The sequence below is a fragment of the Drosophila tropicalis genome, unplaced genomic scaffold, assembly GCF_018151085.1.
Source record: "Drosophila tropicalis isolate 14030-0801.00 unplaced genomic scaffold, ASM1815108v1 contig_158, whole genome shotgun sequence".
Classification (NCBI taxonomy): domain Eukaryota; kingdom Metazoa; phylum Arthropoda; class Insecta; order Diptera; family Drosophilidae; genus Drosophila; species Drosophila tropicalis.
In genome coordinates, this window is record NW_027172602.1 from 4,636,207 (window position 1) to 4,754,170 (window position 117,964).

Below are 117,964 nucleotides of genomic sequence, written 5' to 3' on the forward strand. Positions count from 1 at the left end.
GATTTGCCCTGGCTATTAGCCACGGCCCAAAGCCCAAGGTCCATTCGGACAATCGTGGACAGTAGCACCCACACTACACTACACTATCCTAGATGGCTACTGTGCAACGAATGCAGTAGGCACCAGCTGGCATCGAGGCGCACAGATGTTTGCCTCAAACAACAAAACTTGACCTTGCAACCAGAACTAAAATGAACCAAATGAACGAATGACCGTAACGTAATGTTTTGGTACAAATATTTACACCCAATGCCAATATGTCGCATAAAAGTAAATGTGAAATTAATTTAACTACAGTTCATATCCATACAAAAGTCAATGAATGTCCTTTGAATTTAGTTGCACAGCAGGCGAGTTGCAATGCAAAACTCATACGAAACTCATAAGAGACAGCGACAGAAGACAGTGGAAAATCCAGTAGAAGGTAGTGCAGGCAGTGCATTACCAGAGTCAGGGCCAGATTGAATCTCCTCAAAATTGATGATGCTGATGATACCAAAACTTTCATGTATTTTATTTTTCATTTTTTCATGAATGAAAAGTTCGCACGCTTAAAAGCAACTTGCAAGAGATACACACGCTCAAAGCAGTTGTTGGTCGAGAGCTTCTTTAACTGCCACGGCGACTCTTGACAAAACCTGCCAGTTGCCCTGATGTCCATGTTGTTGTTGTCTTTGTGTTTTATGCTCCCAACTACAGACTCTCGCTTGGGCAACAAGAAGAGGGCAAGGCAAGCTGATCACATAAAATTCAATAACAAACCAGAGGGCCGGGGCTAACTTCGACCGCGTCAAAGTTTGTATACCCTTGCAACTATTTTGGTAACTCTTTCCTTACCTATTAGCCATCAATGTGGAAGAACGTTTTATCTAAAAAGGCTTATGTTTGCGAAAGAATTGAATACAATCATAGGAAATAACGAAGATATTGATCAAAGTCACTGTTTTCCACCGATCGTTCCTATGGGAGCTATATGATATAGTCACCCGATCTTTATCAAATTCGACACAGTCATTAACAGATATATTAAATTAAGAAATGTTTAATTTGAAAGCAATCACGTTAAAAGTAACGAAGTTATTTACAAAAGTCACTGTTTTCGACTGATCGTTCCTATGGGAGCTATATGATATAGTCATCCGATCTTGATAAAATTTGGCACAGTCATTAACAGATATATTAAACTAACAAATGTTTAATTTGAAAACAATCACGTTAAAAGTAACGAAGTTATTCATAAAAGTCACTGTTTTCGACCGATCGTTCTTATGGGAGCTATATGATATAGTCATCCGATCTTGATCAAATTTGGCATAGTCGCTTATAGGCGTAGTAACCTCTCTAATATTAAGTTTCACGATAATAGCATAGAAAATAACGAAGTTATTGAGAAAAGTCACTGTTCGTGACTTTGGGGTTTGTATGGGAGCTATATGATATAGTGGTCCGATCCGGCTGAATCCGAGATATACAACGCCTGCAGTATATACAAGCCTGCGTGCAAAATTTCAGCTCTGTAGCTCTTACGGTCTAGGAGGAGTTTGCGTTGATCCAGACGGACGGACATGGCTAGTTGAACTCGTCTCGTCGTGCTGATCAAGAATATATATACTTTGTATGGTCGGAGATGCTTCGTTCTATGCGTTGCACACTTCTGACCAAAATTAATATACCCTTTTTGCAAGGGTATAAAAACACTGCATTTTCAATACTCTGATATAGTAGTCACAATTTGTGAGTTTCATGGTTAATTTAAATGCCAAAAGAGATTTTCATATCAAAATTCATTGGAAAAAATAGAAGAAGAATTGTTTACCTAATTTTGAAAAAAGAAAACATTTTGGCGCCTGGGTTTCATGATCAATCTGTCCATCACTCAAAATCATAACCAAACTGAAGATCAAGGCGAACTATTGCCGCATTGGTGTATGCATTCGTGGAACTGGCGCATATCAAACGCCACAAGTAACTCTTTGCCTTTAAACCTTTCAAAATATTTGCTCCACTCGAGAGTGTGAAAAAAGGATCAAAAGGATATTGCCATTACCGTAGCCAACTTGAAAAAAAAGAGAGATCAAACAATGCATGGATATCAAAACAAATATAGGAAATTGAGAGACAAGATGATCAAGAACTGGCGGAATCCACTTTACATGAAGAAACAGAGAAGAACCTCTAATGGAGACAAAGAATTGTGTTTGGTCATGGCATGGCATGGCATGGCGCATGCAATCCAATCCGAACCCATTCAATCGTATGCAATCCTTTTCCTATGCTCTAAGGATTTTAACTGACCACAGATAAACTCTTGAACTCGAAACATTTTATTTATTTATTTTTTTGTGGTTTCGTCTTTTTTTTTTTTGGGATTTTGTTGTTTTGTGATTTTTTTCTTTTTATTTTTTTTGTTTTTTGGTTGTTTTGTATTGTGCGCGTGGCTTATGCTGATGCCGATGCATCCTGCGCCAACGGGTAATTACAGATCATGATTTATGGCCAGCTGAGCCGATGTGAGGCTCCAGCTCCAGCTCCAGTTCCAGCTCCAACTCCTTCCCAGGCACCATCACCAGTAACAACAACAACAGCAACAACAACTACAACAACCGATCGATCAGTTCAGCTCTCTGTCCGCCCATTTTGGCCCCTTTGGGCAACAATGCAGATGCGTCTGGCATTTGTTGTTGTTATTTTGCTGTTATACTCTTGCTAAAAGCACATAGCCTAGCACAAAATCGAAATGGTTTATATACACATATACTTTATCAATATAAAGCTGTTAGTAAGATCAAAATCGATTCAGAATCACAATCCTTAGATCATTTTTAAGCTGATTTTGATCCTACTTCATCATTCAGATATTATATGTTATAGACCTTAAATAGAATAGGAATAAAGGAGAAATTTGCTGAAAGTGGTAAGACGACTGCAATTCCCTGGTAGTGCATTTCTCCAGGAAGATCATGGATGAAAAGTTCTTAATATTAATAATGATTTACACGTAAAAGGGTATATGTGGAACGGTGAACCATCTTTGAGATTTTGTTGGTTGCTTCCTTGGTTTTATGCAAATAATATGAGCCAGAGAGTGTTTGACAAAACGCCACCGCAGATTGATGACGCACCAAAGGATGCCAAAACTTCAAAACTAGTTGCCGCTTAATATTAATACTTTAGTTTTATTTTCTTTATTTTTATGTCTTTCTTTTTTTTTTTTTTTTGCTTTTTGATTTTTGGATTTTATTTTAGTTGTTTTTCTTTGCTTGTTTTGTGTTCAACTTTATGAGCAAAATCCATATAATCCATCAAACAACATCTCAGACGGTTCGTGGTACGTGTTTTGGAATTTCAATGCGAGATCTGCAAATATGAGAAATCTAGAGATAGAATGAGAGACACCGAGAGAGATAGAGAGACACAGACAGAGAGAAGGAGAGAAGATCTGAAAAGTAGAAGACGATATAGGATGCACGATGTCTACAACCAACTTAAAGGCACGTGTGTGAATGTGTGGATAATTGTGTGTGTGTGTGTGTGTGTGTGTATGTGGTTTGTCATCATCGTCGTGGTGGAGTGAAAATAGCATTTCACTTTTTTCACACTCTCAAGTGCTAGTTTTCCGCATGTCCAGGAAAAACAGAAACAGAAAACAGGAGTGAAAAATTTTTTGTTTGCAATTATTATTTTTCGAACTGGTCTACGCCCAGTAGCAAAGTTTTCATGAAACCATTTACAGGGGATTATGACCTGCCCCTGCCCCTACCCCTGCCTCTACCACAGTCACTGGCCTCTTGGTAGGCATAGACCTTAAAGTGTTTGCTAGCATCATAATTAGATTTAAGACTTTAATTGGTAGAGCGAAAAGAGATTATAAGTAGGAATAATAACCACGTTGGTGGTCAGTCTGCAAAAATAAATAAAAATACTTAAAAAAAATAACAAACGTTAGTGCAACATATTTGGACTAACAATTAAATCTAAACAAGTCTTTCTTTAACTTGGACTTTAATAGTTTATAGTCCCTAGAAATCTAGATCCGCTTCAAATAACTTTTAGACCTAACTTGAAGGTTTTATTTTCTTACTTGTCCAAAGGAATGCCAAGTTAAAGGAATGCCAAAACATTGTCAATCTACGTTAATACTTGATAAAAGGTTAAGAAGTAAAATAAAGGTCGCAGCTAAATTTAAGAATTAGTTAAATATCAAAATTTATCGCCTAATCAAGGCGCACTTGCTACTTTTTAACCATCTTTACCTTTACTTTAACAAGCTGCTAAAAATACAAGAAAATATTCAAAGGTAAAACAAAGAAGGCAAATCAGATTTATGGTATAGTAATTAGCAGATGTAAATCTTACAGATTTGCCAAAAGAAAATTCCAATTGTCTTGGCCTAGGATACTTATAGGCCAACGGGTAGAGATAAGCAGGTAAACTTTTTGCTCAACCCTTTTTCGAGAGCAGGTGTAATCTCTTTTTGCACCCTCCCCTCTCCCAGGTCAGCTTTATAATCAGCCTGTTGCTGTTTCTTTTTTTGTGACAAAATTTTTGGGATTTTATATTAATTGCTAAAGTCAGGGTCAGGGTCAGGGTGGCGATAGTAACTGACCTGCTTGAAATCCCTAGAAATAACCAATGTGCTTAGAGGTGCCGCTCTAGGAATTTCCCGTGGATCATAAAACTGTTTTGAATGATTCGCGGCCTGTGTATATTCTGGATGCGGATCATCATCATCTTAGAGAAAGATAGATGGCAAGGAGGTATAGCGAGAGGAAAGGAAGGCAGGCGAGGGATAACAAGCGGGGTTAGTAAAAGGTAGGTGGAAGGACGATGCCGGCGCTACCTAAGCGCCGGGCTGCAAGAGACCTGAATCCCTTTCTCGCGCTCTCTCTCCACTCCCGACTCGAGAAACTGAAAAGTTATCACATTTCGTATGTAACTACATTTATCACAACTTAATATGACAAGTCAAATAACTTTTGCCTGAGTTGTCTCCGCGTGGAAGGAAGAACAAGAAGAAAGGACAGAGATTGTCCAGAGACTTTGTTTCTGGAGTTGGAGTTTGAGTTGTTTTGCTCTGTCGTGAAGCTGTCGCATTTGGGTTCGCTAATTGGAACATATTTCTGAATCTTTGACTGCAATCTGTGTATGTATGGGATGATGATGATGCTGTTGCTGCTGCTGCTGATACTGATGATGATGTACGTGCTCTCCCGATGCGATTTATGCATCCTCTCTACTTGGATTCAGTCTCTGACTCTGTCTTTGTCTCTGTCTCTGTGGGCAATCGCCAATAAAGATATCAGAGTTTTGTGCAAGTGCAAATAGTTTTTAGCTTTGGCAGGAGAGAAGATCATACTGCTGGTCGGATGATGATGTAGATGATGAGGATGAAGGAGTATTATCCCAATCGCCTCCACCTCCACCTAAGATATCCTCTGCCGGCCTCGAGGGTCGCTGGCATCAATAATTCATAACGCTAATTAATAACGCCCCGTTTCAAATGTTGCGTGCCGTTCGAGATGAAAGTAAAATATGCCGCCTTATGCACATAACAGGATAATGAACCTGGCAATCCCCACCAAACCCCCTCATATCCCCCATTGACCGCCCCCACATCCCTCTTGGCCGCTTGAGTGCCTTATTGAAATTCAAATAAAATCGAACGCATAAACACCGAACATTTTATTTTATTTTTCTTGCTTGTTTGGTTTTATTCGCTTGTCTGTTTTTTTTTTTTCGGCTATCGCGCCGCCTGCATCACGCCTAAGGTGTAAAAATAAATGTTTCAAGTAACAACTTCTTAAAGAGTTGAATTATGAGCCTGGTTTTGGTGTTTTGGCCCTTTTTAAACAAGAAGAACTTTAACGAAACAAAACACCCGCGCCATTTAGCAGCCAAGCCGCAGTTGAGCCCCAGCCGCAGCCGCAGCCTGAATGGCCGCAAAGAGAACGATGTGGCCTATAATTTAGACAAATTTCCTTGGCCTGATTGATGGCAAAACCATTGACGGTGGCGGCGCGGCTTCTTTCCTTTCCTTGTTACCTTAACAAAGTTGCCCAAGTGGCGCGCCAAAAAATCTATTAAACATCATGTTTAATTCATTATACACACAAACTACATACCAACCATATACAGAGATATCGCTCATATAGATATATACAAAATACAAGTAAAAGTATATACATATATGCATACGATGCAGCTGTCTGATAACAATGGAAATTTGGTTAAGGCCTGTTTATCAAATGCTCATTTCCAGAGTTGTCTACAATAATACAATAATATGTCTTTCACTTCTATGAATACCAAAAAAAAAAGGTGAAAGTTCTTCCGGCGCTCTTCATTTTCTTGTTTTTAATCCTTGCCTAGTATTATTGGGACAAGGATCCCGAAGTGAGAGAGAGAGTCCCCCTCTTTATGCCATTGCCATTGAGTTGTCAAGTGTCAGCGTTGACATTGAAAGAATAGCACCCGATCCCAAAGATCCCTTTCTTCTTCGCCCCGCTTTACTTCAGTTCTCTGTCTCTCGATTTGGTTTTTTTTTTTTTGTCCAGTTTGTGTTCTAGTTATTCTTTTCGAGATCTGGTTCATGTCTTTCTGATTCTGTTGGCTTTTGTTCTGCTCCTCTTTAATGTGTCAAAATATAGTTTTGTTTGTTTTTTTTTTTTTATAATACAAAGTGATTTATTGTCTGGTTGCATTCAGTGCGTGGGAGCGAAAAGTAAAGGATTTTCCAAAATCAAGAAAAGTTGGAGATTAAAAGTTGTTGTTATAATTATCTAGAAATGGAAAGTACTTGAGTGAAATGTTCTTGACTTGCTCTCAAAAATACAAAAAGAAATAGTGACTCTTCTTTGTGTGCTCCTTAAAAAAGCAAAAGTATATTATTATTGAAGGATTGAAGGACAAGGATTCAGGATCTCATTTCTTACGCAATGAATTGTAAAACACTAGCATTTGGTTAGACAGATTATTTTATTTTGGTAAAATTTGTATGAAATTCAAGTAATCATCTATTCAACTAAAATTTAAGAAATGTGTGAATCCTTCAATTAGACGCCTCCTTAAGAATACAATCGATATTTCAATAGAATAAATGCTTCATCTTGTTCCACTTGTGTAGCTGCAATTTAGCTCAGCTGAAATATCGACTATACTAAGGTTCCATTCTTTTGTGTTATATATGTAAATATATATCGATTCGATCGATTTGTAACTTGTCCTTAAAATAACCTAACTAACGGACTTCAAATGAATTTTGAAAGTCAACTGAACATCGCATAGAACTGCTTCTTAATTGTTCTTCATCAATTGATGAAGAATTTGCTTACAATTTGTTAGATCATCCTTCGAATAGGATTTCATTAGATTTGCCATTAATAATTTGGTCATAATGGCAGTTAGTGGATACTTTGTTGTTTTGGCTAGTCGTCGTTTTTCTGCCATATGCTCCTTGGCCATATGGAAGGAATTCATAACCGTCATATTGGCACGTCCTTTATTCTGTATTGACAAAGTTGGACCATCAATTAAAAGCTGACTAACGACAGTGTTGTTGCGTTCCTTGGCAATTTCTTGATTCGATATATTCACCAATTCCATAAGACGGCAATTCATTACTCCTTGAAGGCGAATAAACATTGTTGTAGATTTTTTTTTGTTTTTTGTTTTTTGTTTTTGTCTCTTCAATAAACGAGAGTTTTGAATTGAATGTAAAGGATTTTGAAGTGATAATCATACAAGTATTTATAATATAACTCCATGTTGACTTTGTTTTAGACTACTTTACGTTTAAAGCGAAGAATTATCAATATCAGAATACTAAACAAATAATTTCTGCGCCAATGCCAAAATAAAAATTTATCAGTTTCACTCCTACTTCATGCGAAGTTGCGTGCAACAAATTTCAAATTTAACCAAATAAAATAATTGATCCATTTTGAATAGTGTCATCTATGACAAATTCATTTCCGTTCCTTAAGAATTTCAATTGAATTGAATGTTGATAATTTCTGACAGAATATATTTACATTGGCTTCTCGATAAGAAGTTACTCCCTTGAACCAAAGGGGAATCAATCTATCTCTTTCTCTTTCTAAATTTCGATCCCTTTCTTGCATTCACTAGGTAGATATAGCACGTGTCATAGACAAACCTATCGCCCTATAAATTTGATGGTCCCCAATTGAAGCTACCTGCACGTTTGCTTTCTGGACAATTTGAATGTTTTTTGTTTTCCCCTTTTTTCTTACAGGTAGAGCCCATATAAAAGTGTGTTGGCCATGTTTATGATAGCCAAGTGAAAGCGTTCTCCTTGACTAATCCCCCCAATAATCAAAGAAACAGTTTGCTTTCGCTTTTACATGTGTTTTTTCCACCTTTTTTATTTGACGTTCTAACAACTAATTAACATTAAAAAAAATTGTTGGAATTAAGTTTAACTTATGTATATCGGTTTCCAAAAAAAAAAGAAACTTAAATTATGAGCACAAAAAAAAAAAAAAAGAATGATTTATATATAGATTTATTAAACTAAAAACTGAGTCTATTTACAATTTGTTTTTATTTTCTTTCGTTTATTTTTTTTTTTGAGGCACTTGGTTCAACTCAACAGTTTGCTTACTTTTCATCTGATTGACTAGAGAGATTATAACGAGAACAATTCGACAGGAACATAGACATAGTCGAGTGGGTTTCTGAGGAAGGTTTGCGAGTCGGGTGGAGGATTACTGCTCCTGCCAGAGCGAGATGTAGTCGAGGATCTCCTCATCGTCGGGCGTGCAATCCTCTTCGTCCAGTTGGAAATGTTCATAGGGTTCGAATTTCATTTGCAATTGACCATCGAGGGCAATGGTGGACACCGTCGTTGGGGGTGATAATTGTTGAGGGGCAGCCTCAAAGGTACCCGAATCGAAGGACATGCTGGAATTGAATGATGAGGTGGGTGAATGGCAAGTGGTGCCAGTGATGGTTCCTGTAGGAGGTGTCGCCACCACATTGCCATTAAGGGAGATCGGTGTGAGTGGCTGATGATTGAATTGTTGACGCTGCAATTGCTGTTGTTTCTGGAGTGGAGTTGGTGGTGTTGGAACTGTTGCTGGTGCCAATTGACTGCTACTGTTGCTGCTGCTGTTGTTGTTCGTTGTAAAGTAGAGATTAGAGGAACTGTGACTGCTGCTGCTCGAGCTGTGACTGCTGCTCTCATCGAGACAGAAATTCAATTGCTGCGACAAATTGCTGCTGTTGGCGCTAGGTCCACCGTTCAAATCGTCAACCAAATCCTGTAGACGTCTGATGTACTCCACGGCAATGCGTAGGGTGTCCACTTTGGAGATTTTCTTATGTGGTCCACGGCCGCCGCCTTTGGTCAGATCGGCAATAATCGATTGCGGTATGTGCTGGCGGAGGCGGGCAAAACTATTGTTCACCTGTTTTACACGATTCCTTTCACGGGCATTTCGCCGCTGCACCGATTGTGATTGATCCACATTATATGGAGCCGATATAGACGACGATGTGGATGAAGTGGATGACGCCGATGATGATGATGATGATAACGATGATGTTGATGATGATGATAAGGATACTGATGTGGCCAATCCTCTTGGTGTATATTTACGTGTCTTGATTGGCATGTGGTTATTATTGTTATTATTCTCGGGTGCTGGAGCCGGCATTATATGTTGATAGCGATACACTTTTTGTGGCACCACCAATTGTGGTGGGAAATAGTTCACCCATATTTGTGGGCGTGACTTGAGCTTGAATTTTGCCCAGAGTTTGTTGTTGCTGCTGCTGTTGCTGGTGGTGCGGTTGTTGATGATGATGGTACAACACAGTCGATGACATCTTTTGTTGTCAAAAAAATTAATTTAATATATAATTTCTATAGCACGCACACGCAAAATAAACAGGCGCACAACAAAACAGAACGAGAGCGGGAGAAATATATAGATATAGGATGAGTTTGTGTCTGTGTGTGTGCTCTGAGCTGAACTTGATCGTTTGACACCTTGCACAAGAATGAGTCCCTTCGTCCTAAACCTTCATGTTATGTACCTTTCCAGCTAGCCAAAGCAGCTCAAAACCCAACAGAGAGCAAAAGCAAGTGACTCTCTCTCGGTGCTCGGACGCTCGCTCGCTAGCTTGCTCTCTCGCTACCTGTAGCTGGGACGAAACTTACCTGCATTTAGGTAACGGCTCACAGAGACAGAGAGATAGTGAGAGAGAGAAAGAGAGAGTAAAAACAAAGTGCACAGGCAGGCAATGAGAGAGAGATCAGAGCAAGAGAGCTTACTCTCACGATCTCCTCTGATAAAGTACATGTCGATGGCGATTTTTATATTTCACTCAACTCGACACTCAAGTCAGCATAAAAACTGTTCCCAGTCGAGTCAGTCAAGGGCTGCAACCGATTCGGATTTTCGACTTGATCTTTCGCTTCTTTAGGCTCTTACCGTTTGGTATTGGTAGAGGATGGGGGTGGGGAGGCAGCTGTCCTGGCATGCCAGCTATTTGATTTCCGTGTTAATTAACTTAAGCAAAACTTGGCGACCATTTCAATGTGCAACTCACGCACACGCCCCTATTCATTAGCGCCAAGAGGCAGGCGAACGCCGACGACGACGATGACGATGACGACAACGACGACAAACTTATTAGCTATGCAGAGTCAGGCCTCGAAAGGTGTTCAAACAATTTCACATATTCCTCTAATTAAATGATCAAAGGCATCACAAGTTTTTGCTAACCGAAAACGTTTCAACATGTAGAAATGTTTACTCGCTACACTCTGAGAAAACTGCAAAGAACAATTCGAAATACACTTAATAGCAGTTCTGGGATTCTCAATTCAAAGTGTAAATATGTAAAAGAAAGGAAATTTAAGTGACTACTGCTTGAAATTTAAAATCAAAGTTTTCTGACTTGAAATTTACAATTCTCTGAGTGTAGTAGTTGTAGTAGTAGTAAGATTGGCAGGAAAGGCAGGGGAAAGGACAAGAAGTTGCAACTTCCGCTTGGCCATTTCTTTCTCTTTTTCTCTTTAATGCTGAAACTGCTTTCTCTCTCACTCCCTCTCTCTTTCTCTCTCTCTGTACATATATCCCTTGCGCTCTGCTCTTGTGGCTTCTGTCGAGACAAACCATCAATCGATCGCGACATTCAAAGCCGCCATCGACCAGGTGTAAAACATTGACGGTTGGATTTTTATTGTTTCCACTTTTGCAACTCGTTCTCTTTGTGTTGTTGCTGCTTCTCCTCCTTATTCTCGTGTTGTTGTTGCTGCCTGTTAGCCAGCAGTTTTTCCCATTTGCGAAAAACTACCGAAAAGAAGAAAGCCGTATCCAAAAACCAATCCATAAAACCAAAATCAATACATTTTAGAAACCTTTTCATGGCCCATGACCACGATGTAGACGGCGCTTCTCACTCTTTTGCATCCTTTGACAAAATCAGTTTTCCTTTTTTTTTTTTTTTGCATTTTGAGTCCCTCTGGAGAAAGCAAAATACTTTTTTTTTTTTTTGCATTGTAATGCACAGAGGGAGAGAGATAGAGTCCTGGCGGCGGCTTAGATTTCATTATTTTGGCATCATTAACACTTTTATTGTTCGACCATGGTTTCGGCTTCTGGCATATGCATTCCACATTCTGCATTTTTCTATTCAAATTTCGTCCCCTTTTTCCCCTTTGACATTTGATAAATGCAGTTGAAAATGCTGGTGAAATGTTCACAAAAACACAAAAACCCAAAACCAAAAATGAGGGAAAACTCTGAGTTCGGGGTTAAGAAATGCAGCTGAAGTGGCATTTGCCTAATTTACGTAATGAAAACAATGCGAACAAATTCTAAACACACTGACTATTGATATTGATACACTGAGAAAAATTGCATTTCGTATGAATGCATGTATTAAGAGGTACTAACTTTGTTTGGAGCTAAGTTAGTTGATCTCGGAGGTCGTAAAAGCTAATCGTTAACTGATTTTTAAAAGATCAAAATTTGCTGATCTAAGATCAGCTCGTTTGCATGTTTGTAATCAATCGAAAAGTCAGAAATCTAAAACTCCAAATGCAAATCTCTCTCTCCTTCTTGATCTTTCTCGGCAATCTTAAGCTGCCTGTGACGTGACTTAGAGGTTAACATTATCCATGATCATTATCATGATCTGGATTCTACCTGTAGCATATGTACATACATATGTAATCCCTTGTGCTGAATCCCTTGTGATACCCCTCACCACAATGCGTTGCTGATGCCAACGAGTAAACAACAACTCACAACCCCCTACCCCACCCACCCTGTCGTATATATGTATACATATATGAAGTACAATAAAGTCCTTTTTCGATGGGAGTAACGCTTGGAAGATTTAAATGCATAATTATTTTGATATGAAGCATAGTTCCGGCAAGGAGTTGGAGTCGGGGCAGGGACAGGACGCGTGCGTTAATTGCGTGCGAGTGAGATGGCAATTGAGGGGAAAGAGGAGGCATATCCTGGCCACGGGGCAGTCTGCTTGCGTTTTCCAACGAAACTTGAAATGCAAAAAGAAAAAAAAGACAAAAAAAAAAAAAACGAAAAACGAAAAACAAAAATGAATGTTGAATGTTAATTGAAACAAGTTTCCGTAAGGACTTGGCTGACTCGCGCCGTTGCACTACAAATGCGCACGTGGTTTGCCCCGTTGTTGTCCCAGGCAACGCGTTGCTGTTTTCTCTCTCCCCGTCTCTCTCTTGGTGCATAAGTGTGTGTTGTTTTTACTTTTGGTCTCTCCGTTTTCCAGTCATTTTCGTAGTTAATATTTTAATTAAATGCAGGCACAGGACTTTTGCCACGACTCCTTCGACCTGGCGACGCGTGGCAGGTGTATTTACGCGACCGGGGACCAGGATCGCCACCGTCAGCGGTACATCGGGGCACGGGCTTAGACATTGGGTCCTACCTTTCTCTCTCCCTCTCTCCTTCTCACTGACTTTTCTACTGCCAGCTGAAAAATTGAAGCACATACACAACACACAACACACACACACACACACACAAGCACACTCACGTAGACTAGGGGTTGTTGCTGCTGCCGAGATGCATTTTCTGGTATCCAGCTAAAATAGGGGAGCCTCAACAACCAAACCAAAGTGAACGGCGCATTGAACTTTGCACAGACCTAAAGTTCAAAATAAACTGCGTCTTTGACTGTAGAAATCAAACTGCGACTTTCTGATTCACTTTTGTGGTCTCCCTTTTTTCGAAATGCTCTTTCAAGTTTTGGTTTTTTGTTTTTAAATACAATAACTTGTGAAGACAGTATACAAACTTCCGAAACGAACCAAAGTCATTGATATCCATTAGGATTTCCAGAAGCAATACAAATTGTATAGAACTTTTAAGGCTTTCTAATAGAAATTTATGCAGCGATTCGATAACGAATTCGAATAAAAGTCTTTGCGTTACCACATCCTTTTTTTGAATCGATCGTTATCGAATCTGCCAGTTTTATAACTTAGTTAGATTTCACTCAAGAGCATTGCTCATTCGGCAAAATGTTAAGATTAAGTTTCACTTTTTACTAGAGCGGGGGTGTGGGGACAGTGATATGGGGGTAGAGAATAGGGGGGGCAGGAGGAGCAGGTTTGTTTTATGAGTAGTCGCGCGGGCCAAGTCAGTTAGACAGACAAGACACACAGACAGAGAGCTGATAACTATCATTACCCGCAGCGGAGTGTGCGAGTGAATGTGTGTGTGTGTGTGTTTTATTCTTTTCATTCTTTGCGGTCGAACCTGATCTCTTGACGCAGACGGAAGACAAGAAGCGGGGCAAAACCAAAAAAAAAAACATACGAAGAACAACAAACGGCAGTAGCACGCACCATTAGATGCGGTCAACATGAAAACATCTGCTCTTCTGTGTATTCCTGATCTTGGTATATTTTGGGGTCAATATGAGGCCAACTTGAACACAGAAGTAACATGGTGGACTCAAGATAGGCCAAAGCGAGGTAGAGAGAAAGAGATGGCGCGACGGAATTGGCGCACGCCATTTTTGAAATGAAAAGTGTTTTGAAGCGTGGAATTGAGAAGAAGAAAAAAAGAAAAAACAATTCTACAATTTAAGCTAGAGTCAGACGCGGGCCAAAGACACAGACTTGAAAGTCGAAGTCAAACTCAGATCCATAGCCAGATATGGAGAATCAGTAGATGATGGTGTAGATCGGCTGATCGAAGTATCGGGCAATGCAAATGAAGCCATTTGCTTGGGCATATTTATGGCTTACACAGTTGTGGCTCATTAAATTTTAATCAATTTTTGTGTTGCTCCGTTTCCCTGGTGCGGGACCGTAAATCGCTGTTTAGTTCGGGATTAGTGCATATAACGTTTAATTTTAAAAACGCATAAAATTTTGTAACAATGTCGCTTGCCATCTAGAAAAAGAACATTCTACTCTGACTCGGTATCCACTTCAATCCAATCCAATGCAAACCAATTCTATCCATCCCATGTCCATGATATGCCAGACTGATCCAAGAAACCACAGACGATCAACATTTTGCGCCTTTTATTGATCCTCAGCTATCCAGCGGTTCAAAAACAAAAAAAACTAAACTTGTTTTTGCTTTCCGTTTTTTTTCTGTTTTGTTTTTTTGATGGTCGCTCTATCCATGTCGTCCCTGTTGGTAGTCGGCAGCCGTTTATTGATTTTTAATGAAGCGAACGGCATGCGATTTTTGATGCGTTCCTGAGACTTGAAAGTTGCATTCACAGTTTGCCAGAGAAAGAGAAAAACCCAAGACATTAAGAAAGGGAAGAGGGAGGGAAAGAGACAGAGATAGAGACTACATCATCTAGATCACTTCCTGTCTAGCCGAAATATTTACACAAACAAATCATCAATCAGTGTCCTGAACCTTGTCTAATTTGTGCTAATCCTTCCAAAAGTGAGAAAGACGAAGGTGTGAACAGCCAAACACGAGACAAACGATGATGATGATCGCGATCGTTGCTGGCGTCGTGTCCTGAGTCCCCGTTGCCTATTAGTGGCAATTTTAAGCTGATTTACGCAGCAGCAGCAGAGCATGTACCCAATTAAAGTTCTCTAAAAATGCCAAGTGAGCCTCTTAAAAACTCATTAATCACCCGCCTAACTAACTAAGGTCCCACCTAAAAGATCGATTTCAAATATTGCCAACCAAAAACGAAACAAAACTGAACCAAAAACACACACATACACACACAGGCAGCGCACACCAGAAAGGTAGATGGCAAAAAAAGGTGCGAACCAATTTGCACCTCAGACGTGGCAAAAAAAGTCGTCCCTCGTTTACCCTTGTTTCAGTTTTGTGAACTGCGGCCAAGCCCAAGTCCAAGTTAATTTCTATGAATTTCACGCCTACCCAAAAATGAAAATGGAAATTGCCCTAAATGTGCCCAAAAACGAGAACATAAACTGACCAGGGCGCCTGCAATTGACTCAAGGATCAACCGAGCAAGCTGCAAGTTATTCTCGACAATGGCGCCAACTAAATATGGGTTCATCAGTCATCCATGGAACAAACTAATAAAAACAGACAGTAAAGGTGCATTCAACAATGAGGGGCTTGGCCCAATTGACCACAATCGTCTAGAAACTATTCAAACTACTAAGTATACTTTTATTATTTTATAAATGAAAAAAGCACTCAAACTATTGCATATGTTAGGGCGAAGCATTCATTCTTTTTCACTTTTTTTTTTTTAGATCTAGAAAAATTATCTTTAAACCCATCAACAGTTCCGAAGTAACAATAAAATATCAAAGGAAATATATGAAAAAAGTTAAAGCAAACGAAATAGTTGCAATACAATTATTAGTTCCCGAATCGTAAAGTCATGATAGCTCAGCGATCTCAATTCCCCCAAGACTACCAGGGGAAAGAACAAAATTAAATCATGGCCAATTAAACCATTAAAATCTAGACATGCACCAATTTAGGTGCCTTCAAATTATTCAACGACCACACATTATAAATTTTAAAGCAGCAGCGAAACATAAAAACTAAAAACCAAAAAAAAAAAAAAAAAAAACACACACACACACAAAAATGGGAAGTAAGGAACCGAAACACAACCAACTTTCGTCACAAAATGTCAAAGCTTTGGTGATTTACTTCTCTGTCTGCGGCGGCGGTGACAAAAAGCCACTGTACATTGGATCTCTCTTTGGCTTCTCGATCAATGATTGTGCCCCCGATGATGATGTGGATGATGATGATGATGATGTCGATGATGGGTTGGATGCGATCTCTGGGTGTCTGTTGCGTTTGATTGCCGAGAAATTAAAACGTTACGCTCGTTGACGCAATGCCCAAAACGAAGTTGACATGGCGGTGTTTTTATTTTTTTTTAATGTGATCCGATCCTGAGGCCATCAATCAACTGGTCAACACGATCAACTCAACCTTCCTCGGTGACTTCTCAGTTCTCCTGTGCCATGGCTGATATGAAGCTATCAGACAGTTGAAGGCCAGAAGGTTTAAAAACAAATGCATTTTTTGCAATTTTTACCAATAAAATTGCATAAAATATATATGTATATGCATAACATTACTCAGCAGCCCCCACAACAACAACAGCAACAACAATAATAATAATAATAATAATAATAATGATGATGTCGATGATGTAGTTGACCAAGAGATCTGGATTGAAATTGAGAGCTAGGAGTCGTCTGCAAGTCTCTTCTTGCCACATTGGCAATAAGACAAAACGCATGCCCGCGGCTTGTTGTCGTTTTGTAATATAAAACCTTCAACACCTTCGCAAAAGAACTCTGTCTAAAAACTTTATGGCACCACAAAAAAAAAAAATACTAAGCGGAATTGTCTGCTCATCCTTTCGACCTGGGCATTTGGATTTGGGTTTCGCCTTTCCTGATTAGACCTGGATCACTTGCTCGAATGGAGTCTCTTGGAGTCCAAGTCCAGCCAACAGTTGCATGTGATATATCTGACATTGCGGCTCTTGCATATATAATTAAAGCGTTTTGCGTTTGAGTCGGGTGGAAAATTTAAAGAAATGCTAACAAAAAACTAATTAATTGAAATCAGTACTGAAAACTAATCAAATCTTTCGACTCTTTCTAGTAGAATCGCATCCTGTAATATAGCAATGTTTAATACAAAAATATAAATAGTTTTTGGAGATATTACTTTTTGAAAATTATTGGATTGGATAGTTTTTAAAAAATCAGAGCAAATAGAAAAAGTTTTAGAAATATTAAGACAAATGTGTAAAATGTGACAACTAAGTAAGAAGTTTTCCCAAATATCGGAGTTCATCGATATAAATCGGCTTAAAATCGTTATTCCCATTTTAGCTGGTTGGTTCTAATTTACCACTGGGTATACGAAAAGACAGCATTTCATTCTTTGAGTTTTTGTGTATTTTTGTTTTGTGTTCTGTTGGGTTGCATATAGTTTCGGGCAGATTGTCATCACTGTGGATGGAGGGAGTCCCTCAACGGGCTAACGTGGCTAACGAACGCATGTGAATGTGAAACGTTGTGGGCCTAACGCAATAACAAATATTTATACTTTTTGCGATAAATGTTTGCGTTGGTTAATAAAGCGATTTGTTATTCGTGCTCATAATTTATATGCTTAAATTGGATTAAGTCGTCGCCAACGGACTGGCCGACTGGCTGGCTGAATGGTTGGTCCGAATGTGTTCAGGATGTTCAGATGGGTCACGCATATTCAATATGTACATATGTATGTATATACATATATTCTGCATATGTGGAGGCGTTGGTGTTGAAGCTGCATCTGGAATTTCATATCTACCCCCCAATCCTTTTCCTTTTCTCTCTTTTGCACTCTCTGAATATGGCTCTGTTTTAATGATCGGTAGCGCCGCAGGGGAAAAAAACTCGAGTCTGTGTGAAGGTGTGAAAAAATTGATGCAAAGTATTTCCTCTTTCGTATTTTTTTTCATTATTATTTTTTTCTGTAGTAAGCTTTGTTTGTTGTGACTTGTTACTGAACTAAACCCTTAATGGTTTTTACTCTCAACAAGGCAAATTACTTAGCCGACACAGCTAATGACAACAAAAAACCGAGCAAATCTATCTCTGTGGCCTGTTTCTCTAACTAAGTAGGTAGAGTTGTTCAGATCCAGGAACTGAGCGATCATTTACAGGCAACGATCATTTATTTAAAAATTATTGCCACATCGATCACCCAAAGCCAGAGACAGAGAGAGATAGAATGAGAGGGTCCCTGAGACACTCTCGATACTGAGGTGGACCATCCAGACAGCCAGCCATTTTATTATTATAGGGCACGCTCGATTGCTGATCTCTCAGATCGTTGCGTTGCTCTTTGCTGTTTTTGCACATTTGATGAACCTAGAGAACAAGAAAAGGAGGAGGAGGAGCAGCAGAGACCAAGACCGGATATGCTGCACACGCAGAATGCTCTACATTTATTTATGGATCCTGATCAGAGACAAAGTGCATTGAGAAACAGAAAGAGAGAGGGAGAGCGAGACTAAAAGAAGGAAAATGCAAAATCAATTGTAACTTTTGATTTTGATGAATTGATTTCAGATTGTGTAGATTTTGGATAACAGCTTAAACGAAAAAGGTCTCTGACTCCTTGATATCTCATGGTGAGCTGTCATTAGAATTCCTCCTCCCGGTAACCGGTAACCTGGTAAACACTGATGATCGCTGAATGATTGCAATTAGGCAACATTTTTCAGTGTATACACACACACACACTCGCTGGGCCCACACTTTGGGGCGATAAGCATAGACATTATAGGCAATTTGTTGTAATTGAAAATTAAAGTGTCAGCCTGTGGCATTCATTAAAAACAACGAAATGAATAAAAGAAACTACAAAAACACAAAAAAAAAAAAGCAAACTCTTGGACCCTGTGGATGAAGAGACGTGTATATATCGACTATAGCTACAACTCATGACATGATCGCCATAGCCGATAAGACCTTCCTTACACACAGACACAGAAAAACTGCTCGAGATGCAGATCCTGGGCTTACATTAAGCTGATATGCAAATTATTCATCGGTCTTCTTATTCCAACGAAAAGTCGCTGATCGTCGTTTAAATTAGCGTTAGCACAAAGAAAAAAGTATGCCAGGGTCTTTTCTCTCTTTTTTAGAGATTATCGATCCTCGATCAAAGTCGTCCTCATCGTTGTTGTCGTCGTCGTCAGCGTCTGGATCGCCTTGTATATTTGTATTTAAAATTTACAACTTGTTTTTTTTGTTGCCTTTTGCAACGTTTTAATAACATTTTGATGAATTTTATATGCGCCGCTTGTCGTCGCTGATCATGATGACTTTGATCATGGCTTTTGGCGCTATCCCCGAGATTCACATTTACCCCATTTTGAGGCACCATCAGTGAGATGCAGCAGCAGCAGCAGCAGCTAGAGGTGGTGGTGGATCAGTCTGAGTGTCAGTTTATGAGTTTTCATTATATATTAGTCCTTATGATCATAATGATGATGATGATAATGATGATGATGATACTCTTTGGTAATGGGTATAATTACTTTTGATGTACGCACACAGACTGCGATTGCAGGCCGCCAACGAAGAATACATTGAAATGTGATCAGTTAAAACAAATCACCTAACAAAAATATAATTGAAAACGTAAACAATTAATTTGTAAACAAAAATTACCATATCTCAACACAAGAGATATTGCATGTTGTAGTTAAAGTTTTGAAAATATGTCCCTAACTAGTTTATTATATGTATGTATGTATGTATCAAAGTAATAAAATATGAAATGTTCTTCAACAATATGCAAAGAATTCACTGATAGTTACAGAAATACTAAGACTTGTTATTGACTCCTTGGTTGAAAATTAATTGGCATTGCTGGCAGTGTATTTCCGCTTCGTTGATTCTCACAAACGCGTACACATTTTGCGTTTTCCACTTTGCTTATTTTAATAGGCAGCGTCGGCAACTGTCGCGATAGGCGATCGATCGATGCTTTGCGATCGATGATTATGTTGTTGCAATTTTTTACGATCAGCCTAGAAGCCATGTGGCAGGCAGTGCAAGTTGCCCCTTGTCCAGCTATCCAATGCATCAGTATTTTCCAGCGTACTGCAAGAAGGACGACACGGCGATCGATGTGAGTCAGTAGTAGGGGATAAATTTGACAATTATCTCTGATTTGTGGACTAATTTACGAAACACCGCTGCGCAAAAGCAGATCAGTTTTAATCGATTAAGCTTTAGCTTTTGTCTTTCTTTTTCTTAATAAAGAACTTGACATAAACACAGAGAGAGAGAGAGAGAGAGAGAGAGAGGTAGGGAGAGAAGCATTGGTAGCATACAAATAAAGGGGGGACAGGAGGGTGGTCTGAGACCAACTTTGGTGGTCAATTGATGGAGCAACTTAATTTCAATCGATGTGCTTATTGTTATTGATCCGAACAGATGAAAAAAAAAAAACACAAAATAAAAACAAGCATCCAACGCAAAACAACAATGGAAACAGCTCACCAACGAAGGCAGCACTAATAAAATTTAAGGATCGAATCGGGATCGGGATTGGGATCGAATCGAACGATCTGAAATGATCTGCAACGATCTGGGAGAGTTGATCGTCTTCCTCTTCTTGATCCAATTATTGTGTGCGTTGTTGCAATAAATTCGTTTATCGCCACTGCGGCAGCCAAAATCATTTAAAAGCGATCAGTTTCGGCTGAAGATTAAGTGATTGCCAGGCCGAGCAAAAACAGGCAACAGCAGTAATAACCAAAAAGGACACAGACAAACACACACTTATGCCAGGAGAAAGTGTGTGGACTTCAAGATATCCTGTAACAGAAAAGATATAAACGATAAGCTAAGCTATATTCAAGTCTTCTAGTCCTACAAAAATTCAGTACAGTTTCCTATTCGTTAGATGAGGCGCTTTAGAGGAGAGGAATTGATAATTTTATTTAAAGGGACTTTTCTTCACCTACTCTCCGTAGATCTTCCTGACTTGAGAGAACCATTTTCCTAGCAAAAATTTAACCTTTTTGGTCTATATTTTCTTTGTTAGTAACAAAAGGAAATTGATTGAGTAAATGTATAACTTTTAAATTAACCCTTTAATACTCTTAAGCCAACCCCACGATTACAGGATATACACATGTTTATACATGTGAAGAGAAAAAAATTAAATACCAAAATATTGGAGTCTTACAAATTGATTGAGTTATGTAATTGCATTGGCTTTACATGAGCAAGCTTTACGTTTTAATTAAAAAAATCAAGGGGAAAAAAAAACGTCACCGACTACCAAGTAAGTGAAAGAGTGGAAAAAAGTGGCAAAGTGGCAAGGGGTGGTGCGGCTTTTGGGGCAGAGTGATTCCGATGGAGTGGTGAGGAGTGGGAATGCTTGTCACAACAGCATTTTGGAGCCGATCAATGCCATTTCACTTGATGTCGATCGGCGCATGTGAAGCACATCATAAATCACCCAGCGACACAACGTCTTCTTAGCATTTTGCTGCCTCTTTTCCGTACGATAGTAGTTGGTTTTTTTTTTTTTTTTTTTTTTTTAAGTTGGTTGCACTTGTTGTAAATTTCATCTGAAAACGCCAAGTGCCACTGGGGGTAGCGGCTCCTGGTCCTCCGTTCTTGTCGTCGTCGTCGTCGCGTCGTTGTCCTGTCATGACGTGCGCACAATGCGTGCGCATAATTCAGACTGCGACGTCAACGTTAACAGCGACTGCAAGTTGCGTTGCACATGCAACCATCTCTGGGGGCAATGCAAGCTCACTGGCATCGAATTCATTCATTCATGCAACCAGCGATGAACGAACGATCGAACGAACCAAGCAAACCAACCGAAAGGTAACCCACCTCCCTTTCTCTCTCTCTCTCTCTCCCTCGCACTGTCTTTTTCGCCTATTCACATCTCACTCAGCACATCTCAGTCACTTGGCTCATTGATTCACTGCACACACATTCCATTTTCGCTTGCCACTTGTCAACACTTCATTTCGTTGTCCAGTCGGACGGCAACTACTGCTCCGACTTTGGCTTTTGCTGTGGTTTTGGCTCCGGCTTCTGCTCCTACTTCTGTTTCTTTGCTCCTTTTGGCCTCCCTTTCTTTTGATAAGTCAATCATGCCAAGTGGCAAGTTCGAGTGTTGTTCTCCATCTACACTCTTGCTGCTGTTGTTGCTGTTGTGGCATTGTGTTGCAACATCAAAATTTGTGTGTGCCTCTCTTGTTGAAGTGTCTGGCGTAAAAATGTTGAGACTTTAGTTTGATGGGCTTTCCCTTTGTTTGCCACTTGTCTTCTTTGTGCTGAGCTTATTGTTTGATATCCTTTGATGGAAGATCCTTTGATGATTACATGACATGCAACAGGAGAAGCAACAACCGTAAACAAAAGCCAATGCCAAAATAACAAGTGCAACACAAAATCATGGGAAAAAACACAGACACGCATACACACACATATATATTTAGTATGAAAAACATATTAAGAAATTTTAAATCCATTTCTATGAAGTCTTTTTTGTTCCATGAAGAGTTTTTTACTTTAAGATATTTATTATGAATCAATCTGTTGAGTAACTGTCAATACTTGATCTATTGTATTTACCTCTGATTAAAATTGATTATAGATTATGAAAGATGTCTTAGATTACAACATATCTTTAAGTCTAAAGGGGATTACTTCTCATTTTGAGTTCGTACGTAGAGGGTGGACATCTACCAATGTCTTTATGTGTTCTTCAAATTGTCTAAATTGTTGCTATAAGTTAACATTATATTTGTTATTGAAGTTATCACAATTCATTTCATTCTACTGCTTCTTAAAGTACACCAAAAATAACTAACATCTACATATACATATATAAAATTATATTAATAATCTTAATTGTGTTCTCCTCAAATCTAAATGCATTCCTGTCACCGTTTGCTTTTTCTTATTGCCATTTTCTTGTGGATCCTTTTTAAGAAAATTTGCAAAATTGAAAATTCTGCGATAAAATTCTCATATTTCGTCCAGAGATACATACATACATACTTACGTACATATAGTTATCATCATGATCGGTTCGGGTTTATTTAATTGCAATTATATACGCTTGATAATTATTCCGATCGAAATGTTGATATATATTTTCTGTTGGCTGTGTTCAGCTCTGCACTTGTATGCGTATCAAATCCTTTGGGTTGATCTTAGTATATCCTAACCATTCGCAAGTTAAGCTTAAAGTAATTGTCCCTCACTTAGCTTAAAGAAAAATCTCTTAAAAACCTGCCCATCTTTCCTTACATTCCACTGACACACCGATTGCTGATTCGATGCGGGGCATGTCCCAAGATCAGAGCAAGACAAGGAGGCGACTGCTCCAAATATTTTTTCACAGCTCATTAAAATGTAATTTGAAAAGCAAAATGTTTTAAGGGTTTTCGCTTTGCTCTGTATATGTAATATAAACCGTTGCATTGATATTATCACACCAAATAAATGGAGGGGAGATCCAGTTCGCCCCCATACCTATCTCCTTCATTCCCCTCCCTGGACACCTTATTGGAACATGGCATGAAGTTGAGCTTGAGCATCCAACAATTTAATTAAAATGAAATTTTTGAATCACATTCATGGGAGTGTGGAGGGGGAGAGAGAAGCAGTACGTGTACGGGCGAAGTAGTCAACTGATCTTGGCAGCAGGTTGATCGTGATTACAATGTGGAAATGGCCAACACAGAGAGTAACAGAAAGAGAGAGAGGGAGATAGAGAGAGCAAGAGAGGCAGGGAGTGCCGCCAAAGCAGACGCCGCCGATGCCATCGAATGGAAGTCGCACTTGCTTTTTGGATTTTACCTCATTGCTGACGATGATCAATGATCAAGTCGAATGTTGCCGACTCCACTCTTCCAGGTCCAACTCCATCTCCAACCATTGGCTATAAGGGAGATTCTGGCTCGGAAAGTGATCTTATGCAGTTGATCGCAATGTAATGCAGCATGCATTACGTGTATCTGGCGTTGTCATCGTGTCAGTAACTCGCATATTATTAATTGGATAGAACCAAACCATCTACTATATATGTATGTATATATATTATATGTATTTGTGTATATATATCTTAGCACTGGTCTAGCTAGAATTTATGTGTTAATTTGTCTCGCCGCCAACTGTTGATTTATTCCTCGATTCTGGTATAATTATTGCACTCTTATCAAAGCCGGCAACAAGTAACATCTGCAATTTGTTGGCGACATAATCATCATCAAACCCATTTTAACTCTCCTATAGCCACAGCCCCATATCCATTCAGTTGTAATTTTTTATTCTTGCGTTGTAGTTGTGCCGAGCAATTTGTATTGTTCGCATAATTAAATTGACGCTTGACATTCCTTTAGTGGACCAGAAGGCCCCAGAAGTTGCAACTTACAGTCAAAGTCACTGACATTGACACGCGCAGTCTCTCTCTGCGCTACTCTGAGTATAATTAGCAACGATTAAACACTTGTCGGTCCCACCCAAACCCTAGAGCTCCCAGTTTCCAGTTCCCAGTTCCCAGCTCCTAGTTTGGTCTAGAGTCTTTCTCTCTCTCACAGAACAAAAGCATTTTGCCGATCGGTCGGCTCCTTTCTGTTTCTAGGCATCAGTTGGCTATTGGAATTTGTCAAGCGCAAGGACACATAACTGGCTGCAATTAGGCGCCCCAAAGGTCTCTCCATTCAATGGCAATTGTTGTCAGGCTTGTTTGATTAGCCTGTAATTGGCCAGCCATCGGTTTTGCCATTGAATTGTTACGAAATCACCCGCCCCCCACCATCCCTCCTCCACAGCCAGCCAACGCCTTGTCTCTGTCTCTGTTCACCTCAGTCTATAAATACTCAATTATGAATTTATTGATTTTAATGAACGTTATCAATTTTCACTGGGACAACAACAACAATAACAAGAAATATTTTTCTTTTCTTTTTTTTTAAACAAAATATTAATCAAGCAATATCAAGGTCGTCGGGGATACAACGAGAAACTATCTTGCCACTGGGCATCATGCCTCTCATCATCATTTATGGTGGTCTTTTTGTCTCATCTGGTAATGACAGGAGAAAAAATGACCACAAAAAACATTAAATTATAGTAGTCAAACGATGTGTGGGCTAGGTGAGATTGAAAGCCATCAGCAACACCTGTAAGCAAACTATGAAAATATATATTTAAAGATTGAGAATCTACCGGAATGCTGATCATGAACACTGGGACGAGTCTTTTTTTTTTTTTTTGAATGATTCAGTGTGAAAAACGCAATCCAAACTCGGACATGATATCGATAGATCGATAAAGATTGGAAGAGGTTTTCAAAAAGATAAAAAGATATACAATATGAAAGAAGAGTAGAGAGAGAGAGAGAGAGATATTATAAATATACATATTTTTACCAAAAGTTGACATCAATTTGTCATAAATGTGTGTGGCACCCTTTAAAGAACTGCCTCTAATGTAAAATAGACACCATTATTTAGATTATTAAAATTCCTCAATTGTGATCCCACTTTCAATCAATATGTAAATCATTTTGACATAAGGCTTCAAAACCAAACCAAATGTCAATTGAAAGCTGTGCAAACAAATCGCCAGTAGAGTGAAGTGTAGACGAAAAGACATGTCAAGGCCCAACCAAAAGGATATGCAAACAAATAAACAAATATTTAGAAGGAAGCGCAGGACACACACGCGCCAGCCATGAATTGATGGGACAAGAGACAAGACAAGCTGCAAATGCAAAGAAAACGACAGAGGAGTCGAAATGTTAGATGGAACAGGAAGACGAAAACAACAAAATGTGCAAACGCGTGCCCCTGTCCCAAGTGATAAGAATGCGCCTAGCACACACACACATACACACTCACACAGAAACAGAATGCTCGAGACAGTCATAAAGGACACGAAGAAAATATTAATTTACACAAGACACTCGAGACTCAAGCCTAGACCTAGAGCAATATCAGCTGTCCCCCGAAGGCATAAAAGGGCTAAACGTGAACGTGGTGATTGTGGCAGGGGCAGGCATAATCAGAGTGCATCTGCAGTCCAATTCTGTGCCGGCACGCATGCACGTCCTGTCTGAAAAAACACATACACATAACACATAACCCTAACCCCATCGCTTATGCACACCTTGCCGTGCCCGAGCCAACGGGAATCGAAATCGGAATCAAAATCAACGAAATCAAAGACAAAATTCACGCCCTCGACATGTGCAACATTTTGCAGCTTGTGATGAAATTTATGTAAGGGTTTCCTAACCCCCACCTAGGCATTATCGAAAAAAATCATCTAAGGACATAAAAACTATGCAATGCCTTGGCAACATTTATGCATGAAATATTTTTTTTTTTTGGCAATATTCAGAAAGGACACTTTTGCGAAAGCATATTTCAATTAGCTTTTCTTCGATCCTAACTTTTAAGATCTATATCTATATATTGTATATAAAATTTAAAAGGATTCCTTTTTTTTTTTTGAGTTGCAATATACACAGATACAATCCGATTAAACTTTAATCATTGATGATTGATTCTATCTAATATAAAGAATCGATTTTGTTGAAGTTTTGATTTCGTTTTTTATAACAATAATCATTGGAAGATCTCTCTCTTTGTACTTTCAACTTCAAGATGTTGAACCACATTTCAACAAATGCATTTGTTATAATTGGTCTCATGGGCTTAAGGGATATGACGTGGGCAAGTGTTTTGGTGGTCATAGTCCTGTTGGCTATCTTCTTGATGATCGCCAGACGCAAATTATGCAAATTTTTCTTGCAGATTGCCGCTGACGATTACGTGAAAGAGATTTGCTATCTGTGGATAGGATACTGGCAGCTTAGCCGCAACTAAATGCGGCTTAAAAACCATCCTTAGGCGTGAGATTTACATTTCTAGCGTTTTTTTTTTGTTGTTTTTTCTTTCATTTGTCGGCGAAAATTCAAAACCATTTTCCAGTGAAACAAAAATAAGGGAAAACGGGGAAAAATACACAAAGGTTTTATCTCCCTCTCTTTTTCTTTTGCTTTGCTTTGACCAGTATGAGATTTGGACGGTCTGACCTTTCGCCACAAAATCTACTAGTATTTGCGATTTGTTGTGTGCACACATGAGTGTGAGTGTGTGTATGTGTGTGTTGCTGTTGGTATTGTTGAGTATGTGTAACCTGACACTGAAATCTGACCAGCAGCAACATATCTATATGTATATTCCTTCTTATTTTATTATATTTTTTTTTGAAGAAAGGCGATAAAAATCATTCACATCAGAGCAAAAAGTCAGTTTTGCCTCAAGTTACTTTTGGCGTGCCATTCTGCTATATATAATAATTCCTTTGCGCCTGCAGTTAGCCAATGCCCTAAAGATAAGCGACAGAACATCAGGCAGGTGAGTGGCAAGTGGCAAGTGGAGATAAATGTCGTTCTGGGGCTGGCTGCCAAAATAATTAAGTCGTTTTGTGCGCAAACAATTAAATAATTCTCCAAAAACGTTCTTCATCCACAGAAGCAAATCCAACAAAACTCATTGCCATTCTCGAAAATGTAAGAAATAAAATCGCCACACATACGCACGCACGCACACACATACACACAGACTAAAACAAAATTCGCAAATTTTGTTTAATTGCACTTTGGCTGCGAGCGACAGTTTAACATACGAGACGATGCAACGCAACAACGCAGCGTGAGAAAAATGCTATGTCCAGTCGTTCTTCTTCTCAGATCCAAAGATCGGGGCACACATTCATCATGGCTAGCCACTGTGGTGCGAGATCTAAGGGAAATGTGTCAAATTGATGAAATTGAGTTGAGAATTTTTGAGACATTTTTAAATTGAAATGTTGTGAAATAGCCAAACAATACAATTAAAGATTTCTTAGGAAATAAAGGATAGACAAGTATTAGAATTTGTAATGGGAAAAACTGTAGATATAACACCCGCTTTTATGAAAATACTAACTAAAAAAATGTCGCAATATATTTGCACCACTGTACTGGTGGATCGTGCCTGATGTGATGTCCTCCGTTCGCTTTCACTGGGCCTTTGGCGTGGCGTTGGCAGTCGGCGACTACTGTGCAACGCCCACTTGGTTTGTTTTTTTTTTGGCTTTTGTTGCATGGGGCGCGAGCATTGAAAACGGCAACGACAGCAGCAGCAGAAACAACAACAACAAAAGGCATAATTACAAAACAAAATATATATAAATATATATTTTTTTTGTTTTTGTTTGCAAATTCCAGGAGCTGTCCAAGTCCAAATCGAAGTCCCAGCTGTGAGCCTAAGGGCGTGAGTTGTATGTGTGTGTATGTGTGTGTGTGTGTGCATGTGTGTATGAGTGTATGATGCGTGCCGCATCGGATCAAGCGGCAATTGTCACATGTCCAATGTATAATTTCTTGTTATTGTAGTCCACCCATCAATTGTTTGCATTGTTTCGCTCTCTATGGTCCACTCGAAGGGACACTCAGAAAGGGACATCCCTGACCCTAATGTGGGCGTACACCGCACAAATCGTCTTTGCTAGGTTATGTGTACCCAGGTTTGTCAAAGGTAATTAAGATTCTCATTCTTGTTGTCTCATCGTCACATTTTGTTGAAGGCGTGCAAAGCGGTTTATGTGGTACTGATCGTGATCGTGATCTTGGTCCTGTTCCTCATCCTGGTCTTTGGTATTAGTCTACTGATCTAGTTTTGGTCACATGCAATTGAGCCAATTTGGGTTTACACAACATCATTTGTTCCTTGCTTCTTGTCTCTTCTATTCTTCATAGGATTTATGATTATTGGTGACTTTGTCACTCGCCCATACAGAAGAGTTCTTAGTGAGATCTGCTGCTGCCGATGATCAAAATCGGATTTGGCATGTGTGAAAATAGAATCCAAGCTGATTAAGTCATCTGTTTTTGCGGTGTTGTGTCAAAGTAAATGCAAATGGAAATGGAGATAATAATTTAAGCTTCCTTTAGCCGATTCCTCTAGGTATATAATACCTAACTTCTTTATACAAAAGACTTAGGCAACAAACTTTGCCAGTTCAAATTTCTTCATACAAAACAAAAGACTTAGGCAACAAACTTAATTTACTTTAGAATGACTTAGGCAACGAACTTTATTCAGTTTTTTTTCAATTCGTTTTGTATTTTTTTTCAGCCCAGACGTAAACTGCCTGCTTTGCTTCATTTTTTGTTGTTGTATTTTCTGCTCCACAAACTAGTTTTTTTTCTGCTCTCAATTCTCTTTTTCAGTTTTTTATCTTTGTCGTCTGCATCAAATCAATCAAAATGATGCGCTTTGATGGACATATCATAACGAATGCCAAAAAAAAAAAGAGAAGAAAAAACATCAACCGAAACTTATTTAACTAACAAAGTTGTTTGCTGGTTGCTTTTTAACATAAAAGCAATCATAATCCGCACACAACTCTGACAAAAAGTTGTCAATTAAGTTCATCAAAAGGAGATGCAGCTCACGAATCCCCTACAGGCATGCAAGTATACATATGTAAATGGGGAATGGCCAACGAACGTCTCTTCAAGCACCACCCAGGCAGAGGCATCCACAACGATGCCGAGAAGTAGAGGCCAAGTGACCAAGGCAAGGTGGAGGCATTTATTATGATTGCATTTTGGGCAAAATATTGTTTTGTTGATGCTGCTGCTGCTCAGACTGCTGTCCCGCTGCTTAGTTAAATGAGACATCAATAACAAAAACAACAACGAAGTCATGGATTCCCGATTCTCAACGAATCAAACCTATCCTCATACGACTCCATTTCATCCCATCACCATCATCAGCATCAGCATCATCATGATCTGATTCGACGTCTCTCTAAATCCCAGATACAGAGAGGGGCTACCGGTTTATCTTAGCTTTTTTCCTTCTTTTATTTTTTTTTTGCTCCTGCCCATTTGGGTGGGCGCACTTGTTGTTGTTATTGTTAATAATGATGTTAAAGTTGCTATTGTTGTTGTTGTTGTTGCCGCTGTTCCTATGTTGTTGTTTTTGCATGTAATCCAGAGTAAGAGGAAACTCTTATTTTCTGAACTGTGAGAAAAGAGCCACCAAGCCACATCATCCAACAGATTTTAATGTCTTCATTATATGCTACCCCAAAAAGAGTTGTTGCCCCATCCTCATAAAGAGGACAGAACAGAATGTTCAACTTTGTTGTTGCTTTGACTGTCGATGCTGCTGCTGCTGCTGTTGATGCTGGTGATGCTGGTGATGCTGATGCTGCTCTCTTTATATTGTTTATTTATGAATGTCATTCAATTTATTATATCATTGTATATTTGAGTTGAGAGGGAAATGAACGCATTTTGTCTGCTTTCTGCAAGGAAAGAATCATAAAAGCCCTCTGACCAGACGACGACAACAACGTCTCTCTTGTAGGAGTATGAGTCCAACTTCGAGACGAGACTCTCAGAAACTTGTCATCGTTTGGGCTGGTTCTTATATTGCAGCATTTGCATTGTTAACCGGAATTTGTTGCTACCCTACAGAATCGAAGAAAATTTTCCATATTCAATTAATGAAATTCAAATATAAACACTGGAAACCTTATGTATTTAACTACATAAATTCGTATTGATTAATTATTTAAGATAAATTCCATAAGAAAACTCCTTTTCAAAGTTTGATAGCGGAAAAACAATTTCATTGCCTTTAACAATCTTAGTTGGTTAGAGTATACAATTGTCTTGGCAAAATTCTTCAACTAAATGGTTACTGGAAAGTGAGAAGTAAACTTGTTTTCTCTTTTGCAATACAGTATGAACTTGGCTCGTTTAGCGCAATGTTCTTGATCTTGCGGGCGATGTTCGATTATTGTATATCATCATGCTTCTTTTCGTACCGTTCATGCCGTTCCCATTTCGTTTGAGTCTTGTCTTAACAAGTTCTTGTTGCTTATGAGTTGTGTATGAATGTCCCCAACTGACTGATACTTCTTTTGCCTCCTGGCTGGCTGGCCAAGCATTGCATAAGATAATTGGTGATTTTCATATCGATTTATGCATCCGCCTGTGCATCATCTCCAGAAACTAAGAGTCAACAGCCAAGATTCTTATAGATGACGGCGGCGCCTGATAAATGTCGCTGGTTATTAGAGAAGCGTTTAACGCTCAGCGGGTTCTATTATATGGTTGTTTTTTTTATTTATTTTTTTTTGTATCCAAAACAATAATTAAATCATAAATTCTCGTCTCCTGCATGGGTTAACTAAATCAATGTCATCACTTGAGAATTTATTGCTCTATTTGGGCTAAAAGAGAAAGTAAGAAACGCCCATTTGAACTGCCTCACTAAACTGAAAGTGTTCCATCCAATCAAATCACAATAAAAATAGTCACACGCCCACAATAAACATATCTCTCGATCGTTCGTCCGATCAATCGATCAGATTGTTGATAGCGGCCGGCAAATGTTTACAAAGTTACCCGCTGTGAACACTTTCTTTTTAATGCTAGAAAAGAAAAAAAGGGTGAATTATAGAAACGGCGACTGGCCACGACCTGCTTCCTGGAAGGAAGGGTAGCTTAACTTGTCTTGTTAATGGCATTTATGAGCTGGTCCCCACCCCCCCACCAAAATACATGGCACGGTCATAATTAGCACAATTATACGGCATTTTCTACCAATTCGAATTCCAATTCTCAGAGCTGAAGCTGAGCTAACAAGTGCCGCTAACGTCCTTTGTAGCAAGCCGACGACGACGCCAGCCACGCCAATCGTCCGACCAATTGCCATATCCTTGTTATCCTCATCCTGCTGGTTTGCAACCGCACAAAATGTGCTAACGAAGGCTATTCCAGCCGCCGTCATCGCTGCCGCCGCCGCCGCGCACAAACATTGCTCAATTAACGCGAAAAATTCAACTAAAGTCGTTTGGATAACAGGGCGTTAAATGTTCTCGCACCTCGCTGACTCGGCAAAAAGAAAACGAACAACAAAAATGGAAAAAAAGGAAAAGTAGAAGGAACATAAAATCAACTCGGGCATATATCGAGAGATGAAACAACAAATTCAGGATGCTAACCAAAAGTAAACTAGTTGCAACTATGCTAAATGTGTACCGAAGCAAACCACTTGTGACTTCCATGAGTTTTGCCTTTTGGACCAAGTTAAGATGATTTTGTTGGATTCATTTGATTAGGATCAGTCATGGAAACTAGATGCTTGAAGAAATGTATTCCCAAAGAGCTATGAGCAAATATTCAATTCAGTTTTGAAAAAGTCTCTTAAAAAAGAGAAATAATCCAAAATTTGAAGTTCAGAGATCAACCAAAGGGAAAAAGTCAAACTAAGAAAAGAATCTTTGCGTGTTTCCCTTTTTTTGCATATGTATGTGTATGCATTTCCCTTGATCTTTTAAGCATTATATATCGGTGAACTATGTTATGGTTTAATTTCATTCATTCGTTTCAAAGACCTAGATCAAACGGCATTTTCCATTTTTATGATCGACAGTTAAGCGTGCGTGTGAATCTATTAAATAAACAGCCGTGCGATTTTGCTACCTACTGCATCCATCTGTACATACACCCACACAGACATACACACAAACTCACGCACACTGCGAGATACAAAATTCAATTAAGCAAATCGAACGGCATCCGAATCGATTTTAGTTTTACTGATGCGTTTTCTACGAAAAACACATCCTTTTAATGGGGCACCTGTGGGTCCTTTTGCTTATCCTTCGAGTTGGTGTGAAACGCGAATATACATATAAAAAGAAACCAATAATAAAAATTCAATTCGTTTTGTGGTGGAGGGGGAAACGTAGGAGAGGAAGTGCCAAAAGGGTTGATTGTTATGCTGATGAGTCGATGATCCGATGAAGCGGGGCGTAGAAATCAATTTTGAGTAGTCCGTCAGTCAGTCATTCGGTGAGTATCGAATCGATCTAAAATCTGTTGCTATTATTGATTTTGATGTGGGTTCTTCCTCCTGTTTGCTTAGCTGTGAAAAACCGCTAAAAAAATAAAACATAGCAAAAAAAAAAAACCATTTAACTGTCTACGTGTGGGACGATTTTCGATTTCCTGTTTCCGCAAAGGCTTATGCAAATATTTCCATTCTGGTTAAAGTAAATAAGCAACAAAATGAGGAAAGACAAAAAATCCGAAATGCAAAATTTTTGTATACAGTTCTCTCTGGCCAGTTAGATAAACATCCTGGCTAACGAAAGTCAGAGAAGTGGTTAGAAATATTAATGGCATTTTGATCTAAGCGTGAGAAGAAGAGAAATTTTCAAAAGGATCATACGATCATTAGTGGAAATCGAAGTGTACAAAAGGACATGCACTTGTTTTCGTTCACGCTTTAAGAACATCAAAAGGACACCGACCGTTTGCACCTGAAACGCGCGAGAGCCTTTGAAATGAAAGGAAACCGAAGAAGAAAGGTGTTAAATGGGGCGTATTAATGAGATCAAAGCCGAGGACAATACCCACGAACCGATTAGAAAGCAATTTATGACAATAACCAAAGAGAAAGGGAGAAAATTATATCATAATGGTTAACAAGCCGCAGGATAACCATAACTGAGATCCTTTTCAAACCTCAAATGTAAAGAATAACAAAAAAAAAACACATAATACAAAATCGAAAGTCTTACCTAATCATGAATAATGATTTTATTATGCCATTAGGAGACTTATGAGCAGTGCTATGCCGATCACGATCATTATGATCATGATGATGATTTGAGTTGAATTCCATGTCAACAGTCTCTCATATATATGTATAATACCCATATAATATTAAATTTTTAATTGCAAAAGCCTTGATGACACTTGTCCGCAACTTGACCACTTGAAACCACTCAACAACAACAGACTGAGCCTTCTCGCATCCTGCATTGACAGCAGCAAACACCAAAGTTGTCGTCGTCGTCGTCATGTCAGTAATAATCGGCTCTGTCCAGGATTAGTGTCGCTCAATACTCAATGTTGTAAGCTGGGCGCATTTGGAGACATGCGAACATGGAAATCGACATGAACACCACCCAAGCAGCAGTGGCCAACAACAACAAATTTCTTAGCAGGTTAACTGATGCTGCAATGCATAATGAAGAATAAAGTTTTCATTTTGTTGAAAACACTTATTAAAAATCAAGATTTTTGACCTACATATATCTTTTGCTAGAAATTACAAAGGCAAAAATGGAGCGGTCAGTTAAACCATTTCAACTCTGATTGTTTGCTATATTTAATTGTAATTTTCAACTGGTTTAGTTGGCATGATTTTGATGATACTAATATTAGTTTACCATTGTGAGAGCTCCTAGAAAACGTCATGCTAAGGATATTCTTTCGTCTTATGTCGGCTCTTTTATACGATTGTTCCAAAAAAAATATCGTAACATTGCCCACTGATTAACTAGAATTAAATGTGATCTAACTGCTGCATGTCGTTTTGTTTCATTCTTCGATGTCAAGTCGAAGTCAATCAAGGGCTACCCACTGGCTTCAGTGTAAATTTGGCGCTAAACTTGAAAGATTCCTGCCTACTCGGCTGTCGACTGTGGCTTCTGCTGCTTCTGGAACTGCTTTCTATAGACACCGTTTGGACATAGAGACAGATTCGGTCAATTAGAAAAACTATTTTGTTTTGTTTGAATTTTCCGGGGCGCAACCTCTGAAGAGGATTACAAACGCCTCACAAGGATTTGTGCATGAAAGGAGAAGAATGTAAAGGAGATGGCGAGTGCCTTATGTAATTTACTTTTGACTACATACAAAAACATACATACATACATGTATGAATTTCATTATCAATGCTGACAATGGATTGGCCAAACTCTCAGTTGGTCGAATGAGTATTGAATTGCATTTTGGCAAGAGCCACGTGCAAAAGTAGGTCCAGTCCTGGCCGAGAGTCCTGGCCGAAAAGGATGCATTTGTTTTCGTTTTGTTGGTTTCTCGGACATTCACCACACGCTGCGTTTGCTTTCTGTGTCAAACCTTTTCCGGCCTCTATTCAAACAAAAAAAAAAAAAGAAGAAAAATAATATGCATAAATGTATCACAGCTGGTTTTGGAGCGAAAGAGAGAGAGAGAAAGAGTGAGAGAGGGACAGCGTGCGAGGGAGTGAGAGACTCGAATTGAAAGGAAGATAATGGCACACATTATGCAATGTATGTCCCGTCTTCAACGGAAGCATCTTCAAAGTAACCGCTTGCGCACGCGCTCTGACCTTGCCACGATTTTCTCGTCTTGCCCGTTTTACTCTTCACTGCTCTCCCCAATCCCTACCATCTTCCTCTTTTTGGGTAGTTGATCGTCGGTGCTGTCACCCGGTGCGATCATAACATTTCATTGCCATAATTTCTTATGCAAATATCCTGTGGCAGCGTTTCGAATTTATTAATTACTCGCCAAATGCCCTCGCTACCGAACTTCATCTTCATCAGAAAAAAAACCTACATACACTCTACTTGTATATAGAGATATACATATATGTATGTATATGTAGACTTTTGTATATAATCGGCGGAATCTCTTTATGTGTCCGTGTGTGTATGTGTATAATTAAAATGTTGAAAAAAGCGACAGTGTTCATTTTTTCATCATAAATTTCAAAAAGATTGCAATTTTGGCGCTGAACGCAAGCGAGCGCGTTCCTTCATCTCCCTATATACATATATATGTATATACACCGCTCAGCCATTCCATCCATCGTTTCCACCGATCCACACATTTGAAGTGAGCCGGCAATGACAACGAAAAGCGACGACTCGCGCGACCTGCCACTGGACCACATTAAATTGGCAACCCGGTTTCTTTTTCCCTCACTTGTTTCTTAATGCAGTTCATTTTAATACCCTAAACTAAAACTGTTAATAGTTTAGTTCGTTTTGATCTGCTATCAAATAAAATAACAAATTTTTGGAATAAACGATATATTTTTTTATGTCGGCCAATAATTTTTCAAATATAAAATATGGTTTTCCTCCTTTCAAAAAGTTTACTAAATTTAGTCAAAATAGTGAAAAACTTCACTACAGTATCTCAAAATTAATTCTATACAGTTGCAAGGTGTATGTATTTTAAATTCTAAGACCAAAGTTATGAAACACTTGATAGATGGAAAACTTTGAATTGTTAAAATTTAAAATTTTATAGAGTGAAAATATGTCGGAGTTTGTTCAAGTAGATTTCTGTTTTATTTTTTTTTTTGATTTTTGCGCATTTTTTTTCTTCTGTTTGTGTTTTTTGAGTAATTTTCAAATCAAACCAAGGTCTTGTCTCTGTTGGCTGTCCGACTTAAGATTTCTGCTGGGCATTTTTGTTTTGTTTTTTTTTTTTCTTTTTCATTTTTGCTTTTGGCAATTTGATGAAATGCATATAAAATCAAAAGTGAATTACCACGACCAAAAAAAGAGATCAAGATCAAGAATGAGAGAGAGAGAGGGAGAGGGGGACCCACTAATAAGTCCAGTCACGCAATTAATGGCCAAGATCTGCCTAAGCAATATATGTACTTTGCCTTATTCATGGAGTCTAGAAGTTGGCTCCTGGAATGCTGCACCCTAGGGTTTATCTAAACCAATTTCATATCATAAATTTTAGATTATGAAAATTCTGCAACGACTTTTTACTACCTCTTTGCGTTACTCAAGCCAAGGCTCAGAGGCACAAGTCACTTTAGAGTGCTTTTTTCTTTGGAGTCTATATTAAAGGAACAAAAACTCTGTGAAAGTGTCTCAATTTATTTGTTTGCTTTTTTCGGCAATTAAAAGTCCACTTCTTTGGCCCAGTCTATAATTAAACAAAAGTCTTTAACAAATACAAAGAAGAGAGAGAAAAGTGAAAAAGAAAAAAAGGGGCCAAGCTTTTGATGAATGCCGTGGCTCACTTTTGTTTCGTTTGGTTTGTTTTTTTTTTTCTTGTATAATTAATTTAAATAATTTCGTTGGATCCCAAAGTGAAAGGGCCTTAAGCCAATTGAGACATTTGTCGGTAATTAAGTCATTGGCTTAAAACAAAAAACTCTTCGTATAGTCAAAAACCAAACAGTTTAGTCCTTAAATGCAAGAAAGATCATTTCAATGTGCCACACATTAAGGTCGAAAGAATCATTTTTGAGAGCCTTCTCAATGAATTTGTTAAGCTCTCCTAAAGATGAGAGTTCCATGTCATTCAATAAAAAACTCGCAGTTGATCCTTAACTAATAGAGAACATTCCAATAAGTAGGTACTTAAGTAAATTATATCTACTTCAGTAACAATTCTTTAAAATTGAATCCATAAAAAGTTACATATAATTTCCCGCCAATTAAATTTTGTTCTAAACTCCTCTCATACAGAATGATGGGGACTATTTTAGGTATATTCTTGGCCATTAAATAAAAAGCGGGAAAATGGGAAACTCTATAAAATGAAAAACTAAATCGCATTATTATGTATTATCATTCAGCTGCTTTGTCTCTGTCTCTCACTTTGAGATGTCCCTTTCCCTTCCATGACACCTAATCAGCTTAGCTCGAGAAGATGAAGCTGAAAATTTCCCCTCTAAACACGCAATTGTCCTTTTTTTTCTTCTTCTCCTTAGATCCTTATACCAAGAGATGTGGGCGTTTTTAATTGCCTTTCAATTGAATTGAATTTCGTAATATGGGGGAACGGGAAGAAATAATAACAATGAGGCTAAGCGCATAATTTACGACAAGTGGCCCAACATTTGACATCTTTGTCTATCTCTCTCTCTCTCTCTCTGTTTTTCTGTGTTACATTGATGCACTTGTTACACTTGTTTCTTGAGCTCTTTGTTTGTCCTGAAACTGCATTGCATTCAATTAATTCGCAAGAAAGTGCACGCGAGGACAATTAACTAGCTCAACGACAGGGATCTCCTCTTCACTTTGTCGGCACTTGTCGGATTCTATGAGCGTGTGCGTGTGTCTGTGCCTTTGTGTGTGTGAACACGCCCATTTTCTATCTTTAATATCGGTGCGAATATCTCTAATTGCAATGCGGTAGAAATCAGGTAATCATCAGGTGAAATCTCTATATCTATCTCTATCTCGATCTATCCTGGTGAAATCTGTAAAAAAAAAAAAAACACAACAGAAAGCCTGCAAAAGCAAAACGAAAAGAGAAAGAAACGCAACGAAAAAATGAAAAAAAAAAAAAATGTCAGGGACAAACATAAATTACATTATTCTTTGTCAACATTTGTGAGTCAAAAACGCGTTCATGTTAAACAAATAACTCACTTGTTGTGGCTCTTTTGGTTGGGTTGTTGTTATTTACGGGACATCAGTCAGCCAAGGAGGCCTTTGCCTCAGTTAAAGTCTCAGTCTCAGCCTCACAGTCGTCTGACTATATAATCACTCTCGTTCCATTGGCGTGTTGTAATCAGAGCATCCTTAATAAATCATAAATTTATTCGCCCCAAAGGCCCTTCGATTGCATGTAAAATAAGTTTGGCGAGAGACCCCTTTAGGGGGCCATAGCCCATGTGTTTGAGTGTGTGTGTGTGTGTGTGTGTGTGAGTATGGATCCCCGGAACTTGGGCCCTCCAAAAATAAGAGAAAAGATTCAAAAGCACAATCCGTACGTTTCCATCGATGGATCGTTCTGTTTGCTACATATTTCTGCATATATTGAAGGGTCGATGGTGACCATGTCAAACGTATTATTAACTTCACACAAAAAGCGTTCGATTTTGCACCGTTTGCTGTCGCTGGTCATTGTCGTATGTCGTCCAATGGGACCACCGTCACCAGAGATGATGACGTTGAACATGGGCCATGTGGATATGATCTTGTACTCGATATCGATCTTGGGACCATTGCATACCTGATGCACACACAGACAGAGACAGAGAGTCTCTCTGTAACTACATATAAGTATTGTATATGCAATATTAACGTAAGAGAAGAAAAATAAAAAGCCGGAAATAATAATTCGATAAATGTGCCGTGAAGAAGAGCAGAGCAGCTTCAAAATAACAAAAGCAAAAACAAAACATAACTGAGCAAAAGACCAACATCTGAAGCTGAAAAACCGTTCGATTTTTCACATTGCGTTGCAAATCGATTGCCAAACTCAAGCCAAAAGTTAACACTAACTGTGCAACAAGTCAACGAATTTAGAATACCCTTTACCCAACAAGTATACCTACATATATTTCAGTGACATAATCAGACCGAAAGCAAAGTTAGAAATGTTTGCCAATTGACATTTTGATAGATCAATTGAAACTATTTATGTTTGAGTTATTCGACAAAATGATTGCAATAATTTGTGATTAAGATGTGAAAACTGTTGGATCATTAGAGACATAAGGAAAACTTTGCCTATAGATTTAGGAGTATATAACATAGGTAAAGAAGAAGTTATAATTTTAAAAGAGAAGCGGAAGCGAAAATAAATACATTCATACTCATTGAACTAGGAATGGAATAGCGGGAAGGCCTTGGAATCTCTAGTAGTAGTTGAAGATGGCAGGAAATCCGCGTGGGAGTCGCGCAGCGGATGTATAGGAATCTGCGGCTAGATCCCAAGTCTGCAGACATCAAGCCAGGCAGAGGCCGCTTCCATCCCACTAAGATAAAAACAAAAACGGAATAAAATACGCAAAAAAAAAAGGCAGAAAACAACGAATGAAATGAGGCAAACAATGGTCAATCTTTACTTGGGACGACTGTCGACGTTTATGCTGTTGCTTCTTATCCGGCCAAACCATCGCGAATTGCAACAGCGGCGGCAGCTTCCGTTGCAAGAGTCCCACAAAAATTTTCCCCTCTCCAAGTAATTTTTTTTGTTTTTTCCAAGTTTCATTTTGTTGGGGGCGATCCGGCAATGTTTCTCTCCCCACCACTTGCAATGTGGAGCATGGGGAGAGAATCAAAGGGTGGAGTGAAATAAATGTTGATTGTGTGTGTGTGTGTGTGCAGTGTGTGTGTAGGCAGGGAGGATGTGGAGCATTTTGCGAATATCTCAAAATTAGTTCAACAATGGGGACGAGGAGGACAAATCAACGATCAATTGATCGAATCGATCGTTTGGAATTGGCGGCATTCAATGGGAACTCTGAAGGCAATCAGGGGCAATTGATTAGCTTGGTTTTGCATATGCAGAAATGCAGCAAGTAAATTACTTTTGCCTTTTCATTCGTTCGTTGCACATGACAAATTGTTTAAATAATTTCATTGAGATGACACGAGAAGCTGAAGAAGCTGAAAAATAAAAAAAATAACGGTATATATAAACGGTATTTGCAAAAAAAAACAACTAAGTAAACAGTCATTTGATGATGATCTACAATACTTGCATAACTTGAATGTTGTTTTTTTCTGCTCGAGTCAGTTGGAAGCCATTCGAAATACTATCAATTATGGGCAATATTTAAAAACCTTTAAGAAAGCTAACACTAACACTAACTCTGATGCAGTTGGCTGTTTCCAACACTACAAAAAGAAAGCGAATCATTGAACTATTCAGGTTTGGTGTTAACATGTCGATAACATAATCTGAATGACCAAAGAAGTCCATTCTTTACCCAAGATTCAATTAACGCAAAGACTGAAATGAGGCTAGGATTAAATATAAGGCCCTCTAATTAAGTTCAAGGAAAAGATAAAGATAGCAAGTATTAATACTTGTTAGCTATTTTCATTTGAAGCCTATTAGGAAAAGTTTCCTACGTCTTTCAACCAATAAATGAAATTCCATCGTTTAATTTTTGTTTTAAATTTGATCTATAATTAGTTTAATGTCTTCCATGTTTGTTACTATTCTACAAACTTAATACTAAATCATTGTCTTCCATTATTAACTAGTTGTCTTAAATTCTAAACAGTCTTAGCCAGGCACAATTTAGCGCACTTATTAACTAAATTCATAAAAAAAAAACGAAAAAAAAAAAAGAGTAAAATAATTTGTACAATCCTAAAAAATACTATAATGTTGAGGTAATACTTTGCCAATCAATGGTATTCGTGTGGTTGTGTGTGTGGGTAGGCAGGGTTGACTTGACTAGTTTATGATACTATCTTTGGGCAATTGTCTTGCTCTACAGATCATCCTGCCATAGCGAGATATAGTCGAGTATATCATCATCTTCCGCTCCCGAGCTGCAGGAATTGTTGCGATAATCTTCATAGCTTGATTCAACTTTCATTGGCCCAGACATAGAAGAAGACGAAGAAGATGATGTGTCTGCCATTGGTAGAGACAGTCCTGATTGTTGTACTTGTGCTGTATAGTAGGAACTGCTCGATGTTGAGGAACAGCAGGAGCTAGTGCTTCCTGTGGGCGAACTCAGTTGCAAGTGTTGTTGTTGCTGCTGTTGTTGGTGAAGTTGTTGCTGATGGTAGAAGAGTTGCTGCTGTTGTTGGAAGAGCAAATGTTGTTGCTGCTGTTGATGGTGTTGCTGATGCTGCTGTTGTTGTCGCTGGTTCTCTTGCTGATGTCGCTTTTGATCAGTTTCATCGATGACTTTTTGCAAACGTCTGATGTACTCAACGGCCATGCGCAATGTGCTGACTTTACTGAGTTTTTTATTGGCCCCCGGGCCGATGCCTCGACGACCGTTGCTCAAATCGGCTATTACGGCAACTGGTATATGCTGGCGGAGTTGGCTGAAACCATTGTTGACCTGTTTCACACGATTGCGTTCACGAGCATTGCGTCGCACAACCGAAGGACCATTCGAGCTATCGCCATCGCCAATGAATTGAGCTGGCTGCTCATATGAGAAGAAATCGTCGTTGTCGAATGCCATGATGATGAATTTGGTTTTTAGTGTTTAGAAAGAATTTTAGTTTTTATTTTTTTTATTTGGTTTTTTGGTTCTTCCTTGCCCTGTGAGCTCTGGCCAAGTTCTGATGCCCTTCCCTGCCCGGCGAGCTCTATTTATAGTAGGATAGCACCTGCATTTTTATTGTCTACCTGCGTTTAACAAACAAAAAGGTGCAACTCGTCGTCAGAGGCAGCATCACTCAAGGATCAACTTCACTCGATCCCTTATGGCTTGAGACAAAGTATCAAAAAGAGAGACGGAGTGAAAGAGCGAGTGAACGAAAGAGAGAGAGAGAGAGAGAGAGAGAGAGAGAGAGAGATCGAGAGGGAGACTGTGAGAGTGAGTGAATCTCTTCATTTGATGCAGCTGCGTTTTTTGCCAAGATGGGAACACTCTACCTTTATTTTTGAGAACAGTTTGCGCAAGATTTTTGATATTTTCCAGCTGCCCCATGTTATTATGTCTTCTGTCTTTGCCCTCCAGCTTCAGTTTTTAGCTACAACTACACAGCAGCACTCAAGCAACTCAGACTGTCGCGTGCCGGCTGCCAACCGGTTGTCCGTAGGACTCGAAGCGACTTCTCTCTATCTCGCTTTCTTGCCCCCTCTTCCTCCTTTGCTATCAGGCTCCCCAAGTTTCCCCCACCAAATTCTCTAGCTGGCTAATGAAAGTACTTCGGAACTTCTAGACCAAAAAAGGAAAAATTTATATATATATATACATATGTATATATGTATATGACAATTGACTCGAAATTATCCTGGGGTTCTTGTCAAGGCTGCTGCCAGTCAACACCTCTAGATCTTCGGATCCATTCGGCGGCAGTTTTCTATTAACACTCCTAATGCCCCGTGGGCCTTTATGCTCAACGTTCTCGATATCCATACACCCGTTGCTAGGGGCCAAGGCCAAAAACGAAACTAAAAAGCATTTTAAAAGCATTTAGAGGAATCTTTTCATACGTTTTTGTTATTTCTGTTTTGTTCTCCTTTTTGCATTTTTGCTGCTCGCTGCTGGATGATGACCTTTTGTCCTGAACTCTGGTTGCACGCTAGGCAACCGTGCCAAATCCTCATGCTGGGCATCATTTAACACTTCGTTGCTGCAACAACGGGAGATTGCATGGCATTACATGGCCAGATGACACTTGGTTGACAATGGTTTGACCAAATGGTCAAAGATCCATCTATGGACCTGCTCTAAAATGTTCTTTTCTGATCCATGCAGAATTCATGTTGATGCAATAGAAATTTTCCACAGCAAATTTAATTTGTGCCCGACAGTATTTTGATTGTCAATTTCAATATCCAATTTCCATTTCCATTTAGTACTGGTGGCAGTGGCAGTGGCAAAGTCAGTGGCAGGTTCCAGTTGCATGCTTCGAGCTCGCATCGTTATTATAAATTGTAAATTATTTAACCTTTTTAACGTTTTCTGTATTCGCGCCGTCCGTTTCGGCACGCTTAATGCTTGTCTGGGACGAGATGATGATGATGATGATGGTGAAGGGAATATACAGTGTATCAAGAACGAATTGCAAATGCTCTTCGAAAATCAAGTCAAAATCAAAAGGAATTTAAGCATGACTTTTGCCTTGAAATGAAGTAATGTTAGTATAAAATGGTTTTGAGGATATTTCTAAACCCTTTCATCTAGTTGATTTACCCAGAGCAGAGATTCGCTCTGTCTGTCTCCCTGAATTCAATCTGTTTGGCGAATGCCGCCGACGACGACGCTCGCAATCGCTTTAAGCCTTTGTGTAAAGTGAGATGGCGAAACACGAATATAAGTTGGATACACTTTTTGGTGCTTCAACACCAACATCATATGCAGATGCAGATATCGTCATATACATGCATGCATATATGTATGTACATACATACATATGTTTGTGTGTATATGGATCGGCAGTAGGCGCTATCATTATCTGACACAAAAATTTAATATAAATTATGTTGACATGTTGGCTTAAATATGTATAGGTTGTTACCAATTTCTGGGTCCAGCTTCAGCTGTCTCGTGTCGTGTCTCGTCTCTTGCCGGCTTTAACTAACTAGTTCAATAATTGCTAGTAAGACACCAATGGAGCCTGGCTATATCCACGAATGAGCCAAAATGAAGTCGTCATTAATATCGACTTGGCCTGTCAATAACTTGACATCGCATCATTTTTTTGCCCCCATTCCTCTTCTTCTCATCCTTTTGCCTCTGCCCTTTTTGTTGTCTTTCGTTTCCCTCTGCTCTGCTCTGCTTTGCTTTGGCAGAAGCCACTCCAAAGAGATGGCACAGAAGTTGTGTACGAACTTTCGGTATGATTTTGTTTTTGCATCTTTTTTTCATTTTTGGTTTTGTTGTTTTTTAACGCGCCCCAAATCAAGGTCGCAGTCAGCCAAGTTATGATTGCTGCTGCTGTTGTTGATGCTTTTTATGTTGCACTTTGCATATTTTTTATTTCGGGTTTCTTTCTGGCGGTTGTACATTAATGAAAGTGTTGAAAAAGTGCATACATATCTTCAATCTGATCAGTCCTCAATCGTAGTCTACAACCAAAGTTTCGAAAATTACTTACTTTTCATCTGTTTAGCCTTTACGAATGGTCACTACTCTTTTGGGTATTTCGATACAGTAAAGATAGACATAAATAGGCAAAAGGTGAAACGAATTTGCTTCAACGCATAAGAATTTTTTGTCATTGTCCAGTAATAGATCTTTTGAAACTGAAAATATAAGCTATATCATTAACTAATTTTAAATGTACTATTTTTAACAGATACTGAAATTAGATATAGACTTGTAGTTTAATTTTCATCTAGCCCTTTCATATAGAGACAGTTATTACTCTGATTACTTTCTACTTGGCCCTTTACCAAACTAACTACAACATAAAGGCTTTAAAAGAAGCTTGAAGCTAGTTGTAAATAATAATTATCTAAATGTATGTCCATTGCTGTGATGTTTTGTATCTAAAGCTAAAGTTTTAAGTAGCTAATGATTGAATTCCTTTGTATAGGAATCAAATAAATCTAAGCTAGCCAATCAGTTTCTGCCGATTTCTGTCTCTCTTTCTCCCTTTTCTGTGTTGATAGATCAAAAGTTGTCACGAAAATGTCATCACCTGATCCTGTCAAATGTTCATGGCCATCAAATTGCCGCCTGATCCTGATCGGATGAAAGCTAAAAAGCCGCTCTTTCTCCCCACTGACATCTTGGATTCCCCCGCTGCCCACCCAAACTGAAACACTCTCAATGGTCTATACTGTGCCGAACTGATTTATGAGTTGCCTTTGTTCAAGCGTTTTAACGCCGCCAATTTCTATTGATCATATTTGCAACGATACATATTTATGGCCCACAAAGCAAGAGGCCGGAATGTTTTTATTTTCTTTTTTATTTATTTATTCTTTTTTTCAGTTTTTCTTTCCTTTTTTGATTAATTGTAATGCGAGAACTTTGATTAATTGCACGACACGTTTACCAAAAGGGGGAACCTACTATAACAATTTGTTTTGGCATTGCATTAAATCAGAGAAGATCCCAGCAAGGCATCGATCTTTTGGTGCATCTTGGCGTGAGATTGTGTATGGGCCAACACCTCAATGGGGCCTGATTTTGCAGTCCTTTTTGAAAGCCATCTCGTCCTGGTCACCTTTTTGGTGGGTATAGTTTATGAGTTGGCCTGAAATTTATGAATGATTCGTTCGTTTTGGCCAAGGCAGAAGGCAGAGCAGCCAAGGCCTCAACTTCATGAAAATTATCATCATATTCATGTGTGTGTGTGTGTGTGTGTGTGTTTGTGTCTGGTCTTTTCCTTCTTATTATTGCTCTTTCTCATCATCATCATCTTCTTCTTGGCGGGCAATTGCAATTATGCAAAAAGTTGTCAAATCCGGGCAAAATAGGCGGGGCCGAGTCCATGACTATCAACAAAATATAATCAACAACAACAACAACAAAGACTGCCAAAAAATACAACAAAAAATGTACCAGTTTTTTTTTTTCATTTTTTGCGGTTTTTGGTACTCTCAGCAATTTACATGTCTACTGACTGCCCTTAGACTACCCCCCTCGTCCCACTACTTCGTCTCTCTCGGACCACCAGCCCCTGTCAAGTGCATTTCGAACTTCAGCTCCAACTCGCCGCTGGTCGAGCAAAACCAATCAACGCGTCTGTCAAGTGGAAGCCACAGCTTCTTGCTTATCGGTAGCCGCGCTGAAATCAGCTTCTGGCACTCACGATCAAGACGCGGCAATCCACAAAAAAAAAAAAAAAAATAAAAAAATTTATATATATGTATACACATATAAATGTATATACAGAAAACCGACAGCCCAACCCCGAACCTCAGCTCCAACGGCGATCTTCGACCCTTTAGCGATCCATGCTCGTTGCTCCTGTCACAATTACAACAGCAAGTGCAGCGGACTAATGACAACCACGTTGGTGGTTATGGCGCTGTGGCGGGGGGTGGAGGAGGGCATTGGGGATGGGGGTCACTGTCAGCCAGGTTCCACTAGATCACAGTGTGACGAGAATCAAAGAAAACTATACTATTCATTCGATTTCGATTACTTTAAAACTTATTATTTTGTATGGGTTGCGATTGTAATGCGATTGTAAGTTTGAGTTTTGCTTGATCTCCGATTATTGCATTTCCAAGCGATTATTATGTTATCGACTTCGATTATTTTGTTATTAAAGTAAGTAGTTTGCGTGGAGTGCGTTAATTATTTATACTTCTACGATAACTTGTGATATCAACATTTAACATTCGATGTTTCAGTGATGCAAATTAATATCGATAATTAAACAGTTATTTTTGCAAAATTAAACTTCAACTTATATTTTTAATACACTGTGCCCCACCCCAAAGACTCGACAAAAAAAAAGGCAAGTTGACATGGAAACTTGATATTGCACACACCATGCCACCAGTCGTATTCGCAGTGGCAGCAGCGGTGGCAGCCACAGAGACTGCCACACGAGTCTTGGCCCGAGCCTTTTTTACGAATAACTTTTAAGGTGGAGCGAAGTGGAGGCCTTTTGGCGTGCGCGTGCAGTGCAATTAACTTTGTAGTAAGGCAGCCAGGGCAACACTTGACATTGACTGGATGGGATTGGGCTTGGGCTTGAGCTTGGCTCTGGGGTTTGGGGTGCTTGTGTTGATCGGAATCGTGGCGGAAGGGAGGAGGGGAAGAGTTGGGCACACGGCGACAATTTCACCTGTTGCATGGCCGCTGACACAGTAACTTATATTAAGTATTTGCATGTTCTCCAACTGGTTTAAAGATAATGTTGATTGGCAACAGACGAAAAGCAAACGAAAAGGGAAGGGACACGAACAAGGGAGAAATACCAAGATGGAGGGGAAATTATCATAGTTGTACGACTTGCCACGTGCAAGGAATCCTAGAGAATTGTAGGCAGTCCTAATTAGAAGGGGCGGGGAAACAGGAGATATAGGAGACAGGCTAGGGACTCGTTAACAAGCTGCAAACATTGATCGCACGCTGTGACGCACGACCGCGCCCATGCAAGGATCTCAGGATGTGGAAATTGGCCAGTCCAGTCCAGTCAGTCACCCAGTCAGTTATAGGATGGGCGATTCTGGATAATTAAATGTGGGTCACTTTTGCAATTACATATTACATTTTTCTTCCTTTTTGGTTTTGTTTTTGGTATCCTCACTTCAACACATCATTAGATGAACACAAACGAAGGAGTAAGAGAGTGAGGGCAAGAAAGAGAAGTAAGGATAACCGCAAAAAAAATAAAGAACAAGAACTCGAGCAACTCGTCAAGTCAATGGGCCGATTGCGTGTGCCGCCTTCTGCACTTGGTCTTGCAGTGTGTGTATCTGAAGTATCTTAACTGATTCTCATTGATTAATTGCGATCATTAGCATATGAGGAACAACGGCATGATTGATATGAGGGAGCTCAAGTTGGAGCTTGGTTTAAGACCACCGGCGATGTATTTTTGCAAATGTGGAATGTGGAAACATAATGTCCAGTCCCTTAAATGGAGAACAAAACAAGTGTCCAACTTTTGGCATAGACATTGTTGCTGCTGGCCCTGGTCCTGGTCTCTGGCCCTGTTGCTGCTTGCTGTTAATTGTTAACAAATTGTGGCCAAGTTTTGGGACGGCCGAGTAGTTATAGGAGGTATTCCTCAATGGCACGCAATGGGAACCGAATTGCATCCGAGTTGGCCATACTCACGCAATCCTCGCGTAACTGAAAATCCATTACATGGCAATCTTTTGTGCCCACCACACGCAGCAGACAACCCAAAAAAGACAAAACAAAAAACACTCGGCACTACCAAGTCAAGGGAATTTTTATAAGTTTACAGTAGCCAGAGTAGTCAGAGAGCTTACTCCATACTAAATCAATTTAGCTGGCGGCTTGGTCAGATTTATTACAGGTCAATTGGAAAGTCAAAGAGAAAAAGAGAGGAAGAGGCAATAAAGTAGAAGGGGTAAAAACGGCTGAAATTCACTTTATGGACGCAAATTTACTTCATTACAATGTCGAAGACAAGTAGAATTTGTTGGGCCATACTTTGATTAGAAGTTCATAGCAGTGGGTTAGTAGCTATAAATAAGAAACGAGATCTCTGAAACGAATAAGCAAAAACTATTGAGCAATGAATATTGATATCTGTTTAAAAGAAGCAAATTGATATTTCAGAACTCTACAAAAGTTATAAAATATGTATTAATATGTATTAATGTATTAATCAAGTTAGTTAAATATTTAAAATGTAACTTCATAGAGTAATCTACTAATTATTATCCAAGCGACTTCACCTAAGCAGCAAACTAATTCAACTAAATTGCTAAATAATGCCTAAGAGATTAGCTGGAGCTGATTGGGCCAAATGATGCCATGAAAGATGAAAGATTGATCACTTATACAACACATATTTAAGAGAAATCCGTTTCATTATCCCTAGACATACCTTGGTATGATCTTTATTACCTATGCTTATATCGTTTATGCAAGGATTATGAGTTCAAGTTAATGCAATAGTCATTAAATGATTTCAAGTATAAATTGATCCCTTAGTTAATCTCTCTAAACAAGAAAAGTGTGTGTTCTTATTCACACGTTCTCATAAATATTTCCTGTTTCATATATATAAGTACCTATATAAATAAATTGGGTGTACATATATGTATGTATGTATAATGTGCCGCCCCATAATCTGGGACCATCTCATGATGACAAGTGATCACTGATCATCAGCGATCGTTGGCTAGTGGCCAAGGAATCCACCATAACTTTCCATCAACAGTTTCAATTTCAATATGCGACAGTGGCAATTGCCAACGGTCGATTGCATGATCTTGGGTAAAAGTGTATTGCGAGTAAAGTAAGTAACTACCAGTTTTAGTTGACTCTTCTTTTGCGCCACAAGCAATTTCATTTTCACTCTTGGGGCAACCAACTGCCGCAGGGGACATTATAAAGATGATGATGATCGACCGCAGGCAAAAGTGTGCCCCAGTTTAATTGAAAGCGGTTTTTGTTTTTGTTTTTTTTTTTTTTTTATTATTTTTTTAGTTTTTAAGAGCGGCCTTGGCTGATCGATCCAGAAATACTTACATCGTTGTAGTATGTAAGTAACTGAGGTGTTGCTTTCTGCTCTGATATACATAAGATATACCTACCTATAATTTTTTCTTTCTTGTTTTCGTATTTCGCATTTATTGATTGAATTGACGAAATGGAAATTTGTCAATTCTCACCTGGCACCTGGGCAACAACTATGTACATATGTATGTATGTATGTACATACATACTTTACACACAGTAGGCATTGAAATTTTTGTGGTCAGATCTGCATACGCATATTCCTTGTGGTTAACTTTCAGTTTTCGTCCCACAACACCAAAAACCCAGATGCACACAAGGTCGAGGTTGAAGCGAGAGAGAAAGAGAAAAGAAAACCAACAAAAACAAAACCAAAGGTAAAAAAAGTCTTTAAGATAAAATTTAAAGAGACACACACGCAGACAACTCAATCAAAAGAGGGAAAAGAGCAACTGTCCCTATCCAGAACCCCGATAATAGGCCATATACAAGAATAACCTTTTAATTAAACCATGGCAATGATGATAATAAAAGGGTAAGGGGAAAAAAAGAGGAAAAGGAAAAACGGACGAACGTTTCACGCATGTTTGTCATATCGGAAATGATTCAAAGTCCGGACCCACACACACACACACACACACACACACACACACACACAAACAGAAAGAGTGACCGAGAGAGAGGGAGATGGAATCGTTTTATCAATGAAGAAGATACTTCACCAGAACCAAGTCTCATGAATGAAAGACGGCGAGAAGGCATAATCATTTTCAGTTTCACATTTGGCAAATGATTAGATTGAGCAAGTACATTAGTTAGATCTGGACTGTGGCCCAGCTGCATAAACCAGCCCATACATATATAGACCATCTCACCTTACCTGCATCACTTTGAGATACAATTGTATCTTTTGTGTGGCTACACGCTACACTTGTTTGCGCTTCTCTTATCGAAAGAGTTTTCATTCCTTCTTGGTCTTTTGGTCTTGTCTTTTTATCTTTCATTACTTTTCTGGCTTTTGCTCTTTCCCTTTTGATTTTATTCTTCTTCTGGGAGCATTTTTATGGGCTTGCCACCAACATTGTTATCCTGGCAATGCCAACAATTTCGTCTCCTTTAAAAGTCGCTTTCATTTAAACAGACATAAAATGTCAATCAAGATAATTTCGCGTGGCCAATTCAGCAAATTGCAAAACTTTTGTTTATTTATTTAATTTTTGGTGCGTTTTTTGCCGCTGTCGCTGCCTTCTGAAGCTGTGTGAATTGAGCGATTAAGTTGCACTTTCTTTTTGCAAAGGTTAAGCCAATTAAACTGATAAATAAATATTTTATATACATATACATATTTATATGTAAGTGGTATGGGATGTGGGTATATCTGTAGTTGATCTTTTCACGCCTATTTTACCTTGAAGTTTCTGATGAAGATGATAATAAAAATATCTGGCCGCAATGAAATCAATTCCACAAGACTTTGATTAATACGCATAAAAGTTGTTTTTTTTCCTCATGTTTTCTCTGATTAGCCATGGCCTTTAATTGAAAACAAGAAAAGATAACATTAAATCGGGGCTTAACCAAATGCATACCCTGGAAAAAAAAATCTCAAGGCAGATGATGAAAGTTTACTAGAAATTATTTGTTTAAAATTAATCTAAAACCAGCTATATTTTAGGCATTTCCCAGATCTTAAGCTTCTATTAAGTTGTTCACCTCTTTATCAATTTTCAAATCCATGTTTCAATTGAATTCATCTTAAGGGGGTATCGTATTCGTATTGCCGGGCAAACTTTACATAGTTTCTGATGTATGCACAGCTTGAGTTAAACCTGATAACTTTGTAAACTGTTGGAGTGTTCAGATGCTCTGTTGGGGGGCATCTCTTACAGCTCTCTATGTTGGTCACGCCCCCGCTGCTTGTTTGGCGCCTTCAATTAAAGACTCATCTGTGTTGATCTCCCTGAGGATTGGTCTCCTATTTTATTAATGAATTCAAGTCACCCGCTATCAGATGCAGGATGCATCATCATCATCATCGTCGGCGATGATGATAATGAAGGGTTAATGATTGCTTAAAGGGCTTACAAAAGCGCAGCCGTTTGACGCTTTTGCAAAACTGATGGGAGTCCAATCCTAAATCCAGCACCACAGGAAGCCGCCTGTTGACAGCATTCAAGCCACCAAACATAAGAGTCAAAGAGTGAAAGAAAGAGAGAGAGAGAGAGTGAGAGCAAAATCAAAAAAGGAAGAATAATATGTGAATTCTTTTAGACTCCAATTCAATTCATCAGCGGGCATATTTTCGATTTGCAATCCATGCGAAACGGAAGCCATAAATGGCAGCATGAAATTAACGCTTCTAACATAAAATTAACTCAAGACAAAACGAAAACTTTCATTTTCGGATTAATGATAGGGGAGGAGGACCCTATCTCAATATTTGTTTTATAAACTGAGCAAAGTCGACTGAAAATTTCTATAATTTGCATGCGGCTGTGGTTTTTCGGGGTATGAATCTTTTTGTCTTTTAGTTTTTGTTGTTGGTCGGTTTCTTCGGCAGACGACTATGTAAATCATCGCGAGATGCCTCAACCGCAAATTAGCCACACGTATGTGTGTGGACCAATTCTCGTTAACTCTTGAGCCCGGCATGGCGATCGCCTCCAAGTCGGGGTCGTACTCAAGTCTCCTTAATGTTTTTCAATAAATTTTCAGACATTCAGCGTTGTCTTCGCTGCTAATACCCTGTGCAACGCTAGGGTCACAGAGTAGATTAAATGAATTGAGGCAAACTAAACGGGTAACTCAAATGATATGACCAATCGAACTATAACAATTCAAAGCCTTATTAGTGAGAAATACAAACAATCAGAATACTTAATTTACCCAGTACAGGGTATTACTGGGTCGGTGTCTGCATTGGTTTGTACGTGTCTGGGCCATCTTAATAGAGCAAGTGTTGTTTTCTTCACTTTTGGCGTTAAGTGTTTCGCACAGCAGCTTCCTCAACGAAGTCCAGAGGAAGGGAATCACGTTGCTTCTGGATTGGATTGGATTGAATACGATGCGATCCGAGTTGTTGATCTGAAAAAGTAAATAAATAATGGCTGCTCGCTTTCCGCAAACAAACCCCTTTTAAGTTGTTGTTTGTTTTTCGAAAGTTTGTTGTTGTTTTGGCTTTTTCTCATTTTGTTGTTTAATTTTCTGTTTTGCGGTTGGCGCATGCCACGCCTTCCCTTTGCATATATACTTGATATAAATCATATGAGGGCCCCCAATCTTTCAGGCACTTGGTAATTATGTGTGAATTTTGCCACAGACGAGACAGGACCAAGACCATGATCAAGACAGATGACCTTACAGTGGAAAGTATGCAAAAATATCGTGTGAATCGATCAATGCGAAAAACTTGCTGAAGAGGAAGTACATATTTTCACATTATTTATCATAATAAACATCTTGATGTCTCTAGCTTAACAGATTATGAAATTTACATTATAAACTCTTTTCTGACTTCTTCCTCCTCCATTGGTCCTTGAAGTTCCCAATGAACGTAGCCAACACCTCAAATTACATATGAAAAATACAATAAAGTGTTGCCTGCTTTTCGGAGCAGAATTCGCTGACGACTTGCAATGAAATCAAATAAAATAAAAAGCTGTTGCCTGAGTTTAGGCGTCAGTGGCGCCATCTGTTACTTGGTGGCTCTGATGGCAAAACTCTTTTAATGTGAAATAAAACTAATCTTCAGGCCATATCAGAACTAGACCCCAATAGAGTTTTTGGAGTTCAAAGTAAGCCAATAAAATGATAATTTGATAAACTTATTGGAACATATTGTCCTTAATTAATATCATTCACATTTCAAATGTAGGTACTAGAAAAAAAGTAAGTCACAGATTTTTAAATATTTTTTTATTGCTACTTTTCAATTAAATCGATTCTAAACTGGGAAAAGAAAAAGCTGAGTTGGTTCTTTGTGAATAGCATACTTTTAGGGACCTTAAAATCGAATAAGAATTAAATGTATCCTTATATTGAAATATTGGCCCTACGAAATAAAGATACAGTGGAGCAAATATTCATAAACACAAAGAATACCATTTCAATATAAGTATTGACTAAATTATTTCGCTGTTTAATTTAAAATATTATCTAAAATGTTTTGTATATATACTAAATCCAAACAAACGACCTACTATATCTAGTTTACGTTGATCTGAAAGATCTCAAAACACCTTGAAAAAAATTTAACTAAAATAGTATATATTAATATTGGAATTAAAAACAATTGAAACAAAGGCAACAAAAAAAACAAAAATTAATATTGTTTATTTTTTTTATTTTAATCGCTTAATTTAAAAAACTAAATTACAAAGCTTATTTAAATCGCTAAACAAAAAGAGAAATACGCATGATGATGAAAATGATGCATGATATTGCATTAAATTTTGTTTCCACTTTTAAATATGTAGAGTAGGGTAGAAGGTGTGTAGGTATCTATGTATTGCAGAAAGGCCAACCCAATTACGAAAACAATCCGATCCATTCCAGTCTCGATCCGAATCCCTAACCCTGATGGTGATGATGCCACCAGCCCGATTGGCGAGCATTCACATAGCTCTTGAGTCCATCGGTCTGATGCGAATGCGCCGGCTGATGGGTGGGAAACAGATGGGGTCCACTTGTCTCGTAGTTGAGGCCATTGTGCTGATTGAAAACATATGCCTTGGGCACCTCAACACCAGCCGGACCCACCGTATTGGTGGAGACACTAACGGTAGAGATTACCTGACCAGGTCCACCAGCCGCAGCTGGCAAATAGCCCCGACTGGGAGGCGATGGGGTCCAACTGGTGTGTGGTTTCTGAGGCAAGGCCGGACGATAGGTTTTCGTATACAGGGGCGGAGCTGGCGGCAAACTGGCCTGCTTGGGTATGGATACCGAATTTGGTGGGCCATAGGCATTATTCCTGAGATCACACACTGTATTCTCAATAAGAAGACCCAATGGAGCGGTATATATGCGGAAGTTGATGTCAGTGTAATCCAAATCGGATAGCAAGAATACAGGCATACGATCGGACAGAACCCAAACGTTCTTATCCTCATCGATCTTAACATCGGCAGGGAAAACCAGACCAACATCATCTCGGTCCACAATGCCATGGAATTGAGCCGAATACGGCATGGATGAATGCCAACAGCCGACAGCATTCTGATCAATCAAATTAAACAGCTCGACGCCATCATCACTCATCACACGAGCAGTTGTATGGGCATTCGGACCGCGTTCATCTAGAGCAACAAAGTCATGATAGCTATCCTCGGTGCGTGTCTCGTCCCTTAGAATGCGAGTAGAGACGGCAAACTGACGATGGCTGGCTAAGGGACTGAAGTACATGGTGCGATAGCCATCCGAACGGATAGGCGACAATGACATGCCAAAGATGCCCTCCTCACCCCATTGGAAATTAAGGCCGGCCACGTTGAAATCACCGCGCAATGGATCGGGGAAGAAGTAAGAATGGGCCGAGAAACGCCACGATTTGTTCAATTCCCATGAATACGAGATCAGGCCATATCCCAATTCATCGGCAAAATAGGCAAAAGCATCATCACAATTTTTGCCAATATCAACAGCAATATTGGCTATAAATGTATTGGGATTTGTATTATCCACAGGCAGGACATAGCGACGTATCCGTGTGTTAGTGGTCAAGTCGAATACATTTACCGAATATGGGCAGGGATTTCTTGTTGTATTGCCAATGCCAACAGTTCCGGTATCCAGGACCCAGAGACGACCACATTCATCCACTTTAATACGATAGGCAGTAGTGATGCTGTTCGCACAATCTCCGGCCGTGTTGCTGCGCCAATCCGGATATGGTATCAATTCCGGCGAGCCTGTCACACTGTGATCCATATTGATGTAGGTCAAAGTGGCGGGAATACCTACAGAAGGAGAGAGAAAGACAGAGTAAATACTTATTATATAGTAGGCATATAACGATCACATTGCAAATTTCGCGTGCAACTTCCGATGTCATTAGCCTCCATTGGCTTGACATCAGCCAGCTATCTATGTGTGTATAACGTTAACAACATCATCGACACACCGTTTCCGCTCCAATTACACTCAATGCGAGGCATCTTAACCAAGTTAACCAGTTTGGCTAACATTGCCAAAGTCAGTTGCGGGCGTCCACACATTGCAGACAATTTAACAACAACAACAACAGCAACAACAACAACAACAAGTGCAATTGCAACTACTACTATATATATAAGCCATCCATCAATATATCGACATTTGGTAGATATGGACAAAGTGTTGACAGCGTTTTTTTCCGCCTGAACAACGCCTTTCAATTAACATTTCAGTTTATTGACTTTAATTAACGTTTTTTTTTGTTTGTTAACCAGGATTTATATGAAAACTATTTAGGATAACTAGGAAACTGACAATTGGTTGTTCTTTTTAAAGACATCAATATTAATATTATATATAAATTTTGACTTTCTTCACAAAATTCTAGTAAAATGTCTTCATTAATGGCTAAGAAATATCGGATAAATTATTTTCCCTTTATTATCTGTTATATGTTTTGTATACATATATTTTGTGATTGTCGAAACTATTAACAATATAATTGTCATCTGGCTAAGCGAATGGATTAAATGCGGCAGTAGCCGGTGCATTCAATGAATTAATAATTATAATTGAAACTGCAAACGTGATGCAATTGCTTAATGCGTGCACAAAATGCATCAACAACTAAAACAGCCCAATCCGAATGCGAATATATATGTATATAGATGTATTTTTGTATGCCCCATTAGATATAAATCCATCGTATGAATTACATGCCATTGAATGAATAAGCTGGATAGATGGATGAATGGACAGATGATGGCTGTTGGCCATTGGTTGATGTTGGCCAATTAGAGACTGCAATCTCAATCTCGATCTCAATTTCAATTTGTAATCGCTAGTTGTTGTCTCATTACGAATGCTGACTTGTCTCCATGTGTGTGTGTGTGTGTGTGCGTGTGCGTTAAGCCATTCTTATTGATTATGTGAGAAACTGTCAATTTTGGGACAACAAAACACAACTCTCAATCGAATGAAAGTGAAGGGAGTGAGTAATATGTTTGCCAAGGTTAAAAAAGTTCTGAAGAAATAAAAGAAGCTATTTATATGTCAAAACTCTTAAAATATACATTTTTTAAACGATTGTGAAATTTATTTCATCAACATAATATCATCGAAAAATTTTGGCAAACCCAAATATGCTGTAATATTTCATTAACATCTCTCCCCTCACCTCCCCCATGGAGTTAGTCATTTCTCGAAATTTGGCATTAGCATCATAATCCAATTGTCATTTCGTGCAGAACAATCGGAAACCAATTTATTACCATTGGCCACTCTCACTTAAATAAATAAATAAAAACATCAACAACAACACATCAACAACGAGAAACTAATCATAGTTAGTTTAATGCCATTATAAATCGGATTTCCATTTCCATAACGGCATGGTATAGGTAATATATACTATATGGCATAGTATAACGTTAACGTCTATTGACCATGAAAGGAAGCCTTCACAATTGCTTATAATACAAATTGTATATCTATATATATATATATAAATATTGTAACTCCCATTCAATGCCATTGTATAGTGGGCATGTTTGTATTTCTTTTACAACGGTTAATTGTTAAAAATGTTAATGCAATCCAAATGTATCAACCGGATTTATGAGAGGTCAGAGATGCCTAAACGATTTTTTATTTTGTATTTATTTTTTTTTTTATTGCCAAAGCTTGAAAACGAAATATGAGAAAGAGGTGTCAAAGTGTGGCCATTCGCATAATGGATAAAACTACCGGAAATGCTAAAGAAATAAAAACAAAACTGTCTGAATGAAACCAAAAACTGAATGAGGAAAATATCTTTGATATTGATTAAGAGTTTTGTAACCGTAAACTAAGAATAAGAATTCAGAGCTTAATTGTGGATTTAGAATCCTGTAATAACCATTTTCTTTCTACGGGTATAACTTCTCTGATGTTGAGAAATATTTGTAATAAATTTGCTTACTTTTGATAGTAGATAGTATAGAAGCATTCAAGAGCTTCCTAAAACAAACTATACTAATTAATTATAATTAATAATAATCAGATAATTATCTGAAATCTGTGCAAAGGTATTGTTTAGGTAAAGTTACCACTTGAGCAAAAAGGCTCCAAAACTCAAGATTACAAAAGTTTCTAGAATGCTCCTAATTAAATTATAGACCCGAAAAGTTCTCCTCTTTCTTGTTATAACTTTTCCGACTATTATTTTCATATCCGATCATGCTTAGCAAAACTATTCAAACACTAATTGCTCGAATGAAATCAATTAAATCGTATCTAATCGAAATGGAAAAGTTTTGCACAACATTCGTTAACATAAAATTTGTTTATCTTTAAATTTTTGTGTTTGGTTTTTTTTTTTTTCGGGCAAATCTAGTTGCCATTTAAGGCCACAAATTGGTAATGACCGATTTGGGTAAGCGTATCTGCAATCTAACATCCCGCACTCATTTGGACTCGAACTCAATTTGTAAGCAAATGCGTAATGTGAGTGTGACTGTGGAGTCCGAAGAGTGTGTTAAAATACCTTAATTGATCAATCAACAAGGTGGCAGCAAGCATTTTCATTAACTGGCGCTAATGATGACCATAATTAGAGTACAACTTAATTTAGACAATTTTCTTACCATCTCGCCAACGAGGGACGGTGACAAATAGACGATTGCCAAAGTGTTCCAGGCCCACGGGTAATGCGTTCTGTGGCACATAATCGCCACTGGCCAGAGCCTGCTCCTTGAGCCTTTCGTTGGGGAAGGCAAAGTCCAATTGATTCCAACTGTAGCGCTCCTGCAGCTTGTAGGCTGCTTCTGATTGATTGACTTGAAGCAGGAGCACTAGCACCACTCCTGCCAGGATATAGCCAAAGGCCTTCTGCATTATAAACTATATAGTTTCGTGGCTTAGTTTGAGGTCTGAACAATTACACAATGCACACTGAATTTTGCGACACAAGATGGCAAAAAAAAAAAAAAAAGATAAACTTAATTTTGTATTGGGTTTTCTCCCCCAGACAATTGAAATGATGTTGGGTATGGGGTTAAAATTTTTGTTTGTTTTTAACAGTTTTTGGCTTGGTTTTTCTTCCTTAAGTAGTATCCTCTTCTGTGGACCGTGGCGCGTTTACGACTGTTGGCCATAATTTGTTGGGCACGTTTTATATAAAGTTTGTCTCTGCTAGCGAAGGCTTCGTCTTTAGCTTTGCAGCTACTGGCTGGTGGCTGATGGCTGGTGGCTGGTGGCTGCTTGGCTGATGGTTGCTGGCGGAGCGGCTCGTGGTGCCTCGTGTTCGGCTTGTTCGGATTTTTTTGGCTTTTGGCCATGCCGATTGTCTTCCATGATTGATTTTCACGCATATTTAGCGGGCCGCTTGAGTTCCGTTTAATGGTTTAAGCCACCTAGCCGACGCCTTTCGCTGCCTTTTAATTGACCCTCTCTGAATTTGAATTTGTTTTGTGGGCCAATTTTTTTTTTCTTACCTTTTTTTTTCTTTACTTTTTATGGAATTGGATGATTCATGGCCGAGGGTCAAATGTGGTTGGTTTCCGCATATTGCCAAAATGTAATTGCCCGTTTTTTTCCCCTTCTTTTTTTTTATTTTGGGTTTTTGCTACTATTTCTTTTGCTCTCTGCTTTACTTAGAAGTCGTTCAGCGTTTTGAATGGCATTGCGGCAAGTTAGTATGGGTATCGATGGGTTTGCTTTGAACATAAAATAATGTAGGACTTACTTCTTCGAGATATGATGACGTTGAAACACTTTTGGCAAGTAATAAAACTTCTATAAACGTCTGCTTAAAACATCAAAGTTTGCTTTAATCTTATGCTTACAATAAAACGATATTGGTTACTTTTATTATTTTACGATTACATATCTTTACAGGTTTTAATCCCTTTTCAAACGGCGTCAATAATTAATATGGGTAAGTACATGAACAACTTTCTTTTAAAAACAAAATCAACACTAAAATCAATTGAAAACATCTGTTCTTAAAGTCTAATGATCAATTGAACTTTTCTGAAATTGAAGAGCCAGCTTAAAGCTGATTAAAACTTAAAAAGTGTCAAAAAAGAGTAAAACGACTTAAATTATTTAAATTCGACTTCCGTTTCTATTTCCACTGTAAACAAAACTAATATTGAACCATTTTATTAAATCAATCGGGGTCAACCTTGGTCTTGGCATTTATCAACTATCGTATGGCGCTTCTTTGGTCTTCAAAGAGACTAGACTTTCGGGCTAGAGCAATAAAACGAACCAACAAATTCAAAGGGTATGGACAAAGCCATTATGTGGCCCCAGGAAGTTTTTCCTGCTATTATGAAGCACAAATATGATTATATAAGAACCCAAATTCATAAGATTTACGCATGACTCTTGCAGTGAAATGCGGTCTTAGGGCCAGACTATTCCAGACCCCTTTTCAAGTGGGATATGCGCTAATGAACACTACCCTCAATGCAGTTTTTATTTTTCTCAACCCAATTAAATGAATGCGTTGACCACATGATGGTGGTCTCCACTCCATTCCGCGTTAGTGCATACCTTCCACATAACTTGAACAGCAATGGAGGGAGCAGGGGTGGGAATTGCCACTTATATATCTAGTTAATGTAGCAAGCAATGCTACGCATTATGAGCTCTTATTAGAGCTACCTACTCAATACTTAACTAGGTTAGTCGCAGTTGTTTTTTTTTTTTTTTCATTTTGCAACATTCTTATGCTAGCAAAACTATGTCATTTAATGATATGTATGTACACGACACGCAATGACTTTCAATGCTTTAATGTGCGGTTCATTATCTGGTGTTTGGGGGCATTTTGACCCTGTTACAATTTCGGTTTTTCTCGTATTCGTTTTAATAGCAAAGCATTATTTATGATCAGCATGGAATGCATACAAACATACATACATACATAATTGATAGCAAAACATAAAAAAATTGAACTGAATATCATTTTACATAAAGTTAGCGATATATCACTTAGTAAACAAATTTCATTCAATCGAGACTAAATAACATTACATCTAATAGTAATGTTGTAATTTGCATTTCAAAAATGATTGGCATTTAAAAAACCACAAAAAGAATGTCCAAAACATAGTAATCAATGAATAGTGAAGAAAACTTTTCAATGACTTGATATTATTGGCCATTTTAATGTTCTTTTTGTTACATTTAACTTGTATGTATATATTAACTTAATAAGTAGGCAAAATGAAATCTATTAATTAACGGAAAATTTGTCTAATTTTTCAATTAATCTAATGAACCGATTTATTAAGCAATGCATTGAAAACCTCATTAACCTATAAATTAACCAATGCATTTGCAAATTAATTAAATCTATAATATACCCTTTAGAAGGGTAGTTTAGTTGTATGTTTACTTTTCTCTAATATGTCACAAATTGTTTTCATTTTTTAAGCCAAGTACTTCCGTGTTGAGAAGAACTTAAATAAAAAAACCATTCTAAAGTCGTTAATGCAGCTTATGCATTTTAAATAATTTTTAAACTTGGGTGCAGGTCGCCATAACAAGCAACAATTCATTTAATTTTACCATTAAAAACAAAACATTAATGACACTTGAGGTTTTAATTATTCGAGTGTGCTGCTCACCCTTGAAAGATGGCCATTAATTTTCGATTAATTGCTTAACTCAAGAAGTCAACATGATCATTTTTGGAAAGGGTATTATAGCCAGCTAACAGGCTAATGCAAAATCTTGTTGTCACTTTTTGTTGAGCTTTGCTTCCCCGTATTTTGTGGCAACATATCAATCTTATCATCCTTTAGATCTAAACGACTCTATCATTCTTATGAGTTTATGAACCATTTAAATGGATTCCAGTCAAATCTCAACGAGGCATAAACAACAAGCGCAACTGGCTAATTTATGCACTCAGCCGGGCCAAGTCGTATCGCTACTACTTAGTGCACTTACAATTTGATGTATAAACTTACCTATATATAACTCACAGATCGGTCTCAGATTTAGTTGCAGGCAATGGCACTTGCCACTTGGCACCCCAACAGGCAGCCGATCTCTTTTGTGGCATCGTGTGTAAGCCGGAAAATGGTAAATAATGTTGTGATGGCCATATAATACTACAAAATAAATCAATGAACAACTAAAATAACCAAAAGCCATGTCACCATGGTCATGGACATTGAACTTGAAATGTTGTTCACAGTTGCTTTTTTTTTTTTTTGGGGTATTCGAGATCACAGAGAGAAGAGTATTGCCTGTTGCCTATTGGCAACGGGTTTTCTATCATTTCTATTGGTAGGCAAAAGGAAAATGTTAATATCACCATTTACGGACAAATACGAGCCGCCGCCTCATTAGTTTTTGTTTTTATTTTTATCAACCATCCTTGTTATTGTTGCATAAGTTTGTTTTCCACACACACACACACACACACACACGCAGACACAACACTGGAAAACTTGTTTCAATTATTAAGAAAATTTTCTTACCAATTGCACATTTATAAATGCGTTCAAAGTGGGAGAACCTGTTAGTGATATTTTGTTGCTCTTGCTTGTTGTTGTTTAATGCAATTTGAGCGTGGAAATTTAAATCATAAATTAATATCAAATACGTTTTCATTGGCCACATCACATCTTCGTCTCCATTAAGTCTAACGATATCGGGCACTTATGCCTGCTGAATCAGTTTTTGAATAGGTACAATTTTATTATATGTATACACTTTTTTTTAAAGCCGAGCATTACCATTCTGTCATTTGAAATGATCGTTTATCGAGGTCACAAACCTTTTCTCCATCTTGATATAAAAAGAACTAACTTTTCATTGACTTACCCCAATCTTAATGAATCTTTAAACTATTTCTTTAGCAAACCATTTGAAATCGATATGTTTATTTCAGATTCAAAAAGAACAGACAAATATTTTGGTAAACACTAAAACTTGTTAGTTAATGTCTTGTTTGCAAAGCAATTATCAGAGACATAAAAAAAAGAGTATTTAGTTTTGACATTGCCATTACTTTTTCTTCCGTTTTATTTTTGTTGTTGCGTATATTAGTGAGTTTTTCTTTAAGTTCAACGACAATTTTTTAGCGACAATGTTGCAGTTGTTTACCAGGCTGTCAAATAATGTAGTAATTTTTTTTTTCTTTTTTTTTTTTTGTGCTCCAGGGAAAAATGATGTAACCAAAAATTAAAACTGAGAGCATACAAAAAAAAAAAAAAAACTAAGACTACACTAACTAAAAAACGTTTGATAATTAATTAATAAAAAATACAAAAAATACTTGTTAAGTGTGGCATGTTACTGTTTAATAAATGGCTGCCGTGTGCGTATCAAATATGGTCAATTTGAACAATTATTAACGGGGACATTTAATTGAGCATTTGAGCATAATAAATCAGTTTGAATTAAACATCAATGGATCAGTGGGTGACAATAGATGACATATGTATGTAGATGGGAGGATGCCCGTAAGACTCGAACTAACTAACTAACTAACTTCAATTGATTGCAAAAGGAAACTGCAAATAGAGATTAATCCAGATAATCCTGCATATCCTATTTAAGTTGAAATAATCGATTTATAAACCGAAAACGTTACCGGTATTGGCCAATCACATAGAGACGATAACCATCGTAAAGCTTTATAGTATTATTAACAAATAAAACAGCATGTAGATACCCACAGAAGATCGTAAAGCAAAAACTTTACTAATCATAATGATGACATGAATGATTGACAATGATTTTCATGCAAGCCATCTAACCAGATTTTTCACTTTTCTTTCTTCTCCATCGCTCTCTCTCTCTCTCTCTCTCTCTCTGTGTGTGTGTGTCTGTTGTATTTGTTTCCTCTACTATCTACTTATTTATGCTCATAATTATTATTATTATTATTATTATTTCTGGCAATTGTATGCAATTCCAAGAATTTCCAAATGGCGTGAAGGAAATGAAACCCAAGAGAGAAATATTTCGCATTTAACTAGTTTGGTTTTGTTTTTGAGTTTTCATTTTTTAGTTTCTGTGGTGTTTGCGGGATTGCTTGGGAGTCTGACTGGCAATCGGAATCGGTTGCGATTTAAATAGTTTTTAATTGAAAACTAATTGCACTGAAATCTGCCAAAACTGGACAACAGCATGTTCGGGTGGACTGGCGGCTGGTGGCAATCTGGGGATCTGGACGACTGTTTAGCCAGTTAATTGGCAACAAGTGTAGTAAGTAGTCGAGGCAACAACAATGACAACTTTTCACCAGGAAATCGTGGCATATCATTTGAACAGGCAATTGACCGAACAAAATGAAGAGTTTTAATTTTCATTTCCATCCACTAAATATAATTTCTCCTCCGCCTAGTTTGGTACATGTCATCAAATCGTTTGATGTCTTAATCGTAATAGGAAATTAAGTCAGATTTAGTTTCGGACGGAAAAATAAGTCATATCTTAAAAACTAGCCTTAAAAATTACGCGGCGCACCTTTATGAATGGGCACAAAGTGAACTTAAACAGTAGTCATTCATATAAAACCAGATCTTACCAGTACCAACTTAACCTAGCCCAATTTCTAAACCAAACCAAGCCCAGAAACCCAAATCAACATTTAAATATTTGCGAAAGTTGGCATATAAAAGACAGTCAAGTGTGATGAAATGTTTAAAGCGAAAATATAGACAAACGCAACTAGAACCAATTATGAAGTGGCAATTAATTTTAAGCCTATTTGTCATTCTGGCTCTGTTTACTGCAAGGACATTGGCCGAGGATGACACGAAGGACAATGCAGCGGATCCAAATGTCCAAGCCGACTATATTGATGTGAATAATTATACGACAGATCCTCCACCTTGGTGGTTCTGAACTCGTTACTACTATTCCATTCGTTTTTTGTTTTAAATGAATGAAATAGTGAATTCAAAAAGTTATTTCCCTTAAAATATTTAAAAATAATCTTTTTTGTTATATTATGTAAAAGAATTGCAAATAGTAAATAGGATTTGCAAATTATTAAACAAATTGAATCACAAATGTTTTCACTTTATAATTGATTTATTTGTTGAAAGCTAAAATTTATATTCTATATTTTATTATCTTAATGACCAATAAAATGGAGATAAAGAAGACATGCGAAATATGGCTTAAGGACTAAGAACTCATTTATGTTAAGGGGTATTGCGTAGTCGTTGCTTGTATTTAACCAGAGAGAACTTTTGTATGAAAACAATAAAACTTTCAAATTATACATTTTAAGTGAATTTTCGCGCAATGTGAAGGACTGAACAAACAAAACTTACAAATAAATAGCGAAACCCAAATTACAAGAGTCTAATTATGCATAAAAACTGTGCCTGTATCTCTAAGCCTTGTGTAATTAAAAATTAACAAAAAGCAACAAGCAGAGAATGAATCTAAAAACCAAATTCAACGATCTTAATATACTCTTACAAGCAGTCTAGAGAGTTTAATGAAATAATTATATAACTAAATCGATAAATAAAGTTTTTTTAGTTTAAAGTCCAAAACAAAAACTGTTTATACCCAATATTTGTGGGGATAGAGTATCAGAAAAGAAACAAAACGGAACTACCAGAGTTTATGCCTGGCCAACCATTTAATTTTTAAGTAAAGCCCAAAAACTTGTTGCGGCTAATAATGGAATAACGACGATTTTTGTTTAAACAACTGTTAGCCGCTGGCAACAACAACACTAACAATATAATAAACTGTTAATCGTAGCTCTGACGCGATGATGACGATGTCGAATAGATCGAAATATACATAGATGACCTTGCCATGGTTATGCTCTGCTTAGCTTTTGACAACAACTAGATAACCAGAAGAACGATCACCAAAATGCAATTGTAAAAACAGAAAATACAATTAAAAATTGTTGAGTGAGAGAGGGAAAAAAAGAAGAAAATAACAATAACAAAAAATTAGCTTTACTTATGTATGTGGCAATTGAGCCATTGCAAATACCCAAATTGGGATAGAGACAAAGTAATATGAGTTAACCAACCCAAAAAGCTCCATAAATCTAAATACTCTATATAACTATATGAAGTAGCAAACTGAGGAAAACGAAGATAAAGAAGAAATAGAAATAATAATCAGATTAACAAATCATTAGCATTAAGAGCCTGTCCAAGTTGAAAGTAATTCAATTCAATATAATTCAAAAGCCTCAAATCCAATGAATGTCCCATCAATAATCTTATGAATTTTAATTCGAATTCGGATGATTCTCATAACTGTTGTAATAATATTTTGTTATACCCTAACATCGAAAAGGGTAAGGTGACTAAAGTTTAATTTAAAGTTCCGCACTCTATTTTAGATTTTGTTGTATGTTAATTTTAGATCGATTGCGTCAAGGCTGTTTGGTAAATGATTCAGCCAAAAAGTATTTTGGATTTTATTTTTTTTTTTAATTTTTCAGTTTGTTTTTTGGCAATTGAAAGAAAAGTGCAAAGCAAATACAAATGTTTGAGCCCCGCCCACTGGCATCATAGGCATTCGCCAAGGGCAAACTGAACCTGCTACCAACGACAATCAGATCAATCAATCAAATTTCTTGGACTACACACATTTCACTTTATTGTGCCACAAAACAGAGGTAAGACAAGCACACAAAATGAAATGTAAAGCAAACTAATTAATTTGAAAACACAAACAATTTCAACAAAGGAATCATAAATGAATGGTTTAAATAAGTCAATATACAACGACTTGAGTATGCTCTTTTAGTTTTTTGACCATTGAATTGGTTTTCTTATTCTCTGAAACTATAGCTCATGGGATCGCGAATACTTTCTTGACATCTGTGAAAAGAGAGTTCAAGTTAAAATAACCTTTTGAAAGAGTATTGAAAAACTCAATCAAAAATGTATTATAAACAGAATGATGTGGCAAATAAGGTTACAACTTTTGAGTATGTTCCTGACATGGGCCTAAATGTACAAAACACAATATTTATTTGAAAAATTTAACGAAAAGCATCGAAATTTGTCATAAAATGGTTTGTGTCTTGGCTACAAATCTCTCGTGTATCTCAATATGAGCTGCACACCGAACGCACAGTGCATAAATAATGATCATGTAATGCATTTTTCAATTGTTTATTCCTAAGCCTAATAGGATAAGGTACACAGAATAATCTGGGTCAGTCACTAAAACTTCAATGACCTTCAGTTGACTGGTTTAAGATATTTTTATGTATGCCCTCTCAGCTTTTAACTAATGTTAAAGTCTTTATAAACTTATTTTTTAATGTAATAATTGGAAATTTTTTAAAATTTTTAATTCTTTTCGAATACAATTATTCTTTGGCTTCTTCACATTGACTTTATTTAAAACTTCTCATTCTTCCATACAAGTCTAACAAAATTTGAGTCACCTTAACAACTTGTATATTTGTCCCACTGTGCAAACTGTTATATCAATTTGAGCAGTTATGTTATCTCAATTTGAGTAATTTTTTCTGTTAAACATCTTAACGAAGCAAATAACTAACTTGATTTTAAATAACTAAATATGAAAATTCAGTTAGATTTATTTTTAAAAATTTATCACTTTATAAAAACACTTTTTTTGAATTAAATTCTTTTTTTTTTTTAACTAAACACTAATTAACTAGAGCAAATAATAAAGGGGATAAAAAAATAATCACTTAGAATTTAAAGTTTTTGAATTGAGTCGAATTAGTTGAACCACCAAGGTGGATCTGTTGGCGCATAATCCTTGACATTTAGATAATCAGCATTCGGAATAATGACATTTTGAGACATTGATGATGATGTGATTATGTGTTGCTTTCGATCAACATCTTTCTCATTAATCTCCTTCTCAGGTCGCCATTGTAGAAATCTGTTATTCTGCCGCCATCTGAGACGTTTGCTATTGAGTCGCTGATGTTTCTGGGGAACAGGTGTTGGATTTCCTCTTTCCGCTTGCCTTTGAACTTCGTTTTCGTTGACGGCCTGCAAGGCATCAATCAGAGATTTTTCCTTATTACGTTCATTTACTGACTTATTTCCACTTTGATTGCCCTGCAAGATGCCAACTAATAAGCTAATGACACAAATGTTCACAATAAGCCCTAAATGATATTGCATGGTGCAACAGATATTAACTTCTAATTAGCCTAACGTATGCTTCTCGACATTTTATACATACAGAGATACAGAGACAGATCATTCCTCTGCACTTGTAAGTAAGTTTTGCTCTCTATGTAAATATTGACGAGTGAAGAGAGACGGAGACGGAGAGGGAGACATAAAACATAATTCTTAATTGGGTTCAATGTCTTGACATCGTTTAATTGTTAGTACAAGCAAAATGTGTATCTTTCTCGCATTGCGTAACATAATATTGAATAATAATGTTCTTAATACTTATGAAATTATTATATTTTGTTGAGATTTCATATAGCTTTGACTGGGCAGTGAAATAGTTATTAGAAATTAGAGACTTTTTAAAATCGGAAACAAAGTTATTTTGTTTTCTAAGGGCGATAAGCTTAGCTCGAGTTTTTTTTAAATTTATCAGTCACTTTGAAATCTTTTGCCCTTCATTTCCACAAATTGTAAAATATCTGAGCTTAATAAATCCATTAATTAATAAACAAAAACTGTTTTTTTTTTTTTTTAATTTTTATTTTATTTTTACTTTGTGTTTTGTTTGATTTTTTTCATTTTATTTTTGTTTTTAATTTTTTTTTTTTTGCTTTGTTTTGTTGTTTTTTGATCGTTTTTCGTTTTGTTGTTGCTTGTTTTTCTTTTAAAAGTACATAATTAAAAGTCGTTTTGTCAAAAAAAATATATAGTAGTTGTTTATATATATATATTTATATTATATAAAAATAAAAGTTAATGTATCTGCTATACCATATAGGTAGTAGTAAAAATTACAGTCCCGACATTGATCGATTTTGAGCTCTTTGTGTTTTTGTTGTGGCTAGTGGCCAAAATAAGTACACACACACAAAATATTAACGTCTACCACGTCGAATAATTTGAATGTTATAAAAAAAAAATAAACTTTCCAAACGATATTTAAATTTTCTTAAAGTTCTACAAGTGGCTTTACGAGTATATATTGTTACTTTTGCTCAATTCTTTCGGTTCGGTTTGGTGACTTTATCCGGGAGATTCTTAAATAATATCGCAATATTATGAATTTTAAAATTTAAAAAGCTAATCGCAATTTGCAGAAACGAAAAGAAATAGAGACACAACAAGGTAGATGGTTGAAGAACGAACCGTATAAATGATACGGACTAAATTGGATAGGAGGAGCAGTTAGTCCTGACGAGAGCATTTTGCTCAGAAGCTAAAAGAGCAATTGCTTTCCATGGGACACACAGGATGATAAGCAGAATGGTGAAGAAGGGCGGAAAGTGGTAGGAAGAACGATAGCTAGATAACGTTTGGTGGCCAGCGCTCTTACAATATGGTTCCCGGCTTTCTCAGAGGCAATCGGCGACGCTGGCCGAGCAGACCCAAACCGCGTGCCTGCTTGGTGGTGGTCTCTGTGGCCTCCGTGGTATCGTTGTGCTCCTTGGCCGCACTATCACCTGACTCATCGGAACTCACGGAACCGCCAGCGGCGGCCGCTGAATCTTCCTTGGCTGGCTGCTCTGATGAAGCATCTGAAGATGCTCCACTCTGCTCCTCCTCAGCGGGAGTTTCTATGCGGAAGAGATGAAAGGAAAATGTGAATGGCCTGTGCGAACACAGATGGATTTCTGGCTTTACCTGTGGTCGATGTTGCGCCACCTAAATGCAAACGGCGCTTAGCTAACAGGGGATTAATCTTACGTGGCACTGCGGGCGATGCGGAGCCTGCGGGCGGCGCTGCTTTTGGCTTGGCCACCGCATCAGTCTTGTGCTGGAGCGTATTGAGGCGCGGTCGGTTCTTGAGGCGATTGAAACCGGTAGAGGGTCCGGTTGCAGCTGGTGCATCGCCTGTTTCAGTCTTCTCGGCGGCTTCGCTGGCACCGCCCTCTGTCGCCTCACCTCCCTTCACCACACTGTGATGGCTGCTATCGGCAGCAGAGTCCTCGGGAGCTCCCTCTGCCTTGGGTGCCTCGGTGCTAACACCAGCGCGTCCTAGTTTGCCACGTGGCAGCAAACGGTTACCGCCGGGACGATGCAAATTGAAACGTGAGGGACGTACTGCATCTGAGCCTGCTGGAGCAGCGGCTGCCTTGGCAGTCTCGCCCTCAACATTGGTGTTGCTGGCATCTTCACTGTCCTCAGCAGCAGGCGCTTTGGTGGTAGTGGTACGACTACGTCCACGGAGACCGCTAAGACCATTTCGACCACGTAGGGAGCTACGAGCTGTGGTGCTAGATACGGCTTCTGATCCTGCAGACGAACCCTCAGCGGCGCCCTCTTCGGCTGGCTTCTCGGTGGTTGTCGTCGATCCGCGCAGATTGAAGCGATTGCGTGCTGAAAGATGATAAACGATTTTAATTAAATTCGACCCTTATTCTTTTTTTAAGGCTACACTACTTACGTCTGCCACGTCCAAAGCCAGAGCTGACTGGTTTCACCTCCTTGACTGCGATAGCTTCCTCTTCGGCCGCTGGAGCGGCAGAGGCCTCTGGGGCGGCTGTGGTGCGGGCTCCGGGACGAGAACGACCACCAATTGAGGGGCGTGAGAAGCGATCTTAAAATAACAAAACAATTGGTTAAAGCCATGAGCTTTCCTATATATTAGTGGTACTGACTTCTGCCTGTCTTTGTGGTTTCGGTGGCTGGAGTTTCAGTGGTTGTGGTGCTGGTGCCAGCTGATGCTCCACCCTCGCGGTTCAATTTAAAACGATTACGTCCAGCCAGTCCATTGAGTCCGCCACGTCGTCCGCCAAAGAGAGATGGTGCTGCTGTCGTTGTTGTTGTCGTGGTGGGTGCTTCAGTTGTGGTTGTGGTGGTTGTCGTGGTGCTTGTGGTTGTGGATGGTGTTGTGGAGGATGCTAGCTGCTCGTCATCTGTTAGCAATGTGGTGAGACTTCCATCATCTTCAGTATTGGCAGTGTCCGGAACGAGAGTTGTAGCCGAGAGATCATCCGAATCGGAAGTTTCAGTTGTTTGCTCATTGTTCAGATTCTCATTTGTCAGGATGGCATACAGATCAAGAGCTGCCTTCTCCATAGATGGCGTAGTCTGTTCTGCCTCATCATCACTGCTAGTTGAACCTGCTGCTTCTTCTGTTGGTCCTACTTCCTTCTTGGCAGCAGCAGCGGCCGCTGCAGCTGCTGCGGCAGCTGCCTGCTCTTGTTCCTGTTGGATAACGGGCTTTAATTCATTGTCCCGCGAACCCTTTGGCTGCTTCTCGTCGGTGTTAAAGGTCTGGCTGTCGACCAACTCCAAACTGGGACGCTTAACACTGATCTTCTTGCGTTCGGCGGCTGTTTCCAGGGAATCAAGGGCGGGGGTTGGTGGGACTTCGATATTCTTGCCGCGACTGGGGAAGCGTGTGTTGTGAGGTAAACGTTCGACTTCGATGTCTTCGCTGGCGGGTGATTCACTGGGTGCAGTTGCACTGGAGGCACGTCCCTTGGCCTTGCCACTCTGCAGACTATTTTCGCTGGGAGTGGCCGGAGTGCTGCGCTCTATGTTGGTGTACCGGGTCTTGCCGCGCGTATCTGCAGCCGCTGCGGCAGTGCGTGTAGCGTCAGCGCCTGCATTTTGGGAAGTATCATCGTCATCGTCGTAGTAGTAGTAGACATACTCGTACTCATAGTCCTCGCCATTGGGTCCCTTTTTGATCTCAATGCGGGATTTCTTGTTGTTCTCACTGCCAGCTCCCTCGAGGGCAAAGTTCTGATTGACAAAGTCATCATGTGGATCGACCACAACATCATCATCACCCAGCTGATCAATCTTTTTGATCGCCGTTGGCAAAGTTGTCAATTGGCCAAGTGGAGCCTCGGTGACAGCCAGATTTTGCTTTAGCTTCTCCTTCTGGGCCAATTCGGCAAGATCTGCCTGTTCGATCTCGTGACGGACTATGGCCAACTCTTTCTCCTCAATGGCACGCTTGGCCTCAATGCTCTTCATCACGTCCTCATTAATCAGAGCACTGAGCACGGGATTCAATTCGGGCCGTTCTTTGGTCGGCAACAGATTCATTGAATAATCCGCCGGATCTGTCGCCCGCACACTAATCCTGTGTGCCGTATGGAAACCCTCATCACTGTGAATGGCAGCTGCTTCGGGATGTTTATGAGAGGTCTCAAATGGTGCAGCCGCAGGCGACTCTACCAATTTGTGATTACTGGCAGCTGTTGCTATCGGCGCCTCCTCAGCGGCAAGTACAGACGATAAAAGGGCCAGGCCCAGTAGACAGCTAAGTGAGAGAAAGACAAAAATCAATTACTAAAATTAAAGGGTTAACTTTAATTAAGGTGAATCTGGCTTAAAGGACGAAAGAGTGAAAAGCCTCCAACTAATTTTACTTAAAACTTGCTGTCTTATAATCTCTCTGCAGTGACAGAAACTTATGATGATTTCTTAGGTGGATTGCTAAGTTCAGCTAAATGTTTAACCCAATTAAATCTCATATTTTGCCTTGGCTTAAACCATATCAATGACAAAAACAAAAAGACACATTAACTGATGGCCAATCGCGTGCTAGTCAAAAGATAACAACATTTGAACACACATTTTGCTGCATCATTTGCTGGTGATGATGTCGGGTCTCTAATCTGGCATGAAAAACCTTTCACAATTTAATTAGCCACACCAAAATAATAAAAAAAAGAGCGCCTTAGACTAGCTCCAGACAAGACAAGACAACGATTGCGCATGTTTTTCCCTCCGTACGGATTGATCTGTCTGTCCGCTGTCTGTCTACTCAATCGTGGATCGTGCAATTTGGAATCATAACAAACAATAGTTCATTGGGCTTTTGCGAATCCGCATTGCAATGCATTATAAAAAACGAAAAATTATAAAAGATGCATGATGAAAAACGAACCAATGAACAGATACAAAGTGAAATAGAGAGTAAAGCTGGTGGCAAAGGCGAAAGCTGATGGCAGAGGAAAGCCATGATTACTGATACTGAATACTGCTCAAGGCAAACAGCAAAAATGAACTAAATCGATCAGCTGCAGATGATTCGGGAAATTAAGCCAAAAAGGAATCATATCATATCGTATATATACCAAATAAGATATATACTTGTATACATGGGTATTACCTATGGCCAACCGGTTTATGGACAAGAGAGAAAAAGAAAAGATGTTAACCCATTTCGATTTGGTATGCAATTTCAACAGACATACACACACACACATACACGGTAGGGAACTCGTCGAACTCGGATTCGGATTTGGAATCGAGGCCCGTAAAACCTACCAGACCAGATCAGAGAGGTGACTTGTGACTACAGATAGATAGATAGAGGGGCCACCCCCGACAAATCTCCCCTTACTCCTCCCTCCGATTCCTGTAGACCCCACCATTGGTGTTCGATATTCATCGGTGAACGATGCAGAGGATGGAGAGAGGTCTCCCCGTCTCCACATGATTGCGCTCTTGACGATAACTTTTAACATTTTGAATTATGTGCAGTTCGACGACGACGACATAGCCGTTCGCTTTTTTTCCATCTCCCTCTCTCCCTCTCGTAATATGCTTTTTGTTTTCTTCTGTTTCAGTCGAACAAGTTTCGGACTGCCACCTTATTGTAAAGGTAGACAACTTCAACTTATTTTAATTGCAAAAGCCCCCAAAAATATGACGACAACAAAAAGCAGAGAAAAAAACTAGCAAGTTTTTAAGAAAAATAATAATTATTTTTGCCACAAAAACAAAACAAAAAAAAAAAAAAAAAACCAAAAAGAAGAGAGAGAGAAAAACTTCAAATACCATCGTGCAAATTGCTACAAAGTTAATTCTTCTGAAAGGGTTTCTTTCGTTATTTATTATATTATTTTTATGGTATTTTTTTTTGTACGTTGTTATTGTCTTTTGTCTGCTTAGACTAACTATTTATAAAATATAGGTATGTCTGTATGCTGTGTGCCACATTAACCCACTAACAATTAAGTTTATGAATGAGGTTCGCAAAAAGATTCCTTAATTATATGCACAGTGGTTAGTGACATACTTGTTTTTTCTCAACAAAACCTACAAAAAATCTTTGCTTTCAAGTAAGCCAAGTACACACTAAAATGTCCTATGAATATTTGGGCACACTAGAGATCGAACCGTTTCGACTATAACACGTCAATAACAACAAATAAATACATTACGAGTTAGGAAGCTAAAAATAAAGAAATGGGGAAAATATCATCCTTTTAAAATTATCAATTTGGATTTCAAGTAGAAACCGGAAAATTGTTTAAGGGTTGGAGAAAGAAACAACGAGTTGAGACGAATATTATAAAACAGCAAAAGCTGAGAACAAAAGTGAACTGAACCATAAAAGAATATCAATATGTGGATTAAGAAATTGTGTCATACGAAGAAATAGATGAGACGCGAATAAGTGACTTCCTGGTTCAAATGACACCTGACATTAATAGAACGAACAATGAAATGTTGAAACAAGTTTAAACAATCATAAAAAACTTTTACTTTAAGCAACCGGATTTGAATTTTTCGCTTGGAAACACTTTGATACAATTGCAAATCTTCTTTGCCCCACTGTCGGTGGGCAATGTCAGCTGGGGCGGCGATGCAGTAGTTAAATTTAACTAACTGCTGTGAATGTGAATGACTGATTAAATGACTGAATGACTGGCTAGCTGGCTGGCTGGCTGGCTGGTTGGTTGGTTAGCTGGTTGGTTGGTTGGTATTGTTATATGGCGACAGGTAACAGGTATACAATGCTAACGGAGTTATAACGCTGAACGTTAGTTTCGTTAGCCGATTGAGCGATTGGCTGACTGACTGACTGAAATGACTGAATGAATGAGTGACGTAGTCTCGTCATCATCATCATCATCATCATCAACGCCAGCATCTCGGCATCATCGTGTCGCTATTGTGTTTGGTTGGAAAGGCCACAACTCTTTCGGTGCTTTTGTGTCGACAGATTGCATTTTGCACTTTATGCAACATGGCATGGAGGGAAAAAGTTAAGACCCAAAAGGGAGGGAGTGTTGCGGCCGATGGGTGTGGCTTTGGCAATTTGTATTATAATTTGGCAATTCATTTTAAAGAGCATTGCAGAAGAAGCTATCAAGAGACCGAGACAGAGAGAGAGAGAGAGAGGAGTGGGAAGAAGAAAATCTTTAGCTGCGTTTAATTTTTTTTTTTTTTTTGTTGTTTCTAAAACTGCAGACAACCAAATATCTATATGTACATTTGTAGGAGGCCATTGACGTTGGCTGAGGCAGTGAAGCAGCACCAAACCAACTAAAACAAACTTCAACATTCAACATCCACAGCCATGAAAATGAAAATGTAAAGTACCTATGTGTGTTTTTTTGGTTTCTTCTCCTCTTTTTTGCATTGTTAAATGGATGCATCTAAATATTCAAAAGGTTTGTTGACTTGACGCAATGTTGTTGCTTTCGTATTTCTGCTATTTGACCTTTCGGTTTCCCTCGGCATCTCATTCAAACAGAATTGTTTGACCTTTTACATAAAATGAAAAAAAAAAACCCATAGAAAACTACATGCAAGTAAGTAGTAAGTGTGTAAATTAGTGTGCGTGTGCATGTGTGTGTGTGTGTGTTCATTGCCACGCCTTGATCATACATCAAAGCATATTTCATGCATATTAACTGACTAACTGACTGATTGACTGACTGACACTGTCTAGCACCAACCACTAACTAACCAAACCCAAACTCAAACCAAACCCAGCACAAAAAAAAAAAAAAAAAAAAACAAAAAACCCGTTGACCAAGGCTAGTCAACCAACAAATCTGCATGCCAAATTCATATTAGTTAAGATGGTTTTGGCCCCAAAAAAAAAACTAAAGTTTTTGATTTGCAATTAACTAGTTAACATTATTTCTGCTCATTATGCAGTCAACAAATCGCGACCAATATTTGGCCAAGTTTCAAATGGAAAACCTTTAAACAAAAATGAATCATTCATTTATCCTTTTATGACCATGAACTGTTTAGTGGCCATAATACATACATATATCTATAAATTGTATAATTACAAAATTATTACTACTCTAATTAGCTTTGGTTTTTGAACCACGTTAGCCACTACTAAACCAAAACTAACTAAATGGATACCAAATTTAATATATAAGAATGTTTTTGATGAATAAATAATTTCTTTTGCTTGAATCATTTTGTCTTGCCTTCAAATCTAAACTTTGAGAATCGTTCAACCTTATGAAATTGTATTTAGAATCAAGCTGAAATGGGCCAAAAAGTTGTAAACCATAAAGTGGCTTGACCCATTTGGTCAAAAGTAGAATTGAAATTGATAAATTAAATGTGACAATTAAGGAGATAGGAGAATCTGGATTGATCCTTGCAATTCTCTTGCATTTGCCTGCAAGTTGAAGCCTTTTTCATGTTTTATAGTCTATTTTTGGGGGTCAATTAGTTAACTTACCTTTTTAGTAGCATATTTGCTGTTTGTTGTTGTGGTTTGTGTTTTTTGTGGCTCCTACAGCGGTTGAAGTTGTTGGTTATTGTTGTTGTGTCTGGTTATTTTTTTTTTGTTTGCGGCGTTTTTTCGTTATAATTTATTTATTTTTAACTTTTTTTTTGTTGTGTTGCTGTTATTGTTGATTTATTTGCACTTTTGAAAGTCAAATGTTTACAGGCTTTAAACTATTAAGAGGGAGAGAGAGAGAGAGAGAAAAAGGGAGATGGGTGAGAAAGACAGAAGAAGAAAGCAAAAAAAAAAAGTGAATATCTTAAGAAAAAAAAGACAAATAAATTGATTTTGCAATGCACTTTTTTCGATTTGTTTAAACATTGAAGTGGCATTTGGCTTTTGCTTCACCATCGTTTGGCTTTATTTTTGTTGTATTTTTTTTTTTTTTGAGTTGCACTTTCACTTTTCACTTTTTATCTTTGATTTTTTTTTTTTTTATCAATTACATAGATGTAGATGTGTATGTGTGTGTGTGTGTGAGTGAGTGTGTGCCCGTGTATTAGCCAAATTTTACAAATAAAAAAAAACCAAAAAAAAAAATTTAAAAAAATATTTATATATTTTTGGCACTTTGATTTTCTTTTTCTTTTGTTTATTTAACTTAAACTAAAAAACACCAAAAAAACACTTTAAAAGGAATTGTCAAAGTAGTAGCTAATATATATATACATGTATATATCTCGATATATATATGTGGATATAGGTGTACCATAGGTTTTCTTTTATTTTGTGATTTGTTTCTTAGAGGAATTGTTGATTTTTTGTTTGCCTTACAGCCTACGGAGCAGTCACTTTCGATTTCGCTGCCAGCTGAACGTGAAATGGCAAAATGATGAACGCTTCGACCATCGAAAACCGTTTGCAGTTCGCGCACATTGCGGCTGCGCAGTCAACGCCAAGTGGAACGACGCTACATTGCCCCGATGCCATTAACCAGAGCAAGCGAATGAGATGGCTATAAGGCACGCACACAGACACACACACACACACACGTACATAGATCACACTTGTTCGTCTGTTCGCCTGTTCGTTGACTATTTTCAATGGCGTACGAGGAAGTTCACCTTAAGAAAAAAAAAAAAAAAACTGCACTAGTTTTCAGGCTTCTTCGATAAACGACATTCACTTGCATTTTGGCATTCTCTCTACAGGCGATCAGATTCGACTCCTGCAATCATCTCTCTCTACCTCTTTGTCGCTCTCCTCTCTCTCTCTCTCTCTCTCTCTCTCTCTAGTTATGTCTATCTCTTTCTATTTTGCTCTCCACATATCTCTGAGGTTATTTCATAAGTCGAAACTGGTTAGCAGCTGGTCTCAAGGCCGTTTCTTCGTTGTTGACGTTGTCGTCGTCGTCGTCGGCGCATTACACATACGCCGCATTGGACGCGCTTTGGCTGCAATTAGCAGGGCACGCAACTTATCTCAAAAAAATCATCATCACACTCGCCTCTCCCCCTAAATCTCTTTCTGTATGTGCACCGTGTGTGTGTGTGTGTGTGCATGTATTTCTTTTCCTCTCACCTTTATGATATTATCCAATCTTTCAGCTTATTGATTAACCGTTGGTTCATTTGCTTATTTATGCAATTTTTAGCTTCTGCTTTTTCTTCTTCTTATTTGCTTACGGCTACTAAAAAGAAAATATCCGTTAATATATCATAAGCCAATTAGACTAGTAGCATGAGCTACCTAAAATTAAAGGCAATTTAAACTGACAATGGACCAACTTCAGAGCACAAGAAAAACTTTTGTTTAAGTCTTCAGAAATTGCTTTGATTTATTATGTCAAGTGTTAAGAACCATTCAAGGCTTTAGTTTCTAATTAAAACATAGAATGAATTTGTCTTTCTGTGTACGTTGTGTATTCCGATTTCATTGCCTACTCTGCATTTAAGTTAATTAACTACTGGAATCTCTATGGCCTTCTGCTCTGTGTGCATCCCGTAACTAAAATTGCTGTTAACGATTGATCAATCGTTTTGTTTTTAATTAGCATTGAACGATAAGCTTAGTTGAAGTGCAAAGTGGTAAATATTTGCAATTCGCAACATATCTCATTTAGATGTGTAAAGAAAATATTTGCACAAATTATTATTGCCCACAAATACACACATATGCACATGTATGAAGGAGAAAATGGGCATATGTTGGAAGTTTAGCGAACCGGGAAGCGAAAATCCTGCAAACCCTTTGTGCAACATGTAATTTGGGAATGTTGACGGCCTTGGATCCATCTCATCCAGCTGCTTGATTCTACCATGATTTGATATGGCCACGGAACATCATGTGCAAAAACAGAAAAAACGTTGGCAAAAAGTGACTCAAGTTATGTCGAGGTCATTTTGTGATCAAGTTACCAATCCCAGTAACAAGACAACCGCAAACAACAAAAAAAAAAAAAAAAACCATTTGGGGTTTCCAGGATGTTGGAATGACAAGCCGACGAGGTCATTATAAAAATAAAACAAAAGACAGAAGAAGAACTAAAAGAAACTACATAAAAAAAAAAAAAAAAAAAAAAAAAAAAACTCCCCGATCAAGTGGTGTTAATGCCAGAGGGCGTGGCCAAGGACAGAAGTTAATGATAATAATGATAATGATGATTATCACTGATTGCAAGTGAATAATATGCATTGGTTTTTGTTAATGTTTCGTTTGACCGGTTGCATAAATGTTAATTGCACAAAAAGGCATCAGAGTTGCCAGCCTTAATAGTAAAAATCAAGTATGTAGTCTCTGGTAAGTCCGATACAATGTGATCTTTTAGGAGTACTAGGACGTAGGACTTTTGAACTCCATAGAAACTTCCTGTTACATGGATTGTTGCCCATTGAAATTTACTTACCAAATGGATATTAGAGTTGTCATCGACATTTAATAAGCAAAGCAACTTTAATGCTTTTTTTTTCAGGATATCTACTAATATATTTTCATTGGGCTTGGGAAAATGGGTCAATTGTGTTATACCTATGTAGTTATTGGTTGAAAATTTTATAAATGTGTTGGTATAAAATTCATCTATAGATCGATATAGAGTTGCTAGCAAATTTATTGGCAATTTTGTACACCTTTCGCATGTGATATTGTTCCATTTGGCAAAATCGAGATCAAAAGCTACTTGAAAATGCAAAACAAAATTTGTGTAATAAAAGCAAAAGCTAAAAAATAAAAAAACAAAGTAAACTGATAAAAATTAACAACAACTGTTATTCAACACATCTCAAGTGTGCAAGAAGAAGAAGAAGAAGAAGAGAAGACGACGACAAAGAAGAAGAAGAAGTAAAATACAGGAGTGGCCAAGTTGGAATGTTAATGCGCTGCAAGTCGATTGGAATTGTTGTTGGGTTTGGCGTTTTGCCGAAACCAAAAAGAGTTAAGAGCCACTCCAAGCTCACACACACACACACACACACACAGACGGAGAGTGTAATACACACGTAGGCGCTGAGGCCAAAGCCAGACTTTAAGTCAAACTCAGGTTACGTGAACTTTATAGAGGGCGGCGGCCATTTAGCGACCTCTCCCCTTCACCCACACTTATTGTCACATTACTGGACAAGAGCCAAAAGAATTAAGAAAATTATGGTCGATAGGGAGAGGGGTAAGTAACCGTTACCTCTTATTGCCCATTCCCCAAACAAGCTGGTATCTCTTTCTCCCTCTCTCTCTCTCTCTCTGCCTCTCTCTCTCTCTTTCTTTCTGTCCTCTTTACTCCTTGCCACTCCCTGGGCAAGACAAGTAAAATTTATAACTGTCAATTATTATGCAAGAGTTGTGAGTGTGTGTTGTGTCTGTTAGCTTGGTTAAGAGGGGGACCAAAAGCAATCAGGAAATACCCGAAAACCAACCAAAAAGCCAACTTATAAACACTCAAAAATTTTACAAACACACACACACACACTAAGACTACACTACATCTCCTGTCATTTAAATAAGCTCCTTCTACCTCTACACTTGAAAAAAAAAAAAAGAAATTACGCCTTTTACTCAGACGAATCATTCTTATTGATTGATTTATTGTCATCAAAAATGATCATCATGATGATCGTTGACTTACCATTCAAAACATTTGAATAAATCGAATTGAATGATTTTTTCAAGTGTAGCTTCCTCCATCTACCTTCTAAATACTTAACTTCTGGATAATTCACTCGCATAATCGGGGCACGTAGTATCTGAGGTTCGTCTGTACCTTCTAGATTATTGTCTCTTTGTCTTTAGTTCTTCAGCGTTTTGGCTTAATGAACATATTTTTAATGGTTTTCTTATGTTTTCTCTTCTTTTTATTATTAACCTTTTTTTTTTCCATATAAAACTGATGACTTTTTCTCAATGTGTGTGCGTGCGTGGTTCTTCTTGAGGAGTGCCTCCTCATTCGATTGATAGGGTTCAATGTACTACAGCAATTGATGTGTGTGTATGTGTATGTGTGTGTGTGTGCGTGTGCAACTCAAAAAGCAAACCTTCGCATCAATTTGTGAGAATCACGATGACAATACACGGTAATACACTCGCCTTACAGCAATTATAAGTATATTCTTGCTGTGGTTGATGATGGATTCCACGTAGGCTGCAATTAAATGATTCACTTGGCCAATTTGTCGTTCGTTTTATGCGACCTTCCAATGGTTTCCGGCATGAAGTTTTTTTTTTTTTTATATAGCATTCTGCTTCTTTTTTTTTTTTTGGCATTTCAATTATGTATATCTTTGTTTTTGCCTCGATTCGAAGTAGTAGTAGTAGTAGTGCATGCATAATTAAATCGAAAATGGCAATGCGAATTTCAAGTAGCTCCTCATCGACATCAACAGCATCAACAACGGCCATAATGGCGTTTATTTCAAGCACTTTAAAGTGCAGCTTATCATGATCACAAATCACATAAAAAAAAAAAAACAAACATCTAAATCTACATAGTAGGAAGTGTCTAGACATACATAAATACCAACAAAATACTTATATATAGCAATATAGGCTGTTTATATCCCACACAAGAAATCAAAGTATATAAATATATGAAGTGGGCAAACGATAGCACGAGGATCACATTAAATAAATTAATAGAAATACCCAAGTTAAAGGTCTTGGCTAAATACACTTTACTTTGTAGTCTCATGGCATTTAAAGGAAATGAAAAGATTCTCCTTTCAAAGATGAAATATGAAAGTCTATTCCACAATTCAAAAACCGCCTAATTATTTATGACCGCAATAGGAAAGCCGAGCCGATTTGTCTTAACAATCTATATAGATCTATATACATATTATAAGATTAATTTGCTTACTGTGACTTGGAATATTTGTCAAGTAATCAGTTTTATGTTAGAACAATTCTAGAAATTTGTTTGTCTCATTAACCGGCCAGAGTTTTTAAAGATTTAAGTCCTGGCAGATGCATGACAACGCAACGAATGAATTGGTTTATAAATACATATGTATCTGCATATATCAATGGAAAACAATGTATACACAATAATATTCAATGTCAACTGTATTATAATATTATATAGTAAAAACCGATTTTGTTTTTAGACTTTTCAATAAGAAATAATTGTATTTGGTTATTGATTTTGGATGGTTTAAATGATGATTTCTCTTTTACTTTTCGTATTGCTGCGAAACTCAAATTATATCATTTGCAAAAATTCGATAATTGTTCATAGTGTTAAAAAAAATGTGTGTGTATGTGTGTCTGTCTGTGTGTGTGTGTGTTTTTCGGGTTTATCCCTCTAATTGCCTTATAGTTTTTAACGGTTCAGTATTAACGTTCAACTTTCATTGCAATTAAATGTGGCCCCCAATTTCCCCACCAACCTTTCTCTCTCCCCTGTCTCCTTTACCCGCACTCTTACTCTCTCTTTCTCCCTCGCTTTTTCTTGCACTTTCTTTCATTATCAATCAGCACTCATCACGTTTTCTGGTCACCTATGTATGCAACTGACATGCCTAACTAATCATTTTTCACCTTACGTCAGCAAAAAAAACAAAATCCAAAACATAAAAAACAACAATCATGTAAATATATATACATATATTTTCGTATTCGATGCCCATCAAACAATGTTTCAAACTCTCCTAGTTTCAGATTCATTTTCTGTTCACCGTAACCGGAACTATCGGTCACAAACATCCTATAGAAACAAGTAACCGAAAACCGAAAACAGAAAACCAAAAAAAAAAAAGAAATACAAAATCTATCCAATCGATCGCCGATCGTCCCATGTGTAGGTGTTGACAAGTAGATCACGAACATGAGCACGGCTTACTCACTCTCATCGGCATCATCAATTCTAGATCGCTGGAATCTAGTTCAACTAGTTAGTTAGCCATAAGTTGAAGGTTTTGTCTGGCCTTGAGATTGGTAAGTCGACATGCGACAAGCGGCAAGCGCCAAGAGCCGATCTGGCCATTAAAATCCGGGCTATAAAAGATAGACCAAAAATAATCAAAAAATCAACAACAACAACAACAACTAACCGGCGACGACAAGCGTTAAACAATTTGTTGTTGTTGTTGTTTAATGCAAAATAGCAAATAATTTGACTTAATGAAGCTGTTGTCGGGGAAGTTTTTTTTCACTCCCCACATTTTGGTTTTTTTTTTTTTTTTTTTGGTTTTTGGCTTTGGTATTTTTTATATACATATATTTTTTTTTTTTTGTTTTGTTTTCTCTTGTGGTTAGGTGATCAATGATCAATTTAACTTGAGCAATAATGTCAAAGTGTTAAATGCCATCAAGCAACAACAATAACAACAATAACATAAAAGAATATACACAAATCTGTTATACCCTTGAAAAATGATTTAATTTTGTGCGTTAATAGAAATTCTTAGAAATTTCTTACACTCATACAGTAGATTAAGGAAATTCCCAATGAGAACCAGAGAAAAACATGAATTTCCTTAGAATATGCCATTTAGGCGATAAGGAATCAAGATGCTATTCCCATATTATGCTGTTTGATATTAATTCAAATCAAATTGAAAAGTGAAGCCAAATCATTTGTTTGATACCGAATAGGTCTAGACAAGGCATGGGGGGAAAATGTCTTAATTAGAAGTGACTTAATTATGCCTGCTCCATGCAATGCATATACCTTTTTTCCCCCTCCCTCTTCTGGTAAGTGTATCAAAAGAAACCCAAAGAAAAGTTTTGTGAAGTGGGGGAAAAATGTTGTTCACCTTTTACAGTTGATCGTTGTTGCTGTTGCTTCCACCTGTATGCAAATGCCAAATGACTTCAGGTTTGCTTTTCGGTTGGTTCACATTTTTTTTTTTTTCTTCTCTTTTCTTGGTTTTTTTTTTTTTTTTTTTTTTTTTTTTTTGCTGCTGCTGCTTGGCCAGATCAGCATACTATAGCCTCAAATTGGCTTCTCTGTGTTTTTTTTTCTTTCGCTTTTTTTCTGAATCGTTTTTAATGCCATTTTATGTAACTGTGGCTCGCTGTGACTCAATTTCAAGTTAAACCGTTTTTTTTTTTGTTTTGCCTCAATTTTGTAATAAATATCAATGAGAGGGCCAACGATCTTTGGCTCTAGATCGAATGTTTTCGTACCCTTTAGAAAAGTTTTATAAAGATTATAATTATGATAAGGATTACAAAGGATTAATCAGATTTGGTTTCTGATTTGAAAGGGCGTAATTTCAGCTGTAGTCTGTTTAAATAACAGATCCTACATTAGTATGTACTACTTGGACTTATTGTCATTCATTGTCATTGTCTTCAACAAAAACTGCATATACCCCATTAAACAGGGTATAGCCTAAGAGTTGCATTCAAAACTGGGTCAAAAACTATTAGCCATATGAAAAACTTGATCTCAAAAATATATTTTAATAATCAATAAATGTTGGCTTTGCGACGACTGCATAATTTCAATGGCATATTGATTGATTGATTGTAGATATTGATAGCTAAACAGAGATAGACTGTCAAAAAAGTCTGCCAGACAAAAAGAGAGGGAAAGAAAGACTAGTTTTTTTTTTCTTTCTTGAGCTTAAAACGAAAAGTTCGTACACTTTTTTCCTTTTTTTTTTTTTGCTGTTTGTTTGTGTAAGTCAATTCCAACATTTTTGAGTCCAGTCTTTGCCATTTTTAGAGTCTTACATTTATTTCCTCCAAAGAAAGAAATGGGAAAATCTCAGTCATAGTTAGTTAGAAACTATAAGTCAGTCAGTCGGTTTCCTCATCTCTGTTTTTCCACAATCAACAATGAAAGAGCAACAGCAACAGCAACAAAAGACAATTAGCCTTGAATTGTTGCTGCGTTTTTCTGGTGCCGTTGAGGCGAGGCAAGGCCAATTGAAATTGGCCTGGCCTGGCCTAGCCTGATCTCTTGGTACAAATTGTTCGTCTGTCTGCCTAGTAACTTGAAATGATTTAGAAAACTTGTTGATCAGCCACAATAACAACAAACACAACAATAACAACATCACGAATAGTAGTAACAACAAACAAAAACGACTTTCATTCGATTGAACAATTGACTTGCAAAAAAAAAAAAAAAAGACAAAAAAAAAGCTAACAAGAAAATGTTGCAAATTTTGCCTAGACAACAAGAGAAAGAGCTGCAGCAAGGACAAAGATATGAAACAATAAAAAGGTTATATGAAAATATCGAATAATCAATCAAAAGCCGGAATTATTATATCCAGAAGGTGTGTGTGCTTCATATACACACATACATACGTGAATCATAACTGTAAAAGGCGGAATTGTAACTAAATTCACACCCAAAACTAAATATTACTATCATATTTAATATGTATCAGAGGTAAAAGAATAGTCAGTGAATCGATTCTTATTTGATAATTCTTCCGATTTCTATAATCTTCAATCCTGATCATGTGGAAAGAGAGAGAGAGAGAGATACAACTTTCAGTATCATAGCTAAAATGTTTGATGTTTCGACCTTTTATAAAGTATAATCATCGACTACCATTAAACTAGGTATGTTTATTTGGTGTTAATCAATATCTATTTTGCCTAATTATCGAAAATTGTTAATCACAAGGATTTCCAGTCGAAATGAACTACATTAATTAATCGAATTAATTGTCTATCGATAGTCGATTCCAGTTCTACTTATGATGATGAAACATTTGAATCTCCATTAGAAATCATGAATGGATCTGGATCCCTTTCTGAAGAGGGAAGTCTGAGGGATCTGAGAGGTCCCCTAAGTAGTGAATCTTTAAAGGGGATAGATATATAACATTATGTATCTGTTTTTTTGAACAAACACAACACAATAAAATGTATAACACGTAATTTTTGTCTAGATATAAAAATAATAAAATATTTCAAATATCAAAAGATATATGCCAAGTTTAAAAATTACATAACACCCTTTCGCTGGCCTCTCCGAATATAAAATTTAATATTTAAACCCCAAAAACTATGGTAAATGGCCATTTAGCATTAACAATAACCATACAATTTCCATTAATTCATAAATAAATAACTATAAATCGACAAGCAAACAAAACTAAAAAAACAAACAAACAAAATTCAACACAAAAAAAAAAACACTTCACTTTACTTTTGGCCGCCATTTCACCGATTTGGCCCAAAAAAAAAAAAACCATTTCAATGTTGTAGATAAAAAATAATAAATATATAAAAACAAATTGAAAGCATATTATTTTGTGTCTTTAGTCAATATGCTTTGTGTTTTTTTTGTCTGTTTAGTTTTATTTCACTTTTATTAATTTTTTTCTTTTTTGAGCCTTCCTCTTTCTCCTTGTGCACATCCAAAAGTCACCAACATGTCCCCATATTCTGTCTCCTTCTCCTTTTCCTTCTTCTCCTCTCACTCCCACTCACACTCTTCACACGCACCGCAGCGCTTTCTTGAACGCGTCCAATTACCTCAACAGACTTTTCGTTAATGTTTCGAATTTCGAAAAAAAAAAAACTGACAACAGAAAACCCAAAAACCAAAAACAAAAAAAATACCAACGAAAACTTACAAAAAAAAAAAAAGACAATGCAGGCAGGGATTGGGGATTGTGTTGGCCCTGGATGCCTTTGTGTATGTGTGTGTGTGTGTGGGAGCAGTGTGGCATGAAATGGCACTCTGGAACTGGGACTTGGTTGACTGCCGCCTGGCCAAATGTTGCACACGTCGCCATCGCCGACGCCATCCCCAGTGTTGGTCTTAGTCGACGTCGAGACCAGAATTGTTGATTTTGTAATTGTAGCTTGTTGCATTTGTTATTGCGGCTCTGTTACTTCAATACCTACAAAGAAACGAGTATATACATATATATACATATATATTTTTTTTTTTTTTGTTTATTCCCCTCACCATTGCGGTTTCTATTTCTGCTCGTCTTACCTCACAAATAACGTTTTTATAATCTGGCTATGTTAGACATTTTTAAAACCATGAAAATCCAAAGCATATAGAAAAGACTGCTTTAGACTATAAAACTCTTATAAATTGAAAACATTTGTTGCTAAAGTATTCCCTTTACATAGAGGGTATTCCATACTTCGTTACCAAACCATTTACGCATGGCTTTTTCTTATTGCAGCAGTTGCAAGTTGAGCAAGGAAACCAAAAAGCATTGAGGGTAAAAGAAATAAAAAATAAGTAAATAAAAAGGCATGCAACAGCTCCCGATGTCGACTATATCTTGGATCATGATCATTTGATTGTCACAATATGAGTCACAGAGGCATTTAATATGAAAATATGAATCACAGTTGCCTAGAAGTGATATTAGTTGGTTGACTTCCGCTTAAATGGAGTTTGATTTAGAATGTAAGGCCATCTTACCGCTCTGTGAGCTTATGATCACTCAGTTCCCAAGTAAAAGCCAAGTTAAGCCTTTCTATTTGCATTTTTAAGTTTGCAACTAAATTATGCAATGTGAAAATATATACAAACACATACATAGATATGTAGTGAGATATTTTGTTAAGTAAGATGCTTTTAAAGTCTACCAACGAGTCTTAGAAAATATAGAAAAAATTGCAAGTAAATATGTAAAAACTTGAAAGAATTCATAAAATGCAGTCTTGTTTATGTCTATTCTGAAATTCGCTTCAATATTTTAAATTCGCTTCGATATTTGAAGTTTCCCGCTCTATAGAGCTTTCGCACTGTGCTGCCCCTGGTGTTTGTTTTTCGCTTTCTTTCCGCCATCTGTTTTTTTTTTTTTTTTTTGTTTGTGAAAGCTTTTGGTCGCACAGTTGTTTGCAATGACAATATAGAAAAAGATTTTGAGCATAGATAGTCAAAGAAACAATGTGTCCATAGGGACATAGCACATATAACTCGATTTGACTGGCGATATATGCTTAAATATGAAGATAAAGCTCTTTCCATTGGCATATCGTTCAACTATATTGGGAGTTATCATCTTGGGTATTTGCCTTGTTAGTGAAAGAATGACCCAAACCTTAATTAAAAGTGTCCTCTAAAAATATCTCTTTGATCAATCCTTCTCATGGCAGTTATAGTAGTACAAAAACGTGTCCTATATACCGGAAAAGAAAGAAAGCCATGATCCCTTAATACAGACCGCAACCGCAACCGTCTGAGGTGACCATTAGCAAAAGGACAGTATAGTTGCAGTATAGTTGGTTGATATTAATCCAATTTGCTAGCATTTGTGGCTTGATCAAGTGTTTATGAGTCTTCTTATTTCTAGTCTAATCAGAGCTCTTGCCCCTCCACTTGAACCTAAACTGAATAAGCCCTCAAGTCAATAGTTGTTTCTCCCTTTGCCTACATAACCAGTTTCATATTACCGGTCAAAGGGTTCTAGCTTAATAGGTACTTGATGTCCCACCCAGAAATAATTTTATTTTTACATATCCCTTCCTCTCTCTAAACCTAATAAATCACTTCTTTAGTCTTTAATTTTTTTTCATTTTTGTTTTGCTATCATTTGCCAAGAAGTCAAAACCCGTTTTTGATAGCAGAGTGTACACAGACAGGAATAGAGAGAGAGAGAGACATTGTGTGTGCGTGTGTGTGTCCACAAATTGCACCTTATGGGGGGGAACTACCGAGCTAACCTCTCCACCACCCACAACCTAACCACAAGGCAACTCAAAGCGATCAATTTAAAATGCAAGCGTTGAGGCTATTATAAATGAGCCTTAATAGAATTCTGTGGAAAAGTCGCCGGCAAACAAGATGACAAAAGTTTATACACTGCTGGTGGGTGTGTTTAGATATATATACTTGATCTGATACATACATAATCCATTTACTATATAAAGGTATATATATCTATTAAGTTGTTGGGGCTTTTTGTTTTTTTCTTTCCCCCTTTTTTTTTGTCTGTGACTTGAAGCCCGATCGAGTTTAATGAAACTGTTTATTATTCTCTATACGTGTGCCATAAATTTATGTATATATACATCTATATCTTCTATATAAATATTTTTTTGAATATATATTCTGACACATCAGCAGATTTAGCATGCTTTATCTTTGGTAGTGCATTGATTTGAAAGCATTATTATCAGCTAATTAAAATAAGGTCATTTTGAGGAAATTCCCCTAGCTAATCATTTGGGGGATTTCACTTAAAATCGAGGGTTCGGATAACATATATAGATTTCAAAGTCGCTGTTTCTATACTCTTGCCTAATTACGTAATGTTTCAAGTCTAATTAATGCTAAAAGAAAAGTCTCACTTGAAACTATTCCTGGAAACAGAACAAATTGCTGTCTCTCGAAATCCATATAATCTTGTTGATAATAAGTAGAGTAAAAAAATATATATGAATTTCTGAGAATCTTATCATTAGAGAGCATTATCTCCAAGTCAGGTGGGTTTCTATATACATATACTTAATACTGGGTGATCGATTGATTTAAAATTTTGAACAAAATTCAAATAGGATTATATAAAAGATAAAAAAGGAATAGAAAATCCTCTATATCTAAATGTTTTAACATTCTATATAATATGATCGTCCGAAAACTGAATACTTTCGGATTATATATATATACATATTGAACCACAGACAATGTTGCATTAACTGCTGATTGTGTTTTCTGCTAATCGGCTGTTAATGACAACTGATCTGAAAGGTTAAATATATATTGACCATATATAAATATATACATCATGGCTTATTGATGATCCCTTTTTTGGCTTGATCGTTCGATTCGATCACTAAGCCCAAGCTCAAGAGTAGAGCATTTCGAGACTGAGTCTCGCCTACTACAAACATATAAACATACATACATACATATGTAGTTATAGATTTCTAGAACCAGTCGAAAGTCTTCTCTTTTTGCTCAGTTCTTTCTCTCGTCTCGCCTGTTGTGTTTTTGTTTTCGTTTTTGCTGCTGTCGCTTAATTGAAAGATCGACCTGACAATCAAAACAACAGCAAAAGCAGAAAAAAAAAAAAAACAAAAGTAAACGAAAAAAAAAAAAAATAGAAGGGAATCCGGGGAAGAAATAAAAAAAAAATGAGAATATATGAGAGATGGGTATAAAAACGCCGGCCGGCATTGGGGAGAGTCACAGTTGAGCAGCTACAACTATGGCGATGCATTCGTGGATAATGGCAGCAATTGCCCTGCTGGTGGTGCTGGTGGTGCAGTCTAGCCAGGCGGAGGAACCCATTTGTAAGATGGATTACAAGGATTAAAGCCTATAGACAAGACATCTACATATGTATATGGAACGAATGTATTCTTTTCTAGATCGACTGTGTGTGCCTCAAATCTATTTCAAGGAATGCCAACAACTGTTGGCCGATCCCTCGGAGGCTGGCATACGTATGGAGTGTGTGGCTGGACGGGATCGTGTCGATTGTCTGGAGATGATTGAGCAGCGCAAGGCCGATGTATTGGCCACTGAGCCCGAGGATATGTATATGGCCTATCATCGTAAGAATGAGGACTATCGTGTGATTTCTGAAATTCGCACTCAACAGGATAAGAATGGTAAGAGAGATAGACAGAGAGAGAGAGAGAGGGAGTCAAGGAGAAAATAGTGCAAGGAGACACCAATAATATTATCTTTTAGCCGAATTCCGTTATGAGGGCATCATTATGGTTAAGAAGGACTCACCCATACACAATTTGCAACAGTTGCGCGGTGCCAAATCCTGTCATACCGGCTTCGGTCGCAATGTTGGCTACAAAATTCCCATTACCAAACTGAAGAACACCCATGTCCTTAAGGTCTCAGCTGATCCTCAAATATCGGCCACGGAACGTGAATTGAAATCCCTTTCGGAATTCTTTTCGCAATCCTGCCTTGTGGGCAACTATTCGGCTCATCCCGAAACGGATCGTTTGCTGAAGAAGAAATACTCAAATCTGTGTGCTCTGTGCGAGAAGCCATCGCAATGCAATTACCCGGACAAGTTTAGTGGCTATGATGGTGCAATTAGATGTCTAGATAAGGGTCAGGGTGAAGTGGCCTTCACCAAGGTGCAGTTCATTAAGAAGTATTTCGCTTTGCCCGGTTCCAGTTCACCCGAAACACCTGCCGAGGGCAATCCCGATAACTTTGAGTATCTCTGTGAGGATGGCACTCGTCGGCCCATAACCGGACCCGCCTGCTCCTGGGCCCAGCGCCCTTGGAGCGGTTACATTTCAAACGAGCAGGCCGTCCACAATAATGAACAGCTCCATCAGCTGCAGAATCGTTTGGAGCGTTTCTTTGAGAATGGCTTGCATGCCCAGAATCATGAGGCAGCCGCCCATTTGCTCATTCAACCAAATGCTGTGTATCACAGCAAAAAGGAGGCCATCGATCCAAAAGTTTATCTAGAGCGTGCTGGCTACAAGGATGTGATAGAGCGTGATGGCAGTGCCATACGCAAGTTGCGTTTGTGTGTGCAGAACGATGAAGAGTTTGCCAAATGTCAGGCCCTCCATCAGGCCGCCTATGCCCGCGATGCCCGTCCCGAGCTCGAGTGCGTCCAGTCCACCGACTGCATTGAGGCCTTGAAGGCCAAAAACGCTGATTTAGTTATCGTGCCAGCCAAGGGTTATGCCGATGCACGTGAGAATAAACTTGTGCCCCTCGTCTATGAGCAACTGGATGAGCAGGATGTTTATGTAGCTGTCGCCCCACCATCTCTCAATCGTGAAGCTCTACAAAAAGCCCCAATGTAAGTGGCCAAAAACGATCACAAAATGTTGCCAGACATTGATTGGTTTCCATTCCCACAGCAATTACGATGCGAATAACGAACGTTCCCGTCTGTCGGCTGCTCTGCTGAACAAAAGACGTGGCTTAGATTGGTGTAAGAATGTGGCCAGTACCGAACAACAACTACTTGTTGTTCCAGCCAAGGATTTGGAACAGCATAAGGACTGGCAATTGGTGTGCCCCACCCTGGAGCGTCGTCCCGTCACCGATTATCGTACGTGCAATGTTGAGGTTCAGCTGCCACGCGCCATTTTCGTTCAGTCTGATACCACGCCCGTGGAGCATGACACTGTCAAGCACTTGTTCTCACTGATTTCGGATAAATTTGGCGCCAGAGGCAAATTGGTCGATGTTTTCGCCCTCTTTGGCGATTACCACAAGGATGCCAAGAATGTTTTATTCAATGTAAGTCCCCCCACCCATTCCCCACGATGATATCGTCGTTGCTCAACTGCATAACTTCTATTTCTAGGACAATGGCATTCAGCTAGTTACTCAATTGAGGGGCGATTATCAGAACGAAGAGATCTACAGTGAGCTCCAATGTGATGGCAATAAAATTGCCAAACAGTAAACATTTTCGTTGATTTTTAAGCATTCAAGTCAATTAAACGTTTTTAAAAATGCTAAAATATTTGATGTCTATTTAATTAATTAACTAAACTAAGACCTTAAGCCGTCTATAGTTTATAAAGGTCTATTTGTGCCACAGTTCCATTAATAGTCTATGGAACCATGACTTGAATCTGACCAAAAAAATGTCCTGATTGCCGCTGAAATAACCAGTATTTGCTATATCGGTATATCGGAATGCTATACCTTTTCCTGATGATAGTTTTTTAATAGTTTCAAGTGCAACAATAATTTGCATTTTTTCTGTGAAATAGTAAATGAATTGCAAGATTCGAGGACAAGGAATGAAAAAAGTTTTTCTAAACTATTATTCGATTTTCTGTTAATACTCTTACAATTCTTCAATAAGTACTATGCTTTATAAAATTTTAATTTTATTACGCCCTAAGAGTATGCTACATAAAACGTTTACTTAATCCAGCTACAAATCCAAAAAAAAGAGGAATGTGTTAAGAACTTGATCTCTTTAAAGAGGAAGTTAAAGTCCTTGCTCAGCCACGTCAATTCCTATCACTAAGACGTTTCAAAGAGCTACGAACAAGGATATTTTTTTGCATTTTTGAGTTCACTTAATTAAAATATACTTAGGTACATATATAATAAACTGAAATACAATCAACATTTACATGTTTTAGGCTTTTTGTTTTTTGGCTGTTTTTATTTAAAAAAAAGACACATTCTATGTATGGAACCAACTAGTGTGTATATATAATATTTGTATGTATATAGGTTTAAAATCGCAAAAAAATCGTTACAGTTTACACTAGTTGCTATATATGTATATATATCTGTATATGTACGTGTATATATATCATTTTCTTTTGTGGATTTGGTGATTCTTTTCATACAAGAAGAAGAAAAAATTCGTTGATCTAAACGTTTACTTGGAGAATGCATGTGGATATGCAAGGCAAAAAAAAATAATAGTAAACTAAAAAAAAAACAAAATATAACTCCTTTAATCGGAGACATCGCGTATGGGTTGCTCTGACGAGGATGGTGCATCTTCTTCTTCGGAATAATCCTCGTCATGAGTATGAGTGACCACAGTGGGCGTAGATGGGCGAGTGTGGACAATGGAGCTCTGTGAATAGAAAAGAAAAAGGAATCAGAATCATCAAAATAAAAAGCGTACAAAACTAGAAATTACCGCTCGATGCAAGTCTTTGCCATCCTTTGACTCCTTTATCTCCTTTGTGTCCTTTGTTGCTTCCTTGACTGAATCCTCTAGACCAGCCGCATTGCGAGCAGCTAAGTTAGCTGGACTGCAACTAGTACTGCTCACATCCTCCAGAGCTGCTGATGGAAAAGGTGGCGGCGGCGGCTGATGGGCCTGATCGTGGGCCACCGTCGACTCATGCGGCAAAAGCATGGCCGGTGCTCGGAACATGTATGAGAATGGATAATAGATGAGATTGAGCAGAGTGGCGGCATAGACATCGGCATATCGCACCACCTGGCTGGAGAAAAAGGTCTGACGCGATCCCGAACGGAACAGCGAGCCCATCATGCCGTATGACATATCCATTTTATGCGTCACATCCCGTATGCAAGTACGCAATTGAGATATATCCGGCTTAACCTTGGCACTTGAATCCAAATCGCGATACAAATCACCCAGTTTAATGTCCAAATTTTGCAATTCGGCAAACAATTGACACTCATCGGTCCACACATGCAGCTCGCGCACCAATTCCGGGACAATCAAGAATGTACGCCAACCCCGTATTTTCTTCGATTTAAGAATATCACCAAATATATGATCACCCACATAGAGGACATCTTTTCCCTTGGCATTGATGAATTTGGTGAAGAGCTCACACGAGCCACCCGAATACACTTGTCCCGGCTGCAATGGTCCAATATGGGTGCCTATTTTCAGTCCACCCGTCTTGGTATCCACCTGACGCAACACGGTGCCCTCATCAAAGAACAATGGCTTACGGGCATCGACGACAATTACATCGAAATAGGATTTCCAATCTCTATGCGGTTCATCGTCATTTGCTCCATGGGGGAAATCAAAGAGATAGGTCATTATCTCATTTGTGTATGTATAATCGCTGTTAGTCAACATGAAAAGTTTGGCACCCGATTCACGTATACGGGACAGTACAGTCGGCAGGCGTTTGTCCTTTTTCACATAGTAGGCCATGTTCTAAAACGAAAAGGTATTAGTTTCAAGAAGAAATCGGTCACACATTGCTATTCATATACCTGCGTAGTACGACGCTTCAAATCGCCATCGGAATGCACCCAATCGACGGCACGACGCACGTCCTGGAAAATCGACTTATAGGTAAATAGAAAATCACCAGCTTTAATTCCGCGTTCAACGCTGTTCAATAAAAGAAAAGAGATGAAAGTAAGGTATACTGTGATAGATTATAGATAGATCAAGATAGACTAGCGATAGCATAGAATATATTCATACTTACCGCACAAATTCATTGCTATTGGTAAAGAAATCAACCAGACAGGCCAGCAAGTAGGTTTCCGGTAAGTTGAAAAGCGTATTCAATACATAAACCCGTGATTCATCCAATTTAAGAAACTTATTTGGATACAATTCATACACTTGATGACTGCAATTAAATATATAATTATAATATTTTGTTGCCAAATTTGAATTATTATTAATTTTCATAACTTACTGCTTAATAAACTCAAATCCATGCACACAGACCAAAATATTGCCATAAGCATCTACCTTGAGTAGATTGCCATAAAGTGTATCGAACCACAATCCACGGACTGGAAATGTTGGATCATATTCAAATTGTAGAATTTCCTTTGGATAACCCATCGAGACAAGACGCTCTTTAACCAAATTGAAGCCCAATTGTTCATACTGTGGTGATTTATATTCTATGAATTACAAAATTGAAACAAACAATATTATTATTAACTTAACCAGCAGACATAATTCGATTGATTGCTTACCGGCCAGAGTATAATCCATATCGAAGCCATAGTATTTGATATTCTCCAGATGCAAAGATCTGTTTACGAAGACTCTGCAAGAAAAGATTAAAAATTAAACATAGTAATTAAAATTTACAGACTCTCTTTCAATCGATCTGTCACAATCTAAAATAGAAATAAACTCCAAGAATGTTTAAATGCAATTTACCTGCATTTATGTAAACCTACTAACCATTTTTTTCCCCGATGCCCAGCCCATTTCCTATTTTTGCGTAAAAATAGCATTGCCTACCCACGGGCGACCTTTACAAAATGAAACTGTGGATAGAGAAGAAGAAGCATACTGTGGACCATGCAAATGCAGTGAATCGATTATTTTTAGACCCAGAAGGAAGACAAATATTAAAAAAAAGAGAGAGAAAAAAAGGTTTATATGCATAGAAATATGCCATTGAGTCAGCCATGTCTAATCTCTGGACGTCATCATGTGTCTAAATATACATATGTATATGCATATACATATATAGAATAAATGTATATAGACGTGCATGTTTAATCATTTACATCAGACGCAAATTGTTGGCCGTGTCAAAAGTTTATCACCGAACAAAAAAAAAAAAAAAAAAACATGCAATGCAATGCGCAAAATGTTCAAATGTTTTTCAAAAATTTTCAATACGACTTGTCATTTGTGTATATGTAGTCTGTGTGTGTGTGTGGCCAGCGAGTAATTAGTGTAAAAAGTTTTGTTGCAGGCAGCGGCTGCAGTATTACGCCCATTTCATGGGTGGTCCTCTGGCTGTTGACAGCAGCTGCTTGCTTGCCACGCCCAGAACTGCAAAACCCACAAACCAAAGACACGAAAAAAAACCCAAAAAGAGGACACCAATAAGAGAAGCTACCAAAAAAAAAAAGAAAAAAAACACGAACGAATCCCAAATGGGGGACCTTTTTAACCTTGTGGATAAACTCATTAGCAGAGCAAATTGCGAAACAAATTAAACACTAAATGAGACACACTAAACCCCCTTCAAAACCAAAATTTATACTTATTTCTTCAGCTACATGCATATGGATTATGCAATTTTTAGTTACATAAAACTAGTTTAATGACCTTATAAGACAAAGTTACTCTATACACTCGCCGCCACTTGTATAGAACATTTCACATATAATTTGCGCACATTTGTAAATATTTTACAAATCAAAGAATTATTTCACAAGAACCACAAAAATTGATAAATTCGCTTCATTTAGTTGTGATTCCAAACTTGTTTTGGCATGGAAAATAAGCTTTGGCTGTTAAAAAAGTCAGCTAATGGTATAACTTGGTAGTAGTAGGTAGTTGATTGATATAAGTACTTAATTTGTCTAAATTAAGTTTTAGTTTTTACATATAAACATTGAAGTGTTGTCCAGAGGCGTAAGCAAGTTATTAAGAACAATACAAAATAAACTATATATAGATATAGTAGAGGAAAAAGGACTTGCAGATCAATAGCCATCCTTAATTAACTTTTTTATTTTCATGTAAAGATTCTGTTAGAGAACCCCCTCTGATTGACGCCTATGATTGTTTTAACAAATACTTCACACTCTAAGGACATTCTGTGTTTGCGTATTTATGTTTTTCGTCCTCTGCCATTTTAAGCAATTTAGTTCAGTTGAAAATTTGCCAAAATCAGCAAAAAAGTTGCATCCTTTTTTTTTGTTTTCCGTTTTTCTCTATTTGTTTTTGTTGATTTGTTGTTTAACCCAAATTCAAACAAAATGCATAAATCTGTGACCAAACACCATGAGAGAAAAAAAAAGACAAAGAAAAAACGAAAATGAAAATGAAAATATAGGGTCACTTTCGAGAAATTGAAATAATTAATTTTCCAACTTAAGGGCTATGTTGCCAATTTTCAATTTGGCCAAAACAATTTTTGTGCTGACTGCATCAATTTGCTGGAAGTTTCATTGAACTCCTTGTCCCAAAAAGTTTATATCGACAGGCGACACAAAATTTTAAGTACATACATATACATATATGGGTAAAAGGAGGTACAAGAGCAAGCTCACAAAAGAAACTTATGCGAAAATGGGGCAAAAATTCATTTCAATCAAAACTTTGAAACGAAAATAATGAAATCGAATTATAAACCTTCCCCCGGAGAGGTGCCATCTGCCATACATAAACTTTCGTGGGACTTTTAAAATTCACCAAGTAAAATTTCATTCATCAAACGACTACACAAATACATACATACATATATACATAAATGTAAATAAAGTCATTCACCCAGTGTGACAATCTTTAGCCTAATAGAGTTAGTGACTTATGCCAACAATTGTTGCAATGTTTAATTGATTCAATTTCTGTTTTCGCAGTGATAAGCTGACAAAAAAAAAATAAATGATTATTAAAATGCGTCAAGCAGATTACAAAACATTATTCTTCTCTGTCAAACATAGGTCATCCATATATGTATGTATATGTAAACATTCGTACGGATTAACATATATTTATGTGGTTTTTCTTATTGCTGGCATTTTAATTGGCCTGTTGACACTTTATTTTTACACAGTCGTAATCGCATCAATCAGACCTTGTCCGCTTTACAATGTATTCGAAGAGAAGAATTCCCTCCTTTTTTTTTTTTGAAAGTCTGAATTAACAAGATGCTTCAGTATGCCTTTCTGTGAGCCTTATCCCATATCCTTTTAGAAGGCAAGAAAAGGTACATAGAATTGTTTGATTAATGAGTCTGTGTAGCAGTTATAAGGTTAAACTTGCCAAAAGAAAGTTCGAAAGATGAAGTGGAAAAGATGAAGAGTTGAGGAAAGCGAGTTCGAAACATAGAGTGGACTTTTCTGATGGATAACATTTCATTTACATTTCATGCATTCAAATGGGCTTTTGTAGCATTAAATATTCAGAGTACTTGAAGTTGAATCCCCATTCAATTGATGAGTGTACTTGTTAACGACTATTCCATATACCCTTACTGCCCAGGGCCTTACAGGGTATTTAGCAAATGAGAAAACAAAACAAAAAAAAAAAGAGAAGAAATTATAGAAAATTTCTATAACTTACGCGTTTTGTGGACTTTGTGTTGTTGTTATGTTGCAACATTGTTGTTGTTGGTAGTAGTGATGTGGCTGTTGTTGTAATGCATGCACTTTGGCAGTATCAGGTTTAAGTTGAGTTTCTGTTTCAGCTTTGACACTGACACTGACATCAAACACGTGTTGTTGTTGTTGTTGCAAACTTGTTGCCACATGCAAATTTTGTTGACAACTGCCATTGAAACACTTATACTCTGTGTTGTTGTTGTTTTTATTGTTGTTATTGGTAGTATTAGACATTTGTCGATTTTGTGTGGCACTTTTGTTTGTTTTTCTTCTTTAGGTTTTTTTTTTTTTTTTTTGTTTTGGCTGTTTTCAATAAACTTAAACTAACTGTTCTACAATGCGAAACCAAAATAAATATCTGAATCTATGCCAGTTGATAGTGCAAATTTGAATTTGTTATGTTAACTCGCACAAAGTGTGACAAGGATTTGTGTGTTGAACAAAAATTGATGATAGTTTTTGTCGTTGTCGTCATCATCCATTGTGAAGGACATTTCAATTCGATAGGATGGCAAAATGCCACAGAGTCTGTGCCCCTCAAGGATATGGGCAAGTTATCTCCTACAGAAACTGCAAACTGTTTATTGTGCTGCTATTGTCCTGATGCTGCTGCTAAGATTAGATTAGATTTACCCATACAATTCACACTTGTTTGCGTACAGTGCAGAACGGGGACGAGGTCCAGGGTTAAATTGTTCACCAAAGTGTTATAAAATCAAAATTCATATCATGCCAATGCAAGTTTATCAATTTGGTTTCGCCATTGCTTTTGTTGGTTGCTTCACTCACGTGGCGTATACGTCATACTCCCCTATTCCCAGTTGTAGTTAAGTTTAGCTGCAGCTCTTGTTGTTATTTACCTCTTCCCAACCCCTCCACCACTCTATTCTATTTGCCATTCATTCTCATTTTGTAAACGTCATGGCTTGAACGCTTTGCTGCAGCTAATACATAAGAGAATCTGCTATATATGTATAGTTGTTGCCACTCTTTAATGGCCACGTGCACTTGCCACTTCCCTAAATGATCGTTGGGGGGTGGGGAGGAGTGGTCAGTGCCAAAGGACAAAATGAGATTGAATGAGCTTGAAAACCGAAATGAAGTTTCACTCAAAACTAATTCCGTCTTTAGCCAATTTTATATCGAATTTAAAGAGATGACGGCAATTAGATTAACTGTTTAACTAAGCTAGAACTCACTCTAGTTTTCAGGTTAATCGAAAAACTTAATGTTCTATTGTATTTTGTTTTTAAGGCGTTTTCGAAACGAGTTTAATACGTGACGACAAAAAAAAATTATCGAGAATTAAATTGTTAAATAAATTTTGTGAATAAATGGAATTTGTATACGTGTATCCTTTAATAAAATATTTGCCTCTCTTTCTCTATTTCTCTATTATTTGTTTCTATTCAATAAACCAAAAAGAAACCAAAAGAAAAGATGCGGGTAAATTGAATCCTTGACCAAGGTCAGAATATCAAAGTATGAGAAGGACATAGAACAGGACTTTTACCATTGTCGTTATTATTTTTTTTGGCAATATAGTTGGAGTGTTTTAAGGGGGAGAGTGGAAGGTGTGTGTGTGTATGTGTGTGTGTGTGTGTGTGTGATGGGGGCGCACTTTGCTTGGTATGTGGCTCCAATTAAAATCAAAATGGCAAACAAACAATTGTGCCGGAGACCCAACCAAAAACCGACGACCATCAGCCACACACAGCGACCACATCAGGGTAACCAATCCCCATTTCCTCCTCTACCTTCCTATCTGCCCCCCTCTCTCACTCTCTCTCTCTCTCTATCTCTCTGTCTCATCCTAAGCAGTGCGCCATCAGCAACAACAAAAAATGCCATGGGACATAGCCATAGCCACACATCAGGGACGGTACAATTGGGCGATAATTGACTTAATAAGCATAACCACAAAACCAAATAGTCTCACACACACACACACACACACTCACCCGCAATGGCACACGTACATACACACGCATATATATATATATGTTCACGTAACCGTAAAAATAATTACACTAGTCAACAGGATATCTCATTATCAGACATTCGGCAATAAGGATGTAAGATTTCTTATAATATTTCTATGCAAAATGTCATCAAAAACTACCCAATAAGAAATAAAAGTACACCTTTATAGAATATATAAATCTGATTCGGCATAGAAAACAATTTCTATAAATATCAGAGCTCGTTTTTCCTTAGTCTCTAAATAAGATTCAATCTTACTCATTGAATTCCCATTTTGTTTTAGTTTTCACTTGAGAATTGTTGTTACATTTTTTTGTCAAAGTCTCTTCAAAGATTTTTGGTTTGAAAACAATGAAATTTTCGTTTAAAAGGTGAGATTCAGTAATTGAGTGGGGATGATTAAAAAAAAGTCAATTAAAAAATATTTATTTTTAAGTTTTTTTTCACTTTTGTGAATCAATAAAATTTTACTTATCATTAAGCTTAACAACCAGAAAAGCAACTAAATGTTCTGCGCCTATTGAACTTTGCCGTTCATTTAAAAAAAAAAACTTAGGGCTTAGAAATATGAATGAAAAAAACTCTCTCTGAGTGCCAGGAAACAATCGGTAAAAAGGATGATTTTTGATGATTTTTATTCAAAGACGCTGTTAAAAGATTTATTTTGAGGTAACTTAATCAAAGATTAAAGATTTTTGGTTTTGTTGCCCTGTGTCACACTAATAATAATAATAGAAACCAAAAAAGGGCGTGGCAATATTTACTTAGAGCCTAGCCAATTTGCAATTCACTTCCTGGCCGGAGGTTTGTACGTCTATTAAAGTTCTAATTGCCACACAAAATTGCACACAAAAACCACAGAGATGAAATTGAATAGACGTCGGTAGTTGGAGAAGGCGAGACAATGAAAACAAGGATGTTGATACGGGTACACACACACTTTTGATACCAATGTCCTTTTTGGTTCTCTCTCTCAAAAAAAAGAGAAAAAACAACAACAACGAATTTGCGTCTAAACTGCACTCACTGCGAAATCAAACTGAGTGCCCAAGACACTGACTATTTGTGGCTGGGTTATTATTGACGAATGAATGAAGCAAACGACCTGTTCCAAATGTTCCAAAGAGAACTTGTTTTTTTTTTTTTTTGTCTGTCATGCGTGTGACAGAGTTTTTTGGGCGGGCAAATGCGCCAAAAAAAAAAAAAAAAAAAGAAAACAAAAGCCCCCGAAAAAAAAAACACTTTCAATTTCAGTTTTTTTTTTATTTTCCTGTCTTTTTGCAAAAGGGGAGGTTGGCATTTGACCTTGAATTACGAGCGGCGGTCTGTGGCCAGGGGTAAGGGGTAGGTTAGTGTGGTGAGCGTTTAGTATGAGTTAGGGGCTTGATTAACCCTGACAGTCGGGTCTCAATTGATTGAAGAGGGCTTTGCATGGGAATTTGTGGACTTAATTAGCCCCGGAATACAAAATTTTAGGGCTACTTCTCGTGTCCCCGTGTATTCCCCCACCACAGAACACACACACACACACACACACACACACACACACACACACACAGCAAATTTACTAATACTAGAAGGGGGAAGAAGGAGGGCGTTTAATAGAGGCTGGTAGAAGAGGAGATGATGCTGCAAATCAAATAACTAAATTCAATTGCCCGCTCCGTTGTTGCTTATTTTTTCGCTTATTTTCTCTTTCCCTCTCATCCCTTGTGGGGTCGACTAATCTAATTTGTTGAAAATAGAAAGAGACATTGGAAGTGTGTGTGTGTGTGAGAGAGCGAGAGCAAGTAAATCCGGTTGGGTGAAAGTAAGTTAAAGACATTCTGCGAGTTATTTTTAAAGGAAACACTCTCGCACCGGAAGTCAATTTCGAACTTAAATTCTATTAGATGACACCACCAACAAGCAAGATCAAGGTAAATGCCGACTATCTAATAATAGATAGATACATATGTATGTACATATCTTGCATGGCAACTATAGTATTAGAAGCTGCTAAGTCAAAGCCAGACTGCATTACGTATACGTCAAGTGAGCCAAGTGAAATTATTCATAAGCTCTTATTATTGCTTTTCCGAATGCACATCGTTTAAGGTATTCATTTCTATATTTTCATTGTAATTATCGATTCATCCAAAATTTAATTTAATCCCACATTTTTGAAAGAAACTATTAATTAAAATTTTTGAACGTTTTAAGTGATTAGCTGGGTCAAGTAGTGTAATGAGTTCGTCTACTTGGGCAACGGCAGCTTTGAGTAGTGACTTGGACCCTTCTTTGGCTCGATGAGGAAGCAGTCAATGTCATCGGAATCGCTACTGGCATCCTGAATATCCACATCCATGGGCACTTGCTGCTCATCCACCTCTGTGGTAAGGTCTTCCAGCCATTGATTACGCCTTGCGTTCATGTATTGATCATGAGTAGTAAATGGATTCGGACGGTTCTGGGCGTTATGGACCATCGATTCGATTCTGTGCTGATGGCACAAAATACGCTGAATTTTTACACGCACACTTTGGAAATCGGCCTTTTTGCTATCATTTATCATATCATTATACCAGTTGGCATTCGGCGTCTCGAAGTTCGTGGTTTGCCGTTGGCGGTTCGATTTCGTTACCGGCACATTCGACTTATTCATGGCTGTTGGTATTAGTTAGAGGTATTAGTTAGAGACAAAAAAAAAAAAAAACAGGATATACTTTTTTGTTTTCGTTTTTGTTTTGTTTGGGAAATTCTTGTGTTTCTGTATTGTTTGAATACTGTTTTGGTTTGTGAGAGAATATGTTGTATTCTTGAAGGTAGGGAGTACTAAACAAAAAGCAAAGCCAACTTCCTCTTTTGGTTTTCATCCTTAAACAAATAGAAAAATCCAGCTTACTGGGGGCAAGTCTCTGAATGTTAACAAGTATTTGGCTAAACTCTTGCTCGTTTTTACTCTTATTCAGTTGACAATTTGTAGATTTAAACGTGTCACGTAGTTTAAGTTTTTTTCTCTCTCCTCTCTCCTTTTACGCCATAAAATCGAGGGCGAAGGACATGATTCAAATGTTATTTGCATTTTAATGGGAAATCTTGCGAATTATAAACAAGTTTGAAATGGCTAAATGCATATGAAAATTCATATAATTACATTCCCCATTTAATCGCCCCCAAATTTAGGTATACGCTATCTTTTTGGGGTACATAGAACATACATTTTCATTATAAATCAATTGCCTAAGGAGATGTAGCTGATTTATCCACCAATTTAAATCCCTTTGACAATTGGACAAATAAATGTATTTGTTTGCATTAATCAAATGATTTAACTGTCCATTCGATAATCACAATTATTACCATAATGCAAACGTACGTCCACAGGGTGTAGCGAAAATGAGGGTGGCAGAGACAGTGAGAGAGAGGGGGGGTGTTCAGCCGAAAAGCTATTTAAATTTACAGAATTCCAATTATTTGAATTGACATTGCAATTTTGTAACCACATTTTCTCTTTTCTTTTTTGGTAGGTTTTTGAATGGATAATAATATATGTATTGATTCGTTTAAACATTTACGAATGAAAATTTTAAAATTTTTTTGTATAAAACTGTATAAAGAATGTCTAAAAACAAAACTCTGGCAACTCTAGCAAAGCGTTAAATGTCGAATTTTTGAAATTTTCTCCACTTAGGGAAACAAATTGTTAAACATAGAAGGTAAGAGATAAAAACTAAAGGCAAAGTAAAGCCTTTGACTAAGCTTCTTTTGTGAACAGAAAATGAAAAACTTTGTAAAAGCCAATATTGTGGTTGTGGATAAGTTCTTTGTTAAACAAGTAATTGGTTTTCTTTTCCTTGTCCAATAAAAAAAAAAAATGATTGCTTATATGTACAAACAGATGAGTGGAAATTATGCGCATAATTAGACTAAGACAAAAGACCAGGCAAAAAACAAAAAAAGAAGAGATATGTAATTAAAATAATAAATAAATGAAAGAAATACAAAGTAAATATTGCCATATAGAACTTTTTATATGTGCGTATAAAATAAATGAAAATAAATATTCCATGTGAATTTCAATAAAATGCAAATTGCATTAAAGTTTTGCGGCTGCTGCCTTTGGCTCTCTTTCTGTTTCTCTTTTGTGTTGATGCCATTATCTCTCTCTCTCTCTCTCTTTCTCTGACTGTCAGGGTCGTCGTTTGTGTGCGGATTGGGGCGTTTCCGTTTCCGGCAACGTAAAAAGTTAAAGAACTACGTGACACCAAAAAGGGAGAGCTAGATAGAGCGCAAGAGAAAGAGAGAGATGGAGAGGGAGAGCGAGTGCGAGTGCAAGGGTAGAAATAATTGTTAAGCCTTTTCCAGCGGCTTCTTCTAAAGATGAATTCTACAACATTTTCATGTCAATTAAGCTAAAGGCTTAAACGCTTCCACTAATCAACATGGATTAGTTAGTTAGTTAGTTAGCATACATACGCAGACAGTTTAAACAAAAAGAGACAAGACAACGCAACAAAAAAAAAGTGACAGACAGACAGATGAACAAAATTAAATCATCAGCGAGTGTGGGAAAGCGTTGAAAACCAAACTGAAAGAGCAATTAGGCAGAGTGCCAGTAGTAGCACACACACACGTGCACCCTTCAATTCTAATTCGTATGCGGCGGTTGGCTGCTTGATGGGCTGAGGTTAAATTGCATGCAGCCGCCGGCGGTTTAGAAGGCAGAAAGACATGCCGGGCATGGCCAAGGCCATGTTTATAACCGCAAAAACTGCATTTGCACACAGTTAAAAACACACACACACACACACACACATACATACACGCAAAGACATGGCCACTAAAAACTGCAACGCTGGAAAGTAGGCAAAGTAAATAACGATTTGAATATTTATTGCTGTAATCCTTCTTTTATATAATTTAGTTATTATCAATGTATATCATCCTATGACTAATCCTATTAAATCTTGTAATACATATATGAACTTATTATTTCCCATTGTTGTTGCCATTGTGGCTTTAATCTAAACAAAGATTATCGGCAAATGCAAAAATTATGTTTACCCTTTCCTTTAGAAGTTTACCTAATTTATCTATGTAAGAAAGAGTATATATCATACTTAATAAATCTCAATTTATATCAATTCAAAATTAGTTAATATTTGGATTAACAGTTATAGTTTCTAATATTATTTTTATTTAGAAGTTTGAAGGCAAAAACTACACAATGAAATAAAACTCGATCTTTTTCAATAACAACAACCCATTTTCAATAGTTTGGCACATTTTCGAAAGGGTATAGATATGTCGGTGATAACTTTTTTTTTGCCACATTTCACTATTTGTCATTGTCTCGATTCTAGAGGTTTGGCAAATAGATTTAAGATACATTGTGGCAACTGTTGGTCATTATTATGAATTAATGAGCTTTTAGGCTTAATTGAATAGAATATATTAATAAATGCATTTGCATCAACAAACTATATATACATTTATCTATTTCTATAATTATGTATATATATATCTTCCGCCGTAATCGATAATGTCGACTAGATTTGATTGCATTTATGGTCTGTGCTTAATCTATTTATCATTTAATTCAATTTCTATTTCATAAATGTTTATCAACTCAAATTTTGTATGATCAATTTAAATATTAATATTCATATTAGCTCTAGAAAATAAATTAAGTGTTAAGGTTAAAAGATTCTATTCCATTTGAGAGGCAAAAGAAAAGAATTGAAACTACAAAAACCAAATATTTTCAAGTGAAATAACTCAAAAGTACTCCAAATAGAATTCCAATATTAAAAAAAAACATAAGAAATGAAATTGCGTAAACAATTTGTTTAAACAATTGCCAAAATTCTTTTTCAAACACAAATTCATAGAAAAATACATATATTCTTGAGTGGATTGAGTATTTTAATGGTTCGAATTCTCTTGAGCAAAAAGATCAGAGTTTGTTTCAATTAAATTGTTTCAACAGGTATTTTAAGTACTTAGTAACAAGTAATTATCGACAAAAGTAATTCAAAAGGGACTCATAGATAAAGATATTTTGATTCAGATAACAATCCTGGAGATAGAGAAAGAGAGACAGAAGTTCAGGTCTCGCAGGGAATATCAGTTCAGATCTTAATTCATAATCTGCTTGGCAACAATAATTAACTAAAATTAGTTTTAGCTCATCGTTAATGATTATTGACAAAGACGTTTGTATGTTTGTATGTATGTATGTTTGTGAATAGACTGACTAAGCTAACTGATGAGTCAGGCTGATAAGGAACGTCTCAAATTTTCCATTCCGATGGCAATGATAGTCAGAGATGTTTTTTGCTTACCTGTGTCCTAGCTCACGTTTGTGGCCATGATAAGCGCTAGTGGCGCCATCTCCCGATCCTTGAAATTGTAAGCCATTCAATACGGATTGATCCATATCATCGGTCTCGCCGATTGTCTGTGTGCGTTCGCGTGACGAAATTTTCGTATTGGAATGTGGCGAATTTTCAAATTGTTGTTGTTGCTTCTGTTGTGGCATTTTTACCGCCAGGCAACGCCAAAGGCCAACAAAAATGCTACTACGGGGGCGAGACAATGTCGCGGGCTTAACACAAAGTCAAAGAACCGACGCGACACAGAGAGTGAGAGAATGCGAGAGAAACCGCGAAAGAGAGTGTCTTATCAGCTGTTTATGAGAATGGAGCTTGAAGTGCAGGATGAGCGGGTGGACGGTTCTAGTGAGATTGAGAATACCCTCACCGTGTGGGGGACGGCTGAGTATTAGAAGAGGGGTTGGCAGGGGGCGTTGGGTGGCGCTAATGGAGGGCCTCAACAGTTTTGGAATGATCTCGTGCGTGGCAAAGTTTTCTCTATTTTTTCTCAATTGCTTCTCTGTTTTTTTTTTTTTTTTGCTCTGCCAAATATCAATCTTATCACGATAAAAAAATAAAAACAAAACAACAAAAAATGTTGCCTAAGTTTTTCTCTTTAGCTAATGCTGTTTATTTTTCGTTATTTTTTTTTTCTCAGTTTTTATTTTTCTGAATTTCGTTTTGTATTTTTTCTGCTTTTGGGCAACAATTTCGTTCAACGTTCGATTTTCAACTGAAAGTGCAACGTAGAAATTGTTATGGGGGAAGGAATCCGCACAGCGAGAGTGTGAGAAAGAGAGCGGAAGAGACAGACAGATAGAGGAAAAAAAAATAAATAAAAAAGAGAGAGTGTGTGTGCTAAGCAACACACGCATGCCCTCTCAATATATCAAGCAATATCTCTTGCTCTCTCTCTCGCGCTCTCTCTCTCTCTCTCTCTCTGTCTCTCTAGAGTTGCGTCGGCGTCAAAAGCTCTCAATGAGGCTCGTGTCAGGCCCACACAGCTGTCTTTTGGCTACGTCAAATGTTTTTATACCCTGTAAACTCAATAATAGGCGGGTATATCCTTTCTCAGCATAGAGAAAACATTTATTTTTACAGACCAGGAGAGGCAAAAAGTTTATAATTGCTGATCGAAAGAGCAAAAGAGAAAACACTTGAAGTGATCAAAACACACAAATCAGAATATAAATCCAATTATATGGATCAAGCGGCTATATAAATTCGATATACAGATAATCCGGAACGATTAAATCACATAAACAAACGAGAATTCTTTATTTCAGTTGATCATTTGATAATATTCAAATTACTCATTTGATCTTTTATTCTTTTCAACACTCTTATCTGTATAAGCTAATTGTAGGAAATCTACGGAATCATTATGTTCTATCTATTTATCAAGAAATATATTCCTAAGCCTTTATATATGTATTATTAACTTTACCCACTACTCACTTTTGTTGTCTTCTTTTTTTATCTAAAGGGTATTACAAATTCCATTTGGTCTTTTATACATATTATTTTGGCAATTGGTTTTTTGTATTGCATTTGGCTCAATTTCCTTCAAAGATAAACATTAAGTTCTTAATGATAAAAATGATATTTAACGCTTAGACTTTGAGTGCTTTGCTTAGTTTTTTCAAAACCTTTTTTGCAGGGTAACCATATGACTCATCATCATTCAGGGTTACTACATATGTAGTTTTGCTCTTTCAATGCTATTCTTTATCTTCACGCCATAAGAAGAAAACAACACGAAAAAAACAAAAATGAATGTCTGAGTACTCAAAAATAGGCTGACTACACCCACTTTACTGTCTCAGAGTGTGCTAGTGTGCGTGTGTTTATGGAAATTTTTAGTGTGTCAGTTTCGTTTCGGAAAACTAGTATGCATCTTCTGTTTACACACCGACTTTCAGATGCTCTCGACCAACATTTGGACTAATTCATTGACAAAAGCTAATTCCAAATGATCGGCATAAAAGACACTTGCAATTTGTAATAATTAACTAACTCTGAGTTAATCTTTCTCCATGTTTAGGGTTCAGTTTATTTATATCATAATAAATTTGGACAAAACGCATAACAAAAGTAGTTACTACTTATATATATGTACATATCTATGGCTGTATCTATCACTATGCATATTTCAGATGTGCCTACAAATCCAAATAGCTTGGCTATGCAAATTGCTGTGACACCTTTGACTGTCAAAACGCTTTGCTGCTTTCAAATATTCATACATTAATTATGTGCCCAATTATAATATTGATGGCGTTGAGTGCTTTTTGCTACACACACACACACACACACACACACACACACACACATATCTGAGTGAGTGTGTGTGTGTGTTCATAAATATTTCATAGATCTTAGTTTGTCTGGCAGTCATACCTAATTTATATATTTGCATAATGCGACAACAAAAATATTGTATGTCAGGTTGCTAAACAGTCCGATCTTTATTCGTTCGATTCCATTCATAGTCCAAAATGGTTTTTGTTTGTTTTGCTATAGGAAATATGTAGGTCTATAAATCATGCTAAACAAATAATATATTAGGTAGGTGGTTACTATATTGGGCTTAAAGCCAGCCAACTTCTGCATAATGAGAATAAAAAATTAATATTTTATAAATTCTTAAAAAAAAATTCCTTACCATAATCTCTGATACTAGCAAATAAGCTAATAAGTATTCAATCTAAGGGCTTTAGGTCTTGAGAGCCATTGAAAAGCTTGGGCTAAGCCTAGTAAAAAGTTAAGAATACAAAGAAACGAATCCTGCAACAAGGACATTGCTTGACAAACAACAGATCACCTAATTTAAGTTAAGATTCAATGATTCGGTTAATCAAAAGCTCTACTCCGTTTGTTATACATAGGTAATGATAATGTTGGAAAACAAGCAATCCATAATCAACTACATTCATGATTGCCATGACGTTGCACGTTGAGTTTACTGTACCCATTAGTACAATGTTCAAATGTTTTTGCTTTTAACTATCAGTAGATTGTTGTTTTCTTATATATTTTTTGTTTGATTTCATTTCCTAAACCTTTATTACGATGCACTTTACCAGCTCTTTGACTTGGCTTGACTTTCATTCAAACCAAAATTGAAAAAAAGATTAATGTATGTACCTAAATATGGGTGTGGGTTTCCACAGTTATAAAGGGTCCATGGTACTTATCACTTAGATTTCCGATCAACTCTACATATATAAACCTATTTTTAGGTTACCAAGTTTGGTCTCTTAGTTAAAGTGTTCTTATCATTTGTTTTGCTTATCGCATGACCAACAAAATTTTATAAATAAACAATGCAAATTTACACATACATATGTATATGTATGGCCGCCAGGTGGCGCTAATACAAAACAATTATAGCAAATTTTTGTGAATGTAATGAAATGTTTTTGTTTTTTGTGTTTAAATAACCTGATTTCTCTTATATTCATTCTCGCCCACAATCAATTTGCATTCACTTATTCATGAATTTACCATCAATCAATGAGAAATGAAATGCTAAGCAACAAATAAATTCAAATTTGTATTTGTGTGTGTGTGTTTTTGTCTTTATTAACTAAGTAAAGGGACATTTGTAGGTAGGTGTACCTAAATAAATTGAAATTGGTAAATTGAATGGTCAATAACAAATATTGGCCATAAATATATATATATATATCTATATCACGCCTATCCCATAAGAAAACTCTCCATGCTTACACTTTTGCAGTGTGTCAATGTCAGAGATACAAACCGAAAGAGAGACTGAGACAGTGAAAGAGAGAGATTCAGAGACAGATACAGATACAGGTTGCAGTTGACACTTGTCTATAGTAGCCACTCGAAAAATAAAAGAGCGAACAAAAATTGTAAACTGTAATAAACAACTATAGAAAATATTTATACACCCAGTCAACATACATACATACATACATACTTATTATGTACATAGTTTAACGTGTGTGTGTGTGTGTGGGCTGGGAGACTGGATTTTTGCTTTTGCTTTTTCTTAGATAAGGCGATAAGACGGCAAAATGGCAATGACCATGGAACACAGGCCCAAAAACCTCTGCTCTAAGTGTGGAAAGAGGAACGTTGGGTGGGTGAACTGGATTATGGTTTAGTTTTTTTTTTTATTTTTAAGATTAAGCAAAATCAGCTTGATTCATGTTTACATAAAAAATGTAATAAGCAATCTAATCGAAACTCGAGTAGATTTATAATAATTCTTGCCATACCTCTCTACCTCTTGTCGCCCCATGAAACTGATAATGAAACCTGAGCAAGTGAATATTTCTTTTTGTAAACATCCACTGTCCCATCTAAATAATTAAAGTAGAGCAAATTGTTCATTTTGCAAACTTTCAATCATGTTCTCTCCCTCTATTTCTCTCTGTCTATTTGTCTGTCTGTGGGAAAACTCGTTTCGCTTGAAAAGCCAACAGACAAAAATCAAATACAATTTACAATTTTCGTTAAAGTATTTTGTTTTTTTTTTTCTTTCTGATTTTTCTTTGAATGGACCCAGCATCTTAACCTTGACACTTGTTAACACTTTCGCAACCATACCGCCCAGCCACCCGCACCTTCTAAACCACTTTGGCAGTCAACTGGCACGCCCTTTATGTAATTTGTGCTCACATTCAAATGATGGGGACCTCAAACTCAAGCTCAAGTTTGAACATCATCAACTGACCTACACCAGCTGTGACGGGGTTAAGCCGTGTGACATGAAGCGAAACCGACGGAGAGCCAAAGAATCGGCCAAGTCAGCTCTAATGAGTCCAAGTGATGAAGATGACGACAATGGACATAAAGTCGATGCCGACAACGTCAGGGGAGGGCAGCGGCAATGCAAAATAGGCAAAGTTTATGGGTTCACAAAGTCGCAATAGGGTAAAATGGGTCTCCAAGCTAGTCAGACATAAATACACTGATTGTCGAGATAAACAGCAACTGACCATTTTTGAGACTAGAAATACATATGCATATACCAAAAGTTAAAAAAAATAGTCGAGTTTAAAAAATATACTTCATTATAGATGCTGAAGTTACTCTTACTTAGGGATAATCAAGAGAGCGATGAGTAAATAAATGATTTCAAACCCACACTTATTCGCTTTTTATGCATACTAAAATATGTGCTAGTAGTAGCTTTAGCTTGACTTACCGATGAGCAGCATGACGATAATATTTCTTAGGAGCCGAAGAGGAAGACGGTCCTGGAGTATTTGGTGCTGAATCACTCATATCCGACTGTAATGGATAATAGTTTCAAAAAATTAGTCAATGATAGAAAAGACAAGATGAAGTTTTGATATCTCTATAGGCCCCTTACAAACCCCCACAAACACTCAACAAAAGCAATGTAAATGATTAAGTGCTGTTAAAAAGGGGTGTAGGGGGGTGGTAGTAGTAAGAAAGAAGGAGAAGGCATAGATTCGCAAAGTTTTGATAGGCAAGTGCAGCCAAAGCAATCAAAAATGCCTGCAACTATTTAGGTCTCATGTATTTGTATGTTTGTATGTAAAGCAGTGGATACTCAACCCAATACACATCTTCTTCTTATCAAAACACCGATATCCAGCTGATTCCGTCTGCATATTGAAATTGTAGACATATAGTCTCGGCATATATGTACATATACTCACTTGATAGGGGGCCATATCGTAATAGTCCCTGGTGCTGGAAGTGCTTACTGAGGGAGCACATCCTTGTTGGCTGATTGTATCCTCCGTTGACATTATGGCATCAAGTTGTCCTGGTTTTCGTATGCAAATGTATCTATTATTTCCTCGGAATGGTCTTTGACACAAATTTGGGGCACAACTGGCTTGACTCCCGCTACGATTTTGGGTTCTGGTGCCCAGTATGTCGCAATGGGTAATTTTGTATTCAACTGTGTTAGATTGCAAATTGTTGGATATACAATGTGTGCTTGTTATTGTTGAAGTTCTTGTTCTTGTTCTTGCTGTTGTTCTGCACTGCAAAGTGTTTGTTAGAGTTGGGCGTAAGTTTTTCATTAGGATAAGAATTGAAGCCATCATGAGAGAAACTAGAATTAATGCATTGTGTGTGTGTGTGTGTGTGTGTGCATTGGTTGTGTATGCAGGTGTCTCAGGTATTCATACATCAATTTTATACATTACTTGGATTTTAGTTTGAAATTTATTTAATTTTAGTTTAATTAAAGATAACCAATTGTTGCTTTGAGACATTATGCAAGGAACGAAATGATTTCTAATAACTATTTATTTTCAAATGCTTTTTACCTGAACAACTAACACTAATTAGTGCTCGATGAAAATTTCGAATGGAAAATTTGTCGCCAACTTACTCAAATTGGCATAAACTTTTGAAATTTCCGCAATTAATTAAGGTCAAGAGATTTTTACCACAAATTGATGTACATATTTGAAACCAAGATAAATTGTGTGTAAATAATGTAAATGAGAGAGAAACCAAATAACTCAAGCAGAAAATAATTGAAAGTTAACATACAAATTATTTATTTACATGCACAGCCTAAAAGTAGGCAGTCAAAATTCATTTCATGACCAAAATGCATTATAAACAGCTGTGTTTTTTCTTTTTTTTGGTTTTTGTTCTTACTATCTACGCATTATTAAATTAAACAAAAACATGTTTTGCTCTACATTCGTAGATATATGTATGAATGGGTGTCTACTAGATAATTAAGAATTGCTTTTCTGCCCGCAAAGACAATAAATTCAAAGATCACATGACGCCGCTGCGTATGGCTAATATAAGTTAGTAGATATATCGATCTATCACGATTTGGAGGCGCATATTCAAAAACACAGCCGAAAGTAATGAGTGAGTGCGACGAGGGGTGCGAAAGGTGTAAGTGAATGGTTTGGGCAGGCAGGCAGGCAGACTAGGCGAATGGGCGGGCAGCTGAGGCAGATGTAGGAGGGTCTAAAAATAAGCCTCTTAGTGTCCATGACCGGTGTTCGTGTGTGACAATAACAAAAGCAAAAAGTTTTCCATGCCAACCTAATAGCAACGACTTGCCAAATACCCTTAATTTAAATGGCAATGTTTAGGTAATGAAACATCTTATGATTACACCGAACCGAATTGCATTTAGAGTCAAATTTCTTATGAATGCAGTTAGCATTTTAATAATATAAAGCTAAATGTTAATATACCCATCAATTATTTGTTGCCTGCAGGGTATTTACAATCTAAGTAAGTACAAATACAAAAAATGACTCATTCGGGTCAAAATGAAATGAATTTTCGTACTTCACCCAGACATTTTGCCATGGAAATGTTTTCAAATGAATTTCTAATGCAATTTAAGAAAAATAAAAACGCATTTATAATACCTTTGATTGCTAGATGAAAATTTCAATGATTTTTCTTTTGTTCAATTTGTTTTTATACTTTTGCTTGCGTTTTGTTTGGTGCACAACTTTTCCGACTTGACTTCACTTCACACGCGGCCAAAATGATTTCATAACACACACAAACCAAAATATACAAAAAAAAAAAAAAAACAAAAAATACCCAAACACAAAAACAACAACAAAATAAGTTTTCCAAAATTTTCCCTCACACGCACTCACACACACACACACCCAAAGAGACACACTAGAGAAACACTTGAACAAACTGTAGAATGAGATGAGTTTTGATTTTACGGAATTTTCAGAGTTCAGAGTATTTAGTATTTAACAATATGAATTTTAATATTATTTGCAATTTATTTTCTTTGGTGTCTTTTGGTGTATTTAGCGCTTTTTGAATTCTAACACAAATTTTGCTTTCACTTGGAATTTCGTTTACATTTTGGATTGCAATTTTGACATTTGAGGCGCAGGCGCTCTCAATGATATATAGAATGAGAGAAACACGATAAAAACGTAAAGGAAAACGGCGACTAAAATGGAGAAGAAGAGCAGAGAGTATGTGGGGGTAAGAGGCAAACACACAGAGAAAGAAAGACAAAGAGAAAGAGAGAACAAAATAGCCGGTTGGAGCTTTTCTTTTGCGTGTTTGTTTGTAAACAATAAAGAGAAGAGGGCAAAAAGCTTTACAGCTGACTTTTATTCTCGTTGGCGCCAAACATTTGAAATATGTACATACATTGAACATTTTCAATAGCTTGGTCCATGTAAATCTCAATTAAGCATTCCATTCAATTTATATGCGAGCTATGACAACCCTTAAAATTGAGATTTCAGTCGAATTGTTATTTGAATTTAAAAGTCAAAGTTCATAGGGCTAAATGTTGCCCAAATTCGAACGAGACTAATTAACTGACTGAAGCCCTATATATACATAGCTACATATGGAAGCCCCAAAGACATGGACTTGAAGGCATACGAGTAAGCAGCATTTAAGTTAGTCTATCTGTTTAACTCTATTTACTAGATATTCTCCTTGGACTTTGGTTTATGGCCTACTACACAAAGTCAGTTGCAATATCAACAATAAATTCATGTTGAAATGCATATATATAAATAGATATATAAAAATATATACAATATACATACATATGTATGTATGTAGGTAGCATGTAGCATTTCCGTTAGTTTCCACTTCCTTGCACTTGCACATTTCACCGTCTGCTCCAAATAGAAATATTGCAGCCAGTTCCATTCCATTCCATCCAATTGTATGAATGTAACTGGTTTTTACCATATATATAGAGTGCCATTGACCATCATCGGCATCATCATCATCATCATCATCATCTATATCTTCATTATCTATCTACATGCCTTACGCAATGGCAAGTTTTCAATAAGTTGACCATAAAAATACAGGAAAAACTATTTGGTGGAAGGAAAAACTCTAAAAGTGTTTGCCATTTTTTTTGTTTTTTTTTTCTACCTCCCCCCACCCCCATTTTTTGCACTTAATGCTAGTGAAGTTACCGTGCGGTAAATAAAGTGAAGTGGCCTGGAAGCGACGGGAACGACACTCCGGTTTCTTCTTACAACCTGCCAACTGTAACCGACAACAATAACACAAACAACTTTGACCAAAAACACTTTGCCCTCTTGCCAATTTATTGCCCTGGCGTTGCACCTTAAACCTTACTTTTCGATTTTCGCCTAAAAGTCAAAAACAAAAACAAAAATAATTTACTTTGGTAAAAATACCTTAAAAACCTAAATTCGGTCGTCTCTGGTTAAGAAAAGGATCATAAGCTAGTTAGATTTTAGCATCTTCTTGCTTAAGCGAATCTGGTCAGTCTAAAATGAAATTTATCGATAACTGCTTACAGAATAATTTCTAAAAAATCTGAAAAAATTGTTTAAAAAGAGTTTTTTGTTTTAAGAAGTTGGTGACCAAGGGCGTAGCTTAATATGAGTTTAATTAGTTCAATTTATTTATAAAGAAATTCTGTTTTACTTGTTTTTCAAGACCAATCTTCGGCTTTTCGCCTTATTTAAATCCTTTCTACGCCCTTGCAATAACCAAGTGTCAGCTCCAAATAACCAAACGTTTTGGCATAGCTTCTAATTAAGTTAAAACTCTGATCAGTCCATATCTCAACATTTTAGACCGATTTCATATAACAAATAAAGTTGAAAATTGTGCCCAGGCTGAATGGCTAGCGATTTCTGGTTAAGCAAAAGTGAATTCAAAGTACAAGTGCCATAAAGTAGTTAACCATGCTAGCCACAAATAAATGTAAAGTGCAGAAACTTTAGATATATATATACATATATATATAAATAAATTGTATATACTTACTACATAATATAGATTGTTGTTGCAGTCAATCAGTCAGTGTTTGGCCTCGCCTGGTGCAAATTTGGTCAAAATTGCCATGGTTCGCACTTTAATTGCGTTTTTCTTGGCTTTACTTTGTTATTTTGAACTTATTTTTCTCTCTCTTTCTTTCTCTTGGTGACTGTTTTGCCTGTTTTGGTTAGCTTTAACGAGACGGCTTTTTGGCTTTAGGCTACTGCTGCAGTTACACGTAATTAACACATACACACACAAAGCAAAGGTGAAAAAAGGCAACAAGAAATAACAATAATCACGAGAGACAGCTACTCACATACACAGAGGGTGAGAGAAAGGTAGATATATGTAGATAGAGATACTTGGGATGTGTTTAAGTGAAGCAACAAGCAAGTTCAGTCCACGCATATCAATGAGTATTTTCGATCTCATTGTATATATTAGAAACGCTTGGCTTGCCCTCCTGTGGTTCTTGGACCTCGACTTTAAGCCCTCCAAAATCGAAGTTGTCGTTTCATAAATTATACAAAACGAAACCCATCGAAATGAAATAGTCGCAAGCCGCTTATGCTTATTATGTTTTATATGTAAGTTTGTGCTCTAACTATGTACATAGTCACATCAGTCACAGGACACCTCCCTCTTTGAGGTAGATTTCTTGTAAGTTTATTAATTTATTTCAAATTACAGTAGTCGAGTTTGTGGTTGTGCTTGGTGGGTGATTGGTGGGGCTAGTGGGGACAAACTAATAAAGCAACTCAATTAAGCAGCTGCTGCCCAATTTGAATCATTTTTTTTTTCTTCTCTTGATTTTTTGTCCATTTCATCTTTATATTTTGTTTCTTTATACCATGCACACAAAGTAAGAGATAGTAGTATATTAAAATGGACAGACTGAAAGACACATGCAAATAAGAACAGAATTCCTTAACTTTGTTAACAAATTGAATTGCGAAATTCAATTGGTGCATGGTATACCAAAGTCGGCTTACTTATATTTCTTAGCTTTCTTTCTTGTTTTCTGCCGATTTCCTTGTATGGCTGCCACACAGTGCGAGGGTTTCTCTCGGGCCAACCTCGTGGGCAGGACCCAATGCCCATGCCAAAACCAAAAAAAAAAAAAAAAAAAAAAATATATATGAGGCCTATAAATGTCCCAAAAATATCAATAAAATGGCAGCAGCAGCGGAAAAAAAATAAAACTAATTTAATTAAAAGGCAGTCGCAAGGCAGCTTATTGGCCTGAAGGCCCGCCCACCTCACCACCACACCACACCTCATCTCTGCGACCTGTTTCCATTTGTCTCGACTCTTGAGTTGATGTGAAGTTGGGAAATCAGGTTGGTCCACGTATACCCGCCACATACATATCTTGATGCGAACGCTATTCTCAAGAATTGCGTGGACTCGACTGGGCATCAGTTTCAACAGTTTTTAAGGCATATTCCAAATACACTTTCATCAAAAGAGTTTTAATGATTTGTCACATCAATGGTAAGTGGTAAAAGTGGTCCAAATTTGTCCCCTTAAGGTATGCTTTAAAAGTCATGTGTAGATTTAAAGATTCCCTTCTGTATGCATTCTTTATAGACATCAGAGTTTTCTTTCTTATATTCCTCGACTGTCCATTGCATTCTTTAGCTAGACACATTGATAATCATTTTACCACTTTTCAACACAGTTCCCTGACCTTCCTGATTGTTCTTTTCTTATTTTTCATCAGTTAGGGTATTGGCAAAGTGTCATATTTCTGAGTTTATTCGCGGTATTCATAATTTCTTAAGCATCGTGTGATTGTCGCTTAATTTGCCGTCGATTTTACATAACCTGCTGACAGTTTTTTTTCGCTCTCTCTCTCTCTGATATTTCTTTATTTTTGCTAGCAATTTGTCAAACTTTTGCAACCATGGGTCACCGTGGAGCAAAACTATTGAAATGC

General features: G+C 37.4%; 6 protein-coding genes and 1 long non-coding RNA gene across 12 annotated transcripts; 1 reads left to right on the forward strand and 6 right to left on the reverse strand.

Annotated features, from left to right (window-relative positions):
• Positions 1-8,726: 8,726 nt before the first annotated feature.
• Positions 8,727-9,724, reverse strand: sc (achaete-scute family bHLH transcription factor scute). Its single transcript, XM_068303386.1, has one exon. It carries the CDS (start codon positions 9,675-9,677, stop codon positions 8,727-8,729), a length of 951 nt encoding a protein of 316 aa, XP_068159487.1. The 5' UTR covers positions 9,678-9,724.
• Positions 9,725-41,070: 31,346 nt separating this feature from the next.
• On the reverse strand, positions 41,071-41,781 carry ac (achaete). The gene has a single exon (XM_068298947.1). The coding sequence runs from the start codon at positions 41,779-41,781 to the stop codon at positions 41,071-41,073; it is 711 nt and encodes a 236-aa protein (XP_068155048.1).
• Positions 41,782-53,964: 12,183 nt separating this feature from the next.
• On the reverse strand, positions 53,965-58,422 carry y (L-dopachrome tautomerase yellow). Its single transcript, XM_068299000.1, has 2 exons — positions 58,173-58,422; positions 53,965-55,352 (listed from the first exon to the last, which is right to left on the reverse strand). The coding sequence occupies exons 1-2, from the start codon at positions 58,420-58,422 to the stop codon at positions 53,965-53,967; spliced, it is 1,638 nt and encodes a 545-aa protein (XP_068155101.1).
• A 9,941-nt stretch (positions 58,423-68,363) lies between these two features.
• LOC137586577 (mucin-22) lies at positions 68,364-86,002 on the reverse strand. 3 transcript variants are annotated; one of them, XM_068302667.1, is made up of 6 exons: positions 85,957-86,002; positions 76,084-76,304; positions 70,277-71,895; positions 70,063-70,215; positions 69,300-69,995; positions 68,364-69,232 (listed from the first exon to the last, which is right to left on the reverse strand). In XM_068302667.1, the coding sequence occupies exons 2-6, from the start codon at positions 76,095-76,097 to the stop codon at positions 68,988-68,990; spliced, it is 2,727 nt and encodes a 908-aa protein (XP_068158768.1). In that variant the 5' UTR covers positions 76,098-76,304; positions 85,957-86,002; the 3' UTR covers positions 68,364-68,987. The 3 variants fall into 3 exon arrangements, with proteins under 3 accessions (XP_068158768.1, XP_068158766.1, XP_068158767.1); XM_068302665.1 differs by lacking the exon at positions 85,957-86,002 and adding an exon at positions 76,841-76,941; XM_068302666.1 differs by lacking the exon at positions 85,957-86,002 and adding an exon at positions 76,906-76,929.
• Positions 86,003-89,574: 3,572 nt separating this feature from the next.
• Positions 89,575-91,905, forward strand: Tsf1 (Transferrin 1). The gene is made up of 5 exons (XM_068302769.1): positions 89,575-89,733; positions 89,812-90,054; positions 90,137-91,232; positions 91,294-91,678; positions 91,746-91,905. Exons 1-5 carry the CDS (start codon positions 89,649-89,651, stop codon positions 91,845-91,847), a joined length of 1,911 nt encoding a protein of 636 aa, XP_068158870.1. The 5' UTR covers positions 89,575-89,648; the 3' UTR covers positions 91,848-91,905.
• Positions 91,906-92,535: 630 nt separating this feature from the next.
• Positions 92,536-114,118, reverse strand: Nt5b (5' nucleotidase B). Of its 4 annotated transcripts, none has more exons than XM_068302729.1 (9): positions 113,652-114,117; positions 111,951-112,283; positions 111,470-111,555; positions 94,850-94,923; positions 94,561-94,774; positions 94,345-94,491; positions 94,124-94,244; positions 93,057-94,064; positions 92,536-92,990 (listed from the first exon to the last, which is right to left on the reverse strand). In XM_068302729.1, the coding sequence occupies exons 2-9, from the start codon at positions 112,041-112,043 to the stop codon at positions 92,865-92,867; spliced, it is 1,869 nt and encodes a 622-aa protein (XP_068158830.1). In that variant the 5' UTR covers positions 112,044-112,283; positions 113,652-114,117; the 3' UTR covers positions 92,536-92,864. The 4 variants fall into 4 exon arrangements, with proteins under 4 accessions (XP_068158830.1, XP_068158831.1, XP_068158832.1 ...); XM_068302730.1 differs by having other exon boundaries at positions 113,967-114,110; XM_068302731.1 differs by lacking the exon at positions 111,951-112,283 and having other exon boundaries at positions 113,652-114,118.
• On the reverse strand, positions 102,023-102,779 carry LOC137586628 (uncharacterized). Its single transcript, XR_011033809.1, has 2 exons — positions 102,637-102,779; positions 102,023-102,577 (listed from the first exon to the last, which is right to left on the reverse strand). It is a non-coding gene; the product is annotated as an uncharacterized lncRNA (long non-coding RNA).
• Positions 114,119-117,964: the final 3,846 nt, after the last annotated feature.

Excerpts from the sequence above, each read along its gene's own strand:
- sc (XM_068303386.1), bottom strand. The coding sequence starts at position 9,677 with ATGCCGGCTCCAGCACCCGAGAATAATAACAATAATAACCACATGCCA.
- ac (XM_068298947.1), bottom strand. The coding sequence starts at position 41,781 with ATGGCATTCGACAACGACGATTTCTTCTCATATGAGCAGCCAGCTCAA.
- y (XM_068299000.1), bottom strand. The coding sequence starts at position 58,422 with ATGCAGAAGGCCTTTGGCTATATCCTGGCAGGAGTGGTGCTAGTGCTC. Across the intron at positions 55,353-58,172 it reads CGTCCCTCGTTGGCGAGATG|GTATTCCCGCCACTTTGACC; the intron begins GTAAGAAAATTG and ends CTCCTTCTGTAG.
- LOC137586577 (XM_068302667.1), bottom strand. Across the intron at positions 70,216-70,276 it reads AACCACAAAGACAGGCAGAA|ATCGCTTCTCACGCCCCTCA; the intron begins GTCAGTACCACT and ends TGTTATTTTAAG. Across the intron at positions 69,233-69,299 it reads TGGCGCAACATCGACCACAG|AAACTCCCGCTGAGGAGGAG; the intron begins GTAAAGCCAGAA and ends TCTTCCGCATAG.
- Tsf1 (XM_068302769.1), top strand. The coding sequence starts at position 89,649 with ATGGCGATGCATTCGTGGATAATGGCAGCAATTGCCCTGCTGGTGGTG. Across the intron at positions 90,055-90,136 it reads CACTCAACAGGATAAGAATG|CCGAATTCCGTTATGAGGGC; the intron begins GTAAGAGAGATA and ends ATTATCTTTTAG. Across the intron at positions 91,679-91,745 it reads CCAAGAATGTTTTATTCAAT|GACAATGGCATTCAGCTAGT; the intron begins GTAAGTCCCCCC and ends TTCTATTTCTAG.
- Nt5b (XM_068302728.1), bottom strand. The coding sequence starts at position 106,454 with ATGCCACAACAGAAGCAACAACAACAATTTGAAAATTCGCCACATTCC. Across the intron at positions 94,245-94,344 it reads AATAGCAATGAATTTGTGCG|CGTTGAACGCGGAATTAAAG; the intron begins GTAAGTATGAAT and ends TTTATTGAACAG. Across the intron at positions 92,991-93,056 it reads GCAAAGACTTGCATCGAGCG|AGCTCCATTGTCCACACTCG; the intron begins GTAATTTCTAGT and ends TTCTATTCACAG.